The sequence below is a fragment of the Colias philodice genome, chromosome 3, assembly GCF_061535455.1.
Source record: "Colias philodice isolate Cphi_HAF_F1 chromosome 3, ilColPhil1 Martin Lab GWU primary, whole genome shotgun sequence".
NCBI classification, from domain to species: domain Eukaryota; kingdom Metazoa; phylum Arthropoda; class Insecta; order Lepidoptera; family Pieridae; genus Colias; species Colias philodice.
The window spans coordinates 4,397,372-4,541,550 of NC_143088.1; the positions used below are offsets into that span (position 1 = coordinate 4,397,372).

At 34.0% G+C, this 144,179-nt stretch overlaps 4 protein-coding genes and 2 long non-coding RNA genes across 20 annotated transcripts; 3 read left to right on the top strand and 3 right to left on the bottom strand.

Annotated features, from left to right (window-relative positions):
• Positions 1–2,030: 2,030 nt before the first annotated feature.
• LOC149489557 (uncharacterized) lies at positions 2,031–21,635 on the bottom strand. Of its 5 annotated transcripts, none has more exons than XM_089714174.1 (14): positions 21,462–21,635; positions 20,811–20,972; positions 20,184–20,329; positions 19,955–20,015; positions 19,662–19,836; positions 19,351–19,478; positions 18,992–19,257; positions 17,929–18,870; positions 8,253–11,511; positions 7,961–8,099; positions 7,495–7,784; positions 3,404–3,679; positions 2,935–3,136; positions 2,031–2,677 (listed from the first exon to the last, which is right to left on the bottom strand). In XM_089714174.1, exons 2-14 carry the CDS (start codon positions 20,922–20,924, stop codon positions 2,556–2,558), a joined length of 6,120 nt encoding a protein of 2,039 aa, XP_089570300.1. In that variant the 5' UTR covers positions 20,925–20,972; positions 21,462–21,635; the 3' UTR covers positions 2,031–2,555. The 5 variants fall into 5 exon arrangements, with proteins under 5 accessions (XP_089570300.1, XP_089570297.1, XP_089570298.1 ...); XM_089714171.1 differs by having other exon boundaries at positions 2,896–3,136; XM_089714172.1 differs by having other exon boundaries at positions 7,495–7,802.
• Positions 12,802–14,000, top strand: LOC149489558 (uncharacterized). Its single transcript, XR_016318296.1, has 2 exons — positions 12,802–13,116; positions 13,742–14,000. It is a non-coding gene; the product is annotated as an uncharacterized LOC149489558 (long non-coding RNA).
• Positions 21,636–22,805: 1,170 nt separating the features above from the next.
• shi (dynamin-1 shibire) lies at positions 22,806–55,495 on the top strand. Of its 10 annotated transcripts, XM_089714183.1 has the most exons (20): positions 23,739–24,017; positions 25,542–25,615; positions 25,817–25,966; positions 36,050–36,253; positions 36,584–36,776; positions 38,435–38,644; positions 39,194–39,401; positions 39,800–39,937; positions 40,218–40,375; positions 42,355–42,399; positions 43,576–43,682; positions 44,126–44,313; positions 44,723–44,842; positions 45,079–45,093; positions 45,536–45,568; positions 46,689–46,898; positions 47,220–47,454; positions 47,821–47,974; positions 51,862–52,005; positions 54,720–55,495. In XM_089714183.1, exons 1-20 carry the CDS (start codon positions 23,854–23,856, stop codon positions 54,781–54,783), a joined length of 2,814 nt encoding a protein of 937 aa, XP_089570309.1. In that variant the 5' UTR covers positions 23,739–23,853; the 3' UTR covers positions 54,784–55,495. The 10 variants fall into 10 exon arrangements, with proteins under 10 accessions (XP_089570310.1, XP_089570311.1, XP_089570309.1 ...); XM_089714184.1 differs by lacking the exons at positions 23,739–24,017; positions 42,355–42,399; positions 45,079–45,093 and adding an exon at positions 22,806–22,984; XM_089714182.1 differs by lacking the exons at positions 45,079–45,093; positions 45,536–45,568; positions 51,862–52,005 and adding an exon at positions 50,211–50,268 and having other exon boundaries at positions 23,740–24,017.
• Positions 55,496–61,326: 5,831 nt separating this feature from the next.
• LOC149489560 (uncharacterized) lies at positions 61,327–62,916 on the bottom strand. Its single transcript, XM_089714955.1, has 4 exons — positions 62,850–62,916; positions 62,546–62,748; positions 62,183–62,363; positions 61,327–61,766 (listed from the first exon to the last, which is right to left on the bottom strand). The coding sequence occupies exons 1-4, from the start codon at positions 62,884–62,886 to the stop codon at positions 61,579–61,581; spliced, it is 609 nt and encodes a 202-aa protein (XP_089571081.1). The 5' UTR covers positions 62,887–62,916; the 3' UTR covers positions 61,327–61,578.
• A 4,809-nt stretch (positions 62,917–67,725) lies between these two features.
• On the bottom strand, positions 67,726–69,293 carry LOC149489561 (uncharacterized). 2 transcript variants are annotated; one of them, XR_016318393.1, is made up of 3 exons: positions 68,716–69,293; positions 68,528–68,607; positions 67,726–68,453 (listed from the first exon to the last, which is right to left on the bottom strand). It is a non-coding gene; the product is annotated as an uncharacterized LOC149489561 (long non-coding RNA). The 2 variants fall into 2 exon arrangements; XR_016318392.1 differs by having other exon boundaries at positions 67,727–68,453; positions 68,528–68,589.
• A 35,298-nt stretch (positions 69,294–104,591) lies between these two features.
• LOC149489562 (homeobox protein B-H1-like) lies at positions 104,592–126,721 on the top strand. Its single transcript, XM_089714186.1, has 4 exons — positions 104,592–105,071; positions 116,477–116,705; positions 125,271–125,495; positions 125,669–126,721. Exons 1-4 carry the CDS (start codon positions 104,933–104,935, stop codon positions 125,913–125,915), a joined length of 840 nt encoding a protein of 279 aa, XP_089570312.1. The 5' UTR covers positions 104,592–104,932; the 3' UTR covers positions 125,916–126,721.
• Positions 126,722–144,179: the final 17,458 nt, after the last annotated feature.

Genomic DNA, 144,179 nt, shown 5'->3' on the forward strand with positions numbered 1-144,179 from the left:
TAAATATTAAATTTTATTTTATTTTTCCTTAGCTTTCATTTGTCTAATTTATTTATAGATTTCCCAAAGAGGCTAATTTAAAAGAGAAATGGATAAATGCAACGTGACGAGTTAACTGGATGCCGAACAGTACTAAGCGGTCTAACAAAGGCCACCGATACATCAAACCTACAACAGTTCCAAGATTTAAAATAATGCATATTTTCTGTTTGTATTTTGTAAATATAGATTTATACTATTCTATTCCGTTTTTTATTTAATAATAATAATATAAAAAGACGTACTTAGTAGTAATAAACATACTCCAAAATGTGACGCATTATACTATACTCATATAAAAGAAAGAAAAAAAAATACACAAAAAATATTTATTTGTGAATTATCGATAACAAGGCTGACATCCCTCAGAGCATAGCATCAGATAAATATCAAGTTAATGTCATTAATGTTGAGTGACACAAATTTCAACCTTATCTCTATGTGTTGCGTTTCAAATTTATATCTATCGAAAACTAACGCCCTCTGTTGTGGAATAGCTGAATGTTTTCGAATTTGGAATTTCTGTGCAATGAGAAACAAAACAGCTAATATACCTAGGGATGTTATACTAAAATAAACCGTAACATGGTGCGTTAGGGTACATATTGAAATGCTGAATTTATAACCTAAGTCAGTTTTTACTCAAATTAAGCTGTCCAATCAAAGGCATAGTTTACTTGTAGTGTACTGTATAACTATCGGTTTAAATGTGTGGGTTTGGCGACACTGGTTTTCATACTAATTAGACATTACAGCACTTCTATATGTTTTTACTGTTCTGTGGTGGAAACTTACTTTATTATGTCCCAAATACACTGTAATTTATTTGATTGAAAATATTTATTTTTTCGCCTTATTTTGAATTAATACCAAAAAAACAACCTAATTTTCAATCGAAAAGTCACCCGTCAAAATATCAGCTTTTTTCAAAAACTTGGGGTGCCTTTTATTCATTGAAATCTCTACTTTCATATGGTGTAAAAAAAATAAACACCACCATAGTAAATGTTCTCAGGAAATGCATACAAACAGTCTGAAAATGAGCTTTTACTAAATCAGGCACACTTCTCGAACTACCTGAAATGTTTTTATCGACATCATTTTGCTTTTGAATATGCTGTAAAATATTAAACTTAGACCAGATAATTATTTTTCTTTTGAAATATTACCGAAAAGCCGATACAAGAGAAGATATAGAGTTCAAGAAGTGTGCCTGATTTAGTAAAAGCTAATTTTCAGACTGTTTGTATGCATTTCCTGAGAACATTTACTATGGTGGTGTTTATTTTTTTTACACCATATGAAAGTAGAGATTTCAATGAATAAAAGGCACCCCAAGTTTTTGAAAAAAGCTGATATTTTGACGGGTGACTTTTCGATTGAAAATTAGGTTGTTTTTTTGGTATTAATTCAAAATAAGGCGAAAAAATAAATATTTTCAATCAAATAAATTACAGTGTATTTGGGACATAATAAAGTAAGTTTCCACCAAATTTCGTAGAAAAAAATAAATTTTGAAGTAGATAGAAATAAAAGACCAAAAACTTGGTTTTTTTGAATTTTTCACCTAAATTTTTAGGTTATGTGAAAAAATTGTGAATACAAAAGTTGTAGAACTTTTAATTACCTACAACTTTGCCATTGAACTTTTTTCTATAGGACTTGTAGTTTCGTCGGAAATCGAGAGAAACCATTTTTTTCTCTTTAAAGCTCCCCCCTCCCGCTTCCCGAACTCGGATTGACCGTAATTTATTTTTCCTTACATTTTTATCATATTCCCCTCCTTTTCTAATGGGTTTCATCCGACTGCGATTTTTTTATCTTTTCATTATTTTCAAAGGCTTCTACCCCAGTCTATTAATGACGTGTAATTTTATTAATGTTATTAGAAAAATATGTAGTTGTCCTTAGAAAAAAAAACAAACACTAACCAAAGCATTGAAGTTTTCTATAGAAAAGGAGTGTTGTTTTGAAGTAAATAAAATCCAATATCGGTCATAATAATTTTATTCGCATATAATAATTGATTATGATACATGGAGCGCTAACGCGCACCGGTCAGATGACACCGAGCGCAACTCGGTCGTTCCGCTCCAAATTACATTATTTATTTATATTGCATCGTCATTCGTTATGCAAAACCGTGGCTACATATTCACTAGTGAGAGGTCTCGAGGCAGCATCGTTAAGCGGACGCAGAGTCCTCGCAGCGCTCCGGTCGTTCGCAGCGAAGCTGCCGACCTTCGCGTTTTACATATACTTAAAATATAACAGTCAAATTAGACAGCCGGATGTCCGTCCGATATTTACATACAAACAAGGAGCGCCTCGCGTCGCGGCCACCGGAGCCGGCCGGGGCGCGCTCCGGTGCGGAGCCCTGGCCTGAGGCGTCTCCGTCCGAATCTTAAATAATCTTAATCATCACATCCATAATTTACGACTTAAAATACCGAGAGAACCGTCAGCCGCGTGCTACGTGCGCGTGGGTCGCGTGGGGCGTGAGGCGCGTGCGGCGCTCACTCCGCCTTCACCTCGGCGGGCGCGGGCGCGTCGCTGGCGGCGGGCGCCTCCACCGCCTCCTCGGCCGTCAGCGGCGTGTCGCCCCCGTCGCGGGCCGGCTCGCCGCCGCCGCTGCCGTCTGCGAATATTCATTATTACTTACGGCATATAAACACACAACTTACAAAATTCTATATTTTTAAAATATCGCATGTTTTCCTTCACCAAATATTGAAAATACCCTTTTTTAAGAGCAAAATTTTGAAGCATTCAATATATCATAATAAATATGTCATTGCATAACACATACAATAACACATTTGAGCAATAAATGAATGGTAAAACAGGGTTAATTACAGTGAATGTTCGAATACTGCGCAGGATGCGAGTACTCACTGCGCTGCGGGTGGTGGTAGTAGAGGTTGTGGCGCGGCGCGTGGTGCGGGCGCGCGGCGGGCTGTGTGGGCGGCCGGTACAGCGGCATGGCGGGCGCGTGCGGCCGCTGGATGGGCGCCGGGTAGCGCTGCGGGCCCATGTTGCGGCTCATCGCGCCGTTGCCGCACCCGCCGCGACCGTTGTTGCCGCCGCCGACTAGTTGCTTTACATGTGCAAAAACTGATTACTTATTATGTTAACTTTTCGCTTCCAGTTTGAAACCAATGCCAGGCTGAAAAATGAGTGGCTATTGAGTTCCTTTGTATTAAAACGATTCCAAAATTAAAACGAAACTAATGAGTTATGTGCAAATTTTACATGGATAGTTTTCAATTAAAGAATCGAAGATGAAAGCTAATTTGCTGTTATGTATGTGAGCATTAAGATGTCGCAAAGGCGGGTGACCGATATCGATCCACACAATAGTTACCTGTTGGTGTTGTTGGTGGTGGTGCTGGTGGGGGGTGTGCGCGGGGGGCGGGTGCTGCTGGTGTTGCTGGTGCTGCGGGTGCTGGTGGTACTTGTGCTGCGGCGGCGAGTGCGGCGGCTTCTGCGGCTTGGCGGCGCCCTTCGGCGTGGGCGACGCGGAGTCGCACAGCGGGAACCCGTTCGCGTGCTCGTGCAGCGGGCTCTTCAGCTGCTGCTGCGGCGGCGGGCGCGGCTGCGGCGCGTACTGCTGCTGCAGCGGTGGCGCGCGGTATTGTTGCTGGTGGAAATAGTTTCATGTTGTAGTATTTGTTTTTTTTAGCCTTAAATAAAATATTAAATAATAAATATTCTTGATAAAAGACATGTACTTTTATTTCTCTTTGGTTTTGCATGACTTTTTAAAAGATAACCATTAACATTGCTAGGCATTAGTAAATATGGATGTTATAAAACACTTGATTTCCACCCGCGGCTTCGCCCACGTTTTCAAAGAAAAACTCGCATAGTTCCCGTTCCCGTGGGATTTCCAGGATAAAACCTATCCTATGAGTTAATCCAAGTTACCCTCTACATGTGTGCTAAATTTCATTGTAATCGGTTCAGTAGTATTTGCGTGAAAGAGGTTACTCTTTAACACCGTTTGTTAAAACACACACACACATCTTCACAAACTTTCGCATTTATAATATTAGTAGGATAGGATAGTAGGATTATAGTCGAGCCAATTTAACCCGTGACGCGTCCTACGTACAGCGGTTGCTCGTAACTCAAAATGGTACTGTAGCGTCCTGCGTACAAAAGCTGTTCCTAACGCGGCCAATGACTTTGAAGGTCACCTGTAGTTCTTACAAGTGAATGTTTCCAGTATAAAAAATATTTCTCTATGCCTTAAACATTTATAATTCGAATCGACACGACTCCGAGACAGGTAATAGAGACTAAAACCACAAAATAAAAATAAAAAAGTGAATCATTGATTGAGTTGCGTCATCGGCCATAGTTTGTGACATTTGTCTTGTTCAACGAATATTTGGATTGTGAATTATGCCGAGAGGAATAATTAGATGAGTGATAATTGAGACGTATATTACTGGAAATTTTACGTAGAATACGTTTATGATATTGGTTTTAGGGATATTTGAAGAATACTCAGTGAAAAAGTGTCTCAACTTTTCAGTGCGGAAGACGCAAAATGGCGCTTTTTTTCTTGTTTGTGAATAATGGAGATTTGTTATTATTCATAGTGAAATACGTTGTGTTAAATGTGTGAAAATATAAGTGAATGTATTTGGCAATCGTGTAGTGATATGAAAACGTGAATATGATCATTTGATGACTCAGCATTATCATGTAAGTGTTAGTATGTAAGCAATTAAAATTAAAACAAAAGAAAATCAATTTTTTATAATTTTATAGAAAAAATATATCGTCATGATTACATTTTTATGCTATAACTAGTTTCTTCCTCTTTCCAAAAATATATCATACATGGCATATAATTATAGAACAATAGGGTAAATAAAATTTTCAAACTCGGTAGTCATAAAAAAGCTAGATTTCGTGAACTCCCTTGACACTATCGGGATCGGTGCCGGCTGTGCGCCGGACGCGTAACGGGTTAATAGGCTACATTTGATGTCTATCAATTTTATCTTCGAAGAGGGGTAACCTGCATAAAAACATTGATTTTTTTTTTTTTTTTTAATTATTATATCTGCGATCAGTCGCTAGACTATAAGCGGATATGTTGAAGGCGCGTATGGCATGAAGGATGCTACTCCCATTGGAGTCCACCCTTTATTTTATCGGGCTTGGTAGCCGGCAATGTTGACTAGTCAAAAATGTCTCGTCGCTTTTTGAGACGACGCACGTTTTCAGGTTCAAGCAGTTTTGTAGCAAGAGGGTTTGGATGTTTTCCCAATCGCACTTTGTATGAAAAATGTTGCGTACATATTTCCTCTTTGATGGTTGGTATGTTCAATAAAGTGTGGACCTCTTCTGTTCTGATAAACCAGGGAGCACCTGATAATTGCTTGAGAATATAGTTTTGAACTCGTTGCATTATCATTATATTAGAGTTACAGCTTGCACCCCAAAGTTGCAGTCCGTATGTCCATATTGGTTTAAGGACTGTTTTATAAATGAGGAGTTTGTTGTTCATGGACAGTTTTGAGTTTCGACCTAGAAGCCAGTGGAGTCCTCTGTATTTTAAATTTATTTCGTCCCTTTTTTTTAATGTGTTCTTTCCAGGTAAGTCGACGATCTAGATGCATGCCCAAGTACTTGACAGTATCACAGTGGGGAAGTTGAGTACCGTTTAGTTTTACAGGAGCACAGTTATCTTTGCGAAGAGTAAAGGTCACGTGTACTGATTTAGTGACACTGGCAGTAATTTTCCATTTTTTCATCCAGGATTCTATTTCATTCAGTGCCTTTTGTAGATTTTGGGATGCTTGCATCGGACATTTGTGTGATGCAAGTAACGCTGTATCGTCTGCAAACGTCGCAACTACTACATCTGAGTTTCTTGGAATATCGGATGTGTATAGGGTGTACAAAACTGGTCCGAGTACTGATCCCTGTGGTACTCCAGCAAGGATATTGTAGAAGCCTGATGTACATTCGTTTTCTGTTACTTGAAATATTCTATTGGATATATAAGATGCCAAAACTCCATAGAAGGTATGTGGTAATAAATTTTTGATTTTGTACAATAGGCCTTTATGCAAACATTGATTAAATTAAATTAATCGATACGGACATTTGAAACATTTGTCTATCGAACTTGAAACACATATCAATTTTAAAATTCATCAGGTGAATCCCTGTTCCAGTAATATAAGTTTTCTTTCGAGCAAAATAAGACAAGTATCTACATAATTAAAAAAAAAACAACGCATTTATTAATTTATGATGATTTTTATTCACAAGTAATCAATGCATTCGATTCTAGATGTCAGATTTCGATTTTTAAAGTAATGTCTCTGGTATTTAAAAAGAAAAAAGGTTTATTGACACAAAATTGTAGCGACGTCAGTTCTTTATATCAGAAATTGTTTATTGTGTTTAAAATGGTTTATCAGAAAATCAAATCTTAAAATTACTTATTTCGGTCATTATTATTATAAATATGTAATCGCAATTGAAAAAAGTTAAGCAAATGTGCAGTTCTAACAAAACGAAATAATATATTAGTCTATGTCGTCATTACTAGGTTATGTTGTTGAATTTTGTTGAACTGTCAAATGTTGCCTATTAAAATGGCTCTACTATAGCAGGATTACTTGAACAAAAGTAAGAAATGTCATTAAGGGCCGATTTTTCAATGCCCAGATAAACAGCTAGATAGACTTTATTCTTCAGTTAACAAAATATTCAAATTTTCAATAGACGAATAGGACTTATCTATCGAATAACTACGTTATTTGAGGAATAAATCTATTTGCCGCTCCAACGGCCAGATAGCGCGCTATTCGACGGTTAGGCGTTTGAGTTGACAACTGACGCGTCAAATTTGGGATATTTTCGTATTTCATAACATAGAGCGTAGAATTATTAACAATTAAACCTCTTTCTATATAATTATTATCAATTAAAATCATATTGAAATTATGTTTTTGATAGTACTGATGACCATGCCATTGAAAATTTGCCGAACGTATGTCGTTTCCATCGTAAAATATATAAATTGAAACACAAATTTAACCAAACTCTTTACTCAAATCAAAACAACAATCAACAATCATAGAAGACAAGAGCAATACAAGACAAACTTAAAATGCACTCCTGACGTGAGTCATAATGACGGTTGTTGACAAATTGCAAGAGTTTACTCTATCCCGCTCTAACCTGACTAATTTAATATGTTTTTTTCGCCACTCCGAGAGCAGAGCTGCCAATATGGAAATATTTGGTCAGATAGTTATTCATCAAATAAATCACGATTGAAAAATAGGCGAGCCGTTATGAGTTAGATAAATAATTGAATAAATCTATTCGAGGGGTAGTTATTAGACTGTTTATCTCGGGATTGAAAAATCGGCCCTTAATCGGATAATTAATCCTTGATGTATTTTCGTTATGCACACTCACTTGCATCTGCTGCACGGCGGCCGCGACGTGAAGCTGCGAGGAGAGGAACTGCGAGCTGAACGCGTTGGACTGCGCCGGCTGCGTGAACTGCAGCGGGTAGGTGGGCGCCGGCGCGTTGGGCGGCTGGTAGGGCGAATAGTACGAGTTGGCGGGCGGCGCCGGGCGCGGCAGCAGGCCGGGCAGCGAGTACGGCGCCTCGCCCACCGGCCCCGAGTAGCCCAGGTACTGCTGCTGGAACGTGTTCACGCCGCCCACGCCGCCTACGCCGCTCACGCCGCCGCCCTTGCTACCTGCGAATTGTGCATTAACTACGCGATAAAAAATAATCATTCATGTTCAAAATATATGTACTTGATAATAATTTTAATACTTTTGTTTAGACTTTATATTGTAGTATAAAAATATTTTGTGTATTCAATATTTAAAAATAACGTTTAAACATTTTTATTTTTTAACATGTATTTACCTATTGCACCAATTTGTTGTGAAGATGGTTTAACTGTGGCAGACATCAATGAATTGGATGTGCTAGAGATGAGAACTGTGCTGGGACTATTACCCAACTGTCCTGATTGACCAAAAGCTGCGCCACCCCCAGCTGCTGCCTAAAAATTGATGAAGACTTTATTGTCTACTGAACCTTTAATTATAATATGTATATGAATACTATATTATAACTAGTATATAACTAATTTATTTTTTAGTTCAACTGACAATATTATTATAATATGCATGAATGATTTTTGTTTTTAACTTACCATTCGGTACTGACTTTGCAGGCTCTGGAACATATCTGGTGGAGGCTGATAATTATATGGAGTGGCTGATCCTGCCCCATACGGACTTGCAGGGAATCCACCGAATTGTCCCCTTGTTTGATCTAAAAAGGCACCATAGAGCCCTCCTTGCTGTGGCAGTTGCTGGGAGGAACCCAGAATTTGTTGCGACGAATTAAATAACACAGCTGGCGGAGAAGGTACTGACAGACCGCCGTAACCGCCCGGATAGCTAACGTGATTGTAGTGTTGTGGCGGTGGAGATTGCAACTGTTGCGTCGGCTTTACTTTACAAACATTTGGCGGGGCACCTGTATCTGCATTATTGTGCGCATCTTCAAAACCGGCAAACTGTAATTCTTCACTTCCTTCAGCAACAGCTGGCATTTCCCAAACTTTTTTTACACTGGCAATTTTTAAATTGAGATCGGCAGCCAGTGGAGATATTGTATTTGAAGTACTCATATGAGTACCGCGTGGCAATCCAAGTGATTTAGCTGATTTGTCTTCGGTTAATTGTCCGAGATCAGAATCGAACGCGAAGTCTAATTTCATATCAGACGAATCTTCTGTTTTTTGAGTTGCATCAAATGACATTGGCAACCCTAGGGAGCCTTCAGCCTCAGTTACAGGTCTACCAGTCTCAGCCATTAGCTCTTGAATCGATCTGGGCCGTGTCCTTACATCACCATTAAATTGAAGTGCTCGAGATTCCATCTCGCTAGCAACTTCCTCTTGTGATTTAACTGTATTAGCACTTGGTTGATATTTTGATTTTAATGCTTCAGCTGGCGGAGTTTTGTAGTTAGTATTTTCGAATATTATTGTTTCAACTGGAGGAGTTGATCCATCAAGTACACCAGTCTTTTCAGGTACAACCACAGGAGTGGAATTAGGTTTGGGTTCAATTTGAGTGTTTGCATCACCTGGGGTGCTTCTTTGACTCGATTGGCTGGATTTATCCACCACTTCTGAAGGCTCTTCTACATTTCCCCTTAGAGTTTGTGAAATTGGTTTATCCCAAGCATTAACTGTAGGAGGAGGTGGGGCTGCTCCCGTATCAGGAATAAAACTAGGTACTAATCCCATTTGTTGTTTTTGTCTTTGTTTAGCAAAACGTGGAGGCAGATTAGCTGTACGCGGCCTTTCATATTGCGAATTGGGTTTACCAGACACAGGAGCTGATCCACGAGAGTTAGATTTTTCACTAGAATTTCGAGTTGAAGATCCATTTCTACCGCCGCCCTGATTGGAGCGTGAACGAGGTTGTTTTGTACTATTTTGACTTTCGTCTTTAGCATTTGCAGAAGAACCTCGCGCATCTTTTGAAGTCTTTTTATTTCGCACTTCTTGAAATCCATCATCAACTGCTTCTTCATTCTTAGCTGCAGAAATTTTTAAATCAGTCATAGCCTCTGTGACATCAACTCCTTTGTCTGATAAGTTATCTTTTTTAGCTGCTGGTGCATTACGACCATTTTGTCTATTCCCTGAATTTTGATTACGATTTCCACCTTTTTGAGATTGACCAGATTGTCTTCCCCCAACAGAACGCCGGCGAGTTCCGCCACCTTCGGAATGTTCGGAAGTCGTCTCCCAATTTTCATCTTCGCCGCTGTTAGGCCCCATTCCACCCCTGGATCGACGATCACGTCCTTTTCCTGATGAACCTGTACGCTGTCTGTTGCCACCTTTGTCCATATCATCCGGGATTCCTTCTTTAACTTCTTCATTTTCTTTCACGCGGTTAGCTTGACTAAACGGACTTTTCGTGTTTGGTGGCCCATAACCTGTAACTCGTTTAGCAGGAGCAGGAGGTCTTGTAGTACCTTGAAAACCACCTCGACCACGACGAGAAGGTTGACCTCGGGGTGCAAAGGGTTCCCTGTTCTCCAGTGCATCAGTTGCATGAGTTACCTGAACTTGATCTGGATGAATATTACCAACATCTTCAGGTCTATCCTGTTTTTTAGGTCCTCTTGGGCTCCGTGGTGCTCTACGCCTCTCTTTACGATCCGCGTCAGTTGAACCATCAGACTCGCTTGCTCTATTATTAGATCGTGAACTGCGGTGTGACCGACGTCCTCGAGATTCTCTAGGTCCCCAACCTCTACTATACACATTATAACCACCACTTCCAAATCCTCTTCCTTTCTTTTCAGATCCAGATCCACTTGATTTTCTTTCCACGGGTTCTTTAGGAGCAATTTTGTTAAGATTTTCATTACTAACTCTTTCATTCTTTACTTCCTCAGCAGGTATATTGATAGAGTCTGCTGGGATAGCTTCCGTAGAGCGTGGATCGTTAATTTTTATGCTGGCAATGGAAGGATCGTTATTAGATTTGGTCATCACTGATTCAGTCTCCAAAGGTACCTTTTCACTTTTTTGAATATTATTATTAAAACCAGGCTTATTATTTTGTAAAGTTACATGTTCTGAAACTGGTTGTTGCTGTTGTACATTAGGAACTACTTCAACTTTAGGAGGACAAACATTTATTGGTTTAGGAAGAGATTGACTATCAGTAAATGAAGGTTGAAGAGAGGTGACTGAAGGAGTATTATGATTTTGTACATGAGGAGAAGCTTGATTAGATTGAAGGGGATGAACATAATTTTGAGGGTGAGGGATGTTATTAGAGTATTTGTTTATCTGGGCCTGTGTGCCATTATTTTCAGAAGAAATATTTACTGAAACAATATTCTGTTGTGGTGTTTGTGCTACTGAAATTGGAGTAGAAGCATTTTCTTTAGATTCATTATAAGAAGAAGGTTCATTTATAAGCTGTTCATTGCCTTTTATTGGAACCACATTTTCTACAGGAGGCTTTACTGTATTCTGGTTGGTAGTTTCTTCCTTGGCAACTTCTGCCCAGGATGTTTTGCCAAAATCTTTTTCAGAGGAATCACGTTGTGGAACATTGGATGGTGGTGTAATCCTTCTTTCAGGAGCTTTTACTGATGCAGTTGAGTCGGAATTAGCAAAGGGTTCAAAAAGAGCAATACTTTTCCTCTCAAATACTTCAGATAACTTATCAGCTGCCGTTCTACTACTTTCAACCGCACTTTCGTATTTTCTATCAGATTCATTCCGACGATCCTTTTGTTCACCATAATCTTTCGAATTAGAACGATCGAAGTCTCTACCACTTCTATCTTGGTCTTGCATTTCCGATCTCCATTGGGGTCCTGAGCTTTCTTTATCCCGTCTTACATCATCTTCGCGGTCAGAATAATCCCTAAGAAAATAATTATAATTTATAATGGTTGTTGTACTAAAATTTTTCTGTCTAAAATAACTTTAATAATTTTAAATGAAATAGAATACATGAATAAGAAAATTTTTGGTGACAGTAATAAATACTGAATCCTAGGTTTGGATTAATTGTTTTAATGAGAATTTTTTTTTATAAAAATAATAATGAAAATAAAGATAAAAAAAGAAATAATTGAGATATGGTTATTTATTAAAGTAATATTAAAGTATTTTCATTCTTTTTTTTAATTATTAGTATCTATTTATTCTATTTCAATATACAGGGTGTCCCGCTATTGGTATACTAAGCGCGAAGGAACTTGTAGTTTTGCATACACTGATCACGTAAAAAATACTTTAAAAAAAATTACGTCCAAAATTTTTTGCTAAATTTTTCCTGAAAATCCATGTTTTCTTCTCTAGCTTCGCGCAGCCGGCATATACCGCTTCTCTAATATGAGCATTTTATCTATGAAAACATAATCTTAAACGATAGCTCACGTGCTGGTGGCAAAGTTGGGCGGCTCGCTTGTTATGGGTGTACACATAGAGTTTTAAGAATTCATCTATTTGAAAAAAAAATGCGTCTGGAATTTTTTAATTATTTTTTACGTACTCAGCGTATGCAAAACTATAACCTCCTTTGAGCTTAGTATACCAACAGTGGGACACCCTGTATACAGACCTCTATCTGTCAATACATCACATTGTTGAAACTCATTATAGTCCATTGAATAAAAAGTTCTAGAGTGCGTGAGTTAGTAACGTAAGATGTTTCTTCGGAAACATGTCAAGAGTCCCTAGGTAATAAACATACTAAAACCCCGGGACACTAGGAGGAGCCCCGGAGTGGGGGGAGGGGGGGAATGGGTCCATTTTTTCATTTTTCGCTTAAATCTCAAAAACGGTACATGTTAGAGAAAAACTTTCAAGAAAAAGTTGAAAGGCCATAAAATTATCTACAAGTTGTACCTAAATCATTTTTTCCTATATCCTACCGTTTCTGAGTTTTACGCAGTAAAAAATGATTTTTCTCAAACAATTTCCCCATACTACACATCAATCGATCAAAAAATATTTCTTTCTTCCAAAAAACTCAAATGTGCAACTTGTGACCGGTACTGATAGATTGCTCTTAATTAGGCCCGATTCAGTGCGACGCGGACCGTCCGCACGCGGACTAGGTTTTGCGTCCGTCGCGGATGATTTTGTCGTTCAGTGCGATGCGGATCGGGATCGACTGTAACCCTCTCGCCTATATTATACACCTATAGATGTAACCACTAAAATGACCTTCCTTGAAAGAGCGAGATCGTTAATTGTCAAACCCATGCAAAGAAACAGGACAGAATATATTATAGTTTTTGTCTTTGTCGACATGGCCGGTTTTATTGTTTGGCAAGAACAGATTGTGACAAACAAACTTGGCGTCTTTTGGATTTTTCTGTGATTGTGTGAATTTACAGTGTTTATTGCGTATAAAAATTGGATAATACAGAATATTTAGTGTACGTGCGATGGTGGGTTGCAGTGTTTTGGGTTGTAAAAGCCGGAGTGAGCGAAAAATTGAAGGAATAACATTTCACACGTAAGTAGGCGAAATTATCATTTCTTTCGTTATTACAATGCCAGATGATCATCGATTATGATGTTTTGTGATGAATTCAGTGATGTGATGCCAAGAATATTGAGTTGTGATACGTGTTTTCACTATCTTAAAATAAAATAACGATTAACGATGAACGGTTCAGGGTTGCCATAATGGCTACTTTAATTTACCCAAATAAATCATATTTCTTTATTGTCAGTACATACATACGATTCGAGGTCTTGTTTTGTGAAGAGAAAATAAAGATTATGATTATAATTAAAGATTATGATTGTTGGGTTTGCTTATCATGGTAGGTACTCATCCTTCTTATATTATAAATTCGAGGGTTTGGATGTTTGTTTGTTACTCAATCACGCAATAACGTCTGGATGGATTTCAATGATATTTTGCACATGAGTAGTTTATTACCTGGATTAACACGCGGATGAAGTCGCGGGTAAAAGCTAGTAGTATAATATTTTTATTGAGAGGAAATTAATTCTTCTGTACGTAAACTTTAATTTTAGTTACATTTATTTAAGGGCTTTATTGTAGTTTATTTAACTTATTACTCAATAAAGATAAACTTTCGTAACATGCGAATAAAATCTTCTTTTTTCAGGTTTCCATCCAATATTGATAAAAAGAAATGGCTGGATGCCACTGGACGAGAAAATTGGCTGCCAACAAAATATTCAAAAATTTGTTCCATTCATTTTGATGATGATTCATTACTGTATAAAAATAAACGAGTACAATTAAATCATTCAAAGTGTTGGTAACGAGAGGACAGTAGTGACTTCCGGTTTTCTACTCTTTTTTGCCAAGCTGTACTTATTTCATTATGTATATAGTAATAAATAATAAACATGTTTATGTTATAGACTGGTTTTATTTCATCATTGAACGTGTCGTGTGTCAATGATGTCCATACAATTCTCCTTACCTACCTTACGGAGGTTTTATTAAAGTATTTCGTACGACTACGACATAAGAGTTACATTATTGAAGCTAGCATTTAAAATATGCAAATTCAGAATTTTTAGTTTGCGAAGTACTTACAGGTATTTATAAAGTCTGTACGCGATCAAGTAAGATTCATAATATTTTTTACCTAATATGTGGGAATTGCCAACTTATTAGGCAACACCACAAAATTCTATTTCTGTTTCAAGTGCGGTCACGCCATGGTTACATCTATAGGTGTATAATCTAAGCCCTCTCGGTTTGCACATTTGACGCAGCCGCCATGACAACGACAGTACTTTACATCCGCTCCGCGTGACTGTTGTCCGCCGAGCACTGAACAAATACATTAGAACCAAGCACCGTCCGCCCGCGGACATCCGCGGCGCGGAGGAGCGGCGCGGAGCGATTTCGACCGCGCGCGGATAGCTCTCCGCGACGCGGACAGCTCCGCGTCGCTCTGAACGCGCTGTAAGGTTTCATACATTTGACCGTCCGTCGCGGACGTCCGCGTAGGTCATCCGCGTCGCACTGAACAGGCCCTTAGGTCTATAATTGGTAAAATAAACACATTCCTCCATGGAAGCCTTTAGGAGGAATCGATTGTCAAAATATTATATTAGGGCAGTTTGAGTTACTGAACTTGATCTTTTTATTTTTTTCTTCCAAAAAACTCAAAAGTGCAACTTGTGACCGGTACAGATAGATTGCTCATAATTAGGTCTATCATTGATAAAAATACCAGATTCCACCACGGAGGCGTTTACGGGGAATTGAATTTTATTAGGGTAGTTACGATACTTGACCTTTTTATTTTTTTTCTTCCAAAAAACGTGGTGGAATCTGGTATTTTTATCAATGATAGACCTAATTATGAGCAATCTATCTGTACCGGTCACAAGTTGCACTTTTGAGTTTTTTGGAAGAAAAAAATAAAAAGATCATGTTCAGTAACTCAAACTGCCCTAATATAATATTTTGACAATCGATTCCTCCTAAAGGCTTCCATGGAGGAATGTGTTTATTTTACCAATTATAGACCTAATTAAGAGCAATCTATCAGTACCGGTCACAAGTTGCACATTTGAGTTTTTTGGAAGAAAGAAATATTTTTTGATCGATTGATGTGTAGTATGGGGAAATTGTTTGAGAAAAATCATTTTTTACTGCGTATAACTCAGAAACGGTAGGATATAGGAAAAAATGATTTAGGTACAACTTGTAGATAATTTTATGGCCTTTCAACTTTTTCTTGAAAGTTTTTCTCTAACATGTACCGTTTTTGAGATTTAAGCGAAAAATGAAAAAATGGACCCATTCCCCCCCTCCCCCACTCCGGGGCTCCTCCTAGTGTCCCGGGGTTTTAGTATGTTTATTACCTAGGGACTCTTGACATGTTTCCGAAGAAACATCTTACGTTACTAACTTACGCACTCTAGACCCCCCTTGGAGGGACTCATTCAATGGACTATTAGACAAAAATTTAAAAAATATAAGAGTTTGTGACGAAAAAAATATTATAAATAACTATAAGGTGATCTAAATTACGGCCCTGCACAGTGTAAGGAAATCGCAATCTAGCGGGATTTAATTTTGATGATACGGAAATTATTAAGTTTGATTGAAATAGGTTATAATAAGTGTTTTTATAGTTAGTAAAACACTTTCAGGCGATAAAGTTGTTTTTAACCAAATCACATTATTTTCTAAAAAAAAACGACCCCGATGACGATTCAGCAGTTTCGTATGAAGGCAGGGGTCTACGACGGGGGGTATACGAAACTGCTGAATACGCCGTTCGCACGGGAATAGAATGTGGGTGCGGTTTCCCTGAGTTAGCATCCAAGTTTACGTCTTCATAATTATTAAAATGTATAATTAATTCTTTAACTCCGGTCCGCATCGTGCAGACATGGGTGTAAAAGTCTCATTTTAGTTATTAAATGTAGTTTCTAAGTAAATCTGAGTTTCTTTTGGGGCCTCCGTCTGTGGGACATGTAATTTCTAATTCAACAACTTTCAATTGTTTTGACTGTTATTGATCTTGATTTCTAAACAATACTTATAGTCCAGGAGGAATCGGCGCATGAGTACCGAAAACTATTCCACCTCAATTTTTTTACGTGATCCTCTTCAAATTGCCCTACTGATGATATAAATGCATGTTGCCATGGGGCAACCCGGTGCCATATTGTTTAAACCGAAATTGTTTAAACAATTGCAAGGAATTGTTATTTTTCAACCGGACAAATTTTTTTTATATTTTTTATCGAAATACCAATAAAAAAGGTCCAATTACTTTTCACGATAAAGTTAATATTTTCAAAGATATGAATTTTTTAAGGTTTGAAAAATCTCAAATTTGGGTACTTTCGACCCATGAAAAATATATTTAAAAAAAAAATAATATATAAGTAATATTTTTTTTTCAATTCTCTATACAATAGTTAATAATATTGTTAATAGAGATTTAAGAAAATTTCATTGTTTATATCTGTTTTTTACCTTTATTATATTTGTTTTTTACCATTCCCAACTAATCTTAAAAAACCGTGTAATTGTAAGAAAGCCTGTAAAACCAAAGCTTGTTATTGTAAAAAAAATAATATAAGTTGCATACTTCTATGTGGTTGTGATTCAGAAGACTGTAAGAATATAATATATAAAAATAATATTGATAATAAATAAATACTTATTTTTAAATCTTGTTTTATTATTTCATACTTCTCCATCTATAACTTTCGTTTGAAGAAGTTATTCAATGTAATTAATAAGGTAAAAGACCTAGTTATTGACACTTTAAATTTTATTTTAGTTAAAAAAAAAACAAATCAATTCTAATAAATTAATAAATATAATTTTTGAATTAAAAATTTTAAGATCTTTGGTTTTTTGAGAACATTTCATTCTTTTAATTAAAATCAAATTGCGAGTGTCAAACAACTAGGCCAGTGTCAATAACTGGGTCTTTTACCTTACTTGCTGTTTCAATAACAAAAAAGTAATATAAACTGACAAAAAAGTAATTTTAATTACATGTTTCAATTTATGCTTAAATAACTTTAAAAAAATTGATTTCAGAAAAAAATATATAAGAAACAAATTGTAGACAATTTAATTATTAATAAGATTGCTCTCTTTAGAAATCTTGATAAAGTTGATAGTTTTTAAGATAAATGATAAATAATGATTCAAGACACAGAGAGGCCGATGCAGCGCATGAGTAAGAGAGAGACGGCGATACTTAAAGGTAAGCGGCGCGTACTTGTGAGCGCGCGAAGTTAACAATTAAAAAACAGATATAAACAATGAAATTTTCTTAAATCTCTATTAACAATATTATTAACTATTGTATAGAGAATTGAAAAAAAAATATTACTTATATATTATTTTTTTTTTAAATATATTTTTCATGGGTCGAAAGTACCCAAATTTGAGATTTTTCAAACCTTAAAAAATTCATATCTTTGAAAATATTAACTTTATCGTGAAAAGTAATTGGACCTTTTTTATTGGTATTTCGATAAAAAATATAAAAAAAATTTGTCCGGTTGAAAAATAACAATTCCTTGCAATTGTTTAAACAATTTCGGTTTAAACAATATGGCACCGGGTTGCCCCATGGCAACATGCATTTATATCATCAGTAGGGCAATTTGAAGAGGATCACGTAAAAAAATTGAGGTGGAATAGTTTTCGGTACTCATGCGCCGATTCCTCCTGGACTATTAGTATTCAAGTACAGCTTTTTATTTGCCCTAATTAATTATAAAGCGAGTTAACTTTATTTATTGAAAGATGAAATTAAAAAATAGTATGAATACATTACATAATATTACTAACCTTGAATAAGAACGCCGGCCATTATGCGGAGCATGTCTTGGCGCATTATACGCCGGGGGTTCTTGTCGCCTGGGTCTATACTTTTGGTCATCTTGTTGTCTATTTTGTTGTTGTTTCAAGAACCTAGGAGGAATATTTGCTTGGAACGTTTTGGAAAAGGCAGGATTGGTTTGGTCGCGGTCACGGCCGTAGTCTCTGTCACGATCGCGAAAATCGCGATCCCGTTCATTTCTGTCCCTGTCTGCCCTATCTCTTTCTCTATCCCTATCATTGCGGTCTCTTTCTCTATCAAATCTGTCGCGATCGTTACGGTCCCGATTATCATTACGGTCCCTGTTATCGTTACGTTCCCGTTTATCGTTACGGTCTCTATTATCATTTCGATCACGCATTTCTCTATCTTTATCAGCATCCTGACGGTCCCTATTATCAGTTCTGTTTCGGTCTCTATTATCAATAGGTCGATCTCTATCGCGATCCCTATTATCAAAACGTTCCCTATTATCCATACGATCACGGTCTCTATTATCTAAGCGATCCTTATCTCTTATATCTCTATCGCGGTCGGCCCTTTCTTTATTCTCCATACGATCCCTGTTTTCCACTCTATCTTTTTCTCGACTATCGTGATCTCTCTCTCTATGATCATTACGATCGCGATCATTTCTATCAGTCCTATCACGGTTTCCTTTAGATTGCGTAGAAGCATCCCTCATTTGACGGCGCTGCTCCTCCTCTTTGCGTTGGCGAGCACGAGCGACGGCTTGAGCAACTTCATTGCTTTGCTTCTGCCTACGCTCCGCCCACAGCTGATCTTCATCACCTGGATCCTGGATTTTAGAATCCACACGTTCAACGTCAATACTGGCGCGGTTATTATTTTTGTTACTGGTTTTAGGGGTTGGTGCTGAAGATTCACCATCAGAGAAATCCAGTTTTTGACTGAAATTAACAAAATTATTTTACCAAAAACAATAAAAAGGGAAACTGGATTTAAAAGCACCAACATTTTTTATTTCCTCAGTAAATTTTAATTCACACAAATATTATTCATAATACTTACTCATAATCAATATCGTCATGTTGAGCCCATCCAGCATCACGCGATATATCATCAAGTGAAGATATTTGTTCATCGCGTAGGATGGGTCGTGCTGTAAGAACCTCTACAGCTCTCGGTGTAGCTGATGGCCTTGGGTTTGGTCTAGGGCCTCCAGAATTATTATTGTTTGCATTACCTCCCCCACTGCCACTAGCGTTACTTCTATTATCACGAAGTGTATTCAAAGGTCCTATTCCAAGCCCACTACCACTGCTACCTTTCATCAGCTGTTAAACAAAAAACAAATTGTTACATGAGTAACCTATGCAATTAAAAAAAATGGATTGTTTCAAATGTAACACTGAATGTTTTATACATACGAAGGATGGCACAATGGCGCGGTAGGCGGGTATTTGCTGTGAAGCAGGCGTGGAGGCGGGCGCGGCGGCGGGTGATGTAGTTTCTTGCCGAACGCCGGCCGTGCCACCGCACGTCCAACTGCCTTCCGCTACAATATTTATGATAATCTAATATTTTCATATTATATAACAGAAATCAGACTGTTATCAGCAACATTATTAAGTTATTTAAAACAAATATAAAGTAAATAGTATGTTTTAAGATTCTATGTTTACTGTAATAGTAGCACAGGTAAATTGTGAAAAAATAACTGAACAATAGTAACACTTACTTTGTGGTCTCAGTTGTAACTGGGGTGCAGAATGATCTGAAGAACGGTGTGACGGTTGAGCTGCTGCCTCCAATGAGGGGAACTCTGTACGGAAGTGTGGCGACGAGGGTGGGGGCAGCGCCACCCAGCCTGCTGACCCTGTGCCCGCAATGGCACCACTCGTTGACGTTGTGGTCTAAAGTTAAATTTACAAAAGAAATTTATGCATTTAAATAAAATTTATTGTTACTATTTATGCTGCTATGTAATTTATGCCTTTAGACTTGAAACCCAATCCAATAAAACACACTTACTGCTGTCTGTGAGGTACATATTGCCGCTGTTGTAACAGTAGTAGTGACAGTAGAAATTAAGCTGAAAAAAAAAAATATTAGTAAATATAATTTTTCTTATACTTTGGCAGACATATTAGACTAAGCTACAAGTTTAAATGAGTGAGTTATAATAAGTGAGTATTTTAATGAAGTTTAAATAGGTACTGTAAATTTGTTGCCAATCACATTATTCAACGTAAATATTTACTTTGCGCTTGGGTCTTGACCAGTTTCAGTTTTCAAAGAAGGCAGGTTGGCAGGAGGACGCCTCGCAGAAGGCACTTTTCCAAGACTTTGCATTCCATGTTTGCGGCTTAATTGTGATTTAACTGAGGACGGTTCTGAATTTTCGTTCTGTAAATATAAAAAGTATGATATTCAGTATTTATATTTTATAAATTGAATGAATTAAAGGATTAATTCAAGCTTCCTTATAATTCTTATACAAATGAATACACACAAGGACAAGGTCATCTCATAAGGTCAATGACCTTCTAGATGAATGATATTTCAATTACATTATTTTCAATAAATATTTCTTGTACTTTTTGAATTCCTGTCCTTAGAAAAAAATATGACATTGATTCATTATTCTAAATTAAATAGGAAGACATTTGAAAACCCTTGTAGGTACTTATTTGTCATCATGTCTAAACAATTAACATACAGTGTCTTTGAATTGACATAACGAAACACTTTATTTAGAATACAGATGATGACGATACAAGGCATAATAGAAGAGATCATTAAATTTTGAAAACATACAAACTACAAAGATATTGTCTAAGAAGAAAACATATTTTTTAACAATTTTGTAAGTATGTAGGTCACATACCCTGTTGGCGCAGTACAGACTATTGATGTCCAACTTCTGATATTTTTGCTTGCCGGACGTCGGCTTGCTCTGCGCCGTATTGCCTCCGCCGCCCGGCGTCGAGAGTGCAGACATGCTGCGATGTACACACCATCAGGAGGTCACCCTCGCACCGACCACCAACTGCAACGACCACAATTGGTCTATTACTCGACACAAAAAACGAAACTATCTGCCCACTGACAATCACCACAAAGAACTGGCCTTCACAGCTTGTTTCGCAGACGAAACGGCTAATTATTTACCGTTATTTGCGTTTAACTAAACGTGAAAACGTAATTTTACTTTATCGTAACACTTCTCACAATTCACGGATCACTGGAACCATAAAAGTCATAAAACACTTTCACAGCACTGAGATAGACTAATTTTTAGCCCTGCCCTCAGAGTATATTGACGTGTTACATCCGTAGGTTGAACGGACGCTGGATCGATGATCTCTGTTTTTTTCAGCCTCACTAACTACACTTTTCACCCTTATGCCCGTAAAGAAGTTGACAAAAATTTTCTTGAAGTAACGGTACTAACAAAATTTAGAATAGAGAGAACGGTAAATAACAAACGAATTTTTATCGCAAAGAGATATAAAACAAAACCAAAATAGACTAATACCTTGGTCCGTATCACTTAGTAATGTTATAATAAAATTATATAAGCACAAATGCTACACTAAAAATTAAGATTACTTTGGATTTTTTAAATTCTACGCTACCAAAACTTATATCACTTTATTTTAAGATGGCGTCTCCAAAAGACGATCTCCTTTACAATCAATAATGTGACGTCACAAAGACGCGACACAGCGCCATCTGTAGGAAAACATGACAAATTAAATTTAAACGATGCGTTCAGAAAATAAACTTGTAGCTACAAAATAAATGCGTGCTTACATTCGAACATTGCACGAATGTATATATTTATGTACCTTGTATGTACGCATGTGAGCGATCTGGTAATAATGGATTTATTACTAAATTTTTGTTAATAACAATGCACTATTAAAAACCTATAAGTGATAACGTTATTAATTTATTATATTATCTACCTTACATACTATCAATAACGATGTAATTTCGACACGACTGGAGAGAGACTTAGGGCGTATTCAGAAAGAAAGCTTGAAACTTATAAGCGCTTATAAGCGCTTATCGGCGCTTATAAGCGCTGGTAATCCGCGCAGGAAAATATATGAACAACAAACTTGTCGGCGCCGATCAGCGCTTATAAGCGCATGTTCATATATTTTCCTGCGCGGGTTACCAGCGCTTATAAGCGCCGATAAGCGCTTATAAGCGCTTATAAGTTTCAAGCTTTCTTTCTGAATACGCCCATAGAGTATAGTAATATATTATATTGGAGAGAGATCAAGAGCGGGGTATTTTATACTTCATGATCTAAGATTTTATGTTATAAAAATAAAACTAGATTGTGGCTGTGAGGTGGCTGTTTTTTACAATTTGCATGCAAGTGCACTAATTGCAAATGCGTGTTCTATAGTCTCCTCCATATTCAATCGAACATATAAATTTAACCATGAAAAATTCGTCTACCCTTTGATTGCCGCGAATACACAAATATCAAGGCGAAAAGTAAATGCACTTTTCACATATGCGTGCATGTTCCTTATGTAGCCTTACTAATCGTTTCGCACGAATATGCAAATGTATTATTTAGGATTTCGTTTGACTTTTAATATTGAAGCATAATAATTAATAAAGCTAAATAGATACAGTATTGTAATAATTATGTTTGAATGAAGTAACTGAAACTTTTTTTTTTAATTGTTAACGTATGCTCTTTGAGGTTCAAACTTCAACCCAAGATATTAGATAACTAGGTAAATATAATATTCAGCTGCCCAGTTCTACGCTTGCGCAATAGGAATATCGTCATATTGATGAACGAAAATCAGTAGGTGAAGATCTTTGAAGAAGTGCAGAATAAGGAGGAGATCGAATATATCCGGCAGCCATGGCCGGGAATATGGGGATGGAACAATTGATTCCAATTGTTAATAAGCTCCAAGATGCTTTCACGCAACTGGGAGTTCATATGCAATTAGATCTACCCCAGATTGCAGTCGTTGGTGGACAATCTGCAGGAAAGAGTTCAGTACTTGAAAATTTTGTGGGCAGGTATGTAGTAATATATTTTTTTGCCCCAAATCCTTTTTTCCCTAATATTACTTCAAAACTGCTGAAATAGGCGATACCGTTATGTGGCTTCGTTACGTTTTAAGTATGACTAAAAAATAGCATGCACGTAGATTCTATAAAAAATCATTTCGAGCCTTATACAAGGAATTTGTTGAGTAATATAATTTATAAAAAAAATAAGAAAGTCCTTTTTGTATGAACCTTTTAGTCCAATATTCAAATACATTTTTTTTAATTTCATAATTTTCATAAGTATGTGAGTATAATATAGACCTCATTGAAAATTTATCAAAAATACATATTTTTCTCAATAAATTAAACGACGTGCGTAATATTTGGTAGTACATATTTATACATCATAGTGGCCTATATTTATTGCGCATGTCACGCAGTATTGATTTTGTAAACCTTGAAAAAACTTGCTTTTATTTCTGCAAAATCTGTATCAAAATCATATTTTTTGATTATTATAATATGCGAAGAATTGTGCGAAGAGTTCGGACAATTATTTAATAATTTTAAGTAGGTACCTACAAAAAAAAAATCCGGAGCCGGATAAAATTAAAATCCTTCTATCATTTATTCTATAGTATGTTGCAGTATATATAGTTTGTTGTATAAAATTAATAATTTGCATTAATATATCGACATATCGACTATATATTGAAATAACAGAAATAATTTTCATCCTTCTATGTTTGACATTTATTACGAGAAACGGAACGTAGGTTGCCATAACCACCCACCAACCACCATATTGAAAAATATATCAGTTTATCGATGATGTGAAGTCTCGATGATGAATTAGTGATTGTGATATTGGTGAATATTGATGTTTCTCAGCAAAAATGTCTGGAAATTTTGGAATGCAACAGCTCATACCCATTGTCAACAAATTGCAAGATGCATTTGTTCAAATGGGTGTGCATATGTCCCTAGATCTACCACAAATTGCGGTAGTGGGTGGTCAATCAGCAGGAAAAAGTTCAGTGTTAGAAAATTTTGTCGGCAGGTGAGATTTTCCACTATGAAAAAATGGAACACGGTTAAAAGACAATACAAATCTGAATGCTTTGTCCGTTCAGTTACAATATCCGAGTCAATTTAAAGTTTTACAAATAATTTAAATTTCAATGAAAATAATGTCAGTACTAAAACTCATCAAATGTACTAGCTTTAAGACAAAGCCTTTGTTGATTGTAAAACTTCAGGGGTTAAAAATCTTTAACAATTTAAAAACTGATCAAAATATTTCTGTCTATACATTTAAACAAGTACCTAATATTAAGGGAGACAAATTTCTTTTTTTTATAGTTCACAACTATCTGATGTACAAAATAACTTTATAATAAAGGTATCAAACTAATTCTAGATTATTAATTGAGGACTAGATGAGTTCTAAATTATTATGTTATACCCTTTATCATACAGATAATTCCCAAAGTGAACAATTTTTACAAAGTAAACAAATCTCATTGAAACAATAAATGTTTGTAATTATTTATGAGAATGAAATAAAATATCCATTGAAAACTTTATTTATTATACATTGTACACCTCCAAAAGGTTGTGACAGAATATTAGACTTATAGACTGTTTAAGACAATGGTTTGGAAAATCTAGTATACCTACATGGATTTGTCTGAGCAAAGAAAAAAACTACTTCTCTGTTTATATTCATTTTTATCTTGTTTGTAATATGTTGTCTCTTTATACTTTTTATCTTATATTTCCACACCTGAAATTATGAGGTTGTCTTTCTTTCTATCTACAACAATTAGGTATTCAGTCATTTTTAATAAATTTGATAGTATCATGGATATGATGCTTAACTATGAATAATGGAGTAAAGTATAGGAAGTTATTCTCTTATCAGTTGACATTATTTATATTACTATTTGTCAATTATCAATATGCTTGTTGACCCCTATTTAAATTCATGAATGAAAGCTTTATAATCATCAACACATCTTGTGAAGTACATCTAAATTATATTTTGATTATTAAATGATAAAAAATACGGTTTTTCTTCTTAGATTCACTTGCATCTAGATTGTAAATTTGAATCATACTCAAATTCACCTTCCACAATCCACCAGAACACAAAAAAAAAAAAATAATATTAAAATTGGTTCAGTCGCACACATACAGAAGATAAATATTAAATTGAATTTAGTTTCTCTATGTGTAGGTATATTAAATTTTCTGCTTACTTCTCCCAATTGAACAAATATTCATAGAGTATTTACAGCAATATGATGTATAAATTTCCTCTTTTGAAATATGTATTATAGAAGACTATAATTGAAAAATGTCATGTTTCGCTATACAAAAGGGTTATTTTTATATACATTTTTGTTTTTACCAAAAAAATGAGCCTGTCATATACCTCATCAAATTATATAATTATTATCTAACAACAGCAGTTTCACATGCATTTTACTTGAATAAAAAGTTACAGACAACAAAAGTTAATTTATCCCCATACAAAATTTCGTTAACACAATGATATGTTCAAATTGTATTTTTCTTATAGGGATTTCTTACCCCGTGGATCTGGTATTGTAACCAGACGACCATTGATTCTACAATTAATAAATGGAAATGCAGGTAAGGTCTATCAATCCTCTTAGTATATTATTAAAATTGTTAATTAAATATTTGTGGTTTTATTTTGTAAAATCAAGATATTTTTTGTTCATTCATGTACAAAACTGTTTATTTGTGGTTGAGATTGGATAACAGCCCATAACATAGTCAATAGAAATATGAAATAGTAGCAATATGTCTATTGTATTATTTTGTTTTTAGAATATGCCGAGTTCCTGCATTGCAAGGGCAAAAAGTTCACAGACTTCAATGAAGTACGTTCTGAGATTGAATCTGAGACAGATCGCATCACTGGATCTAACAAAGGCATTTCCCCAGTGCCTATCAACTTGCGAGTCTATTCGCCAAATGGTAAGTAGTTTTTTTTATATTTGATTCAATAAGTGTGCAAATCTCTTACTCTATCATGAGAGAAACATGAAGTTTTCTTTAAATAATTTGTAAAATTTTATGGTATGGTATGATATGGTATTATTTTTATAGGTATGGACACAATTTGACTTTTATTGAAACTAACCAATTTCATTTAATGGTTCTTTAGAACTGATTAATATATGTTTTCTGCTTAAATAAATATTTTTACACTTTTCATATTATAGTCAAATGAAATCAATGAAATATATATTTTTTATTCACCTCTGAATAATGTTTCATGTTCGAAAATGCTAGCTAGATGCATAGTTTGGGATTTATGCTATGGATATAGCCATGTATGTATGCAGTAGAGAGATTATCCCGACCTAGGGAGAGCGCAACCATAATATACGGTACTTGTTTCTGAGATTTCCATATATAGACACTTAACACGACAAAATATTTATTTCCGCTATGTCGCAAATTTTATCGCAATAGGTACGTATTCCAAATAAGGATACGACGATTGTATAATACGATTTGTACTAAAGGTCCGATGTCAAGTGTGTAAATGAGGTCACTCATGATATGCACCTTAGTGATTTTGATTCGTATGTTCGAACTTCGTATCAATTAAACTCTAATTGAATGCTATGCAGGTCACCCTCTCGCCCTTGAGGGCACAGCATCATTTTATAAATGCACAAAAAATTAGTTTTGTATACTTACGCGAAATTTTGCACGAAATGGGATATGATTTTTTCATGAAGTAATTTTATTAAATGAATAATCCATTTGGAAGAATATTCTTTTAATGTTGGAGTTAATTATTGTCACAATTGTTTTAAAGCTTTTTTTTAATGTATAATATTTTTTGTTCGGCTCGTTGCCGGGAATCGATTCCTCAAGGCATGAACATTTGTAAAGGAATCACCTTTTATAAAACATGCTACCTAAGTGGTATTGAAATAAGTAGACAAGAGATTATAAATGACGCCATAAATGGTATAATCTAAGTGTACAATGACTCAACACCATCATATTACACTTTACATATATTTATGATGCTTAATCGGAAGTGTGTGTTTAGAGATAATTTTGAATCGAAATACTCAAAGATTACACGATAATTATAATTACATGAATCACGGTAAAATCAAAACTATGTTACAAAAAGGAATGGTTTTCTTGATAACTAATTGTATGATTCTTAGTATATCTGTCACAGGCACAGTATTACAATATATTTGTACTGTGTCACAGGTTAACATAGTTGGTTTAGGTGCTCTTTCTCGATTTTATGCAAGGGATAACTATGCGATCGTCTGGTAGTTTTGCGTGACTACAATTCATTAATATCTTAAAGGATGATGAGTTCTTAAAATTTTAATGCTAGGTAGACTCCTAAAGTTATCTACTATATAAAAATACTAGCGACCCGCCCCGGCTTCGCACGGGTGCAATGCTGATATGTACTAAATACACTACAGAAAAATTGTGAACGTTGTATAGGTATAAAAATATAGCGGCCCGCTCCCGGCCTCCGGCATCGCACGGGTATAAAATACATAGCCGGGCGGCCGCAAACGCTACGTCCTGCAATTTTTAAATCTGTAATATCTTCGAAAATATTCACTTAAATCATACGGTGAATGTATCCATGGTATTTAATTGGTTAAGGATTAATGCTGTATTGGTTAAAATCGCTTCGAAAATTAGCCATTATTTGTCGTAAAAAGTAAATGACAAAAAAAAGTTATTGTGGGTTATCCATAAGAGATAGACATATACCATCGCGGACTTTTCTGTAGACCTTTTCAATGTGTATAATACTTAGTACATTATTTTGATAAAACTCGTAGGGTTCAGCCTGCGTTTGCAATGTAAGCGGAATAAATGTAATTTTTTACGACATCACATTAGAAACCTCAAAAATAACAGTACTTCTCCACTACTTAATGGATCTTATTATACATATAAACCTTCCTCTTGAATCACTCTATCTATTAAAAAAAACCGCATCAAAATCCGTTGCGTAGTTTCAAAGATTTAAGCGTACAAAGGGACATAGGGACATAGGGACAGGGAAAGCGACTTTGTTTTATACTATGTAGTGAAGTCGTATAGTCCGGGATACATCGCCCATTTTTGCAAGTGATTACTATCAAGCTAATTTTTCGTGAGTAGCTTTATTTTGATGAGATGCCCAATAATTTCATGTACAAAACTCTCGATTGTGGTAGCTACCAGAGGAAATAAGGATAAAATATTTTGATTTGATGGTTCTCAAATATTAATTACTAACTGAATGTTTTTTTTTGTTCAATCTCAAGATAATTATCTAAATTATTCGAAAAAATATTTGTCCTACAAAATCTATGGTTTGATCAAAGAGTCCCCCTCTCCAATGTGTATCGATAACGAAGTCATCATAAATGATTACTAACCAGCTGATTTTTTTATTTTCACTTATTTAATACTTATTTAATTCAACAGACATATTGTCCTACAAATTGCGTAATAAATATTTGAGAACCGTCAAATCAAAAATTTTTATCCTTGTTACCTCTGTAAGCTACCACAATCGAGAGTTTCGTACATGAAATTATTGGGCATCTCATCAAAATAAAGCTACTCACGAAAAATTAGCTTGATAGTAATCACTTGCAAAAATGGGCGATGTATCCCGGACTAGTAAGTTTTCCTTCCTGACGCTATAACTCCAGAACGTACGAACCGATTTCCACGGTTTTGCATTCGTTGGAAAGGTCTCGGGCTCCGTGAGGTTTATAGCAAAGAAAAGTGTCTATGGTGGCGAAACGGAGTTCGCCCGGTTTGCTAGTACCTAATATAAATGATATTCATATGTCATTACTAAAACAGGAAAGGTTATGTATTAGTTACATTGTCATGTAATTAAAACCTTGATTCTTTAAGTACGAACATAATGAGATTGTGAAAGATTAGTGAGCAATATTTATTATGCAAAACAGATGTCGGATGCGATTCTGACCTAAATGTATTATCAATAGCACTATATCGCAAAATAATTATAATTGTTCGTACCCATACATTTTATGGGATATGAAATTTATTTTATGAATGAAAAAGTATTTGGAAAATATATAAATTTATCATATAGTTAAACATATAGGTACCTAAGTAATGTTGGTATTTGCAAAATTAAACAAAGCTTAGCTATTTTTCATATGTGTAAGAACGAAAAAAATAAAGTGTGTCCATAATTTTAAACGTGAAAATTGCTAGATTCCAGCGCAAGGCTGTGGTCCTACTAGTCTTTTTTGTAAACTAAAACTTTTTTGGTTACAATAATTAAAACTGCGTCAAAAATAATGGCTTTTTTTTACATCTATTGGGTTTTTATTCATCGCGGATACGGTGCACATCAGTGGATTGTTTTAAAGTAAAAACAATTTACTGTATTACGTATACTAATTTTACGTAAAATTCTATATTAGTCACGCTATCTATGGCTTTACAAATGTTATGAAGACCATGATATTCAATTTACCGTTTTGAATACTGCTAGGAATTATGAAGCATATTAATGAAATTTTTATTTTTTATTTATTTACAATCGTGATCTTTAGTCTACAGTTTGATTTATTTGATAAGAGATAAGCCTCGTAATGTTTACATTTCTTTGTGATAAATACCTATTTACGGTGGAAATACAGAAGACCTTTCTTTCTTATATTATATAGCTATAGTAATTCTATTGAACACATGTTTTATTCATTTTATTTTTCATTTGTATGTTGACACAAAACAGAAGCACAAGAGTGTTATCTTATCTCTTGATACAATGATGTAAGAAATACAAAACTGTTTCTGAAACATTCTAGATGAAAATTAAAACTGCATCGTGTGAACTGGATATTTATTAAAATACTTATTAATGAGTGTCAAATAATTCAAATATTACTTTATACTTTTGCGAAACGTGAGCGATACATAAAATATGTCACAAAGATATGGGTATAGAACCATCGAAAATGTAAATATATATGTATTATTGCAATGAATGCTACCCAAATGTTTTCAACCCCAGCCCCGGTAAGAAACCGGCATATCGTTATATTGGACCTTAGCAGTAAAATTGGTGTAATTTTTCAAAAGTTGAACCTTCCCCCTTTGAATTTCAGCAATTTATTCATTGGTTCATATAAAAAAAATATATGGATGATGACGAATTTATTGCACTTCAATTATCTAAAAGTCCGCGGTAGATGAAATGTAGTGTCATGAAATATTGATGAAAAGCCCGATTGTTTCGTTTATAGCGCATGCGTGGAATTTATTGCGTTTTAGATTTAAAGGGCAGCTCCATGCGAATCCGACTGCCGGATCAGGGATGAAAATACACTCACCGGCACGGAATCTTGGCCACTTACAAATTTGCCAATAAAAAAAGTTTGAAGTGTTTTTCACGATTTTTTTGTATGCAGATATGTTAACATATTATTTGTTAAATTTTATGGTAAGAAATCATTAAGTTTGAGAATAAACTTTTACCACTTTTTAAGAGTTACTCGAAATTTGTGATTTGTGCGGTTAAGCCGAAGTTACGAATTGTTCGTATTAAATTTTTTTCGATATCGTTAATGCCGTTTTAAGACATTGTTATTGTTGTACTATAGTCAATGATCATAACAAACAATAAAAAATGCCGTTAACATCTGAACAACCTGCTCAGGCCATCATAATGTTAGACCAATGACTGCCGCAATGTAAAGTACCTAATGTACAGTACGTACCACGTTCAGCAATGCACTATGCATGGAGAAGATACCAGGAGACTGGCAGCTACACGTGCAGACCAGGAAATGAAGGCGTGAGGTGCACATCAGCTCGATAAGACCCGTTTATTGTTCAAGAGATACTCAGAAATGGCTTTCTGACAGTTTTTGAGATACGCCACCGGCTCTAAAACACCAGGATAATCAATGTGAGTGAGCAATCGGTGAGAAGACTAATGAAGGAAGTTAATTTGAAGGTTTGCAGACCAGCACGCCGTCCAGAACTCTTCAGACATCACAGAGAAGCACGTCTTCGTTTTGCACGAGAACATGAGAACTGGACCCACAGCCAGTGCGCTCGTGAGGTGTTCACAGATGACTGCTAAGGCACTTTACGAGCTTCTGATAGCCAAGAGTCAGTATAGAGGAGACGAGAAGAGAGGTTTTCACCCATCACCACACTCAAACTGCGATTTTTCATCGAGGGTCAATAATGGTTTGGGGAGGTATAAGTTCCGATGCTCGCACAGAGTTAGTTATCGTAGATAATGGCTTAAATTTGATCAGGTACATCGAGGAAATTCTCCAGAAACATGTTCAGCCCTATTACAGGTTTATCAGTGAAGAAAATTTGCTACTAATACACTATAACGCATGTCCGCGTGACGTACGATGCGTTTATGAGAACGTTCAAGAGATTATTATTGAAAAATTAGAGTGGCCAGCTCGTAGCCCGGATCTTAATCCAATAGAACACATCTGGGACATGCTTAAAAGAAACATAAAGTTCGATTCCAACCCAGCACCAATGTTAGATGAGCTTAGAAATACAGCTGGGGCCGTTTGGTACACTATAGCTCAAGTGGACATCAAAAATGTCTTCTGGAGTATGTCAGACTGGATGCAAACAGTGTTCAAGGCAAGAGAAGGAAACACCCTATATTAAAAGGTTCAATTTTTTTTTATGGGAACGTTCTTTCTAATTTTTGTGCATTTTTGAAGAAATCATTTAAATTTCACATGAAAACCGTAAATTCTTGTTTAATTCATATCTACGCGGTAGTACTTCTTATAAACTTCCAATTATTACTAAAAGTTAGTAAAAACATTAAAGTAACTAGTTTTGATTAAATTTTTATTGAATTTTGTAGTAGAAAAGAAATAGTGTTATTTTACGCAAAAATTTCAAGTGGCCAAGATTCCGTGCCGGTGAGTGTAGTATTGACTATCAATCAATATGAGTATCTTATTCTTTTTTGCGTAATTGTAAATCGTCCACCTAATTATGAATTACGTTAATTCTAGGAATTACATTCTGAAATGCGTTCATCATATGCTTCAATAATATATAATTATTTTTCCTTTGCTTTATAGTCCGTTTTCTTATGGGAAAAGGTATACATTTTTGAGTAAAGCAATGCCATTTGGTACGAATGTTGTACTCGTCCACCTAAGCCCAAATCGCCTGGTAGCCAGTGTCTACTCCCCGGCAGAAGGGAGGGAGGGGGGGTTATAGAACAGAGCGCCCGGCGCTCGGAAAAAAAATTCTGGTGGATTCATTTGGCCCTTTGAGTCGAGTTTGGTGTCGTAATCAGGTAACTAGATAAAATAAATAATAAATAAATAAATATTATAGGACATTATTACACAAATCGACCTAGTCCCACAGTAAGCTCAATTAAGGCTTGTGTTGTGGGTACTAGGCGACGATAAATATAATATTTAATAAATACATATATAGATAATAACACCCAGACCCAAGAACAAATAATTGAGTTCATCACACAAATATTTGCCCTGACCGGGGATCGAACCCGGGACCGTCGGCTCAGTAGGCAGTTACTTTACCACTGCGCCAACCGCGTCGTCGAGATGATGCCCGATTCATTCCCCATACCAGTTTTTTAGGGTTCCGTAGCAAAATATGTCACAATCTTTAAAATAATAAACTTTTGGCAGTGGCAAAATCCAAACAAACCAGTATATTTTTATATTTTTGTATGAAACTTGTTTTATAAAAAAATACTGTCTGAAAGGCCATTTCATGCAAAAAATAAAAACATTAACATGTAACATATATCTTACCATTTTCAATGTGAAATAAATTATAGAAAGTACAGGAACGTTCGTCAGCGCAGCGTAGGGGACGGCTAATAGACCCGAAAAATAAGCAATAACATAAAACAAAAACCAGTCAAGTGCGAGTCTGACTCGCCCATCGAGTGTTTCGTACTTATTTGTCCTATACCATGTTATCTTGTCTGGTAGGACCTGGTTAACTGAAACACACACACTTTCGTCTTTATAATATTAGTGTGATTTTTAATCATCTTTAAATTATAAATGAAGTCAGGTAACATTGTTAAAAATAAAGATATATAATAATAGAACGTTTTTGTATTAATAATAATGACAACCACCTCCACAATTATACTATAATTCGGTACATTTGAGCTGGCGTATAAACCACTTCATTCTGGAATTGCAAGATTTCACGCACCGACATCTTATCAATTCAAAGCTTCTCTTTTCTTTTTATTTCAGATGGGCAAGGAATATTTAGATTTTTTTAGGTCCCTAAATAGATACAGCCTGTAAAACTGCCTTTAAGGTGTGTTGTTTAAGGGCAGCTTCTGTGGGAAGCAAATTTTCGATTTGCCTGTCCGTTTTTGTTAAAAATTTGTTTGCGACCCTCATTTACTGTCACAGCGGGGCACAATGTGAAAAATAAACATGTACTTATAATAATTATAAAAAAAATATAAGTTCTGGATAAGAGTATCCTTAAAATATCGTGACCGTCCTTACCTATCATGCATTGTAATCACAAACTTTTCAATTTCACTGTCTGCATATTTGCCACTGTAAAGTGCTTCAAATCCTCGTGTGCCATTCGGATATGCCTTCCATACCTCAAATACATGTGTATAGTAGTTAGTTAGTAGTTAGTAGTAGTTAGTTAGTAGTACATAGTTCTTTTAGACCTTCTAGCTTTGGAACACACGATATAGTAGTAGTAGCCAAAATAATGTTAAGAACAGTCGACAGATATGGCTAGTACAGAATATCATGTATTCCAAGCTAAAAGGTCTAAAAGAACTATAGGTACACATGCATTTGAGGTATGGAAGGCATATCCGAATGGCACACGAGGATTTGAAGCACTTTACAGTGACAAATATGCAGACAGTGAAATTGAAAATTTTGTGATTACAATGCATGATAGGTAAGGACGGTCACGATATTTCAAGGATACTCTTATCCAGAACTTATATTTTTTTTTATAATTATTATAAGTACATGTTTATTTTTCACATTGTACCCCGCTGTGACAGTAAATGAGGGTCGCAAACAAATTTTTAACAAAAACGGACAGGCAAATCGAAAATTTGCCTCCCACAGAAGCAGCCCTTAAACAACACACCTTAAGTGCAGTTTTACAGGCTGTATATATTTAGGGACCTAAAAAATCAAAATATTCCTTGCCCATCTGAAATAAAAAGAAAAGAGAAGCTTTGAATTGATAAGATGTCGGTGCGTGAAATCTTGCAATTCCAGATTGAAGTGTTTTATACGCCAGCTCAAATGTACCGAATTATGTAACTGTGGAGGTGGTTGTCATTATTATAAATACAAAAACGTTCTATTATTATATATCTTTATTTTTAACAATGTTACCTGACTTCATTTATAATTTAAAGATGATTAAAAATCACACTAATATTATAAAGACGAAAGTGTGTGTGTATCAGTTAACCAGGTCCTACCAGACAAGATAACATGGTATAGGACAAATAAGTACGAAACACTCGATGGGCGAGTCAGACTCGCACTTCACTGGTTTTTGTTTTATGTTATTGCTTATTTTTCAGGTCTATTAGCCGTCCCCTACGCTGCGCTGACGAACGTTCCTGTACTTTCTATAATTTATTTCACATTGAAAATGGTAAGATATATGTTACATGTTAATGTTTTTATAATCTGCATGAAATGGCCTTTCAGACAGTATTTTTTATAAACCAAGTTTGATACAAAAATATAAAAATATACTGGTTTGTTTGGATTTTGCCACTGCCAAAAGTTTATTATTTTAAAGATTGTGACATATTTTGCTACGGAACCCTAAAAAACTGGTATGGGGAATGAATCGGGCATCATCTAGTTACCTGATAACGACACCAAACTCGACTCAAAGGGCCAAATGAATCCACCAGAATTTTTTTTCCGAGCGCCGGGCGCTCTGTTCTATAACCCCCCCTCCCTCCCTTCTGCCGGGGAGTAGACACTGGCTACCAGGCGATTTGGGCTTAGGTGGACGAGTACAACATTCGAACCAAATTTCATTGCTTTACTCAAAAATGTATACCTTTCCATACAAGCATGCCCATAAGAAAACGGACTATTAAGAGAACGCTCGCGTCACACACATTGTAATAAATATAAAATAACTTATAACTAGATTGTTTTGTTTCACTTATTTACCTTAAATTTAAATCATTAAGTCTTAAGGTCAACGGCCGAATCACGCTCCAGTGAGAAGTTCAAGTTTCTATGTCAATACAATAAAAAGATACGGAGTGACGCGTTTTCCTTGGAACTGAGTCATTCACAAAATATCCGCTTACTTGTACAAATTACTATCAATACAATGAATGAAATGGTGGCCTATTTAAAACTTAATAAATCGATTCAGTTCATATAACAATTTAATTCCAATATATCTTTCACAAGTTCATAATTTATTTCAAACTAGCGGTCCGCCCCGGCTTCGCCCGTGGTACATATTTACGTTTTCTCTACACAAGAACCATCCTTGTTCTTCAAGGAATATAATAAAAAAAGAATTATCGAAATCGGCCCACCCGTTCACGCGTGATGCCGTGAGTCGTGACCAAGAAAAACGGGTTTCATTTTTTTATATATATATATAAAATTGAAAATGTTATATAGCTATATAAAATTTTCAAGTTTATAAGTTCACTCGTAATAGGTACAGCCTACAGGGTATAATATAATTGCGAGAATAAATCCAACTAAAAACATAAAGTATTATGTACAGAGTAGTATGCACTGAAACTATTTCATACATTCCCTACATGTTTTTTTACTGGATTATACAAATTGCCGCTAATACAGACACACATTCGAATTTATTACATAACTAATGCAAACATGTACACTCGGGTCTAGATCACAAAGAAGCAAATTGCAAATGTTTTATAGCGTTTATGGTCGTTAGTTTTCAGTGAACTTTTAAAACTTTCATGCAAAAGAGACGAAGAAGAATGAACTACATGTTTACTGAATCAATTATTTTCAGTACTCAACTTGACGTTGATCGATTTGCCCGGCCTCACGAAGGTGCCCATCGGCGACCAGCCCATAGACATCGAACAGCAGATCAAAGCCATGATCTTCCAGTTCATCAAGCGCGAATCCTGCCTCATTCTCGCTGTTACACCAGCCAACACCGATCTGGCAAACAGCGATGCCCTTAAACTTGCCAAAGAAGTGGATCCTCAAGGTAATGTCTCGTTTTTTTTGCAGGTTTTCCACTGACCTTACGCTATGATGTAACCGGGTTTCCGCTAATTGTATGACTACTCGAATACAGTGATTAGCAAATTCAATTTGTATCTTTTTGTGTGCTATTGATATAATTTTTACGTAATATTTTAATGTATCTAATTCGACATCTTCAATAATGTCTGTTATAAAGAATCAAACGGTAAATATTTAAAATCCTTTCTAGATATCCAACATAAGCCGTTAATTATCTTAAATAAATAGACTTCTTTTGCTTTTATGTAATTATTATGAAATATATCATAAACTAAATCGAGAATACTTGTAGGTCTGCGCACAATCGGTGTGATTACCAAGCTGGATCTCATGGACGAGGGCACGGACGCGCGCGACGTGCTCGAGAACAAGCTGCTGCCGCTGCGGCGCGGGTACATCGGCGTCGTCAACCGCTCGCAGAAGGACATCGATGGCCGCAAGGACATATCCGCCGCTCTGGCTGCGGAGAGGAAGTTCTTCCTTAGGTGAGATGATTCTACAGTTTGATAATGGATATAGCAGGCTAAGCTGGATATTATGGACGAGGGTACGAATGCGTGTGACGTGCTCGATAACAAGCTGCTGCATACTTAATTATGCAGGGCTAGATGGAAAACTTCATAAAAAACGTTTAAAAGCATGCTGGTGCATATTGTAATGTAAACTACAAATTGATAATAAGAGGTTTTGTCCTAAAATAGTAAAGACGTATAAACGATTATTATCATACCTACATGCGTTGTAGATTTTTTTAATGAAAAAAATAAAGACGTAAACATGTATGATTATTTATTTACACACTTTCGGTCTTTGTAAAATGCGCCTAATATAAAAAAAAAAAACGTATAAAATAGATTTTATCAATATTGAACTCTGTATTGGATAAACAAAATTTAAGCGTTGTTCATTGATCGCGCACCGGTTTATTATTGTTTTCTTATCGGTTCACGCCGCATAGCAAGAAATATGTTTGTTTTTATTCAAGTCAAGCAATGATAATACGTAGTATTAAATTTTTATTATCTGTAACCAAGCGACAACCGTATTTGAATTGATAGTGTGAACTAAATGTTTATCTGTCTGGATCTATATTCTGAATTGCAGTTAATATAATGCTATTTATAATAAAGATAATAATGCAATTAAATGTGATTTAGAATAAGTAAATAATTCAATAAATAAATTTCACGATAGATGAATTTTAGAAATTCGCTAAATTAATTAGGTTATATTAATTTACATGTTTATGAAGCGAACAAAAGTAAAGATTTTGTAGCATTCATTATACCAATGTATATATGTATTGTATTTTTCAATTGGACTTTAGTTACGACGAATCAGTGGCGACATGGCTCACGCCCACTTACTACTTCTATCGGTTATCATTACATGAATGATTGGGACGTTATTATATGCGTGTATTTCATTTAAACATCTTATGGTATTTTAATATTGCATTATGTATTTTGAAAATTAGTAGAGATTTGAAGGTGTTTTATGCATTATATCAATTTGATAAAGCAAAGGAGATGCTTCAGAGAGATTAAATTTTTGAAAGGAAATAAAAGTAAAATGAGAAGCGTCGTGATTATAAATAATACTGAAAAGATACTGAAACCACCAGCGCTACTGAAACATAATTCCATTTAATAATATACATTGTTATGTTAAACAAATATAAGAGAATGTGGTGTCTATAAATCAATAAGCGATGACGTATTTTCGTTTACCATATGTAAACGCCTTCTAAGTATATCGGTCTTCGAGTTTTAATATACTTCTTGAATGTTTACTACATCATGAGTCATGGCACGATAATTTTTATCAAGTGTTCTTAAATTAAAAAAGAATGTAATTTTGTTGTTACTTTAAAAAACGGTGTAACTATTTTTGATTTAAGATTTTAACAATACATTTTACACTAAATCAGTTGCATCTGTTTACTAACTAGTTGCGATTAAAAACAATAGTGGCCCTTGTTGTGTTTAGCTCGTATTTCAGTTAAGATGACAAAAAATTTGCATCAAAAAGTAACAATTAGACTAACAGGGCCTTTAACCAATATAAACTTTGATTACCTTCACGTACTTTCTATTACTTACTTTATACATACACTATAATTAAAATAACATATACCTTCCAGCCACCCATCCTACCGCCACATAGCCGACCGGCTTGGCACACCGTACCTGCAGCGAGTGCTCAACCAGCAGCTCACGAACCACATCAGAGACACGCTTCCAGGTCTAAGGGATAAGTTGCAGAAGCAACTGTTAGCGCTCGAGAAGGATGTGGAACAGTACAAGCACTTCCGACCTGATGATCCGTCTATCAAGACTAAGGCTATGCTGCAGTGAGTTGCTTTTTTTGTGGGAGTTTAAAGTAGCAGATTAAATGTATGATTATAAATTTATATATCTAGATTTTTTTCAATATATTGAAATATTGAAGATTATTATATTTTTGTGTTAAGTGGATTCAGAATTTTTAAATAATAATTATTTATTTTCTGGGGAATTTTGTCAGCGCCTTTCTTATGTACAGGTAAAGATGTGATAGTGTGTGTAGGTTTTGAATGATTTTCATTGTTTTAATGTTGTCCTTCAAATAACTGTACAAGTTTAACATTCCCAGGATTTAATAAAACTGAATATTCCTTACTTGTTATTTGTTAATTTTTTTAATTATTATTTCCCTTTACCTACTTATTACTAATGCAATTTGCATGATATAAAGAAGTGTAATTTAACTTTGGTAAATAGTGTTATGCTACAGGACAGTTATTTATTTGTTTTGTATAAAAAAAAACGACACACAACAAAATGTGAACATAACATGTTAAAACTAATAAAAATTTAAAGTTGAAAAAGTTATATAATATCAAAACAATTATCCGCAACAGAATGATCCAGCAACTGCAAACAGACTTCGAGAGAACGATCGAAGGTTCTGGATCGGCGCAGATCAACACGAACGAGCTGTCGGGCGGTGCCAAGATTAACCGCTTGTTCCACGAGCGGTTTCCATTCGAGATTGTAAAAATGGAGTTCGATGAGAAGGAACTGCGTAGGGAGATCGCTTTCGCTATCCGAAATATTCACGGTATTAGGGTAAGTGATTCTTCATGTTTGCTCAATTAATCAGTATTTTAAGCTGAACTTGATGATTTCCTGATTATAAATAAATCTTGTGGCATGCAGTGAAATTCTTTCTTATACAATCAATTACTCAAATACATATATAGATGTTTAAGAAAACCAAATTAGATCAGCTCGCCCTAAAAATATATTGCCAATAACTTCTATGTGTGGTCCAAAACTAAAGAGATTATAGCTCCGGACTGCTGAAGCTGAAGCACTATGTGATAATAAATTAAAAAATAATGTGCTGCAAGTTCGCCTATCATCAAACTTTATTAATATAGTAAAAAAATCAAATTGCATATATTATGTTGTGAAAACATTTCTTGACTTCATAAAATAATAATTCTTTATCATGTCTCTTGTAGGTTGGTCTATTCACACCCGATATGGCGTTCGAAGCGATTGTAAAGAAGCAGATCGCTCGACTAAAGGAGCCTTCTCTCAAGTGCGTTGATCTCGTCGTGCAGGAGCTCTCCAACGTAGTGCGCGTCTGTACGGAAAGGGTATGTATAAGACACATACAAGTTCATACTATAAACATAGTGTCTATAAATGGCAAATGCGAACGTTGCGACAATTTATCACCATTATATTATGTGTATCATTTAACCCATTGATTGAGCCCCAAGTGGCTCGATCGGTCCCAGACACAATAGATTTTCTATTGTGTCTGTGGTTCCGGGCCCCCGGGGTCCGAGTTATTAAGATGAAATTCATTGATGCCAAATGTTCCATTGAATAAAAATACAATCGTAGTAATAATATAAATCCATTTATTTTCAGATGTCCCGCTACCCACGCCTCCGCGAAGAGACGGAACGCATCATAATGTCGCACGTGCGCTCCCGCGAGCAGCAGTGCAAGGACCAGCTCGTGCTGCTCATCGACTGCGAGCTGGCCTACATGAACACCAACCACGAGGACTTCATCGGGTTCGCCAAGTGAGTGTGCCTGCCGCGTGTGTAAATATTTCAATAGTGTATTGTACAAGGAAATTAATTGGTACTACCCAATAAGTGAGAGGTGGTCTGCTTTCCAAGTGAGTACATTTTTTTTTTGGTAACGGAGAGGAAATCTTCGAATGATACTCCTTCTTTTGAGGAAAAAACAGAGGATGTGGGTGTACCTGCAATAAGTGAAAGTAAGTTTAAATAATGTAACATATAAGGGAATTAATTGGTGCTGTTCAGATTCAAGATATTATAGTCTTCAATTGGGTTTGCCGTGTGAGTATATTCACAGTAAACTGCGTTTAAATAAGTCGCCATAGTTCATCTAACACAAGGGGACTAATTGGTACGTGCGACAATCGTTTGTTTGGGTTAAAGTAAGTGTGTGGCATGATTTTATTGTAACATTAAAAGCCATCTGAATGTAATAACTAATAAGTGTACTTGGTGCGCTGCACGTTACAAAAAATGGACATGTGCTTTTCCAAAGTAAACATGTTGGTAAATTACAAAGCAAAAGCGATTCGCAAGATCGCTCGCATTCGATACTCTGCATATTCAGAATATTCTTTCCTTAGAGCGTATACGCACTATGCGGGTAACCGCATTGCGGGTAGCCGTCCGGCTGACCGCAAGCACAATTATGTACGTAATATTCATTTCTATGCGCACTGTGCGGTCTGCGGTAGCCGCATCGCAGTGCGTATAGAAATGAATATTACGTACATAATTGTGCTTGCGGTCAGCCGGACGGCTACCCGCAATGCGGTTACCCGCATAGTGCGTATACGCTCTAACACAAAAAATTTGGAGGCTGCTTCAAGGATAACTTTGCATGCGAGATACCGATAGAGTTTGTTTTAAGGTTAAAACAAACTCTATCGGAGTTTATGCATTTGTTGCTGTTAGATGATAACTGAAGTGATAATGCTAGTCTTTTATTTGACAATTCATTAATTAAATATCTCAATTATATTTGAAAAACGTGGAAAATGTGGAAAAGCGTGGCTCACGTGTTCATTCAGCAATCTTTACATCGCTTTCTTATAAACTAGGCTAAAATCATACTTCAACATTAATTACCAAATGTTTCCGTGCTTCAATTGCATGACTGTATTTGAACAGTTAGGGTCTATTTTTATGTTTATACTTTTTTCATAAATCAAGATATTGTTTTAGGAGACAATTTTATTTAAGTATAAATTTATGAGATATATAATTTTTCCTCACTTATTATATTCAACAGGATAGATACACTTTTACAGATATCTAATATTTCTACTTATAATAATTAATAGCCACATACAATAATTTTAATACTATACATATTCAAATATTAAATAAAGGTATTATTATGTTTGGAAAATTTAATAACATTATAAAAATTATACTACTCACATAAAAATGGAAAAATGAGCTGGCGTGTCAACTGATCGCTTAATACTTACATTTTTTTAAAAGTTAATTTACTATCATGCCTACATACATACATAATCACATGTACATTGTATTTATTGCACAGAACATAGATCAAGGTATTATTTATCATCATCATATTTTATATGTATGAAGTATTACATTCAACAAATACTTTTAAGCTATTGCATAGCTTCTATCGCGGGCCTTGAGCGCGGGGGCCGAATCCAGAAATTTAGTAACGAAAAACCTCACGCTCCCCACTCCGACGGGCACGGAGGTGTGGCTTGAAGGCATTGCATGCAATAGCTTTACCGCGGCAGTCCCCGAGTGCCACACGTCTTTTTTTTACTCCACGATCACGTGCATCTTCTTGTTTTGTTTTTTACAAGACACGTGCGTTAAACTTGATTCAATCATATTAAAATTGATCCTTCCAAGGTATATTTGTTAGATTCTGTTTTTTTTTGAAGAAAATGTCACGATTTTCGGTGGCGTTTTCTTTTCTATCTCGATCCATGTTCTGTGATCTAATAGCTCTGTTATTTTTACAGCAAACGACGGCACACATCTTATAATGATGTTGATGAAAATAATCGGTTAGTAAAAATGATATTACCGACTAATAATGTATATTGTTACAAGCTTTAAACCGTGGTTTCACCCGCGCTCACGTGTTTTTTTTACTGTATTTTTTTATCGGATATATTTTGAACTTTAAATAAAGTTTTTGACAGTTCTATAACACTCGACCTTTTTATATTTATGAAGTAAGATGTAAGCAAAAGTAACATAGTCTTCATGTTTCATAAAATAATCACTCAAAGGCACCGTAACTTGTTACTAAGGAGCGGCCAAACCTATAACGTCACTTTTTGCACTTTTCATATCTTGAAAGAGTTTATTGCTTCATAACAATTACAAATGAATAATGAATTATTTACGTATTTAATTAATATAATTATCATTTAATAAATTAAAATTCATGCTTGGTACAAGTTATTGAATTTTTCTGACCATAATGAAAACCATGCTGTAATTCATGTAATCTGTATGACTCATACCACAATTAAAACCATCAAACAACTGATTTTTAGTATTCAACTTCCCAGTAGTTTTTGCGTTTTAGTCAAACAAACAGAAACTTTTCGTTGAAACGTGGTTTTACATCCGGTACAAACCATAAAACTAAAAGTGTGTGTAACACAGTATTTTACATACAGTCAGTATAAAGTTATTTTATATAAAATGTATAAAATGTACTACCATTTGAAGACTGCCCATTAGAAAAGGTAAGATCAAGCATCTTAGTCACTCTATGATTATTTCTATTATTTTTAGATTAAACATTTTTAATAATTGTACGAAGACACTGTCACTAATTGCGATTTTCGAAGATAAAAAATGTAAAATATTTAAATGGGTAAATTTATGATATTGGTTAGATGTTTGTTTCTCGTTTACGCAAAAGCTACTGGCTCGATTTAACTCTATAGTTATAAACACTAAAGTTCATCTGCTAACTGCTTTTAGTGTAGATTGTATCCCATTTCGATAGAATCTATAATCATTTGCTAGTTGAAAACGATGTGCTTCTTATTAATAAAACGAGGGTCTTATACTCTTTCCTACGTTAGAATGTTAGGGTAATCTTTAAAAAAGTCTTACCAATATTATAAAATAGAACTTTTGATTTTAAATAATTGGCTTTGTTTTCATTAGCCCAATTTTTAGAAGTTTATCCGTACAGTATATAATGTGATTTTAATTTACAGCGCACAGAATCAGTCTGAAAATGCGGCCAAATCAGGTCACCGGGCGCTCGGGAACCAAGTCATCAGGAAAGGGTACATGTGCATACACAACTTGGGAATCATGAAAGGTAATTTTGAGTCCTTTTGAAGGTTATATTTATTGCCTTTTACTATGAAATAAGTTTAAAATAATATATGTTATAAAATAATCTCTCAATAAAAGAAACACTCAATTTTAAACTAATGAAACATTTTGCCTCGTGTAACGTTAGAAAAATGTTCATATTAAAAGATCAACCCTTTTTATGTTTGCTTCACAAATGCATTAAAACATCTTGGTAATTGGAAAGTACGGAGTGCACTATTGTCCAATATTCGCAAGTCGTCGTGGAACGTCAAGGATCATGTCAAATGTCATTTACTCGAAAAACCATTTTGGATAACGCCTATTTTAGTCATGATAAATAACATCTATGACGTCATAATAAGTCGCGTACTGGTTCCGATTCTTTTTCGTACATTAAACCACCCCCTACCTTACGGGTATTGAATATCGGCGCGTTCCGTCCAGGAGGCTCCCGCGACTACTGGTTCGTGCTCACGTCGGAGAGCATCTCGTGGTTCAAGGACGAGGAGGAGCGCGAGAAGAAGTACATGCTGCCGCTCGACGGGCTCAAGCTGCGCGACCTCGAGCAGGGCTTCATGTCGCGCCGGCACATGTTCGCGCTGTTCAACCCGGAGGGCAGGAACGTGTACAAGGTACCCATATGTTTAAGAAAAATGTAACTTTTACAATTCTTAATTATTACTAAAAAAATATGTAGAAGTTCCGACGAAAATGAAATTGCTCTTTGACAAAGATTACATTAAATAAGATACAAATCTGAAACAAGGAAAAAGGAGAAGAAGAATAAAAGGCTTTGTGTGCTATATGGATTGTGTTTCTATCTCATTATGTCTGACTGGTTTGGTTCATAAGTTAGTATAACACGGAAAGGTTCAGGGTTAGATTCCTTCTGGACACAAATAATAACATAGATTTCATTGTTATTATTTATTCGTTCAGAGTTCTATTATCCTGAAAGAGTAGAAAAGCAGAAGAGGCACAACATCTTTCCAATAAAACCACAACATTACTTAAACTTAATTAGTAATTTATTTTCGACAGGATTATAAACAACTGGAATTGTCATGCGAAACCCAAGATGACGTAGATTCCTGGAAGGCGTCGTTCCTCCGAGCTGGTGTGTATCCCGAGAAGACTTCAGAAGCGGCCAACGGTGAAGAGGTATGTCCTAACCCCACAATATTCTGCCTGTCGTATTTATTTTACTCTTTCTTCCACCTTCCTCTCAATATTCTCTTTACTTTTTCGATCCCATAGTTCTTAGCTTATAGCATAATATATTGCTTTATAATTAACTATATTTATATATATTTATTTAACTATTTGATTTTTAATAGTATGTACTTACCGTCAGTGACTTGATATACAATAATCTATTGTTTTGCCATGCGATACAGGGCGAAGGAAACGAGGTTTGTTGTAACAGGCTTGATTTTGTTTTGATAGTGCACATATTATATCATACTATACTAACTTGTAATTCATTGTTTTATATGGATATCTGATTTCAAGAGGAGTGTAAGTCGAATCTTATGCATAAGTTTTTCAGCTATCTATTTACATATAATTATTGATACGCACATTGTATATTCTATTTTACCGCTAATAGACGCATGTAACCCTCAAATGTAGCGCCACTCGTGTGAAGTACTCTTTTTATCATGTGTGTTTGGATCTTTGCGCATTTTCACATTTTTTTTTTAAATATTTTTTTTGATATGAAATTTTTAGCACAAAAAATAATTCTTAAACTATGATGGGAAATAATAATTAATTAGGAAAGTTTTTGAATTATCTTTTCTTGATGTGTTTTTAATTGTTTGTTTTAGCATCTTTTGTTTTTTTTATTTTTAGTTTATTCTGCCTTATCCGGGTTCAAATAAGAAAGTAAGTCGTTTCCAATCTTTGTGCTATGGACTGAAGATGTATATAGGGTGTGATGCGTTGGCATATGAAGTTTAAAGTTTGTGAATGCATGTTTAATAATTATTTTGTATTTGCTTTGATTTATCGAAAAGTTTTGGGCAGCGTAACGGGAGACTATATAAGTATAGTATCTATATCGATTATATTTGGAACTTTACTATAATGTATTCACATTGATCATCATTTAATATATATCCATATAGGCTGCAGGTTTATTTTGAGGGTTTTAGGTTAGCTGTTTTTAGAGGACGTTACAAGTGCGTTTTAAAATCAATTAATGCCATAAAACAAAAAAAAAATAACAACCACAAGCTTATTAATGCATGAGTTTGGTTGAGCAAAGGCTTAGTTTATGATTTAATTAAGCCAATATCATAGATCACATTGGATAACCTATAGTCATCATTGTAGATCAGCCGCTTGTAGATAAGGGTTTTGTGCGTTAATCCCAGGCTTTTTTGATAATGCTCGTTGACGTGTGGAACGTCTTAAGATTTACAGGAAATCAGAATTTATATATTGAACAAGATGTAAGGATTCTCGTTTTCTGTCTTTATTATAATACACATTAATTTCAAATAGATTACGCCACAGTCACAGTTACAGTTGTTACAATTTCAACCTTATTAATTACTGTTTACAAAGCTAAGACAAGCAATCGATAATTTGTAGTACATTATAATTGTGTTACACTCTAACTTAAGGTTCAATGTCTACATTATTATACATGTATTTTTTCAAATACATGAAGTTTTCATAATTCTAGTCATTCAGAAAGTAATACAAACCCAAAAACTATAAATACGAAACGCATACCTCCATATACATATAGTACACGTCACAACGGTTTTGTAGACAAAAGTTTCATATAGTTGTTATTAGCAACAAAACGATTAAATACATCGTTCCGGATATAGCTGACAATATCGTGACGGGTAGTACTCGCATACACACAGCACACATGCATAATCGTATGTTACGTTAGAAAAGTCGTGTCGTATCGTCATAACTCATCAAAGAGGAGGTCATTTTCACAATTTTAAATAGTGTTTTTACTCTATGGTTATTTGATTTCTTACAGAATTCCGACTCGAGCGGCACAAGCAGTATGGACCCGCAGCTCGAGCGGCAAGTGGAGACGATCCGGAATTTGGTCGACTCGTACATGCGCATAGTGACCAAGACCACGAGGGATCTCGTGCCGAAGACGATCATGATGATGATCATTAACAATGCCAAAGACTTCATTAACGGCGAACTGCTTGCGCATCTGTATGCGTCTGGTGATCAGGTGGGTTAAAAAATAAAGAGCTATTGTAAAATTTAGTTTTGCAGTAAATTTGTGCGTTGAGAAAGTGTTATAGACTTTTTAACGTCTTGAAACCACATAATTTTATAAAATTATTTAGCTACAGAATCATGCTATTCCATTCGTTAATATACCGTCTCATGAAGGTTTTCAAACTTGTTTATTTTCAATGAGCTACTTGCTAAAACTCAAATACCTTTCGAACTGTAGGCGTAGTTTCTTGTCTAAAATAAGAAAGGTTCATAATTTGCATTCCGTAGAGTCTATTTATACATCTTTATAACTCATTTACGTGTGGCACAGTCGCAAATGATGGAGGAGTCGCCGGAGGAGGCGCTGAAGCGCGAGGAGATGCTGCGCATGTACCACGCGTGCAAGGAGGCGCTGCACATCATCGGCGACGTGTCGATGGCCACGGTGAGCACGCCCGTGCCGCCGCCCGTCAAGAACGACTGGCTCGAGAGCCGCCTCGACTCCAACCCGCGCCTGTCGCCGCCCTCGCCCGGCGGCCCGCGCCGCGCCGCGCCGCCAATGCAGAGTGAGTGCATGCTTCATATTCCGTTGCTCCATCGTTTATCTTTTTATATTGCGTAGTTGAGCACAATAAATGGATGTTGCTCTCATTGATTCATCTATTAATAATAACGATCGTCCAATCTGATTGAGTGCATACTTTGTTATTAATATAAAAGAGGAGTAGTATTTAAACTCGAATGGAAACTGTTGACAAAGTGATAATCATGATTTAATGTCTAATTTTATGTATAACTGGCAATTAAAAATATTTATTTAATAACAATATTTAAAACTGAATAGCATCGATCATACCAATAAATGATATTTTTCATATATACCTTGTTAAGTTAATGTATTCCTTCACTTTAATTAATTTTATTTCTCGCAGGTTCGCTAGGGCAGCGCGGCGCCCCCCCGCAGCCGGCGGGCGGCGCCGGGCGGCCCGCGCCCCCGCTGCCCTCGCGGCCCGGCGGCGCCGCCCCGCCCCCGCCCGGCTCGCGCCCCGTGCCCGGAGGCGGCCTGCCCGCGCCGCTCATACCCACGTGAGTATACACACACACACATACCCACACATATTACACAAACACACGTACACGTAAATGTTACACGTATGTACAGATGAGTGACACATAAACACTTGACACATGAGCGTTAGGATCACAGAATACATAATAAGCTAAACGCTACAGAACGGACACTCTCCGCCTCCCGCCAAACTTAAACACTTACCTCACCCCGCACGATCAGGCTAAAAATGGTCCACATTTTTCTACAAGGACGATACGCAACGAAGATTGACAACATTAATCAAATTGACTAAAAGTAATTTTATTATTTTGGATTTGTGATAATTTTGTATGGAGTGTCCGGGGTGTGGTATAGGTACAAGTTACATGTGTAGGTACACATGAACAACACGCACACATATACAGATAAACCACTCGCTTAATACAAGTACACATGAGTGACACGCACACTCACATGTGCCACACGCGTATACTTCATGTACACACGCACACATACACAAATAATATACCCGACCATAAGTTGGCACACAAATACGCATAATCGTATACATGCAGAAACAAACATACGTTTACACGTCTAGTGACAAATATATACACATACATGTGCAGGAATTTGTATACATACGCAGCCATGTAAATGTTCAAATACGCGTGTACACAGCAAATTTATTACGCGTAGGTACCTAGTTTTGAAAAATAATATGTAGTTGCAAATCCGTCGCAAAATATATGAACGACAGATGCTAATTGATAAGTATATAATCATAAAGGGATTGAATCCAAGGCCCTAGGATCTCCTAGGACGTAATTGTGCCTCTTATAATTCAAATAATTCAAAACAAACATACACGAACACATCTCCAATCGTTAATCCATACTATATACTATTTCTTTACGATCCTATAAAATCATGATATCTAAAATCTAGATACATAACACACAATCTAGCTGTGTGAAATATTTCCTCTTTTCTGTATGGTATGGTTTCTCTTCATTTATATTTCCACAGAAAATACAATAATAAAATTAATTATGTAAACAAACAAAAATAAACAATAATTTCAATATTTGTATGTTTGCATAATAAAGTCTTTTTCAAAGACAGTATTTACATGGGTTTTGGGAAATACATAATATAAAAATATACTTGCACCTCTTATTTTATTGTGTGTGCTTTGCTCTGTATTTGGGTGATGTAACAGCCATAATAATTATTAGTATTATAATCACTGGGATATTTGTTTAATATAATATTCTATGCTTGCTCTACTAATAAAGTAAAAATAGGTACTCATATTTATTTATACTCATACTAGCAATGCCCTGCGGTTTCACCCGCATAGATAGCGATATCTTTACAGTGAAAAGTCTACTATAGGTCGGACATGAACATCACCTTTACCCCGTCCCGCACTACGGCCTTTTTTTTTTGTTTTAGTGGGGAAATCTTTCATAGATACCCACGGCCTCCAGGGGAGGGGCCGTGGGTTATGTCGGATTCCTACCGACCAAAACCCCACTGTGTTCCGTCAAGACGCATATTGGTAGAATTCCTCCGTGACCCCCGCACTACGGCCTGCTCGAACAGTATACCTACTATTTTCTGTAGATTGACACTTTTAAATTCGTTATATCTTTTGAATGGAATATCCAATTCTTTTCATTTAAAAAGTATTTTGCTGGTATTGAAACAGTCTATAATAAAACATCATTTAATGGGATAAGGATTAATATATGTGTATGGATAACATGGTTTGATTACTGTCGGCACTTCTATTTACTTTGAAAACGTAAAAAAGTTGTTGTAGTAACATAACTACTGAAGATGGACATATGGTATCGCGGACTTTCTTGTAGATATTGATCCATTCTATAATACTGTAGAACATTTTTTTGTTCTATCTTCAATAGATTCCGCAGCGCACGCGATGACAGAAGTTTTATTGAGGATTTTTTTACACCTTGGGTTACATTATTGCATTTTTGGTAAGGATCTCTAATTTTTTTGAAAATGCAATATAGCCTATGTTGCTCAGTAAAGATGCAGCTTTCTAATGGTGAAAGAATTTTTGAAATCGGTCCAGTAGTTTTTGCGTGAAAACCATACATACATACATACATACTTACATACATACTTACAAACTTTTCCTCTTTATAATATTAGTATAGATTATTACTTTGATAAAAACGTTTGTCAGTCTTCATTTGGTAGATGAAGAATATTGCAAAAGTAGACATATTGTTTTCGCAGACGGCGCTAAGTGTTCGGGCTGGGGCGTGCTAACAAACTAAGTTACGTACGAAATAAGGTACTAACTAAAATAGACATGTTAACTTAGTACAATTGAATATCAAACATTGTAATATTCTAAAAGCCAATAAAATATAACTTAAAATGCGATCTCTCTATTTATTAATGTTTATTTATTGTTGCAAAGCACTTTAAAACAACGAAATTTGCCCCTGTTGTTGGTCAAATCTATTTTCCAAAACTTATTACGCCTTCAATTTAACACAGTAAAACATATGATTATCAAATGTATTAAGTTAACATTCGGTTAATACATAAATATTTATACATATGTTATATACGATATTATTAGTTACAATGATAAATAATTAATATAATTCTTATGAAATGTCTGAAAGAATATTGCTTCCAATAAATAATCAAATTAGTAATGTTTACGTAGGTGGTTGTAGTAAAAATATTCGCTTCCTGAATCTCCTGCGGACGGTTTATGTGAATTAAAGAAATATAAGTACAAATGAATAATTTATTTTTGTGAATGTTACTTTAAAATGTTATTTTTTAAACCTATAAAGCTCCCGTTTTGTGTAACAACGATAAGGTTGTGCTCGCATCGAAGTATCGGAACTGTCTGCAGCGAGATTTAAGAATTATACAAAAAATATATTCCAATTTATAGGTGTCTATTAACATTTATAATATACCAAGTTATCGTATATAAAGAATCAACAAATGTGTACAATAGGCTCTTTTTTGCTATTATATTTTAGTATACCGATTTAAGATTACGTTCATTTTATTATTAGCCAGTTATAAGTCATTGTTAGATAAAGCACTGCATGTAATTTGTCACTAACACGTGTGTGGTCTTCGTTAAAACTCCCCACTGTAAATATTTTTCACTGTGTATTTAATAATATTATGTTAAACAATCACAGTTACCCTGTAAGAGATAACGTTACAATTTTCACGTTTTATTATGGCAGTTACATTACTCAATACTTACAGAGAAGCTGTGAGTGTGTTTTGATATTAATCTCAATTGTAATTATGATGTAACATGCTTCTAATGTTTTAAACTATTTTGTGGCTCTTGTCTAGTTTGTAAAATAACATTTCTCTTATGATTGTTTCGAAAACCGGCTTGAAGGACCAATTTTGGTACAAATGGCTATAAATGAATTATAAATTCAATATCAGCAACATATTATGTAATTTAATGTTTGTTTAAAAAATCCTAAAAACTGCTTAATATTGGCACTTTAAAGAATTTCATTCGGGAATTACTTATTATTATTAATTATTATATCATATACTTTATTTTGAGGTGCACAATTCATTCAATGTATATTTTAGTTGAATCGAAATCCTATATGTCCTAAGTGGTAAAATCTAGTATAATTTGTGCATCGATTGCCTAATTCATAATAGAAATCTATATAAAAGTGCCATAGAGTAGAGAACATTTTGAGCACCTAGCAGGTACCTACAACCTGGAGTCTAGTAAGGGTCTAATACATTGAGCAAAAAGTCTTAAAGTCTAGTACATAACGTAGCATACAATATGTACTTCAAACAACATATAACCAAAGTGACAGAGTGTAGTACATAGAGCAACACAAGTAGCATACAATATGGTATACAATGTCAGGCGTCCGGGCGGCGCGGTGGGTGGTGCGGCGGGCGCAATGCACCAGCTGCCGCCGCACATGCGCCAGCAGATCAACCAGGCGGTCGGCCAGGCCGTCACCAACGCCGCCATCAGCGAGCTCAGCTCCGCCTTCGCGAGATTCAAGTAACGTGCTTATAGTGACGTCATGTGGCGCCATCTGTTGGGACACGCTGTTGCGTCAGAGGGGGGATCGGGCTAGGAGTTGGATTTTATGTGTATGGTGGGGTGCTTTTGTTAGGGAGGAGGGGGATTTTGTTAGGGAAGATTGTGAATTCGGGTGGGAGTGAACTGGGTTGAAAAAATTGTTGATGTGGAAATTTTTTTTAGATACCCTACTTTTTTTTGAAAATGATGTTTACGATCAGTATTAAGCCCTCATTTCAAAGATACTATCCCAATATCTTTTTGTGGGATTTTTAAGATTCTCCTGGTCCGATCTCTCGTCTTACCCCAATATAGTACTAACTCGTGTGTATACGCAACGCACTACGCCTTTTGTGTAATTTTGTAAAATACATACAACTTATAACTAATGGATTTGTTGTTAATGAATTAGTAGAGCCCACTAATTGTTGTATTTAATCGTGTTAAATTCAATGTGTTAACTTTTAAAGCAAATAAATAATTACCTAGAATACCCAAAAAATTCACATACAAGTTATGTATCATATAAATATTTTTTAGACCCCTTACTATATGTACGTCACAGTGCCCTTTTCAAATTATATATTTTTAACTGTCTTTTATTTTTGTGACTCATAAATGTTGCCAGTGATAAATTAACGCTTTTGTTTGTAAACTATGTCTTTTACACGCTTTATACATTTGTTACAGAAAATTGCAGATTATATTTTAGAAAATAAATGTTTTTACTATTTTGTGAAACTTTCATAAAGCGATACTTTTTCAAGAAGTACTATTTTTTCGAGTATATTAATTAGTTCATCCGTAATTATCGAATGAAATATGGATTTGAATTATCTATATCGCTTCATGTATAAAGTTTTGTGCGTATAACACTGCTTGTGATACATAATAATGTTACCATAGTGTAATAATTTATTAACTCTTTAATTAAATAACACAATTGTCCCAAAAAGGTTGTTGAAATTAGTTGTCTAGTGATTGCTGAAGATCACACACTTGTCGATTTTTTTCCAAACTAATTTTTATAAACGCATGAGTGTAGGATTCTACATGAGTATTAATAAATACATATACTAATATAACATACATTCCAGATTATGTGAAAAATTACAGTATTATCTACGAATAAACCAAGCAGTGCTTTAGGATTATTGTAATAAAAAAGAGTAACAGACCATTTTCCGCGCGCAACGCGCACGTATTACATGGTTATGTAATTAAATTTATTTTGTATAATTGTAAAAATTATATTCAGTGGCTTAAGATTATATTAGGTGTATATTGTAGTTGAGTTTAGCGCGGGAATTGCGTCCCGTCTCGTAGCATCCGAAAAAAAAATTGAGCATATCAAATTGTTTCTGTAAATGGTTTAAGTAATTATTATGTATGTGAAGAAGACTCGAGCGTCTATTTGTTGATGTTGATGCACCAGACTTGCGTAGTTTAGCTGCGTAGGCGTGTTGCAGATTGTTCTCACCTCAGTGTTTAAGTGTTTCATTAGCTTAGATTGTCGACTCTCCGCGAACGTTCTGAGCTCTGCGCTATTGTATCGGTATCGCCTTCTAAAATTGTACGTAAACTGTTTGTACTTATGGTTAAGACCAAAGCGATTGTCCCCTATATTGTTGCTGTTAGCAATATCTTTGGTCAATTATTAGAATGTTCTATGGTATATGATATGAAATCGGAATTAAATGTTACAAAATTAATGGAATTTTAATCTTATCTCATCATCACGTAGACGCGCGGCTTACGTCATCCACAATATAGTGTTGCATCCTGTTCATTGCTTGTTCATTGTCGTTCAGTTCATTTTAACGGAAGTTGGCGCCGAAATGAGCAATGGGTATTTTTCGATTATATGGGACAAAGTCGGCGTCATTGATCATAGTTCCTACACGTTTAACGCTGCAGCTAACGCGTTACTATATTACAATTATAATAATAACTAAATTAATAATCATCATAAAGTTTTTGCTCTCTCTCTCTCTCTTGTTAATAGCGTTAGTACCATCGAAAGATCTAGACAGAGATTGTTGGATTTGATATAGTTTATGAATATTGTTAATCTTATGCTGTATAAATAGAGTAATTAAACGCTATATACGTGTATTGAAGATGTTTGATTTATTCCATTAGCATTGAGTGTACAATCTCACTTGTTACGCTTCTAACGTTAACATAATACTGGATGTTTTAGGTAAGCTGAGTTCCAATTATTGCGGTTCATATTTCAATGAGACCTATTTTTAGATTTTTCGTTGTTTCTAGAACGTGTAGATGATATGTTTATGATTTAATTTGAAGTACTTGATGAGTTCTTATTGGAATATTTGTTGCATGGCGTAACGTCAAATAACATTATCTACTAAAGATGGGTGCATGCCTCATGCGTGACTAATGTTTAAATTGTCGCTAGTTGTGCTAAGAAGTACAAGGCTTTTTGTATTTCCGTATATGCCTACAATATAGTATGTAGCTTTGAAGTAATTAAAATTATGCATGTTTTTATTGTATTTTAATATTATTTATCTATCATCGTACAATTAACGTTTTTCAACTTTCATCAACGACATATTATTTTTATAAGTTTACTTGTATAATCGTAGTTTATTCTCAAGTATTAGTTTGATAGAATATTGTATTTATTGAATCACACAAAGATTTTAATTATCAACTTTTTTGTGTAGCCGCCCGGTGCCAAACGTGCCGCCAAAGCTGCCTGAACGACCGCAGAATGGACGGCCATTTTGAACTACGTCTGCTTCGCCGCCATTTTGTGATAATTATTCAGTGTAAATATGTTACTATTCGTCTGTATATTGCTTTAGCGTAATATTTAATGCATAGCATTATTTTCGGTTAAGTAGAAAAGTAGGATGTATTAGTACTATTCTCTACATAATGTTTGAAATTGAAAATGGCACGATTTTTGTAATCTATATTTTTGAATGTGCTGAAATACTTAAGCAGGTGTATTGTTGATAATATTAAATTTTTATGAAAGATTTGATTCCGTAGTCAATATTCATTGAATGTAGCTCTTGAAATTAAAGTATTACTGAGAAAATCAAGGCATAATTTAGTCAAGTGTCTGCAAAAAATGTATTTGTGATTTCTCCTATGAATGTTATTTTATTAGTATAAACCTATAAGAGATTGAATGTAGAGTAAATAACAGAATGTTACCAATAAAAATAATGGAAAATTATAAAAAGTATTAAGATTTTAGGTGTAATAAAATAATTTAATTCATAGATTTTGGCTAGAATTCACAATTTACAAATACAATTTAAATGAAATTATATTCGTATTTTCAATTGCTTGCCATTCAGAAGGCTATAAATATTCTGTGTTTGCTTCGAAAATGTTAAAATCATAGCTAATAATAACATACAATAAAATTAAAACGTAGTTTTATTTAAAAAATATGACTGTAACATTTCTGTTCTGTATTTAAAATAAAGTGTATGGTCCGGGAGCCAGCAGCAGATTTTATGACCAAGTTCCTCTCAAGCGGTAATTAGTAAAATGCATCAAAGTATAGTATTATGAAGCCTCGTGAACGTCAGCTGGAGCTCGGTTGGGGGGAAGAGCGGTTGTAGCCTCCCGTATCAGCTGACGGTTTTTCCACCAAGATACAGCCAGCTGACATATATATTTATCCACGGTTACATATAAGCTATCATCAGGTAAATTTTTGTTTGAGAGGAAATAACGGAAAATAAATTTTTCTTTAAATTTAACTTTCATGTTCGAGACACCAGCTGACGTATAATACACCATGTTGTAACCAGCTGACTATTTTTTTTCGTTGAGATATTGGGTTAGCTACAATTTGACAAATTTTTAGCTGAGAGGAAATGAATGAATGAATGTATTTTTTTTCCTATGTGCGTGGGAGGCTACAACCGCTCACCCCCCCAACCGAGCGCCAGCTGACGTTCACGAGGCTTTATAATACTATACTCTCATGCGTCTGACGAATTATCTCTTGAGAGGAAATAGTTAACCAAATTTGCACCTGGCTCCCTAACCAGTATCTATGTGGCATTTACTGTCGTAACTGTAACGTGAATAATGAGGGGTTATATTGTGTTCTTTTAATTTTAAATAATTATTATTTAATTTTTATATGAATACGAAATATAAGCATATGTTATTAAACTCCACAAATTAATGATTTAAGAGTCAAAATTTATGTTAATAACATTTACGATAATTATATCTAGTCAATTATAATAATCTTTTCTCGTTATCACGTGTTGAATTATTCTCCATACATTCCCCAACTCTCATTATTCAGGCGGCAGCGTAAATTGTGTGTATATAGATGTAATGGTAATTGTGGACCTGTTTATAATGTGTACTAATGTATACTGATGTAATAAATGTGTATATAAATTAGATATTACTTTTATTTATACCCATTAAAGTAAATCATACGATTGTCCGTTATAAGTTTCAAGGGTTATATCTGTCTAATGGAAAAAGTTGGAAGAAACGTAAAAGCTTTCTTACGAATATCATAAAAAAGTTTTTGATAGGCCCTTTAATGGTCAAAATTTGATATCGATAGTTGAGATATTGAAGGGTTATGAAATGGAATGATAAAAGCTTACATAATATATCCTTTACTGAAAATTACGACGATACATTTTAGTGGGTTATCGAAGCTTCTCAATACACAGTTGAACAATATTTATCATTTCTATTCTATTCTACTATAGCTGAAACATAAGCTTGATTTTGACATGTTCACGACTAATTTTTAGCATACACTATATTTACTTTCACGATTTTTAGAGTCATAGGATACCTACCAAAAGACAAGGAGAGGAAAGATATATAGGTAATCTACCTACCTGGTACTCACTACTCACTCACACTTGTGCTACGAATAACTTCGTAATTTGAAGACAATATTTTGTATGGCAACACTAGATTTAGCAATTACCTTACTCAGTCTCTGTTCCCTGGCCAGTTATAGGCAGAAGACACTTTAATGCTTTGCAAATGTGTAGAGTGGTAGGACAGGTACCCATTTGACCTGAATATAAAATATTATAAAGAAAAGAAAATTGGAACTTTGCCTTTGCCTATATACATTTTAATAATGTAGATAGTAGTTTTAGGCTGTAAGGTAGGTAGGTATCAATTATCATGACCTTTGTTCGTAAGCGTTTATACGCTTACGAACAAAGGTTAAAGAATACATTAAATAAAAGCTTTATATTTCATTTAAATTGACTGCATAGATATACTGTATACAGTAGAAGCCAACTATCCAAATAATATCATTCAGTATACGCATTTATGCTCATAAGAGTTTAAGGCTTACAGCTTTTTATATTAAAAGCATTAACTCCCGTGCACGCCCATCGCAGCTCGAAGACAAAAACAACCATTATTACAATTTAATGAAGAGAAAAAGCCATTAGGAGGTCGTATTTGATTAAATTGTCGGCAAGCAAATGTCGGGTCCTGCGGCGGCGCCCTCTGTCGCGGCCTACGGAGGCCTAATCGCACTCGCACGATTCTGATTACGTGTGATCGTTGTATCAATCATTTCCCCTATCAAATTATTCAGTGGTCGGTAATTCTATCGCCTTCGTATCTCCGCCGTAATGGCCGTGGACGACTTGAGCGGAAACTATTTGGATGCACTTAGTCGCGCTTTGTTACTACCAAAGATTGTAATTCATATTATGTTATTGTTGTTACGAAATTAGATTAGTGACGCTCTTTCGTTCTTATTTTTTCGTTTGTTTTGGGCTTAGTTGACCATATCTATATTTCTTTATAACGTTTGAAACGGGTGCATTTTTTTAGGTACGTACCTACCTGTCTGTATAAAATTAATTTATGAACACATACACATTTTCAGCAATGAAAAGAAAATAATTTCGTTAATAACTTCTAGGTATAATTAAATCAATTCAGCTATAGAAATCTTTTCCGAAAAATGTCCTACAATCGTCTAATTAATAAAACAAAAGTAATTATCTGGCTAATAATCGTTACCTACGTATGTCATTCCAATTAAATAACGTGCGACACCTAAAGTCGGCTATTAGCAGAACAAAAATCGTAGCGCTTGGTCGATGTAATTAAACAGTTGTCTAATATAATTGGCAACGGGCGAGTTCCCACAAGTCATAAAGTCACCCTCGTTCATAAAGAACACATTTCCCCAACAATTAACATGCGAGGTTCGTGATACACATGCAATAATTACAGGTGTTGCAATAAGCGCCGGTTCAATCACTGTAGACAGCTGTTTTATCCTATTTTTACTTAATTAACGAGTATTCCAGACGGTTTTGTTTTTTGTACATTAATTTTCAAGGACCTTTAAAGAAGTAAGATTGATTTTGAATTATCTGTAAAGTTGATATGGGCGAGTTTCGATTTCGAATATAGGTATGACCTAAAAAATATCTATATTTTATATCTCGATGATATTTTTGTATATTGTCCTCGTCTTCGTATACCTTCTACACCAGAGGCTAAATAAAATAAGGCTCGACATGACAAGGCACAGAAGGCGAATCATCTACGCGAAGCAGATGGTACTACTTAGATGTAAGTATCCTGTTTAAATTTAACTAGGATCTTTTATCTTAAAGACACACTGAAACAATTTGTATGAAAATGTTCTGTTGAAATCAATACGCCACAAAAAAACAAGATTATTAATTTAGAATTTCGAGTAGGTAACTTACCTACTTTTATCTGCAGCTTCAATGCAATGTGCGGTGTTAAACAAAAATAAGAATTTTCTTTTATATATTCACTCAGGTTTCATTATAATAAAATTCAAGAACTATTTCTGGGAAAACGCACATACAAAACTCATTTGTTTAAACAAAAGAAACTTCTAAGTTTATTGTTTAATATTAGCAATGGCGACTAATTGAAAAACTTTTTCGTCGATAGTGACCAAATAGTCGTAAATTATACTTACTGTTATGTTGAAAAGATTCATATCACTTACTTCGGTGTAATTTCGACTTTATTTAATGAGTCGGCATGACGTTCCTGTAATTGTGTGGAATTTTTTTACTAATGACACCACAATTTTAACCTACAATGTAAGTAGGTAGATAGAAGGTAAAACTATGTTTCTTTTTTGTTTCATTTTAAAGGTAGATCTATTCAATCAATTTCAAATAATAGTTTATATTAGGTATAGAACATAAGTAGACTGAAATGTCCAAATATCACAAATTAATTCTACTTTGGTTCTATAAAAGCTCTAATATAAATTCTATCAAATCTGTTCCGCTAGCTAGGTAACAGAGCCTAGCCATCTTTTCACTGCTTTGATTCTTCGTAATTATTGTGGCGCAGTCAAAAATGCCACTCGAAAAAGTAATTATAATTTGTTAATAGCCTACAGCGGCTGTGATATAACAAGCGGGTGTTTTAGTGCTCGAAATCCATTTTTGACTTTTTAGAAGTGCAACACTTTCCCAGCCCTTATCGAGTGCCCTTCAAATGCTACTGCGTTTAGACAAATGAACAACGTTGCTCCCTTCACGGCACACGCCATTTACACTGAGTTAAAAATGCTAGAAGTGAAGGGTTTTTATTTTTAGCAATTAATGTTAATCATTTTGTTTATTTTTATAATAAATGTTAAGTAGATATACTTTGTCGAAATAAAAAGTATTTGAAAACGTAAATACATAGCTTGGTAAGGTTTACAGATTTCGTCGTCGTCGTCGTCATACGACGTCCACTGCTTAACATAGGCCAGGCCATGGCCAGGCCAAAGACTTCCAGAACGGCGGATCACCAGCGGCTTCCCGCCACCTTACCTTACCTTCCTTATATTACGGATATAACATATTGTTATTCTAGCTTGTACGAAAATGTAGAGATTAAATATTAGGTATATTATTACTTACTGGAAAACCCAGGTACTTAGGCATATGCAAGCAGAACTCGAAATGAGAACTTAATTTTGATTTTCCACAGATACTTAGGTACAAAGGAACAATAATGATTAAAAAATACAAAATTAATGTATTTTCATTACGACTATAATCCTTCCAGTATCATTTGTTCTACAGCTATAATAAAAGTTTCGCGGTACAATAGCGGCAACTCGTAGAACACAATAAATCAATTGGAGTGGGTGGTTGACTTTTCACTCAAATGTGTGGTTAATTGTAACCGAAAATGACTGTTGATCGAGGCACACTTAATTTGAGTGGTGCGAGGGTCCGCGGGTGGGGTGGAAAGTAATGGTTCACTTGCTTTTATGACTATTTCATATTTGTATTTATCTTGTACACAGGAACTTGTAATTGGAACGTGATATTAGTAAAATAATTAGTATTGATTTTCTGGTTGGTGAATTATTAAATGTGATTTGTGCCGTCGGTCGAAAAGTTGTAAAAGTTTGAATGAATAGGTATATGCTTTTATACTTATCTAATATATTTTAGTTTTATTAGTTCTTTGAAATTTTGTTCCTTTACCTTACTTAAAAGATCGATTTTTGTGAGAAAATTAAAAGCTCTATTAAAATTGCGGGGAACAGTATCTGACGTTTTGGAATCTAGCTCTAATATCTGACTAGACGACCTTGACGGAAAACTATACATATAATTTCTATTGAACTATGTACCAAAAAGTAATAATGTTTTTATCAACAATACCTACCTATAAGGAATTTAATTGCATTTTTAAAATAATTAATTTAAATAATGGATAGTTGCATCTCTATCGAATCGGCTCTATTGTTTATTTTACTGATAAATCTTAGCGAATTCTTAATGTTATATACGGCTCAATAACTATACTGACTGATAAATAGTAAATCAAATAATTACACGTAAAGATAAAATAGCTCAATCCTTAAAAATATATCTTGTAACTTGAGTAGGTATTTTAGATACCTATTATACCTTACGCTATATTATTACACCTATTCAAGCGCCTTTGTTATATTATTTTTAAACTGCACAAAATCAATTTGAAATGAAGCACAATTACAATAGATTTCATACATCACGTCAAGTTTCCGACCGTTACATGTTCCAACCCCTCCATTACGGTATGCCACTACAGCGTAATTGCACTTTGATTGCCCATTTAAATCATTTGACTCTGTTCAAAATTAATTGTAACAGCACTTTACGTTTTCATCGCCAGTTTTCATTACAACAAAAGGTATTTTTTAAATATAAAGACTTATTATTTCGTATTTAATGTAATGAAGATTGTTGAGGTTATTTACACTGATGATTATTTTTAATAAAACGACACCTCATTTATTAGCTTTTATTAATTTAAGCCACCCTTCACAATTTCTACTCCTTTACCTACCTATAAGTCTGTGATACACTAAAGCTACTCGTGTGATAATATTTGGTGGATATTTATAAAAAAATAGTATAATTAAAGCTTCGTTGATAAAATATATGACTTAAGAAACTGCTTCTATGGTCATAAATAATATTAAATTAAAAAATATGGTAACATCACTATCACTTTACATGAATATTATGAAATGCTTTTAAAGTATACAAAACATTATCAATTTTCTTCAGGCCAATAAGCCTCTATCATTTTCTTAAGTCGGTCGTCAATTTGCTTTTCTGTTGGAGGCTGCTTTCCCAACAAGAAGACAAACTTCTCGTGACAGTCCATCATTCCGAGGTACTGACCTTCAATGATCTTCAAACGCATTGGGTAGCGACTGAAATCAGCCAAGTCGAGTTTCGCTGTAACGTAAAGATATATTTTAGGGGTAAAATGCACACGCTAGGTTATTTTTTTTCAGGACAACTCTTATTTGCATGCCAAAAAGTTATACTTTGTCTTTCTCTGAGTCTTAATTTCTTTACTAATATAGGTAATAATATCCAAAACATATAAACGAACTTATCATATTCAGTATTGTGTTGTTGAGGTATTACATAATATTATTCATAAGTACCTAGATTCAACTGTTTCTTAGTTGAGCTTTTGTTAAAGCTTGTTTAATATAGAATGTCAAATTGTCGAATCTTAAACAATTGATTTTATAAGACGACTTTCCTAAAAAAGGCCTATTGTTTAACTCTACAAAAATAATATTATGAAATAATGTAAAATATCATATTTAAACTAAAGTATAAGTAAGTGCATAGATATTTACCTGCGGGTGGTGGCATTTGTAAAGTTCTGTAAGAGCCATCATCGCGAAGTCGTTCTAGGTAATAATCCCTGGTTTTGTTGGAATTAATTTCAGCGCAGGGTATTTGCATTTTCAAAGACATGTTTTCCCATTTAAGGTTCTCCACAAATTTTCCTATACGTTCTTCAAGATCAGTTCTTTCCTAAAAGTAAAAGTTGAGTGAGAAATTAACCAGAAAACTTATATTTCTTAAATTTTATATCTAATATCAAATGTAGAGACAATATTTATTGTACCTTATGGCTATGGCTTGCATACACTGGTCACTGATCATAAAATACAATAATTGTTCAAGATCATAAGTACATAATCGAAATGACGAACCTCCTTACTAAGAGCGGAGAACGAAACACAATGCTTTTCACCAGTCCCTTTCGATAGTTCCGTTTTGAAGTGCAGCAGGTGCCACGTGCCGTAAGCTTGCTCATCTTTGAAGTTCACACCCGCTGAAAAGTTCTGGCAACTCGGACCATCGGCATGTTTATGTGACTTGCCCGTTATCAATCCAATACACATCAACGCTGTTACTACAAACAAATTAAAAGTATGAAGCAAGGATGATGGAGTGCAGGGTAGAAGCTATTTTTTATGCATGATAGATGTATAGATAAATAAATAAAAAAAATACCAAAAATTAACACCGATGGCGTCGTTTTAAAGAACATGTCGAGAGCGACGTGAGCTGCGGTAATGAATTGAATGACTTGATTAGGTATGTCGAAAGGATAACAGCATTAAACATTCATTTGCGAATAAATCTTATTGCCAGAGGCGGCAATGCGGCTTTTTGCTGGTATTCTTGCTAATATCTGCCTTTTTCCAGGAAAACAAGAGGTTTAAGGATTGATACGCTGTATTACGATTTATTACTTCGTAAATAAGTAAAACAAAAGAAGATCGTTAAGATGATTTACCCTGTGAAGAAACGAAATACTGTCTCTATCTTTTCTGTAAATATGTAGATAACTATTGAATTTTTTCGAGTAATGCTCGGTTCTTTTCTTATAAGTAGATATACATTTATTGTTTATCCTTGCATTGTTAATTTACATAACTTAATTTAATGTAACTAAGTAGATACCTACTTTAATAAAACATCTTTATTATCTATAAAGATGTTAAAATTAAAATAAATGATATTAAAATTTAGTGAAATCAGAATGCGACAGGTACCTACCACATAAAATACATTCAAGAATGTTAGATGAAGTTGAGTTTGTATAGCTGAGTTTCAACATTCAGTAAAATATATTAGTAATAAATAAATATTAGTAATTAATAAATTGTATCTGATTAACAAATATTTTGAAGTGGAAAATGTCAAGTCCATGAGTTTATAATATTTGTAAATGCGTTGGAGTAAATGATGAGTGGACTGTAAACTGAATAATCGGCGGCATCCCGTCCATTCTGTACTTTTGCAATTTACGAGATCCTCGCCGTGAATGCGATTCATGTAAATTAATACCACCTATTAATATTGATATTGTGCCAGTCAATCGTTCATCCATTTAAAGTAATTAACGGGAAATTTTGTAGCGACATTACTCAATGTCAAATATTGCCTTGAGGATCGTTTTAATCAGGAAAAATTACTTGAATTTTCACGGCATTGAAGCATGTGCATTTTTCATGTTAATACAAAATACATAGTAAGTCTAAGGTACGAATATATATTATATAAAAGAAACCTATAAAGGAAATACATTTGGAAAGATACTAAGTAGTACTGTTATAAGTACTACAGCTTATAATTATTCGATAATCTTATACGAGTAAGTAGTACTTAGTTAGGGTACCTATTTTCCGATAGGTGTGTGCAACCTCGACTTAAATAACAGATTGAATAGACTCCATTTAAAGGTTGCATTTACAATATAATAGTTTCTATACAAAGCTTACAGGTACGTAATAATCATATCTACCTTATTCTTATACATATTATATAAAATACTCAATAAATGCTCGTTGGATAAGCAATTTAAATAATTATTTCACGATCGTCAGTCTTGGTTTACATTATTTTCATTTGAAATTGTTCTGCTAGGTTATAGCATTGGAATATTATTTATTTCCCAGTAATACCAATAATTGCTAGTTCTAACGATATTATATTGATTCTGATGCACTGTTCGATGACTAAACAATAATTATGTAAGTATACTAATAATGATCGATGTGTTTCGATGGACAGTCACGATTATTTGTTTCTGTTGTTATTGACATTCAGTTTTCAATCTACATGCTACCTATATGCATAATAGGTGCATTGATCACATTTTAAAATCTTCATCTATTGACTAATGTACGATTCAAATAATTTTATTATATATGTTGAAAATCGTTTAAAGAACTGCACTAAAAATAAATTTTCGAGGTTTGATCAATTTTAGGCTGATTCGAACCCTTCTTAGAAGCACATAGAGAAAAACTGTACACAATAAACCGAGCAGGTGTATTCTTATTTTATTCGAATGAAATTTAATTATCTTGATTGCCTCACCTGCCTAGGAATTAGCGAAACAATATTTCATTGGGTGTCATTAGTCGGCCGGGATAGAGCTGACCTTACGCTTTGTTTGGAGCGTCACGTAGACATCTCGGCGAGGTTTTAATTACCGCGAACCGAATACATTAATGTAATCAAAGCTCGATACATCATACTCGCGCTATCGCCCCGCCTCGGTTTGATTAATAATTCTAATGAGCGGCGGTGCCAAACGAGTTAATTAAGTGTTCTTTTTTTAGTCTGCCACTGCGACCAGTAAACGGGCGCATCAATCACTGCTTTGTGCCCGCCGCCGAATTTCTTAATGATTGAAATGACGGCAGCGATATATGGATGCACTAGAGCACAGGGGTTAATGTGAACAACATTAACTCGTGTATTACCGGCCTAAAGGCGGACTTAACACGTTTTAAATTAAATCGCTGTCAAAATTTGGCAATTTCGGAGTCTTTAATGCCGAGTTGCATACCTTCCATTTTTTCAGTTTAAATGATTGTATCAATTTGTTATTAAGTACATAATAAAAGGAATTTATGCAGCCATACTATGTTTTTATTATATATTTACCCGAATATATATTTGACATACCTATAGGTAGATACCTACCATTCTTATAATCATTGATATTTATAAAAATTTATTAATGTACTGAAGCAGCCGAATAAAGTTTATATCTATGTGTACCGTGCAAAAGTAGATAATTTATTATTGATATCCTGAGAAGAGCTCACGGCAATGTAGAGCAGAGCTACTGTAAGGCTCCATTTAAATGTTTGTAGCGGTAGCTTTACAGATAATACGCGTGTGAACTAAATAAATTTAAATATAGAAGATGACGTTTCTATTATTAATCAAAGACAATTTAAGAAAATAATTAGTAAAATTAAAAATAAATATAATAACCTACATACATGTAATTGTCTACAAATTTTTACTAATGGAATTGCCTATATTATGTACCTACACGCATACTTAGATCATAATATAACGTCTATAACGCGTTAAATCTTTATAAATAATAATTTTTAAGAAATCATCTCACCTCTAAATGTGTTCAAGACAAATGACGAATATTAGTATAAATGAAAACAGTTTATTCTGTAAAACTAGTGGGAACAGTTCCACGTCAAACATTATCAATCATTGGCAGCGGCCGCGGGCGGAATTGCTTTAATTTGATAAAACGCAATTAGCTACCAAAAAGAAATCTAATCTCCAGAGGCGGCTCAAGTTTTTTGGCAGCTTCAATTTTGAATGAGTTCCATTTTGATGGCTAATATCGTGGAGTTTTTCTTTGTATTAACACGCAGTGGGTGTAATGCTCGGCGTATGATTCATTATGACTAAAAAATTAATCCCATATCATACAACTTGCGGCGTACAAATGGATAGGTTTCAGTTTCAATTAAAACTAGCACATGAATATTTTGAAATATAAAAGAATGCGCTATTGCCTAATTAAGTTCAGAATGTATACGATATCTTATTTTCAGCATGGGTTCAATCGCGATTTGATCGCAATTAATTCATAAAAGCATTTTTAATGTATCGATAATTAACAACCATTGTGAATGCAATTAAAAGACATCCTTTCCGGCGAGTCATTCCAGTGGCAGTATCAAGTGGAACACAGCAGGGTTCGATGTCTAATTCACCGCGCTACCAACAGGTGGCAGCAATGCCTCTTTTCAAATCTGACAGACGCCATTGCCTTTAAGTCAGAAAGCCGCGAATAAAATTAATGATGTTCGCGCCTTAATGACGTTTCACGACGCCGCTCCATTGTGTCCGTAATACAACAATTATTGAGATCATTTATTAAGTTTATTGATCTTTTAAGTTAATCTTTTATTTCGTAATTTAGCTCGATGCGAGCGCGCGAAGTCATGAAAAAATATCTCATATGCGGAGGCATTTTTTGGACTATTTTTGTCATTATACGGCGTGATGTGAGCGGTCTTTGAATGTAGAGGCAATTACTGCTCTGCATGTGGTTTGATTATGTACGAAGGTTCCGTTCCATCTAGCGGTGAGCCTTTAGCGCGCCGGTAAAAACATTACTGAAATGTTTTGCCGATGGTGGTTTTTAAGCTTCCGTTGCTAAATTGACGTTGATAATAAAAAGCATTGTAACGATTTAGATGGAAGATTGCAAGTTTTTTTTATACTTTTTCTTTAGTATTCTGTATTGTTAACGTAGTGTGGAGGATTGTTACATTTAATATTTCATTTAACTTCTTAATAAAAATAAAGATACAAATCAAGCGTTGTAGTTACATTAAGACGATACACAAAAAAAAATCTACTGCTTGGCGGGCGGAGTCTAATAGCTCGCTATCGCGAACGCGGGTGTGCGCGAAGTCATTCTTGCAAACTCGCCGCGCTGCCGCTGGCCGACTCGGGACAAACATGTATGGAGTCGTCATACAGTTATAATATTCTTATACATATATTTAATTGTTGATTAATTGGTTTTATTTTCTTGCTTATAAACAAATAATCTTCTTTTTAACAACTACTTAGACATTATTAATAATTATTATTATTTCGTAATGTTTACTTTATTACAAAATAATACAGGTTATAAATAATCTTTAAAATAACAAAAAATATTGTTACTCTGAAAAAATGAAATGGTACTCAATAACGCGGACTACTGAATGGATTTAGATAGAATTTGATGCTGACGTAGATATTACGTCATGCCCAGAAATGAAAGGTAATATTTCTGAAAGAAGTTATAAACCCTAATTCTTCTCAGTCAAAGTCAAGAGTGGAAGATATCACTAATACAGTAAAACTGATGCGAAACTTTGGATGTTAATTTGTATATTTTTTTGTTAGTTGTTACTTAATCACGTCAAGACTACATTACCAATTTTGATAAAATATAGCTAATTGCCTGGATTTACACATAGGATACTTTTTATCCGAACTGAACACTTCTGTGGGATGAGACAGGATTCACGATATAATCTAATTCCACGCGGGCAAAGCCGCGGTCGGAATCATATTTTTTTAAATAAAAAAATTGTTAAAAAAAAACACAAAATATATTGACGCATGTATTTATTTTTTGCACTCTATTATAATTGTAATTATTCATTACAAATAATCAAAATAAAATAGCCAGAACAAAGTTAGGCCCTGGTAGGGTAGGTAGGCAGGTACAGCAATGTTAGACGAACACTGGCTTATTTATACCAATAATAATGTATTATAAACATTAAATTAAGTTTACTTTCTAACAACAAAAATACATAATATTAGCTAATGTGAAAGCGAATCAACCAATCATCCCACAAAAATGAAATGTGCACACAAATATTCATCCAAATCGGTTCATGTCATTAGGAGGAGTGACTGCAGCGCCATCTTCCGGGCCCAATTGTGTTTCCAGATCACCCAGGAACTCAATTTAATATACTTACACAAAATTTTTCGAAATGAAAACTCACATTACTATGTAAATATGAATATAAACCTGTTTTATTACTAAGCAATTTCCCGCACAGGTGTAGTAAGTATAAATGAAATATCAACATCAAATTCTTTATACAACATACTTATCTACCACCTTCTAAGAAATGTAATTCTTGAAATTATTTCGTATTTTTTTTAAATATAATACTACTCCAATGAGCTCCTGTTCCATATTATGTCCGCCATACTTCCACTAAGTTCACCATGATTTTTTATTTCTTTGCACTTTGTTGCTTTTTGCTAAAAATGGAATCATGCGATAAAACCAGTAGAGCTTTGATAACATACATTTTTGACTGAATAAAGGTACTTACGAAGGAGTGGATTCACATTGTGAACAATCAGTGGGTTTATTTTCCTTCTGGATTCCGGATTTCTGAACAGATTATTTATGCTATAAATGAAAAAATCTTACACATTCGTTATGTACTTAAAACAGGGGTACATATCAAACATCGTCTATAATACAATTATCATCAAATTTAAAATAAAACCAACTTACTTCATTAATTTGTTCCAATTGTAAGCATTCTTTTTCCTCCAACCTTTATGTTTCTTCTTCTTATTTTCTTTATTGTCCCCATTTGTCTCATTTTGTCTTATCGTGTTGTCACCCTTTTTTACGATTGCGCGAGCGACACAAGTTCCCCGTGTGACGGCCGTAGCGGGAATGACTCGTGCAGCGATCGGGGTAGGAAGGTACAGGGCGGCTCTCGCTATATTGGCTGGTCGCGCGCTAATTTCAAGTATTTCTTGTTTATTTCAAAACCATCGCATATTTCAAAATTCTAACACGGTAGACGTATAGGTTGTATATTTTATAGTTAATATCCAAAAAGTCGTAACTTTACATTTGTTATTTTGAAGATGCCAGAGATTAAAAAAAAATAACAATGATAACTTTGTATTTTTTTTCTATCGAGAAAATATCATGGAATCATGTTTCTAAAACGGTAGACGTATTGTGTTACTATTGAACTTTCTTGTCAAGAATTTTCATCACGACAACTTTAATAATATAAAAATTACGAAGGTTTGAAAAGGGCCGTAAATGTTAGAAAAATTAATTCATCACCTTAAGATATTGATTTTATACGCAAATGTAACACTGGAAGCGAACAAATTTACATGTTAAGCACGACATCTCTGATTTCTCTGTCTCTATACGACTCTATACCTTCAACTATTGTAGACAATTCTGCATTTCTCAAGCTTTTGTGGCTGACTTTGAATCTGAATCCTTTGGATTATGATACATAATGCTATATTTTATTAAAATGCAGGCATATTCACGAAACCCTGAGGAAGCTGTTGTTAAAAGCATATACGGAAAACACGTTTCAAACTAATAACATCTAACTATGCAATATTAAAGATTACGGACGTGATATAATTTTCTCAACAAGGGCCGATTTTACAATGCTGGTATTATACTTAGATGTTGCGATTACGTCGATATCTGGGTTTATCTGATGTGTAGGTAGGTCTTCGTTCAATCGCAATTAAACGGAATCGTGTCTGAATTATTGTAATAACCGAAAAGAATCGATGGTCTTAGCGTGGCTGGGGAGGCACGCGATTGGCCTGTTCCTCGCCAGTGCGGCCGCGCATGATTGGACGTCGTTAGTCGATCACTGACGATAAGCTAATTATACAACTCGGTTTGCTGATTGCTACTCTACTATCCTCGACTACTTTTCAGTATGAAGCTTTGAAAGATCAAATCGTATTTGTAACGGTATATTTTGATTTGCAATTGATTACTGAGCATGTGTTTGCAGTGAATGGAATCATCAACTTACACGATACTTAAACAATAATATTATGAGATGGTGACTCTGGGCCAAATTATGTAGTAGACGATATTAAATACTGTATACATTCTCTATTATATACCTACTCACAATATTTTACCAAAAATACACGAATACAAAAAATACACGTACACGTATACATACCTACACGTCGCCTATATGTCGACGTGCACGTCGCCTATGATAGACTTACTATGCAGAGGTTGCCCAAATCTATCTACAGTGCTGGCGTTAGGGGGGGGGGGGGGGGCGATGGCCCAGGGCGACAAATTCTGGGGGGCGCGGGGCGCCAAGGTCTGAAGTTGGAGTCTCTTGCCTCTCCTGGTGCAAACCCTCTGAACTGTACTCTACGCTCTGTGCATATGCATATTTTTTATTCAGATTTTTTTAGATGGACTTTTGAGTGTTTGTGGTCGATATACATATAATTTTACTTGGGATCGGCAAAAAACAAACTCTTGATATTGCTTCCCTCAAGTGGGCGCCACAATATTTTCGCCCGGGGTGTCAGTGGCCCTTACGCCGGCACTGTTTATCTATCTAGATAGGATATAACCTAATTTCCATACCTGCACTTCATTCATTAGATAAAGGGAATTTACTCTTTTAAACAATTAACTTAATATAATACTGGCCGTAGAGATGAATTTGACGAGCTTTTTAAGCTTCGTTCCTCAGTTCCAGTATGGTATGCATGGTAGGTATGTAATAGGTAATTATGTTTATGATACTAAGGTTTTCTCTAATTTCACAGTGTCTTTATATCCCAAAATCTAAACGAATCTTATATTTTATTAAAAACACTGCCAATAAATTCTGCTCATGAGTTGGGTTACCATCTGCAGCCATTTTCATACAGCATACAGCACAAGCAGCGTGTTTTTCTTCAAGAAATATGGTTACAGCTGTTTAAAAATACATGCTTTAAGTACCTATCTATACCTATAAATTTATTCATTATGATAATTTCAATGTTATTAATTTCACTCATTGAATATTTCAAAATGTGATAATTTTTATTTACATAAGCTATTCCGGAATTAACATATTTTGTTGTATCAAATGCTAGCTTGATAGATATAAATTGTTTGAGTAAAGCCCAGGAGTGTCTTAACTAATGGAAATCTGAGGATTTTTTTTTCAAATTCGAAACACACATAGGGTAAAAGTGGGATAGATGCCGCACTAGGATAGATGCCCCATTTTCAAAAAACCTCACTTCCCAGAGTCCTGACTACGAATTAATGATTTAAATAGGAGCTCCTATCACCCCGCACCTCGTGTACGCATGAGCTGTTGTTTGGTGAAGACGTGTTTCGCTAGTGCGTGTTATAATATCGGCGGCGAACTTCACGAACACGTTAAAATTTAAAAAGGTTGATATTTGCCTTTGCATAACTTTATAAGTATTAATAAATTCCACTATATTTCTTATTATGTCTATACACTGGTTCATTAAGTACAAATCTAAGTGAAAATAGTGGCTCTTTTGTTTTTATTTAATAAAAAAACTACTGGGGCAGCTATCCTTATCAAAAAGGATAGTTGCCCCTTTTTTTTCGAGGGATAGATGCCCTTAGGGGCCTCTAAGGGCATCTATCCCTCAATACATATGTACATGTTAGTATCGATAATCACAGGTACTGTTTATATTTTTACCTGATTGCGTCAGAGGTTTTCTCTATGTTAACCGATTTTACTCGTTTAATTTGCTTTTTTTTTGTTATGTTTACTTACTTATTAATGATCTGCCCTTATACTGATTGTAGGAGAACCACGCCACGAAAATACAAAGAAAAGAAGGAGTGCGAGCGCAAGTATATTCTTGGACAACAGAACAACTATGTGAACTTGACATTTGCTGGTTTATCATATTAATTTTATTAGATTTCGCGTTTATCTCTATAAACGCATATATGTCAGGCATCTATCCCACTCTGCAGGCATCTATCCTCCTTAGTATTTTCATGGTGGGGCAACTATCCAACTAGGTAGGCATCTATCCTCAAAAAAGGTGTTCTACAAAAATATTTATTACACATTATCTATAAATGATAGGATTAAAAATATATATAGTAATTCAAAACAGATAATTAACCTAGCTATATTCATACAAAGTGTTCGTATAAGATTCATGTTTTTTAAATTATGAGGCTATTTCAAAAAGTGGGGCATCTATCCCACTTTTACCCTAACGAATACTTGAAGAGAATATTTTCGCACTGTGATCTAGAGTAATTGCCACTTGAAAAAAAGAAGAAAGAAAAAGAAGAGAATATTTTCAGTACTTTAATCGTCTTTTTTGGGGTTTTCTCAGCTTGAATAAGTATTATCTAATTGTTAAAATGTTAAGAACATACCTAAAACATCTATCTTGTAGGAACCAGTGCGAGCAGCTAGTTGTAAATAAAAAGTGTTTAAAACATCAAAGCTTGTGTTAAGCAAATGACAGTCAATTATTTATTTTGCCAACAAAATAACGCTTACGTTACCGCACAAAAGCTAGGCACTAGTCAATAACTATAAATTGCAAGGTTGGTAGTCACGTAGTATCAATCATATAGCTCGATTTTCTTCATTTACTCGTACGTGCTTTCTTGTGTATCCTTCAATGAAGCCGGTATTGAGCCTCAAACGCGCCATGTGTAAGAACGCTTATTATCTTTACGTACTTTTATAATCGCACTATGGTCGTGAAAATTATGGTTTATGGTTAAACTATGGTCGTATACTTGGTCGTATATTTCATAAGAAATCTATAGATGTATTAAGTAGATAAACCTAAGGTGAAAAGTAAAGAAGAAATAGTAACTGCATCAATAGGTAGTAGGATAATGTTTTCATAATATTCATTTCCTATTCATCACATCATATTTTATGGATTAAAAAGCCTATATTATTTCATATCTATTTTCATTGTAGGCTAACATAATTTAACGTTCAACGTATCAAGCACGTAAAATAAACAAAACCGTTTCGCAAAAGCTGTTCGAATTAGCCAAATGTCATTTTATAGCAGTCTTCGAAATAAGGAATAATAATTGTTTGCGGTTTCGACTGCGTTTTAAATGGCTAAGCAGACTGCAAGCATTTCGACACCGCATAATTTCATTGGCTCTATAATAATACAAAAGTGGTTATTACTATAATATGTCATTTAATGATATCCACTGTCTCTTCCGTGCCTTTGGGCGGTGTGCAATTACTTTTGTGTTTTGGTGAATGATGTCGCATGTGTACACATATGAACTTTTTTATAACTTATGTAGATTTTAGGTACCTACGTATCTCTACAATGAGAATTTAAGATTGATAGATAGTACTGCTAGTATTGAATATATAAGGTTTCTTCCTTATACCTAATAGCTATCCAGTTTGAATACATATATGTACTTACTAGGTGCTCTGTGGACTGTGGTTCTGGCCTAGAGCGTAGAATAAAGTGAAATTGTAATAAACATTTTAATTAATTATATTGCTTTATGTTAAATAATCATAAAGCTAGATACCCAATTAATTAAAATGTTTATTAAAATTCTTATCCAGAATTTCTGTCTATCTGCTGCTCGCCTAACTATGTGTAACTGTTCTTCACTTTAGAACCGATAAAACATACGATAAGAGAAGATATACGGATCTCTTAGTTATACTTATATGGCATTATCACGTAAAATTTCTTCAAGGGAATTGTATTTGTCGTAGGTGGCCGAAACGTGTTCCTAAAAAACTTCGGATAATTAAGATTTGTGAAATTAAAATTTCACAAATCTTAAAAAAATTTCATTCAATTTCATTTTAAATTTAAAAAATTAAAATGAAATTGTATTATCCTATCCTGGGCCACCAGATATTTTAAACATACCTATTTCCTCATTTATTGTACTTAAATGGATTAAAATAATAAAACAGCATTAGGATAAGGATTCTCAAGTTTCCATGTACGGATCATGGAACCAAATATGCAACTTATGAAATTTTGTATAATATCAATTTGGCTATTAAGATAGCTAGTTTGCAGTTGCCTCATAAACTAGAGTCTACCTTAAATCATCCTATATACGTATGCACATAATTAGCTTAAAATACTGTCAGATAAACGATATTGTTTTATCTTTAAGCATCGTTTATAAAGTTATAGAGCGATGGCGGCGCTGCGTGGGCGGCGACACGTACCTAAAACCCATTTGTTCCGATGACGACTAGCACGCTTTTATTATAATTCATTTACCGTGTTCTTTGTAACGGATAATATTAAATCATCCAAGCACAAGAAATAAGCGGGTTGCAGCTGCGAGTTGCGACGCAACTCGTGTCAAGTGTATAATGATGTATCGACAGTGAAGCTTGCTTTCAACACACCATTACTATTTACTAATCTTTGGATAGAGAACTGTGAGGTGAGGAAATATGTATGCGTTGGTTTTGTAGGAGCAAATGGTGTTAGGAATAAAGGAGAGTATCATTTTTATCTACAAAATTAATCTCACTATCTATCGGAAAACTTTCTTAACACCATCCATCGATCAGGGAATATATTCTTATAGTTTCACAGCTTTTTTCTATCTATTGAAATCAAATATACAATAATAGGTAAATTTATAAAACATCTTTTTGTTTTTACAAATTCAGCAAATATTTTGTACTGTATGCTGCAGCGTTTCAAATCTGGAATGAACAGGATAGATACCAATTTACCAAGTCATTTTAATTGTTATGTCACTATAACATCATTTGTTTTTTTAATATGAATTTAATAACGTTCTTGGTAAATTTTTTTTAATATTTATCTATCTCCACTAGCTTTCTGCTCGCGACTGCCGTGTAGCAGAACTAATAAAAAAAAATCATTATCTATTTCTCACTCTTATTTAAGTTTCGGCAACAATTCAAAATATATAAAGTTCTGGAAATACCTCTAGCGGGGACGATTCATCTTAGAGCATTAAACCAACCGATTCATGCATATATACAGTTACTTCAGAATTTTATAGAGCTAAGAATAATTTAGGCTTGCTTGTACAGTTTTGTAAACACTGAAACACAGAAATGCACTTTAAGTAGATTTTTGTTTAAAAAATTTAGTAAGTGATTTTATTACACATCTAAAGGTAAGAATATATAATTATCAGAAAATACATATTTTAATAGATAATTAATGTACCTAGTTTAGCCGATTATTATAAAGGTTAACAAAACTATAAACAAAAGGCTCCCTTTTTGTCATACGTGTAATATAATTTGTTAGTAATAAAATAGCGGAAGTCATTAGTGACAAAATGAACGGTAACTATTTCACGACACCGGTGTCCGGGATGTTTCTATGGTTATGTACTTATGTATGTGTGACCGCGTGTTACACAGTACTGAGCAATTTAAAATAACAAAAAAATAATAATTGTACGAGATTGATACAATTAATAAACAATGTAGGAAAAAAATCTTGGTATTAATGAAGCAATTAGACTATATTTTGAGTATTTGAGAAAATGGTATAGGTATAATAGCGGATTTTATTTAACAAACAATAAATTGCTATAGATACCGTTTTACTTACAATATTTACTTCATTACTCACAGAATTTACTTCAGATGACTTTTGAGATAAGATACCAACTCTCTTAAATCTATATCATTATCATTTTCGTATCAATAGAACTTATTTTAAAAATCTATTTATGAATAAATTCAAAGATGCACTTCCTATACAATTGTATTGCTGCAAAATGTAAAGCGTAAAATAATTTAAACCTTAGAGTTTTAATACAAATACAATTCTCTTAAGTTACAAAACGGTGTGATATTCGGTAGAGCTCACTAACAAGCCATGTGCCCTCGCAATTGGACATTTTAGACAATATAATTCACTTTTAATTCGCAGCCTGAATGGCTCTTTTGCGCAATTTGTATCATTTTATTCATTAATTTATTATTAATATGGCTCGTTACCCATGGACAATACACACAATGTTGTTGTCATACATATTTAACATCAAGACTTATCGTAGCTCTCCCTTTTCATGTTTGAAGTGTTATTTCTTTAAAAATAAATGTGCGCCATATCACATGGAAATAGTTTTGACAAAAACTTCTCAATTTTTTGTAGGTTATTTATCTGATAGAAAATAATAGGTACCTAAGTAACATAGATTAATTGTAATAATTTTATATGAAAAAATTATTATCTACAATTAATAAAAAAAAGTTGATGATTATATTTTTTGCATTTTATGTTGAAAATCATAATTTAAGATTACAAGGAAAAGTCTTATTTCGAAGTTATCATTACAAGGACAGATGAATACCAAAATGAATACAGACGCAGCGGGTCAAATAATAATCAATGACAATATTTATATTGTAAAAAGTTTTATTTGTCTTAAATTCCGTACAAAAGTGTCAAGGCCCAAGGGTAATGGACTAATCTAATCGTTAAAAATCAAACGTGCGTCATATAGCGAGTATTCAGAAACGACACCCATAAAACCTTTATGATTAGTCAAACCTCTAGCGAGGACGATTCATTATGGGCCATTATGCGTCGTGTTTATCGACTTACTCTCTACAAGCCAATAAAATAATGAACGACCGAGATAAGAGCCGGACAGTCCTGTAATCTCTGGAACAAGGGACACTAATTCGATTGTGGTTTCGGTCGAGACTTTTTTGGGGTTTACGGCACAAATTGAAGTGTTAAAAAAACTACAAATTGGCTTTTTCGAGGGCCATTCATTAGTTCGACGCTGAATGGCGTGTTGTGTCGTTTTCGCTCAATTAGTTAAACGGAAATCGAGCCTCGGCGGTCGCACACGGCGCCGTGTGCCTGTGTGCACTGTGCGCCGCTGTGTGCTCATTGCGGCCCGATCGCCCGACATGGCCAATGCAATGTTCTACACACCTCGCCGTGTTCGTAAAAAGTTCGACAAATTATTTACCTAGTCCTAGTTACAAGTTCATTAGTTCAAAAGTTTAATGCAGTTGTGCAATGCTTTATTCGGATGCTATCTTAAAAAATGTAAATGCAATGCAATAAATCCGTAATCATGTGTTTGCGCAAAGTCACATTCGTAATTTTATTACCTACGTCGTTTATGTCCAAATGGCAATGTTTTTCTTGTTTTTATTAGAATCGTTCAATAGCTGTTTTATAACGCGTTATATCCATAAAATAAATTAATGATAATATTAATGAATAAAACCATTGACAATTTTATGCAACACTTTCAATATGAATATATAACAAAATAAACATGTGCACATAAAACGTAAAATTAAAGTCGTAATTTGTCAGTTTAATGAACGATTATGTCAGTCGTGTTGTGGGAATGGTTGATGAAAGCCACAGGTGTGTCAAGCCTTTCAATTCAAATTCAAATGTATTTTATTGAAGTATGTTTTAGTGGCACCTTTGAATAGTTTTATCAGCAAAACCCATTAACCCGCCAGAGGCTGTGACATCATGCTATATTATACACGTATAAACGCGATTGTTTTGAACTCTGGCCCATTTGGAAAAATCATTCATCTTTCTCATTAAATATTCATATAGGTACAATCCATAAAACCTCAATGGTTTTTGTGTTTTGCGAATTTTGATGTAATTACCTACCTACTTTAATAAGTATGAAGTTTGAATTTTAGCTAACGCTACCAAATGAAAACAAATTGTATTGAAATATAATTTTATTTAACTCTATGTGGACGTGAATGGTGAACCTAACACACCCATTAAATTATTATGGTATTTTATATAACGAATTTCATTTGTTTTTCTGTTGTTATTTCATGTCCTAAATGTAAATAGAGATGTGGGATGTGATTATGTGTCTTCTAGTTTGCAAAAAATAGCGACAAAACACCGTTAGCCATATTAGTGTATCGATATAAAAACCCAAATGTTATCGGCCAATAATAAGTGATCTCATAAATAGTCCACAGTACAATCTCGGGACATGTTTGCGATACTGTAAAATGTAACGTGTGGGCGACCGTACTTTACCTAGACTTCGCAAAGCTCTGTTTCAGTTCATAATTCCCTTCCATTCAATAACTTCCACTATCAATAACGTTGACGCCTACACTTTGACGTAAATTTAAGCCTTAAAATTCCCAATTAAATGAGTAATAGCTTCGAAAACCACTAAAGCATTATTTTATCTTAAAAAACACTACAATAAGGTGATTTTAAACACATTTAGCGTATCGCAAGTATAGTTAAAAGCTGTATAATAGCGTTATCTCCGAGAGCCGGTACTAAATTGGGATGTCTCGGCGAGGCGCGGCAGGTCTTATCAGTTTTGTCGTGTTCATCTTGAGTTGTGTTAGGCTTTACTCGGGATATTTACGTCGTCCGACGCTGGGGTGGCAAGTCTACATGTGACAATGTTGGTAACTTATTACTTATACGCACTCGCAGAATACCTACGATTTTGAATGGAGCTTTACACTAAGTGTGTGGTGGGCGAAGAATTGTGACTCTTGAAGGAAACTTCTCGAACAATAAACACGTGTACTCATGAGAACAATATACGTATACCCACATTTAAATAATGAGTTACCATAACCATATTCTTAAATTTGATGGTACATAGAGAAATGACAGCGATGATGGTTACGAATGGAGTACGAGACAACCCTTGCCGGACGCAGCGATTGATAAAACACTCTTTTGATATTTTTTCCGTGTTCTTTTTTCGTCTTATTGTCCACGGCCCATTGATAAACGGACAGGTATACGTACTCAGACAGGCGCCAACATTCCTCGCTCCGACCTCACACTTACTTGAGGCGCTATAAAAACGGGCACACTTTTTTATATTAGCACTTTTTGAACTATTTGCCTCCCTTTGTGTCCGTCGTGATTGTTTGTTTTGGTCATTAGGGCGGCTATAGGAAGTGGACTCAATAAACCTATTGGGCCTAAGCGTTTTATTGTACCAATTTCAAATATCCGCTCTCTATGTGTCCGAGCTGAGGTACACAGGATGATGAACCCTTCAGTTATCACAGATAATAGTTTCGACTCCATTAGCACCTTGTCGCGACCGAACCGTCACGTAACGCTATAAAACGTGCTATTTCTAATTATAATATGTCATGTACCGTACACTTTCACATTACGTTTAGATTTGTCAGGTGTTAATTAGCGTTAATGACGAGTTATAAATGTCGCCGAGTGGCCGAGTCCTCTGCGTCAAGTCGTAAAATTAGCGAGAACAAATCCGGAACTAGTCACATTTACATTTTATGAATAGACTAAAAGCGTGAAACATATTTGAAAGTTAAAATCGATCGTGCGGTTGACGAGCTAAAGCCGGTTTTATTAAACATTGATTGAGCACGTATTTGTATACTTTCATAAATAATAATCTCCCATTTTAATTACAAAGTAATATTTAAATATTCATTATCAGACGAAGACAACGACGAATAAAACGCTTATGCGATTTCCTGTATTCTATAATGAAGCCTGAACGGATATCGACATTTACATAACGAGGTTACTTTTACCTCTCGTAAAATTTTATGAATGAACGGACTTTTGGGTCCACGCGATTCCGCAAATTTGTGGGAATATGTCTACCCGAGTCACCGGTCGTTTGAGAAATTATCTATGATTAGACAAAATTATGGCGTGCTTAGTCATTATTGTTTGAACTAACGTATAGCGCCGTGTCGGCAGTCGGCACCTTTGAGACACGGCGGTCATAATAGAGTGCAATTTTGATTTATTTAGCGATAGTTTCATTTCCGGTGCTAAACACAGCAATTCCGGCCTGCTCAATTTTGTTTTAGATAAAATTAATTAATTGTACCAAATGGATGTTTAATGGTGTTGTTTCTATGTTTAAAATATTTGCTCATACATACTAGCCAAACAGGTCATTCTTGATTCACAAAAATCATGAATGTCATTTTGAACGCTATTATAAGAAATAAAACTATAGGTAACTAAAATACCTACCTACTGAATTAGGAAATGTATTGTAATTATTAAGATGAATTTTTAATTTTTATTAAATTCACTATTATTTTAATTATAAGCTCAATTAAAAAAAGGAAATCACATCAGATCATCAGGTATGTAGGTAGTTAGCTGAAGACCCAGAATGTCCTATTCTATAGGCTAATTTTTATCCCGGAAATCCCACAGGAACGGGAACTATGCGGGTTTTTTCTTTGAAAACGCGGGCAAATCTAGTAAGTAACTAAGTACTTATGTATATACTAGCTTTCCACCCGCGGCTTCGCCCGCTTTGTCTATAAAACCTAATGAATTATGTATCTATATACTAAAACCTTCCTCTTTAATCACTCTATCTATTAAAAAAAACCGCATCATAATCCGTTGCGTAGTTACTAGTTATTAACATTTAAGCATACATAGGGACATAGGGACAGAAAAAGCGACTTTGTTTTATACTATGTAGTGAAACTAGTGATAGTATCTACTGAATATACCTAAGTGCTGAAAATGTGAAAAAAAATCTAACATACTTAATATAATATTACATAATATTATGTTATTATGTTACCTGAGGAGGATAATATTCTTTAAAATACGTATTTTTACGATCATTGGTTTGTTTTCGCTCTACATATACCTATCTATAACAAAATTGGAATAATATTTTGTATGGATTTAAGTTAACACCAATAATAAAGTTCTTTAAATGGATATTATTGCAGATAATATAACATTTATTTTTTATACCTACACTTCTAGGTACATGTACGGTTTAAAAAAATTTAGTACCTATTTGTTTAATGAAAGAAGAAAAGAGAGATATTTGCTGGTCTGTTTTAGGAATTATCTATAGGTCTTCTATATTATTAAAAGCAAATTTTGCATCATCTAAGCTAAAACATTGATTCGTATATATTACTAGCGGTCCGCCCCGGCTTCGCCCGTGGTACATATTTACGTTTTCTCTACATAAAAACCATCCTCGTACTTCAAGGAATATAATAAAAAAAGAATTATCGAAATCGGTTCAGCCGTTCTCGAGTTATGCGCTTACCAACACATTTTGCGATTCATTTTTATATATAAGACTAGCGGTCCGCCCCGGCTTCGCCCGTGGTACATGTTTACGTTTTCTCTACATAAGAACCATCCTCGTACTTCAAGGAATATAATAAAAAAAGAATTATCGAAATCGGTTCAGCCGTTCTCGAGTTATGCGCTTACCAACACATTTTGCGATTCATTTTTATATATAAGACTAGCGGTCCGCCCCGGCTTCGCCCGTGGTACATGTTAACGTTTTCTCTACATAAGAACCATCCTCGTACTTCAAGGAATATAATAAAAAAAGAATTATCGAAATCGGTTCAGCCGTTCTCGAGTTATGCGCTTACCAACACATTTTGCGATTCATTTTTATATATAAGAAGATTAATATTATTAATTCCAAATCTAAGTTCCAAATATTATGTTGACATAGGACAATAGTAAACTTGACGTATAATCAAAGAGTTCTATTTTAAATATTGTTTTAGTACGGTTGCTGCCGATAAATCGGTAGGGTTTATTTTGTTTGTAAAGGTCGTCACTATTTCTCATCGTTGACACCACTTCGCAGTATTTAGAAGTAAACTGCATATTTTAGTATGTTTAATGCAACGGTAAATATTATGCTATTTAATTATGCGGCGATTTATTGACACAACCATAAAAAAGAAATGACATTTTGACGAAATAAAACGCTTAGGAATCTCCAAGCAATAAATTGGCAATAAAATTAAAGGGTAGATAACGTTTTTAAATGCCTTTAAACAAAACATAAATCACCGAACGGTATTAATTAGATAAAATGTATTCGAAAACCATAAAACGGTAATAAAATGGAAACTTAGTAATCTTCAAGCAAATAGGTAAACACAAATTTGCTATAGGAACATAAAACAGAATATATTACATTCCAGCACGTTCGAATAATCAAAAATTCTCACAGACATGAGCATTTAATAATACGAATGGGTATAATGCGAATCAAACGATTTATTTCTCGTGTAAGCGCGTCACGTACAATTTAAATGATCGGTCAGTGGGCCGAAAAATACACCGAGATCGCTCCTATTAGCCTACGATCGGATAATTCGAAATGAATCGAATGAAATCGATTCGTATCGAGTATAAATACTACAATCAAGCAGTAACTTGCAGCTGTTAGATATACGATCGGCGTCATCCACTAAAATAATATGACACAGCCTTTTTGGAACTGTCTGATGGTCGGTCCTGGATACTATTCATACAGTCATAATTTTGCTGTAACGACAGCAACGACATCTAATTATAACAAATCTTTATTTTTACAAAACCTTGTAGTAGACATAATATACCACATTCAAGATATTTTATATAAATATAACCTACATAGGTTCTACATATTATTTGCATTTTACAACAAGTCTGTTCTAGTAACACCACATATAATATAATAATATAGGCTCTATATGATGACATTTGAAAAAAAAATGGGTACAAGTATAATTAGAATATTAAAAAGCAATGAACATTTTTATGAATTGATATAAAATGTGCTGAAAAGTACCTAAATGATGTTTTACTACTATATGTAATACTTTTCTAAATGAAATTTGTGACCGACACTTTTTTAATAAATAGCTGCATTTTAGACAGCAATTCATTAACATATTTCAACAAATCTGATATACATATATCTACTGGTTTTTATTACACCATATACCTTAATAAAATATAACGACAGATGCTTAAACCAAAATAAAAGAAAGTTACATTGCTGTCGCTACTCTGGGATCAACAGCAGTCTTCTAAGTGGTTGCTCATACTTTCAGGGCCTATAATTTGACAATATTTTTGTGTCATTTGGGCATTATTATTACTTACGCCATTACAGCTCTGTAGATATTACGTTAATATAGGAACATCGCTCTCGTAGGGACGATTAAGGGCAAAATAACCACAGGGTTCCCTAATTCAATATTAAAAGTATCCTACGATGTGATCGGCAACTAATAATAGTCTAATTTGAGGAAATGTCTCTGAGAAAACGACGGAATGTCATCCTATTTATTACTTTTTTACGTAAATGTACAAAATTGGTGGATTTATCTTTGAATCGCTGTTTAGCGTGGGGAAGGTTTTTTTCTTTGTTTCCGTAGAAACCTTGTGACTCTGATTTAACTTTAGTAATTATTAGGATTTAGGTGTAATTTATACAATTTACCTACATTTTAGACAATATAGAACATTCAACGTAGGAAATTTACATTTACTTAAATCATTATTTTTTTAATTCAATTTCTAAAACTTAGATCATTAAGTTAATGATCTAAGTTCTAAAATAAGAATTAATTAATACATGCAAATAATTTGCAAAGAGTTGTTTCTTTACTCTTGGCACTATTATCGCCTACATTCATAGCTCGAAGCTACATTATGCTCGAAGATAAACAACATTTAAATAGCCAACCGCGAACGTGAAGTGTTTAGTATTATTTTGAAGACATACCTAATCATTATTGTACATTTTATATCACAACGAAACATCTTAATTCTTAATTAAAATTCTAATTATATTCATTTTTGTACAGTTATCGGGTAGAATCTTTTGAAAATTATTTGCTCTCCAACCTACATAAATCTAACTAATTAACACCACTTCACGTGGAATTATATTTTTAATTATTTGTACAATGGTCTAAAGCAAAAAATATTGCCTTTTATCGTCGAAAATTTCAGCAATAGTTCGCCAATTTTCGAATCATCGAATAATCAGTATTCAGTACACAACAAAGTAGATAACAACGAGCGCAATCTAAATAATAGCAGTGCAGAGGTTTGCTAGATACTTGTAAATTGAGGCATCGTTTATGTACAGTGGTCGTTCATAATGCAACATCGGCAGGGCTCAGGGCACGCTCCCAGCCCATGCATACTAACGCGCTCCGTAATAAGCAGTCTTCATGTTTATCCCTGCTCGCCCGTCTCCCCTGTGACTTCTAGCCGCCCGCGATTCTAAATTTTCCATTCCATGGAACTATTTACACTTGCAATTGTATTTTTATCTTTCATTATAACGTTACAATGAATACAGATCTAACTCTACATTTTGTTTTGTTCGGTCTCATAATTATTACATTTACATTCGTAAATATATTCTGATTTATAATGTTCTAACTGCGTTGTAACTAACTCTATAGATAGTAAGCACGGTAACACACATATTCGATACACAAAAAATATTTATAAATAGAAAACGTTATACACGCAGTTCAAATTAAATACGAGAGTAATATTTATTACAATTTAATATTATCAAGATGAGTAAAATGCTGAGTTAATTATTTTTGATTACATTTGGTTCCTACATATGCACGGAAGCAGGCAAATTCATTACAAAAACAATTACGCAATGTTAATTTTTAACAATAGACAGAACATAAATTAACATTATGAAATGCGAATCGGATGTTTATCGTGGCTTAGCGTATAATGTTAAAATAACTATTCCCATTATATATAATACACTGAGCAATTTTTTGCTAATAAAATAACATTTAATGTACATTTGATGCGGAATTAAAGTCTTATTGTTGTAATGGGGCATTATTTTATTAATAGCATTATAAATGGAGTTGAATAGTCGTAGGAAAAGATAATGAGGCGGTTTTTGTCATCTGTCCTGGCTTGTCAGTGATTATTATTATATAATTTGTGCGTATGTATTGTGGTGGTCGCCACGCATGGTCGCTCCTCGCGTAGCCAATCACGAAACGGCTCAGGACCAATTTTCGAAGATAATCGTCTTGTAATTGAACGTTTCTATTCCGTAATAGTCTTTCGTAGAAAAATTGTGGCATTTTATAGAGCATGGAAAAATATATTTTATAATGGATGTTAAAAAAGTAAATGAAATAAAAGAACCGTATAGTTTACAGCCGCTACGTGTCTATTCTATTGTGAGTAAAAATTTAAGCAGTAACTTTTATAGGATCGTTATGACTTTGAATATGCTTAATAATTAAGCTCATATAAAGTACTATGAATAATACACATTAATAAAAACAGACAAATACTTATTAAAAAAAGTGTTTTAAATGTTTTTTTACATACAAACATAAAATAAACATGCCTCTAGCCGAGAAATTGATAAAATGAAACACTTCGATGTAGAGACAATTGTTTGCTTATGTAGTATGTAATGTAATATGTATGTTTAGATAATGTTGAAAAGAATGGTTCCATTATTTCAGTTTAATTACGAAAGAGTAACAATCGAATATTATTGTAATAAGTACATTTAGCATTATAAGGAGTGCATCGAAGCATCACAGGACGCAGACTAGGGCGCTCGAAGTGCTCCGGCCCCCGCCGCGGCCGCTTAATGAGACCGTCATCGTTTACAGAAGAGGTTTAATTAACGTAAAAAGCGCGTTTACTCTAACAGTTCGCTTATCGCGGCCATCTCGCCACTTATAATGACTTTTGTTCATTATTTTGTTGCGTTCTCTACATGTCTGTACCGTTTCCGGTCCCGCGGTGCCTCTAAACACCAATTTTATGGTTTTGTGACTATTTGATTTTTTATGAGCTTTTTCGTAATTCAAAAATGCAATTAATTAATTTCCACTTGTGTAACTTTTGTTGTTTTATGTAAGATATAATCGCTGCTCACTTATTACGATTGTTTTAATGACTGCCTAATTATACTGGCTCATTATTATGATTAATAATATACTTTCTTATTTTTAAAACATCTGACTAATGTGTATGACATGAATCGGAACTGACGTATGAATTATTTTAACGGTTTGGTTAATGCACTGCTTCATTTAGATTGATAACGGAAAGCTTTACATAATTAGCACTGTTTTTAAATTGGCTTGAATAGAAAGTTTTTTGTTTATTATCATGTGATTTATATATATACGTACCTATAATCATTTTTGTACATAAATAGTCAGATTGGAATACGATGTAAGAATATAAAAATGTATAAAAAAATTGCGAACAACATGCCTGTTTACGTTGTTATATGAAAATAAAAATAACATTATCCCGCTCAATAACCGTGTAAAGCTGTTTATACCTTATATAGAATAAAATAAACAAATACCTAACTCCACTTCACTAGTTCCACTTCTTTTCAAATAAGAGGAAATGAGTGAAATAAACGATCAAGTGTGTTTTTAACTATGCAATGAATAATTTAATAAGTATCAAGAAATAACTTACAATATTCTACTAATATTTTAGCTCGTTTTTTTACAAAAAATATTTACATATATATGAACAAAACTATAATGTACTGTATGTGTCCCTGTTTTTATATCAAAACGGCTAAAACAATTCTGAGTTCTTGTATATAATTTACTGTTCTCTTATAAGGTTAACTAAAATCTACATGTAGTAACTCCTAAAGGCGATTTGTAAAAAAAATGTTACAAATCCCTTTTTCCATTTTAAAATATTCCAATTAGCTTTGCTAGTTTCATATTCTCTCATTAGGTACATAAGACATGATAAAAGATCTCTAAATCGCGGTAAGTAGATTAAACGGAGCAATTACCCCGCGTACGGTCTACAGATTAGGTACGTATGCACATTACCAGTCGTTATTATATTTTCACGCTTCAAGACATACCATAGCTCAGCATGTCCAAACTTAATGGTGATACTGTTATTGCATAATGAATTTGCTTATTATGATATCATGATCAGCATGATCATAAGTTCTAATGTCACTTTAGTATAGGCACAGATAATATAATACAATATTAGGTATGGGCTCATCGCGTGTGGATCGTACGAATGCGTTATTCAAAACAGTGCAATATTTTAATTTTAAGAAAACGTAATTGTTTATAGTAAATGTACAGAAGAAACGAATATGAGCCTCTAGAGTTTAGACAAAGGGCAGACGCTTCTCATCTAATCTATTTCTACAAACATACAATATCGTCCATCAGATCAGGTAGCCAAACGTACCGGAGTGATCGAACCATAGCGCACAGGCACAGATCGAACGCTCATTCTATTAGAACCTTAGAACCTGTGCTTAGAACGCTTCAAAAAAAAACAATTATTCTCTATGAATTATTAAATGTCAGTTGTCACGATTGTATCAAACTGAAAAAAAAATCTGTAGTGTGAATTATGTTTGAGGCAAATTAATTATATAATTAAATTAGAATTATATTTTATTATTATCATCATTTATTAATAACAAGAATATAATTTTTGCAAGTTCAGCAAACAAGCCTACCTACTAAATTTGTTCAGTAGTACATGAAACACACAAACAATCAAATCTATCTCTACGATATAGATGACATCACTAAGTTACACAACGTTGAACTGTGTTCAACACTTCTAATGTTGTTGTTGGTGTTGTTTGTGTATCAGGCACGGAGATATCTCGAGACCCCAGCCAGGTCCTCAAGGAAGAGCAAGAAGCGAACTCTCTAGGCGGTGGTGTTCAGAGATAATCAGATAAATGGGTGAAATGTTAATATTCAAATAAATTAAATTTTTATTCTCCGCAGCTTCACTTGCGTGGTCGAAATAAATTTTTGCTTATGAACAATCACCACCCCTTTAACACCACCGCCCGTAGCAACACAGCCTTCGCATCGCATCCTGCAACAGCAGACCGCAGCCTCCTCGCGTCCAACAGCGACCACTCTACGCCAGGCGCGAAGGAATAGAGGGATTACTCCCTTTGAACTTATATCGCGGAATTTGTTGCGTTCGAGTTGCGCTGCCTATACAAGAGTAAGCTATGAAAACGCGACTCCTCGCATTTGAAGACGCTCGTGATAACCATCCTGCTCGAATGGAGAGGATAGATGTTACACGACAACATAATCAATTATTGCATCAATTAACCGTTTTAGCTCAACAACTAATTAAAAATAATAGAAAAGGAAAAATAAAGAACTTATCATTTTAATAAAAATGTTAATGGGTACACCCTCACAAACTCATGATTACCTTATATAGTAATTTAATTATAAAGCTTAAAGCTTAAATTTAATTATTAGCTTCTTCCCTTTAAAGGCGCTTTAATGCTTTTAACGCGTTTAAAAGGACATTTACAATATCGAAATTTTTACATTATCGGTTTACTTCGAACAATTTTTGTGTAAAAGGTAAAAATCATTGAAATAAATATAAATTGAAAGTATCTTAAAAATTTCATTGCTTTATCAGTCACTGTTTAAACAAATAAACTATTTGTCCTAAAAAATAACGTTTTATTTCATACTAGCTGTGCCCGCGACTTCGTCCGCGTGGAATAGTGACTGCATAGTAGTTACTACTTAACACACAAACACGTACTACCATAAACAACTAAATTATAAGTACTTACAGATTATTTTACAGTTAAGAAATAAAATAAATAATAACACAAAATAACTGTTTGGAAAATCCCCGGGAAATGCTCGGAAAATCCCCGGAAAAATATCCGGAAAATGCGTGAAAATGTCCGGAAAATATCCGGAAAATGCGTGAAAATGTCCGGAAAATATCCGGTAAATGCGTGAAAATGTCCGGAGAAGATCCGGAAAATGCCTGGAAAATCCCCGGAAAATGCCTGAGAAATGTCCGGAAAATGCCTGGGAAATGCGTGGAAAATCCCCGGAAAATGCCAGGGAAATGTCCGGAAAATGTCTGGGAAACATCCGGAAAATCCCCGGGAAATGCTCGGAAAATCCCCGGAAAATGCCCGGGAAATTCCCGGAAAATGAAAGGGAAATGTCTGGAAAATATCCGGAAAATGCGTGGAAATGTCCGGAAAAAGCGTGAAAAATTCCTGAAAAATGCCCGGAAAATGCTCGGAAAATCCCCGGAAAATATCCGGAAAATGCGTGAAAATGTCCGGAAAATATCCGGAAAATGCGTGAAAATGTCCGGAAAATATCCGGAAAATCCCCGGAAAATGCCTGGGAAATGCGTGGAAAATCCCCGGAAAATGCCAGGGAAATGCCCAGAAAATGCTCGGAAAATCCCCGGAAAATATCCGGAAAATGCGTGAAAATGTCCGGAAAATCCCGGAAAATAACCGGAAAATGCCAGGGAAATGTCGGGAAAATATCCGGAAAATGCGTGGAAATGTCCGGAAAAAGCGTGGAAAATGCCCGGAAAATGCTCGGAAAATCCCCGGAAAATATCCGGAAAATGCGTGATAATGTCCGGAAAATATCCGGAAAATGCGTGAAAATGTCCGGAAAATATCCGGTATATGCGTGAAAATGCCCGGAAAATATCCGGAAAATGCGTGGAAATGTCCGGAAAAAGCGTGGAAAATGCGTGGAAAATGCCCGGAAAATGCTCGGAAAATCCCCGGAAATTATCCGGAAAATGCGTGAAAATGTCCGGAAAAAGCGTGGAAAATGCCACTTCAAATTTGCGAAGTAATTAAAGCAGAAAACCCAAAAAAAAAAGAAAGCTAAAATCTTTCATATTAAATGTATACGGGATATTCATATTTCATACTTAATGTATGGGAGGGTTTAAAGATAATTTTTTTGATATTTCTCGATTTATTTTTAAAAATTTATTATGGCCATTTTACTCATTAGGTTAAGTACTTTCGATATCAGTTTAAAGTTTTTTGTTATCTGTAATACTTACGGAAAAATCGCCTGTGCACACTTAAATGGATGCACACACGTAAATGGATGAACCGATGCACACGTAAATGGATGAACCGATTTTGATTAAATATGTCTAATTATACTTTACACGTCATGCCCTTTCATTTCATATGTCACTTGAGTCAAAATTCACTTTTTTTATTATCTACCATATCAAATAAATGGATGAACCGATTTTGGTAAAATTTGACTTATTTTTACTGATAGGTCGTTCACTTTCATTTAATATATCACTAAAGTATATTCGACAACTTTAGTTATTTTCATTCCCTCTTTTACCCCTATATACCTAGTTACAATAAATGGATGAACCGATTTTGATACAGTTTATTTAAGAACCAGCGTCGGAAAATATGCTGCCTAACTAAAAAACATCATCTAATTCGGATTACCTGCTAGCGAGCTACGGTGGCACAAACACACACACACACAGCGGTCAAACACTTATCACCCATATTTTTGCATCGGGGGTTAAAAATATAATATGTATAATATGACATAATTTAAAGGACATTTTATGTATAAAATTTACCTAGAAATAAGTATAATTTTAATTTGACCCCTCCCCCCTACTACCTCAGCTTACCCCCCCACCCTTGGGGACTTTCGATATGATCACTTGAACATAACTGTAGCGTATAACAGATAACTTACGTTTTATCGTACACTGTATAGTGTACTGTGTACCCAGTGTACCATAGAATGCCTTAGCAAATGTTCGCCGTGAGTACTTAAATGGTCATAACTTTTTTATTTATGAACCGATTGACATGAAATAAACACTAAATGTTAAATGAAGATTACCACAATATATTAGTGAAAACCGCATCGAAATCGGATAAGCCGTTTCTGAGATTAGCGTGTTCAAACATACAGACAAACAGACAAACAGACAAAAAAATTTTTAACTACAGTTTTGGGTTTGGGATCGATTTAATAATAACCCCTGCTACTTTTTTTTACATATTTTCATTGTACAGACACCACTTATCTAGAATTTTATTATATGTATTGATTTATCATTCAGTCACATTTTAGTTGTCGCTAATTCCAAAATTGTGTATTGACGTTCAACCAATAGGCTCAAATTTAATGAGTTGGCTAATTGGCCGGCGGGTTTAATTACATAAGAGTGTTGATATAGAAAATTATAAATGGCAAATTAACATATAATTACGATGTGTTTGGTTCTCGTCAAGCAGCACGCTATATCGAATAGTGTGCTGCTTGACGTTTTGAAAATCACCTGTCAACTTACGATTTTACCTGTCGGGTCTGTGGAATAACAAACAAAGTGAACAGTGTGAAATAATTTTCGGTTTCCTTTATTTCTGTAATAAGACATTCCTTTATTGCATGTTTTGAAATTTTAAGTGCATGGAATTTGACTGGATGTTGCTAATTATGTGGATTCTATTTAATGAAACTTATCGGTTCAAATTAAGCATTTATAGTTGCGTAACGCGTTAGTTGCGTAATGCGTTAGTCTAGTAACTACCTCTCGGAATAAGTGGAAATTGTTTAATGTAAATTTTGGTATTATAAACTAGAATAAATCAAGAACTCGATTCATCACTCGCATGGTAGAGTCTGAATAGAGTTCCTAGTCAGCTTAAGGCATTAATTTTGCAACAACATTCTTTGCAGATAATACGACATGTCTGAAAAACAGAGATGTGTAATTACACGAGTATTTGTTAAGCAGAAAAACTTCCGTAAATTAGTGCGAGCTAGCTTCCTGATAATGAGTGATTAAAGCAATTAGAGTACCGTCAGAATGTCTCAAATACTTTTAGTTATACTTGTAGAATTTAATTGTTATTCATGATGATAATAGTCATTATCAAGACCTAACTCTTGCCAATTATCATCTAATCAATTTGGGTTACTATAGGAGTATAGGCTTTATGTGTCTTATTAAGTGTTTGTAGTAGGGTAAAAGTGGGATAGATGCCGCACCGGGATAGATGCCTCATTTTCAAAAAACCTCACTTCCCAGAGTCGTGACTACGAATTAATGATTTAAATAGGAGCTCCTATCACCCCGCACCTCGGGTACGCATATGAGCTGTTGTTTGGTGAAGACTGAAGACGTGTTTCGCTAGTGCGTGTTATAATATCCGCGGCGAACTTCACGAACACGTTAAAATTTAAAAAGGTTGATATTTGCCTTTGCATAACTTTATAAGTATTAATAAATTTCACTATATTTCTTATTATGTCTATACACTGGTTCTTTAATTACAAATCTAAGCGAAAATAGTGGCTCTTTTGTTTTTATTTAATAAAAAAAATACTGGGGCAGTTATCCTTATCAAAAAGTATAGTTGCCCCTTTTTTTTCGAGGGATAGATGCCCTTAGGGGCCTCTAAGGGCATCTATCCCTGAATACATACGTACATGTTATTATCGATAATCACAGGTACTGTTTATATTTTTACCTGATTGCGTCAGAGGTTTTCTCTATGTTAACCGATTTTACTCGTTTAATGTGCTTTTTTTGTTATGTATACTTATTTATTAATGATCTGCCCTTATACTGATTATAGGAGAACCGCACGCCACGAAAATACAAAAGAAAAGAAGGAGTGCGAGCGCAAGTATATTCTTGGACAACAGAACAACTATGTTAACATGACATTTGCTGGTTTATCATAAAAATTTTATTAGATTTCGCGTTTATAGAGTATGTAAGGCATCGATCCCACTCTGCAGGCATCTATCCTCCTTAGTATTTTCATGGTGGGGCAACTATCCAACTAGGTAGGCATCTACCCTCAAAAAAGGTGTTCTACAAAAATGTTTATTACACATTATCTATAAATGATAGGATAAAAAATATATATTGTAGTAATTCAAAACAGATAATTAACCTAGCTATATTCATACAAAGTGTTCGTATAAGATTCATGTTTTTTAAATTATGAGGCTATTTCAAAAAGTGTGGCATCTATCCCACTTTTACCCTAGTATTGGTGTCGACGTTCGTTCCTATAAAGGAGATTTTATTTTGAGTAGAAAAAATTAAATACCTGGCTAAAAGGTGTGCTGGCCAACCATCAGCGTTCAGTTAGGGGACAGAAAATCGTGGCTGAAAGAAATAGGTAAATTATATAAAAATGTAATGAATAATTATTGTGTCTTTTAAAACTCATAAATTGTAACTTTTAAAGCACCGAATATTATTCTGCAACAAGAATATAATAAATAATTTTATTTATGTTTAAAAAGTGCGTAATATAAGTATGTAAATATGTATACAAGGTGAAAGGTAAGACGTTTGAAAAATTTAGACTCATGAAACTGAACAACTTTTGTTCTACAACTTTGCTGAATTCGTAAAAAAAAATTGGACTTTGTAAGGAAACTTCGCTAATCAGCTGACAGATTTCCATACAAAGTCCAAATTTTTTTCTACGAATTCAGCAAAGTTGTAGAACAAAAGTTGTTCAGTTTCATGAGTAGAAGCTCCTGTCTAAATTTTTCAAATGTCTTACCTTTCACCTTATATAAGAAGAATTTGTTGCAATAAATATAAATGTTGTTCATTTGTATATTGACGATTAATTATTATTTAAGTACTAAAATGCCGCATGCAGTTGATTGTTTTAGTTTTTAAATAATTTTTATAGAGTTTTCCTGACGGTATTCAGCGAAAGTCGAGAGTAGCGAAGGGGATCGCCTATCGTCGGAAAATACAAAGCAGTCTGTGATAAATAAGCCATCCATGAGATTGATTACTTACGTGAGAACAGATATTCATATGATACGGCTTATCCGTCTATGAAGTTTACATGACCAAAGAAAATATGTATGGTACTATAGTTGAATCTGTAATAACATCAGTGTTTAATAGAAATTGATTGATTTAAAGTTTGGCTGTCGCACCTGTCTGTGCCTAATCTACCTATAGTAGACATAATTATGCGTTACAATTTATAACTACATTTGTAAAGAATGTAACATATGTTATGTTATACTACAGGCCCATGTTGAAAAAGTTATGGGTCATTTGAACCGACCTATCTAGAACGATGTATGAGCATAAAATAATAAGATTCAGCACTATGCCGTCACTTGTAAGCTGTCCAACTGAGTGCAGATATGAGAATTCAAAAGTAAATCACATGGGATCTATTAACTTTATGTATGTCCACCCACGGGTTCACCGATTTCTCACTTTAAATTTTTTAATAGGTAACCGATCTTCAAAATACCTACTATTCGATAATCATACTTCATTTGAATTTTTTTCCAAGAATGCTTGGGTAACCAAAATATTAAAATTAATAGTTTGTATGTATTCAATCTTTAAAAAAGTACCTAGTTTTAATTTATTTAGTAGATATAGCCAAGAATCTATTAGAATATCGATTACTATTTGTATAGTAGATAAGCAATCTTGACGATTTATAAGAAATATTTACGCAATGTGTAATTGCGTAAATATTAATATTTTTATTTAAGCATCATTAACAAACATAAAAGATTAACCGCGCCGGAATAAACTGGAACGTAACGATTATAATTAAAACAACAGTTCCGTGGAAATTGATAGCAAAAAGTCGCGCGAACGAAGAACGGAAACGGTCGATAACCGTTCTAGTTTGTGAGTTGGAGCCACAGCCATAATGTATCATTCAATATTATCATATTTGTAATATAAATTATGAATAGACGCCATTAAACGGGCACGATTTAATTTTTTTAATCACCGATCAGCGTCGGCGACCGTGAAATTAGCTAACTAGCGCTCTCGATAAATGCTCGAGTATCTTAAAGAATAAATACAGTTCTAGCGGTGGTGTAAAAACTCAAATGTGTCTATGTAACAGTCTGAATACTTTCAATAAGCACTTCAGTACGAGCCATCATATGCAATTAAGTAGACAGCATGCGATTAAAGATTCACGCGAGCATGAAATAAGTATTTTAACATTTCATATGCCATCGCAATGAAACATGAAAATATTTAAACGTAGGTATTAACTGTATTTCATCAGAAAAAATAAATATAAGGTACATATCTACCTAGAACAAAGGAAGTTGCTTCCAAAGCTTTGCTTATTTTACCTTTGTTAATAAACAATATGACTTAAACTCACCATCCATATCAGACGATGGATGCATAGGTAGGGGGAAACCGGGAGACTTGCCCAGGTGGGAGAGTTGAACCACTTTCAATAACTTTTTAAATTAGGCTCCAAATTACGCCAAGTGGCAAACAAATAAACGCGCGTAACCCGCCAATCCCAAGCAACTCCCAATTTTGAGTGATAACAGACGCGTTCGAACGTGAGTTCCGAAAAAGTGGTTTCATCGTCGCGGAGTGAATTTTTTTGGATTTGTTCTTTTAATTGCTATGCACGCATTTATGACGGTATGTATCAAACACCTACGTTATTGCATTACTAGATTATCATATTTTGTCGTATGTTCAGTGTTGTTCTCCAGTTGATAGTGGATTTCTTGGAAAAAATCAAGATATGGCCTTGTGTCGGGTTCGGGAGAGTTGAACCATTCTGCAGTCGGGAGACTTAAACAGTGGTTCAACTCTCCCTTTGCAGTTTGTATAGGTACAATTAAGTTAGCTTTTGTTTTGTTTCAGAAAGAAAATGCCATTTCAGAATAAGCCTAAGGAAGGTAGTCGTCGCAGGAAACCATTTACTAAGTCTGAGATGAAAAGCGCAGTCAGAGAAATAAAGAGTGGCAAATCTATTCGTTAAATTGCAATCACGTATGGGATAGACAGAAGCACTTTACGGTATTACCTGTTAGGTGAACAAAAGTTAACGCCTTTGCAAGACAAAACTAACATTCGATTACGCCAAATTCCTCCAAATTGAAAGGAACGTATACAAGAGGCAAATATTGAAGAAAAGAAGATATAAGGAGTCTGAGAGTGAAACAGAATCAGAAGAAGAAATCTTTAATTTAAAAGTTCTAATGACGAAGATTGGGAAGAAAATAGGGATTATTAGTCTTGGTTTTCTATATTTTGGATATAAGCGTCTTTGTGTTTCTTGATGTAGGTACATCCATGAGGTATGTGTCGGCCTCACTAAAAATGGCGTAGAAGAGTTAACTTGTCACAATTGCAATAAAATGTAACGAGCAACAAATTGAATTTTGCATATGCAATCTTTGAGACTGATAGCTATTCTTAAAATGAATGTCTTTAAATTAGTTTTGGTAGATTTATATAGCAGTAGATACCTCAAAACGAGCATTTAATTAATAAAAAGAAGCGAATGTTATGTTTAGGAGTTGTTCTGAAAACATTTGGTTAATTATTTTCACTAAATTGTTTACAAGATGATTATGAATAATCTAGTTATTGTTAAATGTGTCTAAATAATACATAACTAATGGATAATATGCTTTATTTGCTTCATTTCCCCTCTCTAAAAAGGTATGGGCAAGTGTCCCGCACCTGATGGGCAAGTGTCCCGCCGGTTGGGGAGACTTGAATCAAAACTCATTTTTCATTACAACTTAGTTTACTACGTTCTGGTTGCAATTTTTGTTTTGAGAATAGTATAAAATCTTAGCTAGATAATAAGGCTTCCATATGGTGTAGATCTTAAAGCTCTCAAGGTCACTGATCAGATTTTATAGAGTTTTTAGTAAAAAGCGGTTCAAGTCTCCCGGACTCCCCCTAAGTAGTTATATTATTATGTAAAATTGTAAAATCCTTCCAGAATCGTTAATTTTGTCTTATTTACATTTCCTTTTCGAAAAGCACATTGTGTTTTCATATTAAAATCACAACGAAACAAAACTAAATCATACTTACTTGCCATAATCACAGATTCAATAACAAAAATATAAAAAGCTGTTACTTAAATATTAACAAATAGGTACATAAAAATCTACGATCCAAAATCCGTTTGTACAAAATTCAAAATTATTCACTTCATTAATGAAAATAAAAGTAATGAAAAAATAATTTGAAAAACGAGCCTTAGGTAAATTACGCGGGAATCATCAGAAACAGGCAAAGGTTTTGAGTCATACAGCCTGCAGCCATAGGCGCTTAGATAACTTAATTATCAAGCTTGTTTTTGCTTATAAAATCAATAAAGATTACCTAATACATGAATAAACTGAACCAGATATTTTGATTTTACAAATTTAAAAAGCTCAGTATCTCTCAATCTGTGCAACTTTGTTATACGTGCAACTTGCAAGTTTTTTTAAATATCGCTAGATCTGAATCTATACGTATCCCCCATACATAGTCCCCTTTAAAGGATGTGCTGTGTCAACTTTTTAAGGTTATGAATTGTTACATTTTGATTAATATTTTTCTTAAACGAACGAGCACTAAGAATGTTTGAAAAAACGTGGATTAGAAAGGGAATAATAGAAACAAAGTAAGGAAAACAATGTGAAGTAACTTAGTGGTTCATATAGTTTTATTGGCTCTAAGAGTCTCAGACCGAGTCGCTGTACTGTGAACTAACAATAATTGCATCACATAATGTAATTTTTTCTTCAACCATTAGTGGTATTTACGAGCTGCACTGAGCATGCGCAAAACAACGATATACCCAACATTAAAACTTTTATTAAGTCTGCTATAATAGAGCCGTAATAATGTATGTTATCAAAGTTTTTAATACAATTTTATAATACAGTAATTTTAACACCTTTAATTTATATTTTTCAAAATGCAATCTATGGATAGGTAAGTATATAAGGTTTGCAAAGAACACGGTAAGGTAGACACGCTTTTTATCGCTATCAGCTATTTTTAATTATATAAAATCGTGTTCAGTATTTTTAAACAGAAATTTTAATACATTAATTAAAGATTTATTAAATTAATGATTTTAACACTTTTTTTGGTACTTACTGAAAAATACATGAATACTTAGTTTTATATGTGGTTGTATATATTTTATAGTTACGTCATACTTAGGTAGGTACCTACTTTTATTATTTCTTGTACATACCTTGTAATATAGTTGGTTTTACTCTTTATTAAATAATTTTCTATTTAGAACTTGGCTCGTACTATCTATTAATATATTATTTAACATACAGTAGATAGGTAGGTACCTCGTTATTTCTTAGCAGGTGTTTCTTATAGCGTTTCCGTTGTTAGAGTGCATAATTATTTTATTATTTATATTTTTTATTAACATTTGATAGCCTTACAATTTATAAGGTAGGATATGCGACCCAGCATGGACCCAACTAAGAATAGGAACGTCAATGAACATTGTGTGACAATGACATAATTGGCTTCGTGTCTCATGTTATTGGAAAAATACGATTTATTTATTTTACCAGACTCTTTCATCAAATTTAAATAAAAACGCTATCTATTTCTTATCTGAGATTATATATTTTGTAATTTGTTTGAAATTTGAATTAACATATGACGTCACAAAATGGCACTGAATCGATCCTATTCTTAAATGAATCACATGAAATATTTACCGTTTAACACATCTAATGTACCTAGTCAATTTATTTTTTTAATATTAACACTTTCACGCGAAACAATCCAATTCATCAAAAAAATTTCAAATCAATTAAGAACAAATTTTTGAACAATTTTTCCTTCTCTTTAATTTTTAAAAGCTAATTTGCCATTTGTGTTATTAAATATGTAGGTATCATAAATATACAGACAATAAAATTATTGTTTTTTTTACATTGAGATATATATATGGAGACGACACCGCCTTCATCACATATGTTCCGCTCAACATAAGCCATATGGCTTAACTGCACTCAGTCGCTTTAGCGCGATGGTCGCGTTCATGTCTTGTTTGTTTTAAAGCAAAAAACCAAGAAACTCATCAAATAAAACCAAGAAATTCGAGTGTGTTGCGATATTGCACTTATAATTCAAGTAATGCGGCAAAGTGCAAAGAAATAACTTTTCATCGGTAATTTATTAGATAATCATTGTTAAAACTTGGTTCGAGCAAAATTTTTGGCGGGCGTAATTTTGCGTCATTTGTCATAGACTAAAAATTTAAGAAACGGCATTGGGTATGAAAGATGTATAAATAGTAAAAGAAATACTGTCTTTGAGAATATTAGATGACGTAAATTTTTATAGTGGAAAATAATAATTTTACACATTTAGAAAATATTGTACTGTGGATATTATTTGAAAAAAGGTTAAATCATGAAAGATGAAAATAAATTACATATGTATCAATTTTTTTTGTTACATTGATTGATTTTTATTGAAAAGTTTTTAAATGATAAGTTTATTAAGTAATAATTTATTTATTAGATTAATTATTTTTTTTGTTACATTGATTGTTCTTAATTGATAAGTAATAAGTAAAATATTTACAAAGTTTCGCCTCTATAGCGGTGAGTCGATGACATCGCTTAATCTATGACTCACAAGCCGCCCCGCGCCGCCGCGCTTGCAGTACAGATTTTGTTCGTGGTGTCTCCTCTATACGTAGTAATAATAGCTCAATGTTATTTTTAAATAGGCTTGGAATCGTTCCATTTGCATTTCATTTTTTCCTTTAGATACTAATGATACCTACTTAGTGGCAATTAATATTGCAAATAATAATAGCTAAGCTAACTAAGCATTAACTACAATTAATAAAAAAAAATTAAAAACTACACTAACATTTAAAATATTTTGCATTTCAACAATTAAAAACTCTCGTCGACATGAATAAATAGCTGAAAGTTGACTCATTTAAATACTTGATAGAGTCTAGAGATATAATTTTATAAATAGAAATTCAATGCCATAAAACCAAAAATATCAAATTCTTAGTACCTACTTGATAGAGATTAATATTTTTTGGGCAGGTGCTCGTGTGTTGGTATATTTATTGATTTCATTCTTCATTATAAATCACATTTACAAATTTAATAGAGATGTACCAAAGCTTGGCAGGTCAGTAGGTACCTAACGTACATATCAAAGCTCTGAAGCAGTATCTACGTCTGCAAAACATACCTACCTTATTTTTACATACATATACATTACTATGTTGCCAAAGTGAGAAACTTTTAAGATATAGGGGAGAAACTTAATTAAATACTTCTATTGATTAATTTATAAGAAAGTAATTTAGGTAGGTATACATACCTACCAACAAAGGAAAAATATAAATTATACTTACAATAATTATGTTTTTTTATTATTTTATGTAATTAAGCTTTATCTCTTTTTTGATCCTGTTTTTTTTTGGAAATTAGAGGATCATCATGTGTTGAAGGAATAAGGATGCCAAAATGGGATTTACTTGCTTTTATGTCATACGATATTAATGTAAAGATGAACCTTTGCAAAACTTCCTCTTAATGTTTTCCTGTGACAGCTGAAATTCGTGTATAGGTATATTAGATAGGTATGGCAGGTAAAGAAGATATTAGCACCTATAGCCTATAGGCACAGAATACATAATAGTAGCTAAACGCTACAGAACGGACACTCTCCGCCTCCCGCCAAAATTAAACTTACCTCACCCCCGCGCGATCAGACATAAAATGGGCCATATTTTTCTGCAAGGACGATACGCAACGAAGATTGACAACATTAATCAAATTGACTTAAAGTAATTTTATTATTTTGGATTTGTGATTATCGTTTTTCGTAGAAAATGGTTAGATATTGTGCTGTTTACGGATGTATTTCATCAGAAAAACGCGAATTTTTTTTACGCTAGTCACAAATGTGCCAACCATAAAGCGTTAACACACACATTTTCAGTCTCTACGTACAGTGTGACTGTCAAAACGATCATTTTGTATGGAGTGTCCGGGGTGTGCTATAGGTAAAGTATTTCGATGAAAGGTATATTAAAGTTTTTTGTTTCCTTCTTTTTTCGTCAGTCCTATCGAAGTATCTTTGTTAATTCCACCTAGACCACTACCTATCTCCTCAATTTATTCAAGATCACTTACCCTTAAACCGACTTAGGTAACAGAAATGAAGCAATTTGAAAAATCTAAAATCGAAATTTTGATTATTTTAAAAGAAGATCATTTGACTTGATTACATTTAAACATCTATACTAATATTTTAAAAGCTCAGAACCTATAGATAAATAAGTTAAGCAGATTGCATTAATATTTGAGGTGACACATGATGAGTATAGAAATGAAGAAAAGTGATTTCATAGACCGCGTATAAGTAGGTAGGTACCTACTTTAGTTTTATTTTAAAATTTTCAAGTTCTAAGGTTATGAAACTACATGTGAAGGTATTTATTCTTAATTTCGTTTAATGGTGAATAATTAAACTATTTAATTGTAAATAATTAAAAAATAACCCCGTAAGATAGAAACTCTAAAATTAATTAGAATATTCAATATAGGTAAATCAATTTAACCCTAGAACCACAACATTGGGTCATGGGTGACCCCACGCACACGTATTTTTATTTTAACTTAGCGATTTTTGCACCTACAACATTGTGCATCTAGGTACCTTCCGTAATTGGTAATCAGTGGCCCATGACGCATGGCGGGGTGCCCACGCCCATTAGGTTCGGAGATATAGCAGTTTGGGGTCGCCCGCGACCCGTGTTGTGGTTATCGAAACTATTTTTTTTGTGATTATTTTTGTGTGATTTCACGTTTATTTCACGAATAGTCTTTCAATATGGCCTCAACGTCACGAGCCCTTGAAAGTAATGAAATTGAGCAACTTTTGGAGGAATATGAAGGTGAAACCTCCAGTTTTTCGGACGAAGATGGATCTGAAACTGCAAAAAGTGAACACTCCGATGAAGATGATTTGTTTGATGTTAAATCTGGATCAGATGATGATGATGTTCTTCTGTCTGATTTCTGTATGGGCAAAATGGTTATACTTGACGAAGAACTCCGTTCACTGTTCCTAATACACGCACTGCAAGTAGAAACATCGTGATAAATCAACCTGCAGGTCCTAAAGGTATCGCACGCGACGCAAAAACCGAGTTAGAAGCGTGGAAGCTTTTTTTTTCCAGACTAAATATTGGTTATTATTGTGATGCATACCAATGCACAAATTGACAGACTTTCTGAAACCATAAAAGAGAGTCATTCTAAGACAACAGTAAGAAAAACACGAAGGTGGCCGCTAAGATTTTACTACGGCATGCTTGATGCTGGAGGTGTAAATTCCTATGTAATACTCAAGGCAAACATTCGCAGGAGTAAACTGAAAAGGAACTACTTTCTAAGAAACCTAATCCTTCAATTAGTACAGCCCTACGTGAAACGCTGCCTTGATGAGGTCAAAAATTTGCCCCAATTTCTTAAAGTGATAGTGCTTCATGTTTTGGGAGTAGATGACTAAAACAGTGCTCAGGTAGCCCAAGCTCGATCAACTTCAAGTTCCCACTGCTATTTATGCACTAGAGCCAAAGATAGGAAGGGCAGAGAGAAATGTGTAAAGTGCTCCAAAAAAAATATGTGCACAACACAGGTTACCTATTTGTCACTATTGTATCTAGATTTTCAGATTTGTACTAAATTTTTTTCCCTTAAACATTCCATTAATATCCAAAAAACCTTGTAATAATTGTTTAAATTAATTAAAGTTTAATATTTTGTAAGTAATCATTTTTTTATTTTGGGGTCACCCAGGACCCATGTTGTGGTTCATTTAATTAAATTTGGATGTTGTAGTTCTAGGGTTAATGTACCTTGGCATATATTGACAAAACAAAAATAACCATGCCAACTTCGAATATTAATAGTAAAAGAATATTATATTATCAGTTTGAGAAAAACATCAATTTGTTTGATGAATTAACCAAAGGGTCCCTATATTCACTTAGTTTGTCAAATATGACATACCTACCCATTACCTACTCGTTGGTAATATTAATTTGTTGAATATTTTGTTTTCCAAAGAAAAATAAAAAGTTATTTTTAAATTATTTGAATTAAATAAATTGCTTAAAAACTCTACATTTTTCAAACGAATCATAAAATTTATTACATTTATTATAAACCGATACAATAATAAAATCTCGATTAGTGAACTATACCTAACTTATTTATCTAGATTCTAGGTACCTTCTCTATAAAAGTAAAGATGTGATATTTCTAAGCTCTTTGCTCTACATGGAGATTTTTTTCAAATCACCGTTAAATTTTTTAATAAGATAATTTATTACTACCTATAGGTACACTTGAATACAGTTTCTTATTTTTAAGTGTTAAGAGTAGGTAGGTAGTAAATAAATATAATTATGGAAGGTAAATACCTATATTTCTACTAGTGGTCCACCCCGGCTTCGCCCGTGGTACCTAGATGTTTAAACTATCCTATCTCTCAAGTTGGATCGAACTGCACATGGTGTGCGAATTTTATTATAATCGGTTAAGTGGTTTAGGAGTCCATTGAGGACAAACATTGTGACACGAGATTTATATATATATTAAGATATACCTACATGGTAGTTTATAGGTTACCTATGGGCTATGGAAGTTTATAGAATTCAAAACTCATTTAGATTGGATCTTATTCAGTAGAATAGATGTAGTTTTGCAAATATTGTTCTGAACTAGAAAAAGCTCCCTGCCTATCATGAAATATTTATTTTGCGTTAAGAGGCCGTATCGATTTTACGAGTGATTTTGACTTGTTTCTCGTTAAAAAAAACTAACTAGGTACTATGTTTTATGAAAGTAATGGTATAATTTAAAATTCTCTAGAATACCTATTCGATTATATAGATCTGCCGTAACAACGTGTGCGCTCCCGTATATATGTATATAGGTAATCGAAAATTCTAGAGAACTTTAAATTATTCCATTTCTTTCATAAAACATATAATATGTATTTTTTATTGCAAATTTTTAAGCATTAACCTATCATTTAGTGTGTATTTTTTTTTTAACTCTGTTGTAAGAACTAGAAATTCGACGCCATATACGCATTTCGCATATACGCACAAATTTCATCAAAGTAAGGCTATTGTAACTTAGATTTTCTTTGAATTTTTCAATAAAAGTAGGTACTTAAATTGCCTCGAACATATTTTAGGATGTCTCAGTGTCTTTACTGTTGTATATTTTATAAGAAAACTTCTTCTAATAAATTCCGTTTAAAATACAAAGACACGAAAGTCCCGCATGGAACAAAATTGAAACACGCCTCAGGTTATTGGCTATTAAATAAACTGGACAATGAATATCAATAAATTGTCTCGAACACATTTTAGATATTGAATGAATCTTTAATTTAAGATATCATCAGTCATCACACATTGTTACTAATTTAGTTTTGTTAAACGAGCTTATAAAGAATTACAGAAACAAGTCAAAATCACTCAAAAATCGATACGGTGCCTTAATTAAAAAATCTAAAAGTTTTCATATTTTTAATAACTGTTATCTTCTTATAATATAAAAATGAATCCCAAAATGTGTTGGTAAGCGCATAACTTGAGAACGGCTGAACCGATTTTGATAATTCTTTTTTTATCATATTCCTTGAAGTACCTACGAGGATGGTTCTTATGTAGAGAAAACGTAAATAGGTATGTACCACGGGTGAAGCCGGGGCGGACCGCTAGTTTATTATAAAAACAATAATTAAACTCAATATGAAAGTTTAAAAAGGCACACATAAAAGATAATAGTTTCATATGATCAACAAATTATAAAACAGCGACACGCTAGCCTCAATTTGGCGGACGCAAACCAATTACGAATGTATAGTGTCGCCAAGTTTCAGTAAAATGCCATCGTAAAGCGCGATATCCCGCTGTGAGAACACTTTATTTCCTATAAAAGCGTTTTATCCACGTATAAAAGCTTAAATCCGCGCGGAGCTTTCTCTCAGCGGCGAGTGCAAAAAGAGCATTAGCGCGGCCCCGTTGGCAACATGGCAGCGGCACGCCCCGGGCGGCTCGCCGCGCCGTTGGTCGGCTCGCCCCGCGCCCATTGGCCGGCGCCGCCTCCTGCCGCGCCGCGCCACCTCGCTCAGTCGCTCGCCGTCTTTTGCGCTAGCTCAATGTGCGCTCATGCTCCGTGCTCACGCGCAACGTGATCGAAACCTTGCCGGACTTGACGTGTTATCCTGTGAACTTAGTGTATCAAAGCTGTCGTACATAGAGAACTGACCCGGTGCTCAGGATTCTGTTGTGTGCGAAATCGATCAATTTGGATTTGGTTAGATCGTGATGTTCGCGCGGTGACGTGGAAGAGACAAAGCTGGCTAGCGAGGTCGCGGTGCAGGGGTGGTGGCGGTCGCGTGCGCTGGATGCGGTAGGGGCTGAGGCAGGCGGAGGGCCCGCCGGCGCCGCCGTGGCGATGACGGTGCAGCGCGACGAGCGCGACGCGCGCGCGCCCCGGACGCGCTTCATGATCACGGACATCCTGGACGCGGCGCCGAGAGACCTCAGCGCGCACAGGGACTCCGACTCCGACAGATCCGCCACCGATTCCCCAGGTCAGCTGAATTTTGCAATTAACCGCTTCTCTACATATAGCTCTATCGGCTTGCGTGATCGTGAAACGCTATGCCATATAAATTTATTACGATTGTAAATTGTAGCTAATTCACGCTATCAGCGTGTTTTTTTGTACAATAATGATTTAAATGCAGCGTTTATTTTATTTGTTTATATGTTACCTACCATTCGCCAATTTATTCCTGGTATACCTAGTAACTAGCTGTTGCTTCGGTTACCTTATTATTTTCAAATTGTCAATTGCAGTCTTATATGAGTAAGTGAAACTATATCTTCTCTCAAATGTATGGAGATATATTATTGCCTAAGGATGCCCTCATAAGCCCTACCTACGGAAAAGATTTCGAATAATGTCCTAAAAAAAATTAGATCTAACTATCTTTCATTTGAAATCCATAAATAGTAGATTTTAGACTTTAAAGCTTTTACTCTACATACAAAACTTTTATCAGTAACGGCCGGTTTCTGAATTGAGAATGTATTTCGTTAAAGTGAGAAAAAACTTATGTCAGCTACAAGATAATATTTAAGCATTAAAGTATGGTTTGAGACATTAAAATCTAATAATCAATTCAGAAACCGGCGGATAGAGTAGGTACGACCTAAGTTACCTGTATACAAAAGACATCAACGTAGCAAATAAGGACGTGCACATGTTACAACATTATGTATTCTGAAATTAATTTTCATCCGATTATATATAACAGCTCTAGATAATCGTGTAATTGTTTTACAACAATATCGGGTCATGCTTCGACATCTTGACAATACTGGGAACGGCGGAGTCACGCTATAATATTATAGTAGTTAATCTAAAGTATACTGAGAAGCTTCTGAACAATAGGAAGCTGAGAATGTATACCTAGTGTTATCGAATAAGCTGCCACAAATTACAACAGTTCTCCCCTAGAACTCACGTTTTCAAACATTGTTGCTGCATTAATTACCAATTGTGATTCATTTCGCATTTACCATCAATTTATATAATAACTGATTATTATTTATTTTTAATTGTAACATAATTACTGATTTGTAACGGTAAATTTATTTCAATTATGTTTTATTTTCATAACACAGATTGGTATCGTGTTAACTATTACGGGTTCCGTTAACCCAGTATTGTTTTAATAATGACTGTTTTTAAATTGCCTATTGCACAAAGTTTTAACAAGAGGGAATTCTCCTTGTTCACAAGCTTAACAAAAGTAGATAACATTAGTTAGGTATGTGCTATAATTGTGTTATGTGCTATCAATATAACATGAATATTAATAGAATTTAATTTAATTTTTAGTTAAACATTTATATTGTTGGAGCGTAAATAAATCTAATCAAATTAACGTTATTGTTTCATACAAAGATATTGTAACAAGCGGACACCGGATACTTTAGTTACGGTTACAAATCCGTATTTTGATTTGGTCTCGGCCGAAAGCCGTCCAAATAATATTTGAAGTGTGACCTTCCTGAGGTTAGAGCCAGCCGCCAGGTGGATGCAACTCGATCCGAAATGTATCCCATGCCCTCACCGATCCGTCAGAACGCGATCAACTATATATAATATTGTGTGACTTGTCTTTAAATGTGAGTGGCAAATGATTTTTATCTAATTACACGGTATGGAACTCATTTGTTTCGTATGAGAAAATGTTATTGTGGGTTATTGATATTGTCGATTGGTAGGAAAGCGCGGTTGGGTTGAATTATATAACGAATATTATAAGCTTAGTGAGCATGCTTTATTTGGGTTATACTTTGGATCAAATACTTAAATTGGTTATAATTTGGATCAAAAACTATATTAGCTTGTGAATTGTGATGCCTAATTACTAATTAGATACCTACAATCTTCATCTGCAAGTGAACATACCTAGTTAAATTCTGCCGAAATGAAAATAATAATAAGTTATTAATTTATTTGCCCTATATTAATAATGAACACCTTTTCAAAAAAATTAAATATAGGTATGTACCTATGTATGTAACCTAACCTATTATATTAAACACAGCTATTTGTTAGATTATTTATCTAAAATTATTTTTAATTGAAAAAATGAATAAATAAAATTTTAAATTGTATCTAAATGAATAGGATTTTTTAAATTAATGAAAATAATTCAGTTATCTACCTAGATATTTGTATACCTACCTATACAAATTTATATAGGTATGAATAATATTATTTATACTTTAAATCTTACTTTAAATATTTAAACATCTTCACAATACTTATCTACATAAAGCAGAAGTTTTGTCATACCTCTAACATTATAATTATTTATTTATTTATTTATGGAACACACAACCATTAATAAACACATAAAATAATAAATTTCCTTCGGACGGATGTTAATTACCTACTTACTAGATATTTAGATGGTATATCTGCCAACATTTTAACCACTAATTTTACCTTATGATTAATTAATAATTATATCATAGGCAATGATATATGTTGTATTAAATGAACATGCTAATTTAACATTAAAATTCAGACAAATGAAAAATAATAACATGCACATATTATGTACCTTCATCATCACTACATAGTATAAAACAAAGTCGCTTTCCCTGTCCCTATGTCCCTATGTCCCTATGTCCCTTTGTACGCTTAAATCTTTGAAACTACGCAACGGATTTTGATGCGGTTTTTTTTAATAGATAGAGTGATTCAAGAGGAAGGTTTATATGTATAATAAGATCCATTAAGTAGTGGAGAAGTACTGTTATTTTTGAGGTTTCTAATGTGATGTCGTAAAAAATTACATTTATTCCGCTTACATTGCAAACGCAGGCTGAACCCTACGAGTTTTATCAAAATAATGTACTAAGTATTATACACATTGAAAAGGTCTACAGAAAAGTCCGCGATGGTATATGTCTATCTCTTATGGATAACCCACAATCACTTTTTTTTGTCATTTACTTTTTACGACAAATAATGGCTAATTTTCGAAGCGATTTTAACCAATACAGCATTAATCCTTAACCAATTAAATACCATGGATACATTGTTCATTTAATATAGATCTATATGGCCCTTTACACCGTATGATTTAAGTGAATATTTTCGAAGATATTACAGATTTAAAAATTGCAGGACGTAGCGTTTGCGGCCGCCCGGCTATGTATTTTATACCCGTGCGATGCCGGAGGCCGGAGCGGGCCGCTATATTTTTATACCTATACAACGTTCACAATTTTTCTGTAGTGTATTTAGTATCAGCATTGCACCCGTGCGAAGCCGGGGCGGGTCGCTAGTTACGTTATAAATCCAAACACTTAATATTTATGTATAATTTTCAATCGCATTAATCCATCGTCGATTTAATAGACAAGTTGATAAGCTCGAAGCGTTAAATAAATTAAATAATAAAACGTATAATGGCTTCGATAAATATAACCAGTTTCTAACACTACGTCGAGATAAGTAGGCCCTTATAAAACGTACAAAATTAATCCTGGATGAAAGGGTCGTGGACAGAAAAAAGTGACGTCATAATCAGCTTTTTGTCAAATGTCAGCCAAGTTTGCCTTTTAAATTTTTAAATAGCTCAGCGTTGATGTGTACCCGCGGACAGAATTACGCACAAATGTACAGTCATGCACGTAATTTGGTTGCAAAAAAATATAACAAAGCTATATTAATAAAATGCACTATTATAAGATTTGTTATTATTGTCACCGCAAAATATAAATATATGTCATGACGCTCATATTATATTAGTTACATAGTTATTAAACTATACACCTTATCTAACGAACTCGCCTCCCAATTACAGCCTTCAACATCCGTTTGCGGCAATTAAACTTCTACGCGCAACTGTAAAAACAAACCTTCTTGCATTGTAATTTAAAAAAACCCATTAACTAAGAATGTGAAAAATACAGCATTTATGGCAATTAGTGCTCATACAAATTCTACTGGCAATTTAACTAAGTAATTAACCTGGCGTTTAATAGTAGGGTCGTGGCCATAGAGTAAAATCGATTACATTGTAGGTTCTAGTTAGAAGTGGTTATGATAACTATTCCTATTAATATGTGGGACTGATGCAGGCATGTTTCTAAACGTAACTAAGAATAATTATTATCATAAAACAATAGTAAGAGAAAACCATGCCTTAATAACTCAGGCCCCGGAATCACAGACACAATAGAAAATCTATTGTGTCGTGGACCGATCGGGCCGTTCGGGGCTCAATGGGTTAAAAAATATATCACTATAAAACGTGATACTAAGTACTTATTGATCTGTCCTATTAAATATATAGTTGCAAATGCAAATAAAACGCGTATTTTTATATTAAATGCATAAATAATTTTGTGTCCATCTGTACTGTTACGAAGCCAGTGGTTCGTTACTTGAAACGTCAAACCTAACCTCAAATGCGCACCATTGCTTCGCTAAGCTGCTTAGCGTTCCTCGACTGGGTGCTTTGTCAATGCAAAGGAATTTCAATCTTATTATACATAACCAGAAAGCTCCTATTCAACCGAGCGGTTATTGTAACGTGACTTTTGGCATCATGATAAGGGCGAGAGGAAGGTGACAATTCTTTCGTCGCGCCAAGTAGATAAAATCAAAACTTTTTAGTATGACAATAAATAGATTACGATTTTATAATAGGCCCAGTTTGAATCCTGCCGTAATACAGCTCCCAATCGGGGCTTTACGTCGCATTTGACAGGCGTTGTGAGCTGTGAAATTGAGTTCGATTTATTTAATGTATCAGCCTTTATACCGTCTTAAGAATTAATACTTTTTGAAAAGATTACTTACAGTTTGTTTATTTGTATTGATGCTTTTTTATTAAAGTTTGAGTACAATGTTTGTAGGGGCATCACACAATTCGATTTTGTTGAAAAATAATTAAGTTTTCCGTTAAGTCATGAATGTAACAAAAAATGATTGATTATTTTTAATGCAGGTTAAAACTTTTCTTTTTCTTTTAATGTAGGTAATTGTTAGGTATGGGTCAAAAAGGTAATAAATAAGGTAAAATCAGATTTTTATTTGAGCAGAAATCGTGTAAAATTTTGAATTTTCTATTTTTAAACAAGTCATCTTACAATGCATATTGTAATATTTACTCAATTATTTCAAGATATATTTTATGTACCCAAATATATTTTAGTAATCAATACACCACATTACATTTTATGGTTTTCACGTAGAAATATTGGAATCTAACGGTTTAATATTCTATCTGTAATATTATGTCACAAAGCAAGCCAAAGAGATGGACGGATGTAAGTGTAGAGACCGTGTAATGGGGTCTTTATACAAATATCTACTCCGATACACTCACAAAACGATCTAGTGCTTTTCATAGCCATTTCATATTTACGTTTTAATCTTACGTATATTATTTGTCATTTATAATTGACACAGGATTTTCCAATGATTAAATGATTTCAAAAATTAAAAAAGGGTGCCATTTTTTCATTAAATTTACAGCTTTTCACGAGAAATAACTATGTTATTTAAAAATGCATAACAATCTTTCAAAATAGGTATTTCATATTAATGTGATTTAAATTAAGATGATAGGTACAAACCCAACGAAACGAAAAATGATGGTTTCAACTTTCAAAGTAGAAATAATTATGTCATTTACAAATACAAAATACATGAATTAAGCTTAATAATAAATTATGTATAGAAATGTATGTTGTACATGCATTTCGTAAGATGTTATTATATCGTGGTATACGGATACCTACATAGTACGTGGATTATGGATACGTGATAGAGTGCCTTTGTTACCGCACCATTCACTTGAATATAATTTTGCTTCAATTAATTCCGCAAACCATTACTGTATTTAGCCGAATTGTAAACGGAATAAAACAATTACACTAACTCACTGCCGGTTCAGTTTTATGGCTATAAAGTGCAATTTATGATTTACCCGTTTAATTAAAGTGTTGAATATATACGCGTTTTTTACAAGAAATCTTAATTAACTAACAAAATCTAACAGATAACTATATTTAATTGGATTTATTCAAAAACACATTAAGTATCTATTCTTTTAACGTTATTTATTTACATTGCGCAATTAAAATATATAATGGTGTTATGCACGTTTTGGCGTAAATTTACAGACAGATAAAAATTAATGATGTATAGAAAAATTCAAAGCGTGAACTTAGGTTTTAAAACTTGGCTAATCATATTATTTGAAGCATTTATATATCATATATGTACAATATGTATGCAATTAATAAAATATACATTATTGGTTATTAAGATATTATCTAATATCTATGTACCGTGTTTGTAATTTACAATTACTTATATTATTCATAATATGGAATATCGTTATATATGCCCTATGCAGTCATACGTACCTAATTATCATTGTCTATTGCAGATATCGCAATGAATCGGTAATAAATAGAATATTATAACTTATAACTTGTTATAAAAATATTTAATACCTACTGTCGTTGCCTTGTAGTCGGTTAATTGTATGCCAAGGTAAAAATGACGCCTAATTACAATTATAATTAGATCTAAAAGGTAACGTGAAAGTCGTCTCGTAACTTATTAGGCCTCCGCGTTGCGCAATCAAGATACAAAATAATGCCTTTGCCAAAATTGTAGTTATTATCATCAATAAGTTATAAGTATGGCCGTCACATGGGAGTCCATTCATTGTAATAAGAGAAAAAAGCGGGATATATTTTTATCTTGTTATATTATGCAAGATTTGATCTACCTGTATGCCAAATATCATTAAAATTTGTTCCAATTTTTAGGCGTCATTGGCTCATATATACCTAGACACACACATAAAAAAATATAATCTCTATATATTTAAGCTATTTATTTGCAGTTAAATTGAAATAAATAATGTATGTATTATGTACCTATGCTATGCATTTTGTAAAAGATTTCACCTGTGTTGCCTAGTATAAATTAAATTTTATTAATTTATATTAGGTAGGTACAATAATCTACCAAATAAATCGTAGGTAGAGTAATTACAGACATTTAAAGTTAATTAAATTAATTAATAGTTTCATAATAATAAGAAAGCTGTTATTTACAAATAATCACTATTAGTTCTAATGAACAATTAATGAAAAATATACAAACTTAGGTATATCAATGTGTAATCATTCTTCTTTGAGCAACAAACGCAAATATTGTTAAAAACTGCTATAAATTCCACGACACTAAATTAAATAGTTGGCAAATTGATAAGGCAAAGAAATGTACCTAGGCTTTAATGTAATGCGACGGCTACCGGTGATTTTATAGTATGCGGTAACACTTTGCTCTGACCTTAATCGCTACAGATTAATTCTTGTACATATTAAAGTGTTAATTGATCAATTAAATATTCTCAAAAGCAATCAAGCGCTCGTAAGTAACTTAATATTCAATTAACGGCTTAACTTATCTATTAGATTCGTGGGATGGTTGCTATAGCGACCGACAAATAAAACCAAATGGATCCCTCTAATACAATCGCATTTATGTAACCCCTTGATTGTTTGTGTGGTTTATGCAGATTTAATTAGGAATCGTATCGAATTCTAATTACCTACATCTAATATGTAAATAAATCTTATTGATTACAATTTGGTACCCTCATTAGATGACGATATTAGATATAGGTACATGCTTTTACATTGTTCATTTAAATAATTAAAGTAATTAGATTAAATCAGTTCTTAAAAACTAACACAAAATGAACGGCTGAATTCATATTCAAGTTTATTATTGTTTGTTTACTATACGGTGAATAAAAGTTGAATAAAAAATAAAAAATTGTATTTATTTTTAAACAGGTTTGAGGACAAACACCGTGAACTGTGGCCAAATATGGCTTTATTAATTAAACCAATTAAGAATCGTTTAAGGTGCCAACTGGCCTGTCCGTGCGCTTTCAGTTTTTACAAACTACCCCATGTTTCAAGGCCTGCCGATAAGGGTAATAGCGACTTGACGTTTGCTCACGTAGCCACATTATTGCCCACTAATGATAATAATTTTCACGGTCGAACAAACTCAGTCGGCAGTTGGGCCTTATTATAATAAATTAACGGCAGTGGACCCTAATGGGCCTCGTTCGCCTCATAATTACACACGGCATTACAAAGTAAAGGGTCGTTGAAAAATCGCCAGCGCTTGCTAGTAGAAGCGGCTACCTATATTGAAAAACAATCGCAAAAGAACGATACATTGAACTCAACAATAACATTGCATGATGCGAAAATACGTAAAAAATAAATCTTTCCCACGTATAGGGAAACTTATGTCGAAAAATTGTTTTTTTCATGCTGCGATACGAGGAAACAAACAAGCAATTAAATTGAAGTGGTAAATAGTATCTTCTGGGTTGTCATAAGTAATTTAGATATAAGTGTAGGTGATAGATATGTTGAAGTTTTCTAATTAGATTACTTAAACATAAAAAACTCGAACATAGATACACAATATTTTAATGAGAAGCATAAAATATGTACGTCAATCACGCCAAATTATCGTCACGTTTTGGGGCGCGGTGATTTAATACACATAACCCGGTTTCTCTTGCTTGTATCTATATCTTATCTTACTTTTAATATTAAGTCCCTTAATTACAACCGCTAATGAAAAAAAAAATATCCTTTTAGGGTTCAAAAACCTGTAAATGTATATATAAGTATATGCAATTAATGTATTCAGAGGTACCTACTTTTATCTACAATAAACATTGTAAATATCATTAATTATAACTCTAATTAATTTAAAAACAGCTTTGTAGATAAGAATAAAATTTAAACCCTTTATAAAGTTCAATTTTACGGTGTTCATGTCGAGTGTAGGTAAACAAAGTAAACAGTATAACCGTCTATCCTTAATATTTGTACAGTTTATAATCTATTCGAAGTCTATAAACACTTATCTAATTAGTGAACGGCGAACGCAAATATAATGATATTCTCGTATGTCACCGTATTAATATGCAGTAGGTAGTGCCTGGGTGGCAAACCGCAACCTCTTCACATGGTTGCGCTAATTCCCCACGCGTTGTGCTCATAATCCTTTGTTACTTGTAACGATTTACTTCAAGTGACACTTTTTCTTTTTTATTTAATCTTTTATTACTTAAAGGTTTACGACTGTTTAACATGTGAAACGTCATAATTGCGTTATGCAATTGCGATGTTTGTGTTTTATGATAACTGCTTTTTTATTATGATGTATTGGTTGTTAAGGCTTGTCGAATTTTCTTCGTTTTGTAGATATTGCAACATGTGAAATTCAATTGACAGCCAGTTATTTTAGACCGGGAGATACTGACACAAAATTTCGAGTCATTTGTAACAAGGATGGCGGTTCTACAGGGGTCTTAGTACGCAATGACAAAAAGAAAAATGATGGTGTGAACGCTGGTACCGGTGGCTTAGTCGCGTGGGCGTTTGTCGAACTCGTCGGAAAAATAGAGAAAGTCAAACGATTTGTAACACAAAAATTTTAGAATTTACCGATAGCCCATAAAAAAGTAGTAGGCGGTAGTGTCATGCCATACTTTTCCGGTGTGACTTACAGCCCGCCATACCGATGCGAATGTGTTGATTTAAATAAAACAATCATTCAACCATTTGTACCAGGCTAACTTTTGCACAGGTAACTATCGCCGTGCAGCCATTTACGAAAATCGCCATGCCATACTTTTCGGACGATTCCAAATGGTCGCCATACCGCCGAAAATCTGCAAAAAATTTTTATTTCGCCAAACTTTTTGTACCAGTATTGCATTTGGATTTTTGGAGAGTATTTGATAAAATGTGACCATTATTATATTTGCCATACTTCTAGTAGGGGGAAAAAGTGCTGTCATACTTGAAAACTTAATTTATTATTAATTTATATAAGTGAAGATTTCCAACACATAGATCTTTGAAATTTTGTATTTATATTTGTTGATCCTCAAACTTACAGGAAAAATAAGTGCCATACTGTTACAAATCGTTTGACTTTCGCTATTTTCCGACGAGTTCGACTAACGCCCACGCGACTAAGCCGCCGGTACCAGCGTTCACGCCATCGTTTTTCTTTTTGTCATTGCGTACTAAGACCCCTGTAGAACCGCCATCCTGTTACAAATGACTCGAAATTTTGTGTCAGTATCTCCCGGTCTATTTATTATCTACTAGCTTTCCGCCTGCGGCTTCGCCCGCGTTTTCAAAGAAAAACCCGTTCCCGTAGGATTTCCGGGATAAAACCTATCCTATGTCCTTTCTCGGGTATCAAAATATCTCTATACCAAATTTCATGCAAATTGGTTCAGTAGTTAAGGCGTGATTGAGTAACAGACAGACAGACAGACAGAGTTACTTTCGCATTTATAATATTAGTATGGATTAGGGCCGATTTTTCAATGCTTGGACTTTACTTATCCGCCCAATAAAGTATTACACGATAACATTAAAATGTCACGTAAACTGTCAAATACGGGCAATTAGAATACGTTTTTAAAATGGTAGTTTTATACATTATTCGACGAATAAGTTTTATCCAAGCATTGAAAAATCGGCTCTAAAGCAAGTTACAAAGGGTTTAAAATTTAATGTTGTCCTAATTTTAATAACTTTAAACGCAATTTTGGAACTAAATAATTTTTTACATACCTCAAAATATTTGTATATTTTTCATAAAATTTATTTTTCAAATTTATCCGTACACATATCTAAGTTTCTCATCTATACATTCATGACATTCAAAACGCACCTCATATTCAATAAACATTATCCGCTATCTAAGATTTATAATTGAATAAACTCCAAGTAAAAGTACAGCGAATACTTGCGAGACAAGCTTGTGGAAGGAAATGCGGGGGACCGCAAGAAGCCCCACAGGCGCGGCTTCGAGGCCTCCAACTAGTTACAGCTTGAGTTACAAAGCTTCGGCTTACACGTTTAACCATGCTTAAGAAGTCGCATTTCTTATTCTTAGTCTTTTGTTTGCTAGATTATATTTTCATATGTAAATGGCTTTACTTTTGTATCGTGAAATCTTGTAATGGAGACTTAGCCTATTGATCGTTTCGGTCTCTGTGATTTATTTAATTATTATCTTAGTCTTAAATACCAATTTTAACGTCAATATTCGCAACATAAAAGTTTAAGACAGTTTTCTCTACAAACCGCCTTATGAATCGAATAATTTTAAGACTTTAACTATATTTAAAAGATTCACTTTTCATTCACGAGAAAAGTAAAATTGTTTTACATTGTTCAAAGGTATATCTTTAAAAAACATGGACATAGAGACACAACACGAGTATAGGTACACATGTGTATTTACTAGGGAATATGGATACCTACATACCTACTTATTCAATCGTCATAATTTATATACCTATTTCTCTTGTTACAGGAGTGAAAGACGACTCAGACGATGTATCAAGTAAAAGTTGCGGTGGTGATTCTTCAGGATTAGCAAAGAAACAGAGAAAAGCAAGAACAGCATTCACAGATCACCAGTTACAAACGTTAGAGAAGTCATTTGAGAGACAGAAGTACCTCAGTGTTCAGGATCGGATGGAGTTGGCCGCGAAATTAGGGCTCACGGATACGCAAGTCAAGACTTGGTACCAAAATAGAAGGTAAGATTAAAGTTAGATATAATGCTAAATTGTATTGATAAAAATATAAAACGTATTATCCTATTGGTAATTTTTAGGCCAGGTGTACCTACCTTTATGTGATATCTACATATATGGATCTTAAAAAAAATACATAGTTGCATGCATATTACGTAATTATGTAGAATACCTATTGGTATCAAGTCCATAATTTAAAAATATTTCGAAAGATAAAACATCATCTGTGTAGGTTACTCATTCACTTACCTATTCAGTAAAATAATTGAAAACAAGATTCTTCTACGTCTCATGCGTCGATATGGTAACGTACCTAATATTTTTTTAAAGCGAATTTAATATGATTCTTACACAGCTATATGAATTAAATAACGTATAATTTCCATGTATTTCATTAACAATTCTACTTTGCATCTGAAAGATTTGTGGGACTAATAAAACGCTGAGTCAGTGGTAATGTCGAGTTGTTATTCTTCGTTTTAAGGAATTATTTTAAATCTACTTCTAATTTATAATATATAATAACGATTTAACATGCTAATTATCAAGTGCAAAGTGCATAAAATCATAAATTAAAATAACGAAAAAATGAATTATAAAAAACTAATTATTCTAATCAAATAAATAAAGGACAAAGCTAGTCGTCCGCTAAACGGATGAATAAAATAAATTAGTCGTCCGATTACCGGATGAATAAAATAATTTAATCGTCCGATAACATCTATTTATCTATATAGTTAGGTTATCGAGGTTTCTTTAGAGAACTGCCGCACGTATTATAGGTTTTTTGTGGGGGGAGGAGGGGGGAGGAGGGCACACGTTGGTATTTGATTTTTTTTTGCGCGTCGACGTAGCCCCGCTTCGCGGGTCTCCTATTTCTGTGTAGTTTTTTCTTAAGAAACCTAACCTAACCTAACCTAACGGCTAACCTAACCTAAACTTGATTTTTTTTTGCGCGTCGACGGAGACCCGCTTCGCGGGGCTCCTATTTCTGTGTAGTTTTTTTTTTAAGAAACCTAACCTAACCTAACCTAACCTAAACTTGATTTTTTTTTGCGCGTCGACGGAACCGCGCTTCGCGGGGCTCCAATTTCTGTGTAGTTTTTTTTTAAGAAACCTAACCTAACCTAACCTAACGGCTAACCTAACCTAAACTTGATTTTTTTTTTGCGCGTCGACGGAGCCCCGCTTCGCGGGGCTCCTATTTCTGTGTAGTTTTTTTTTAAGAAACCTAACCTAACCTAACCTAACCTAAACTTGATTTTTTTTTGCGCGTCGACGGAGCCCCGCTTCGCGGGGCTCCTATTTCTGTGTAGTTTTTTTTTTAAGAAACCTAACCTAACCTAAACTTGATTTTTTTTGCGCGTCGACGGAGCCCCGCTTCGCGGGGCTCCTATTTCTGTGTAGTTTTTTTTTAAGAAACCTAACCTAACCTAACCTAAAGGCTAACCTAACCTAAACCTAACCTAACGAATTAAGGGCGAATATCTCGGCCATTTTTGATTTTAGAGAAAAGTTGTTCCTATAAAACATGCTTATATTAGCGTAATCTTTACGATAAAATAATAATAAATAGGTGTTATAATGACACCAACTCCATCAAAAAGTCCTGCGCCCCCTTTGCTTTAGTCCAACCCAACTAGCTTTAGTGTTAAAAGGTTATCTATTAATCCGAATAATCGGACGATTAAATTATTTTATTCATCCGGTAATCGGACGATTAAATTATTTTATTCATCCGGTAATCGGACGACTAATTTATTTTATTCATCCGTTTAGCGGACGACTAGACACTTCGATAAATAAAAATGAAACTAATACAAAATGATTTTATTTAAACGCAATAATTAACTACCATTAGGTAGGTACCTAATTAAAATACTCAAGTTAATAGATTGATTTTCATAAATTATTAAAATCATAATTTACGAGGATATATCGAAATACAGCCGAAGGCATTAGCCAATTTTTTGTATATAATTAATGATTATTAGACAAGTGAATAATTTTAAACAAGTTCCATTCCATTGTACCTGCAGCGGTGATTTCAAAAACAAACGTTAATAATTAGGGCTTTAACTGCCACCGACCGTGTTACCTTTGAAAATGTTCTACAAAAACTACAATCGCTTAAAAAAACGACTACCTCACTACGTTTAGCTGCATGAGGAGTATTTTTTGAAACGGTGTTTTAGTTTGATTAAAGACTTCGAGATAATTGTTTACTAATAATACTTTTAGCGTTGAAATGTAGTCTGATATTTTCAGAATAGTTGTCTAGAATACCTACCTACATTCCTTGGATATTTTAAAATGAATTTGTTCTTGTATCCAAATTAATCTTCCTTTAATACGAGTAGATAGTTTATTATGATATTTTTGTGAACTGAACAAGGTGAGTTTTGATATATAAAAGTTAAAATGTAGGTATGTATTTAAATACAGTAAATCTATATTATAGTGTCACTAAGACTGAGCTTTGTACAGGCGCCCGCGCCGCCGCACACATCGATTGTCGTCCGCCCAGTCTAGAGCTTTTTCAATCGTTCGACTTTTTGCGCCGGTTTTTGTTGGTTTTCTATAATTTCGGTTAAACTAATGTTTGGGCTTCGATTTTTCGGTTCGTGAAAGGGTGTGAAATCGGAGTTAATTGAAGGATGTAATAGCTTTTGTGTGCGGTCATTCTCTTCTGTTTAATAGAAAGTTTGTACTTTAGTAAATAAATAATGAAGCAACGTATACGCCATACGTTGTACCATTTTTTATCATCAGTGCAAATATTCATAACAACTATATAATAAGAGAGCTTAGGATAAGTATAGGTCTATAAAAAAGTACCTTATTATTAACTAAGTATTAGGTAATCGATCATATTATTATTAGTATGTGTCTAGTTTCGTTATAAATAATTGATAAGAGGAACTCATTAATTTTTATTTTGTTTAAATATTAACGGGAATAAATTAGGTATAAAAAATTTAATTGCATTCAAATATTATTTACCGGGGTTGCCTTAACTTTAACGATACATCGTAGGTAACCAACTACTCGAAAATCGACGACAAAAAGGAAAAAAAAATCTACATATTCATGCAAATTTCGACATATCAACGTTAACCCAAAGCAAGGCTAGGATTAGGATAAGCGGTTCGGGATGAATACTTGTGAACTGTGAATCAACGTCGGCATTTGACCACGTATACAAGAAGCTTGCAAGTCACGGCCGCGCCGGCGCCGTCAGCCCATTTATTACTATGCTCCCATCTACTACTAAATTGATACTTTACAATACATTTTGTTTGCTTAATTGTTTCAAACTGTTCTGTATTATATGCATTTGTTTGGGAACTTTTTTGCGGAACAGCCGTGTAATACGTTTTTTGACAATACAAAAAATGGTGGATACCTACGGAAAATGTAATGACGGTTTGAAGATTTGTGTAAATGATTGAATAAAAAGTTTTCAATGGGAAATTTTCGTTAAATTACATTTTCATTACTTTATATATCAATAATATTATATACCTACAATATGAATATTTTTAAAATATCCTCGTAAAATGAAATCATAAGCACTACCAGTTACCACTATAATCGCTTTAGACATAATGCAAATACTGCCAACATGTTTAGAATTACAAAGATACTTGAATAGTATAATACGGAGCTGATTCTAAGGCTTCGTTTATAATACTTAACGGGGACTTAAAGAAGGTGAACCTATTCATTAGGCTTATATAATGTCTGAAGAACCTTCTATGTGTATATCCGTCTGATACATTCTGAATATCTAGTCTTTTTCTATTAATGTATTTGGTAGCATAGGCCTCTTAGCAACTTCTTTTGGGGCAAGTACTTCAAATCTTTCTACTTTACTTATTTGAAATAAAAGATAATAAAAATGGGCATCAAGGATGTCAGCCTTCATATTTTAATTAAAAAAAAAATTCTTAAACATTTTTTGAAAGCTCCGTATGAAATGAAGTAATCATAATCATAATCATAATCATAATCATTTATTCACCATAAAGTATTCGATGGTAATGAAGTCTTCGTTAAACTGAAATTATACTTCTAAATATAACGTCATCTTTGGCGATCCACCCTTTTCTGGAGCTCTACATTGCCGTTAACTCTACATTATCAAAATTGATAAGATTCGATTCAACAGGTGCGTAATTCGGTGTAAAATCTATTATGGTTGTGACCGCTAAGCTCTGCGTCTGAATAATCAAGACCTAAATCATTTTACGAGTGACCACTGACCAGCCATAAATTTATAATAGGCCGGGGGCCGTCGACGTTAAAGCGTTTATCGGCGTTTAGTCGACGTCGGTATGTAATCCACGATCATTACTTAATGACGCATCTTGACACATCTGCATATTGTATATGACATGCATCCTTCCATGTAACCGATGATATTTGCTTTATTTTGGGTCCGCTTTTTATATATTTGCTTTTAGGACGCCTAATTTGCAAACGTTACTTGGCGATATTTATAGTGATTAAGTTGTTACAACGTCTCGTTTTTAAATGATGGAAGTGTTCATTGTTAGCTCTAAAGCTCTCATACACACAGTATGCAAAACCAGGATGTCTGGACCTAGCGTCTACCGACCTTTTAATTATCCGCCAAACTAGACACGTTTTTACATTAATTACGTACTTAACGTGAAAAACTTAATTGTATTCTTAATTAAATATGTTTCACAATAACACAAATTAAACATACCAGTTTTAACGGGTAAATCAATAAAAAATGTTTCCAAGAAAATTAAATATCTGTTTTAAGTCGTAACAACGATTACGGGGAACAATTACATTTTTTGTCAGACTTGACTATACAAGGACAACAGTCATTTGCTGGCTATTACGTCTTAGCACGATATGTAATAACGTAAATTAGTACTTTATTCATAACCATATGGAGAATAAACGATATTACCTGACCGAATCAAATGAGAACATTAAGCTTATTAAAGTCTTAATTTTAAACAAATATAATTTGTGTAGAGCATGATAAGGCTTGGCGATTAATTTTTTGCAATGTTACTTTTATGGTAACTTATTCGGAAATAATCTCCTCTCAATTTTTATATTGTGTAGTGGTTACCCTTGTAAATATTCTTATCTAAAGGCTGGTCGAAATTTGTCAATTTCTTATCCACTTCAACCTTTATATGCTGATTTAATTTTGAAGTTTGATAACAAACCTAGAATGAAACGATCCTGTTAAAGTTTTTATTTTATATCCTTATCAGATAACTAACTTGGAAAAGGAGGAAAATTGCGAAAAAAAATCGAATTAAGCTTCAATTTTCTATGACTAATAATCTTTAGGTACATGACACCCGCACGAAAAAGGATAATATACCTAGATTATATCTATAATAAGACAAATATTTATACCCGTAATTCGCAAATGAGGTCGAAGTATTTTGCATATTACCTTCAAAATGAGGATACAGTAAAAAAATTGTTCGCACAATTACGGCTAATATACTATACAATGTATGTGGTGAAAACGAGCTCACAAGAACAAAGTTAATATTTCTTCCATTCCCTTGTCAGTGCTTTGTAACGAGAAAATATTATTTTTATAATATAATTGTAAAACGGCATCCGTGTGACCACACGTTCCTAATGACATAATGTGTAGGCTCTGCGGGTATCTACCAAGAATCGGACTAATCGTTTATAGCGAACCCTTCCAAATTACACCCGCCAGAGACACGGGAATCGAACAAGGACGCTGAGGTCGCTCGGCTTATCATTTAGAAGCTAATCATCATATTGCGAATGCCATTTTAGATTTGGCCGAATTTTAATAGCGGATTTCGATCCTTTCGTAGTTTGTAATTTGCCAGTTCTAAGTTTGGATTCTGATTCATATGTTTGGGAATGCTGAATTGAGTCCGAATTAACTTTACGATCTCAATAGAGAGCTTTTTCACACTACATTTTAGTAAAACTGTTTGTGAGACCGAATTCGAATATGTACATATAAATGATATACCACAGTAACTATTCAGGCACTTTAACTATACAATTCCCCAAAGAACACTCGTACTGTCTCTGAAACTTTCCAAGCAGCGTATAAATAACGTTCGAATAAAGCTCAAATTGGGCCCGACGCGACGCCCAAATACTAAAGGGGCTTAAGTGTAACGCAAACGTTTCAGATCGATGAATGTATTCCTTGTTTGTTTGGTGTATAAACCAAATTCGCATCACGTCGTCGAAAAACTCAAATCGAGATAAACAACTCCCTCTTAAGAGGTCGTAAGCGAGAACGTTTTACCGGACGATTTTCGTCTTTAACATGAGTTGTTAAGGCGCGTTTTAGGGTGTGTTTCCACGGACAACAATTGAATCAGTTCACGCAGCATCAAATCACTAAACCACTGGGCGGAGCGTACTCAGACTCCGCCGGGGCCACGTTGAAGAGAGAAGGATAATCTTGCTCTCGAATCTCGTATCTCAAGTGGGAAAGAGAGAAATATTGTCTGTTGAGATATCTTGAGACGGTTGGGCGAATTAATGTGCTCGAGAGCTTTTGTTCGTAACCCGCGGCGATATAAAAAGAATAGTGTCACTGAGCAGATTGCCTCTTATTCAACACTTGACAATTAAATAAGTGCTCTTGAGTGTTCGCTCTTCGGAATAACCCGTCATAACACATGATTAATGGGGTCCGAGACGCTTTCTATCGATCAAATGTCAGCTACTGATAATTATAATGAACGGTAATAAGTAAAAATAAAATAAATGTTTTATGTATCGAGTTCCTTAGCGGCTATTGCATGTTCCGTAGTAGGTGCATTAATTGTTTGACAAAAAACACATTACACAGTTATTAAAATTAATTCAACATCAATTAATAAAGTTAATCGTATACACTACATGATTATATTAGAAAAACAATTAATTATAGACATTCATGTGCGTAGAATGTAATGTTCGTTAAAAAACAAATTATGCTTCCCAACCCACGAGCGTTTGATTAATATTATTATTTATTAGATGAAATTAATTTAAAATACATATTATACGTACAAGTGAATATGAACTCTCCCCATTTACATTTAATAAAATTAAATGATGCATTTAGAGATATTAATTAACGAGGTAACCAGTGAAGCGTCTTCTGACAACCGCAACCCCACAACTTATGACAATGGAATCATCCCTAATAATAATTCACGATGATAATGCGCACGGCAATGACTCCCTACGAATTAATAAAAACCTCACTCGATGACAATAACAAACCACTTCGGAACTAATCGACAACTGGAGGACGAAATTAAATTTCAGTGTACAGGGGAACTACGCTTTAATTTGTTTTCCGAATAATAGTAGTACAACAGCATAAAAAGTTTTGCTAACCTTTCAAACGCAAAATAGGTAATTAAATACGTTTTGTGATTAAATCTCCTCCCAGAGATAGCAGTAATCAAAAAATAATTTTTTGTTTACCTATAAGCCTATTCAATGCAATACTATCACAATATTACCATCAAAATAGCAGTATAATAATTTTTTGAAACAAAACAAAATAAATTGTCAAAAGACTATAAAAATTGTATTAGGACCAAGAAATTACAAAGTCAATGGTCTTATTTAAATAAGATAACATAACAGTAAGCAAACTTAAAGTCGCGAAGCAGAAATATCGAAGATAAATCGAGATAAAGTATTCTAATGCGTAGATAAATCCACGAATCATTGAGTTAAACGCTTCATTTGGTTTCTTAGTAATAAAACTTGATGAATCGTGTTTGCCTTTATCCATCTTCTGAACATTGAAACTTTCGCCGATATTGCCGCTTGAGAACATTAAAAAATAAAAACCGCATCCCCAGCGGTAATATCGGGTAATTTATACGAATTCACCCTTTCCGAGCGAATCATATATAAATCAAATTAAAGCACTCGATCACGCTTCGCCGATGATATGAGTGTTCAAGACGTTTTGTCAAATTTATTATTTTATTTATTTATTTTTTATTACTCGTCTCATTGTGGCGTCTTCTTTGTATTCTGGAGTGGCCTGTGACAAATTTGATGACGATTGGGGTCACGGATCTGTGTAGGGTTAGTAATTTATTGCTTTAGGGGTATATGGACGATGTTGAAATAATTTTAAACTCAATTTGAGTTTGCAGTGTGTGAATCCTTTCTGTTATTTCTTCTATTACGCATATCTGTTCCTATTAGTTGTATTCTTAAATGATCCGTACACGTTTTACACGGTTCGTTTGACTTTAATATATCCGGTAACGCAGTTTGCAAAAAATCTATTTCATGATTTTTTAAACTTGATGCAACTATCTTCGTTTGAAAAATGCTTGATGGCAATTATTAATTATGGATCAATTAAAATCAAAACTACAATTACGTATAACTTGATTTTGCGTTACAAAGTATTATCTGGGTCAAAAACATCATAGTTAGGTATGCGTGAAACAATTTGAAAGCCTTCAACTCTCACATTAACGATCAATTAAGTATGTCCGATGTTGCAAATGTGTACGTTACAATGTTTAATTTCTTGTCAAACAGGACGAAATGGAAGCGGCAAACGGCAGTGGGGTTGGAGTTGCTAGCCGAGGCCGGCAACTACGCAGCGTTCCAGCGGTTGTACGGCGGCTACTGGGCGGGCGTGCCGGCGTACCCCGCGCAGCCCGCGCCCGCCGCTGCCGACCTGTACTATAGACAAGCTGCCGCTACAGCGGCGGCTGCGGCGTCAGCATCTGCCAACACGCTGCAGAAACCTTTACCGTATAGGTAAGATAAACCACCATTGTCGTCCTTTGTAATTATATTCGTGAATGTAATAGAAAATTGAAATAGAACAGTAGAAAGTTTACTGCACAATACTGCTTATTAACATTGGTAATAAGTGTTCTAAAGAGAAAAATCTTGTCAACATAAACTAATGAATTATTATTTATTAACAGGTTATACCCCGGTGCGCCACTAGGCGGCGTTCCTCCGCTGGGTCTGGGGCTCCCGGGCCCGTCAGCACACCTCGGTTCGTTGGGGGCCCCAGGGCTCGGCGCGCTGGGCTACTACGCGCAAGCCCGCCGCACCCCCTCACCAGACGTCGACCCGGGAAGCCCAGCTCCTCCCCCCAGGTCCCCTCGAGAGCCGTCCTTAGAACGACGCTCCGACGACGAAGACGACGATGAAACAATTCACGTGTAATGGACGTTTATCGCGCAAAAATGTGATTGAAAACTTTCAAGTGACTATCTCGCCAGTGAAGACGTATCAGTGCATCAAGTTTGAGGAACAAAATTTGATCGTTGCGTAGTGCCCCGGTTTTTATGAGACTTTTGCGGCACTTGTATTGATTTACAGTATTGCCTTTGTGAAGTCGGCGCGTGGGACGTTGCTTGTCCATATAATGATTTTGTGATATTATAAGCTCAGTTTCAAATAGATTTAAGTGATATGTATGATATATTGATGTCGTTTATTAGATATTAAAACAGATAGAGATTAAACCACTTAGTTTACGATTGTATTAAACTGGAGATTCAAAATATAAATGAGAACTATTTCTCTTATTTATTTTACTTATGCTGCAATATTATTCGCTTATTGGTTCACTGTAACACTTCTTCGTAACTTTTTTTTTTGGCTCCAAGAGTATATTATATATTCGTGCTGTACTTACTTGAGTTTCGTATAAAAACCTGGTTTAACAAAATTTAGCTTTACTGTTACAACTAAAACTTATTTATTTAAAATATCTTTGTTTACTTTAATTGGCAATGATTCTTTAAGAACTTTAAACAAATAAAGCTAACCCATAAAAACAACAAATGTGTATAGTATATATGTATAAATATGATAATGTATGTATTGTTAGTATTAAATACACAACTAAAACGTTTAATTTAGTTATGTTGTATCTAAAGCTATTATAGAAATATGGCAATGTACTTAAGCAATCCGAGATGTCCAATAGATTTGTGGTGTTTTGTAATTAAAATGTTGTCAATTAACTTTTTGTTTCTTTTATTTACCGACCAACTTTCTAAGCCAATGGAAAAACTTGATACCTTGTAGGTAAACAATTCTAAAGTATAATGATATCTAGTTAAAAAAAACTAAAAAATATCCATGTCATTTTGTTCTTACATTATTATGCTAATTTAGAGTAATTTCCGATTAGGCCATGAACTATTATTTAATAATTTAGCCCACCCTGCGATTCTGAATAGCTGATAAATATGCAATCACGGAAACACAAGTAATGTATAAAATATTCCAATTATACCATAAAGAGATCGTTGTATGCTTTCAATCCATTTAGGCAGTTAGCAGTTGTAACAAATACCGAGGCTCGGTAATGTGCGCTCTAACTCCGAGCAGTCACGCCACCTCACACTAGGCTAATAGGTGCGTGTTCAATTGTGTGTAGTATCTCCATTCGCAATGCTTCCCCCGTCTGCTGTGACATACGTTTGTGTACGCATACGATGATCATTTAACTTACCTATAGTTGTTATGTCAGAGGATTGCAAACGAGCGAACGCGCTACGCATAGCGATTAGCGAGCGAAGAACACAAACTGCAGTGCTACAATGTGTTCACGTCAAAAATACTAGAATTTTCATCTGGATTAACTAATGCTCTAGCATTAGCTCTACCTATATGGATGCGAACTCGATTTTTTTATGAAGAGATGTTTAATTATCCCTTACAATCCTACCAATATTATTTCTAATAACACTAACTATTTCTAATTACCAGGAAATATACAAGAACATACAGAAGAACAAGAAGATTTCAGAGCGACAATTATTATTATCACAAAACAATTCCCTGTTAAACTTCATAATTGATAATAGTATTATTAATTGAAGTCATTTTATTTAAATACATTAACACAACTTAAAACATAAAGTTTCTATTTATTCGCTTATTAGGTACCTACTTATTAACAAAGGAGCCACTGGATGACATTCTGCAGCGTTGTATCATCTCTGCCTTTCTATTCTACTACTTTTATATTTATTATTGAGTTTTTATTCTACAACGGAAGCGCTTGGCCACAGATTAGATACCTAGGCTTGGCCACGATCTCGAGATGAGCTCGCTTCTCTAGAATGTACCCGTTCACTCTCCTGTTGAATATCCCTCCATATTGTACCTACACATCGGAGAACTAAATAGTTACTACGCTGTACTGTATTGATATTGAATTCTACCTGAAGTTAAAATACTGTAAAATGAACCCTCTAAATCTAGTTTTTATCTCATAAAGACGCAATCAGTTAAATCTTATATATAAAAATGAATCGCAAAATGTGTTGGTAAGCGCATAACTCGAGAACGGCTGAACCGATTTCGATAATTCTTTTTTTATTATATTCCTTGAAGTACGAGGATGGTTTTTATGTAGAGAAAACGTAAATATGTACCACGGGCGAAGCCGGGGCGGACCGCTAGTTGTTTAAAAGTTTATAATCGTATAGCAATCTATATGACGTGTATTTGCTACTATGTAACGAACAACATTGTTGCAAAAACGGCCATAATAACTGTGTCCGATAGCTCTAAGCGGGTAATCACTTAGAAATTATAAAGATATTCAATGATGTAAGATTTTGGGATAATTAGCTGCATTCACGATTTGTTAATAAATGAGCGTATAATACAATTTGAATGTTAAATGAATTTATGATGTACTATTACGAATTTAGAGTCCAATTTTTACAGATAATTCTTATAACAATAAGCATGTAAAGTAAAAATGCTCCCCACAAATGTTTGCTGATGCTTATTTTGACTTAATGTTATTCCGTCACGGACCGGCAGTCATCAGGCGGGCGCTCATAAAAATTTTCCTAACCAACAATCGTATCGCACGAACTTCGAAGGGCTTTCTTTGATTTCCCTTGAAACATTTTTAGCGGGCATAAAACCTATTTAAAAAGCAATCAGTCAGCGACCGCTGATTACTTCGCGAGCACGCCACTGCCGTGTTCACAAAACGGAGCAATTAACAACCCCCCCGGGCCCGCTTCCTTCCCCTCTCATGCTGACCATGCTGATTTTATCGCAAAACGACCGTTTTCTGGAATCGCCTTTACAAACTATTGCGTGTCTTATCGATATAGGACTCCTACAGCAAGCTACCACGACAAAAACCGAATGAAATTTATTAACAAACAAAAAGTTACGCTTGAGTAATTCTTGATTTCTTGGCACCTTTAATTTCTGCTTCGTTCAAATAGCCTTTGAACTTTTAATCTATTTTAGGTTGCTTATACTCTTTTATTAAATATTTTTACTTGACATTATTTCAAATTATTTTAAAAAGCGATCTTTAGTTGAATAATTTGTAGATAGAGCTTTTAACCATATGGCGTGTTATTTTTCTCATTATATTCCCACTGTTGAAATAATATTATCTACATAAATAATTTATGCATTTTTTAACTATTTCTCTCGTTGTTTTGGTTTTAAGATTCTTTAATTAGAATCTGGATATGAACCTACATAATCTGGTACATATTGGATTTAGAGGTTAAAATTATCTTATGCTGAGAGAATAATTACATAGTATAAAACCGACACAGGTATAGTTTAATCTAACATTGTGTTCAGTCTGTGGCCGATATACCTCTGTGAGGTGAGGAGGGGACTCGGCTGAATAATGTACAAAAAGCGTAAGTTTAAACACGAGAACGTACTTAACTTTATCTTTCATCTTTTGCAAGTGTTTTGGGCGTCGGAATTATGAGTGTCCGAAGCTATTACTTCTCGAGGTGACTGTACTGGTTTATTACAGTGATACTATAAACCTTAAACAGCATTTAAATTATGTATGTAAAAAGAATAGTTGTCGAACTTTCAACATACTTTCTTTAAAATGTGATTACTTAGGTATTTATGTCTTTCTTTTCCAAAAAAGTGAATCACATTTCGATATTATGTAGTACTAGCGGTCCGCCCCGGCTTCGCCCATGGCATGGTATTTCGCAATAAAAAGTAGCCTATGTCCTTTCTCGTGTATCAAAGTATCTCCATACCAAATTTCATGCAAATTGGTTCAGTAGTTTAGGCGTGATTGAGTAACAGACGACAGACAGAGTTACATTCGCATTTATAATATTAGTATGGATGTACAAACATGTACACAGTATGCCTAGGTACTCATAGTAAAGATAACTAGAGTATCCTGGGTAGGTCGTTACTAAACAAAGTTCTTTGAAATTATTCAGTTCTCAATAAACGAAGAAATGCACAACAGTTAGAGCAATCAGATGCTATTAAAACAACAATTAAACGATCTTGTTCTACTTCTCTGTTAAATAGTTTTTTTTACAAGATAATTGAGTGAATTACTGCTATTGTTTTAAGAGTTTCGCACGCCTGCTATTGATTCTGTCTCGTTTCCGTGATTTTATGTAACCATTTAACGTTACTATGAATGTCTTTGATCATCGGCACAGGTTTTTGATCTGAGAACATGTATCTACTATTGTATTATACAATGTGTCTCGTTGTTTAGTTTGTAATCGATATTCACATAGTTAGCTTCGTTGTTTTTTGATGTGATAATTAAAAATAGTGTTTGCTTGTTCACTTTTTACATTTAAATTGGAATCTTACATAGTTATGGTAGAATTTCTATTACCTACATATGAATCTTACGTAACAAATCAACTATGCATGTTTATATTATTAACCTTTTGACCGCCAGAGCAAAAACGCATCGCCGTGCCCTCCACGCCAAGCCACAAATTCAATGAGATAACCTTGAAAATAGTAGGGATTCCAAAATGTTATCGATAAACATAAAATTCACGTCTGAATATTTGAATAAACAGCTTATAACACAAAAATAATATTTATTTAACCTCATCTCCTACTGTAAAAACTTAAGACCACATTAAATAGCAACTATCAACAAAAAAAATCAACCTTTTGAGATACAAAAATACATATAAAATTGCAGCAAGTTACAGCACTATTCTCTATCAGTTACGCCCCATTGGCATGTATACATGCCAATGGCGCGGGCAACCATCCTTTTTTAGGGTTCCGTAGCCAAAATGGCAAAAACGGAACCCTTATAGTTTCGTCATGTCCGTCTGTCCGTCTGTCCGTCTGTCCGTCTGTCACAGCCGATTTACTCGGAAACTATAAGTACTACAGTGATGAAATTTGATGGGAATATGTGTTGTATGAACCGCTACAAAAATATGACACTAAATAGTAAAAAAAAGAATTGGGGGTGGGGCCCCCCATACATGTAACTGAGGGATGAAATTTTTTTTTTCGATGTACATACCCGTGTGGGGTATCAATGGAAAGGTCTTTTAAAATGATATAAAGTTTTCTAAAAAACATTTTTCTTAAAGTGAACGGTTTTTGAGATATCAGCTCTCAAAGTCGTAAAAAGTATGTCCCCCCCCCTCTATTTTTATAACTACGGGGTATAAAATTCTAAAAAAAATAGAGGTGATGCATGCTAATTAACTCTTTCAACGATTTTTGGTTTGATCAAAGTATCTCTTATAGTTTTTGAGATAGGTTGATTTAACTGTAATTTATTATATTTGCTGCTACGGAACCCTTTGTGCGCGAGCCCGACTCGCACTTGGCCGGTTTTTTTATAATCTCTCGCTTCTGATTAGGGATGTGTAGCTGTATATTATTATAACTTATCGAGTTTATTTATTAAGTTTATATGAACTATAGGTATTATTGTGGAGTGTTTATTTGTAAATATCAAAACAACTATTACCTTTAAATAAAGGGAATTGCATTATGAGCTATTACGCACTGTCGACCAGTCGCCGGCGACTGGACTTACTCCGACGACAGTGCGCAAGCCCCTATTTAAACTATAGTAAGTCACACAGTCGACTTGTCGACAGTGCGTAATAGCTCTAAAACTACATATTTATTTTCCAATCATTTAGTTTAATACTTGAGTTATTACAAATACTAATTATATGTAGGTTACCATATTTTGATATGACATAGCGACAATTTGTATCATAAGAATATTCTAATAAAGGCACTCACACTCTCGGCAATACTCGATAAAATATTTTTACAACTTTCCGCACTTAACAACACGGCACGCGCTTACGACGTCACCAGTCCGACATCTATTCATGTCAATGGCGCAGAAGGGATTGCATATCGATACTGTGCTAGGGATGCGCATGATTGGCGAAAAGTAAAATATTCAAATCAACAATATCCACAATATAGACAATATGGTATTATACCAAAGAATGTAGTATTTACCTTTTTTCTCAGTGACTAAGCTTATATATTTTTTTTGTAGTTATTACAAAAATTAAGCGAATTAGAGTAATTTCGCTGAAATTTTAATGAAGTTACTTGAATATTACACTACATCACTAGTAGGCACGTATACATGTCATTGGCGCGAGAGAACATGCTTTTTTAGCCATTAATTAAGTTAATTTTTGTCATCAAATATTTGAATAACTACTTGGCAATTTTGTTTACTGTGTACAATTATGTAATAACTGGGGATTCAGTTCATAAACTGTATAAATAAAACACGGAAAAGTAAAGGTTTAATATGTTTATTTTGTATTTATCTATGATCTGTTTCTTGGCATGTATAGGTGTCGTTGGCGCACAGGGCACGATTGCGCATGACATCTATAGATGTCATTGGCGTTCAAAAGGTTAAATTACCCATAGAAGCAAAGATAAAAATAGTGACCGTATATGTTGACAAAATTGAAAAATAATATTTGAAATGTAACGTATAATGTACGGTGTCCTTTATTTACCTAGTTAAAACTATATCATGGCAACTTTTTAAATTTCTTTGCGTGCAAAGCAATAATGAGGATACAACCACTTCTATTGGATAATTGATAGATAATGAATATTAATAATATTTCAAATGAATCTCGGCTACGTTCTATTTTAAATGACTTTTAAATAATGTAGTCCATAATTGGTAGTAATTAACGTATTTATTAATTCGGAGTATTAGGTACTTTCCCAACCTAAATCTAACTATTATCCAATGCTATCTATTATCCTAACTTATACTGTGAGTAAAATTCTCCATAGAAACGCTTTGTATAAAATAGTACAACAAAAGTAAATAACTCGTGATATTATTATCTATTAACTCAATTTTAACAGCGTTTTAGCAACTGTACAAAACAGAATTGCCCTCGACTCATGTCGATGTAGATGGTATCGCCTTCCGTCCGCGCCACCATGCGATTCATAATTACCTTAATAGCTAATAGTTTAAATTTTATTGTTTTAGTAGGTACGTGTTATTATATTATGTTGAATTTACTTTGTATTAAACAAATAATGTACCACATAATAACACTATTACAAATTGTGTAATACGTAGATAGGTACATACCTGCTATGTTTTATTCACCATAAGTTAAAATGTCAGTAGATCTATACATGTATTCAATATGATTTTTTATTGCTATTCTTCTTGCTTTCCTGTGTTTTTATTTTGGAAAAAAAATGCTTTACATTGTTTCCATGTTTATATTCTCTCTCACTTTTACATCTTCTATTGGCGTTTTCTTTCTTGCATAGTAACATAGTTTGATTAAGCTTAATCATTTATTCATTTCATTTCAGTTATAACATTGTAGTTAATTTTACTTCACTTGTACATATTAATAAGGTAAGTACCTACATTTAATTATTATAGTCTGCTCTAATAAACATTAGGTAGGTACGTTACATGGAAAATTCTTATTTACAATGCGTTTGAATTATGAACGTGCGTGTCGATGACTTTGATCTGTCAAAGTTCAATAAAAAGTATGGACAGCAACATGGACGTATAAAAAAAGACGGACGCCGTATTACGAACAAACAACGTGAAGCCACCATAGTAAGCTAGCGATCGTGTAAAGACAATGAACACGCACACACTCTCACCATAGTAAGCTAGTCGGCCGCCATTACGTCGTGAACTACCGACTGATTAACTGCGTCACTGTTTCACAAAAAATATTTAAAATGCCGTCTTGCGTGGTTAAATGGTGTCGCAACAGTACAATTTTAAATAACAAAACACAAGGGATTATATTCCACAGGGAAGCAAGTTATTTCTTTTATGTTTTAATGACAAAATTATTACGGCAAAATTTATAGAAAAAAATACAGCTGCCATTGTCATCAGGACAGCTGTTGCCATGGCAACATGGCACACACACATGGATGTTTCGCCGCCATTACTAGGCTTCACTCAATGTTTAGGCAATATACCGTCCGTCTTTTTTTATACGTCCATGGACAGCAACAAAAATAATTGCAGGAATACTTTTTTTATTGTTTTTTTTTTAAGTTCGGTATATTTTCATGTATTAACGTCGTATATGTACATCATTTACTAAATAAAAAACAACAATAGTAGATACGCAACAAACTCCAAATACAAGTACACAAATAGTTATGCTACGATCGCAAAGTTTCTTTACGAACAACTTTTAGCCTTTATTTCTTTGTTGTAGTTGTAGTATTATAAAAATCTAATTGCTATACTTTGCAATGACACGTAATTAAGCAGCTCGCATTTGAATAGCAAAGCGGAGCTATTTTTATGTAACACGAACGCGATGTTATCGTCAACATAATTAACTGAACCGTTTAGTTGCAACCGTAAACGATTTCAGCTCGATTCTGTGCACGATCGCTTTATAAATACGTATTATGTACCTCGGTTAAGTACGAATTTTACAAACCACTTGTTTTGTTTTGATTTTAAGGTAAATACCTAAAATTATAGGAATGACGTCACTACTTAACCGAAAGCTTGTGAATGTCGTGTTGAGCTATTTTTTAAATAATCTAAGGCACGATATAACAAATAAATTAAATTAATTTTAAAGAATAAAAGGACTGTTGGTAATGTTGTTTTCGGACGTGTTACTTTTATTAGGTACCTAAAAAGAAATTTATAACTTTGGCGCCCAAATGGCAATTTGCCATTGGCAAATACCTTCAGCATAGGTACCTACATTTACATTTTTTGCTAACCACGACCATGCACTACACAACCTTTTATCTATTAAAACCACAATCAAACTACAGTTATAAAATTCAAAATTGAAATAGCTGTAAATAAATATCCGCTTTGCCATTGTAAATCAATCAAAATGCTCAATGCAAACGTTAGACTCATATTTCTCATGCAAACGGAAAGTACCTACATGTAATTTTGTTTTCCTATTTGTTGTAGTCAAACATTCAATGGATTGTTATCTGTGGTCAGTGCATTAAAGCAAGCAATTTTCTATATAGAGGTTTGAGTCAGTGCCATAACTACCGGTAGCAGGTGAACCGCGTTGTGGGGCCCGGACTTTAAATAAACGAATTAATGAATGGAAAGCTAATTGTTTTATTATCCTCTACTACCTATACAGTATACACTATTTCAAAATGAACATGTTACAATCTTTTTTAGTTAATTTGAATTTGTTTAAAAATAAAAGTAGGTATCGAAATATACATCACTACAATACTACATTAGTTTAAAACAAAGTCGCTTTTTCTGTCCCTATGTCCCTATGTATGCTTAAATCTTGAAAACTACGCAACGGATTTTGATGTGGTTTTTTGTAATAGATAGAGTGATTCAGAGGAAGGTTTTAGTATATAATTTATTAGGTTTTAGACAAAGCAGGCGAAGCCGCGGGCGGTAAGCTAGTTTATTATAGTATACCGACTCCTAAAAAGTGTTGCCACATTCGGGACACTTTATGTTTGAAAAACATAATAAAATAATACTAGGTACTGAGAAAAAAAATTAATTACGAAAAAATTCAGTTTTTCACATTTAATTATCAGATGTTTACACATACCTACGCCGAATTACAGAAACTAATGTTGATCACGTGCGATTGACGTTTACGTTGTTTTTATGTACACACAAGGAGTAAACAAGCGTCTTTTTAATTTATGAATTACTTTTTTGCTGGTACTTAGGGCGGCTACACATACCATCAACAACAAGTATGTGCATGATCAGTAACAAAGATCGTATAAATTAGGGGCAACAATAACAATTATCGATTTATTAATACCCGAAAGAAACAGCGCATATTTCATTATTATTTATGTTATCTTGAACATTGGAGTGAGTAATTGTATTCCTATTATTCTAGTTTTGGTGGTCGTGCAGACATTAATTTGTTAATTTAATTTGATAATACTCGTAACACCCGCTATCAATACGGAAAGGACTATACATTCCATTGATTTTTTTCAGTTGAAACGTGTAAGGATATCCATCCACATACTGATAAGTGATATAATTAGAAATTTATCAAAAAGAGCCCTAATGATTGAACGCTTAAAGTACCTATGAATCATACAATACCTATGAATCATACAATTGATATATCGACATAAATGATTTGGTTCTCTTAAACTATATAATTATGTCAATTAGTCCAGAAGAAATGGTTCAGATACTATTTGGAAATCATTAATGAAGCTTTGCTCAGTACTGAGAAATGTTAATAAATTCACAGATTTTATAATTAAATCGCATCAAATCGCATAGCTTTCAGTGTTTGTCAGTTATAACAGCTATGTGAGTTGGAGATCGTATCGCAACGGTCAGTAATTAGTCGTTTCATTTAAACGCGTCGCGATAACCGCCGCACGCTTTGTATGCACTTTTATAATTAATTCCTTTGTATCGATTAATTCGTTTTAAATTGCCACTGAATTTACCTACGAACTACCAATTATTTCTATGCTTTTATGGTGCCCGTACAATGTATGTAATTTAAAAATTCCATATTTCAATGAATACGAAGTTTACGTTATGATATTACCGAGAAATGTATTTTTTATGGTAACCATCAGCTTTTAAATTATGTAAAATTTTATTAAAAAAATAAAACTGGCGTTCTCAATGAAACTTAATTGATTTAATTCAATTAAATAACCGACTTATATCGATAAATAATGATTGTGAAATTTACGATTTCTAAATAAAATTAGCCAATTATACTGTTTTCCAAAAGTTCCACACAGGTGTTTTCAAGTTGGACGCGATGGCAACATTTTGACAAGCAAATTGGATAATGCGCGGGAAATGCTATAGCGCATTGTTCTCTAATGTCATTCGAATGTCAACGCTCTTTTCGAATTTTAATCTACAATTTTATAAAATTATGGAAACGGAATAAACGTTTTGCGGTTAGATTACTCCGGTTGTGCGGTGCGTTTTATATTATTGTTGTGTATGATATGGGGAGCGATGTAATTGTTTTTGTACCATATTGTGTGACTATTTCAAATAAACAACAGAAGCGAAGAAATTTTACAAAGCTCAACAAGTTTGTGGATTTCATTTTAAACTATGTACTTACTTAATCAACATAAGAATTGGAATCACTTTTTTTAGCGATTTTAATCATAAAAGATAAAGGTAGGTTAACATGAAAATTATAATTTATTCCAGATCAGTGTTATAATTATTAATTTGACATTCATGTTGCATACAGTAACGTGATTGTAGGTATAAGTAATATAAAAACCTGATAATAGGTATATTTAACAATATCATGTCACCGAAAAGCCCTAACGTACGGGTATTCTATTAAATGACCAAGATTGAACAGGACAAAGGACTCTGCTAATGTCAAAATGAAACTTATAACAATTATAAAAAGGCGAGCATGGTAATGAGACCGCGATATCAGTCGTTTTGTAGCGCGTAATCGCGATGTTATCGCCCCTCGCCCCTCTATCGGACCGTGGCTACCGGTGGCTAACTCCTAAATTATAATGACGTGATGTTAAGCCAAATATTTCAAAAACCTAAATAAGAAAGGCCCAAACAAGTGCGTAAAAGTATCTAATCATCGTACCTGCATAGGAATGCTTGGATGACTTGTTGCTTGATTTCGATTGAAGAACTGAACGCAGTTATAATATGAGCATGGAAAAGCTCGTATAGGGTAAAAGTGGGATAGATGCCGCACTAGGATAGATGCCCCATTTTCAAAAAACCTCACTTCCCAGAGTCCTGACTACGAATTAATGATTTAAATAGGAGCTCCTATCACCCCGCACCTCGTGTACGCATGAGCTGTTGTTTGTTGAAGACGTGTTTCGCTAGTGCGTGTTATAATATCGGCGGCGAACTTCACGAACACGTTAAAATTTAAAAAGGTTGATATTTGCCTTTGCATAACTTTATAAGTATTAATAAATTTCACTATATTTCTTATTATGTCTATACACTGGTTCATTAAGTACAAATCTAAGTGAAAATAGTGGCTCTTTTGTTTTTATTTAATAAAAAAACTACTGGGGCAGCTATCCTTATCAAAAAGGATAGTTGCCCCTTTTTTTTCGAGGGATAGATGCCCTTAGGGGCCTCTAAGGGCATCTATCCCTCAATACATATGTACATGTTAGTATCGATAATCACAGGTACTGTTTATATTTTTACCTGATTGCGTCAGAGGTTTTCTCTATGTTAACCGATTTTACTCGTTTAATTTGCTTTTTTTTTGTTATGTTTACTTACTTATTAATGATCTGCCCTTATACTGATTGTAGGAGAACCACGCCACGAAAATACAAAAGAAAAGAAGGAGTGCGAGCGCAAGTATATTCTTGGACAACAGAACAACTATGTGAACTTAACATTTGCTGGTTTATCATATTAATTTTATTAGATTTCGCGTTTATAGAGTATGTCAGGCATCTATCCCACTCTGCAGGCATCTATCCTCCTTAGTATTTTCATGGTGGGGCAACTATCCAACTAGGTAGGCATCTATCCTCAAAAAAGGTGTTCTACAAAAATATTTATTACACATTATCTATAAATGATAGGATTAAAAATATATATAGTAATTCAAAACAGATAATTAACCTAGCTATATTCATACAAAGTGTTCGTATAAGATTCATGTTTTTTAAATTATGAGGCTATTTCAAAAAGTGGGGCATCTATCCCACTTTTACCCTAGGCTATATAGGTGTGCTCTATATGTCTATATGTCTAATGTCTATGGTCCGTGTACGGCCGCCCTTAGATACAATAAGGTATGTATCGACAAACATTAAAATTAAATGGAAAAACACTCTGTTAATAATACATGATCATTTTCCGATTGACTGACGAAATAGAGCGAGTTATTAAAAGAGGCGTGCTATAACTTAGACTTACCTATTTGTAATTTGTTTCGTTATTGTAGGTATCTGTGTCATTATTAATTACTTATTGCATAGCGGAATGGCTGGTTCACACTTTGATTAGTGCGAGTGCAGGTGATTAGTGCGAGTGCAGGTGTGTAGTGCGAGTAGTGTCCAATTCAACTGCGAGTGCAGGTGATTAGTGCGAGTGCAGGACAATGGTGAAATTCGCGACGCTACACACTACGCTAAACACTAAACACTAAACACTCCTGTCCAGACGTGTTTAGGCAGGCACACTGCGAGTGAGGGGGAAGGGAGGGCGCGCGGGACGTGGCTACTCGCAGTCCACTCGCAAAAAAATAGAACACGCTTCTATTCACTTTACTACACAGCCTACTAAACACTCGCACTAAACAGTCGCTGTCCACACGTAGTACTACTCATCACCTGCACTCGCACTAATCAAAGTGTGAACCAGCCATTAGTCTTAGACAAAGGAACCGATTTTTAACCGACTACATAAAAAAGGAAGGAGGAGGACTAATATTATAAATGCGTATGTGTATGTGTATGTTTATTACTCTTTTACGCAAATACTATTGAACCGATTACAATGAAATTTAGCACTCATATAGAGGGTAAATTGGATTAACACATAGGATAGGTTTTATCCCGGAAATCCCACGGGAATGGGAACAATGCGGGTTTTTCTTTGAAAACGCGGGCGAAGCCGCGGGCAGAAAGCTAGTATAGAGTACAATTTCAAATTCGTGTCATGGCAATACCGTCACGTCATGGAGTAAGGCGATGATTTTGGTATCTTTGGCATAGATATGCCAAAGCAGTATCACTTCTGACACATATGCTCGGCACACACGCTCTTTTTTATTATCTACCTTATAGATATCTACGTTACCATCATTAATCATTATGTATTACTAATACATTTTCCTTTATGCCATTATGATATAAACGATCACACTGTATTCAATTCAAACAAATTCGGTATCTATCAAAATTTCTATCTTGAGCCAGAACAATCGCTCCCCTACTAATTTTTAATTACTCTATTAACATACGACATCAAACTTATGAATAATGAGGTTGAATTTTAATCGCGTTAGATGTTGTCAGTTAACCGAGTCTTAAAGATCTATATATTTAGGCAAATTTGTATTGTGAGGGCTTATATTTTGCAGTATCATATCGTTTCTGCTGTATGTTCTAGTGTAATGATTTGGAAATTTACTTCATTATTAACATAATAAAAATCATAAATATTGAAACCCCTGTTAAGATGGTCCCAAAACCTAAACTTTAACCAGAAAGTAACTCAAGTAAAAATATTTATCTAGTCTCTAGTCTATAAGTAAAAGAGAAAGTCAAACATGAAAGTTTTTATATTTAAAGTCTTCGTAAATATCAAAACTCTTATTCTAAACTTATACAATCTAATAATAAAAGTATAAGTATATTCATAAAAAATCGGCAATATTTGTACTAAGTACAAAACTCACTTACCTATTACCACAGACTAATAATAATATACTACGTATACAAATGCTATTACTACGAAATCCCACAAAATCAAATACCGAGGTATTTAAAGGCCTTTTTGAATGCATCTGACTTTGATGTACCTATAATTGTTGGTTTTCTTTTTCAAACGTTAAAAAAGATGAAGAAATTCTTATTTTACGAGTTTATTATTCTTTCTATTCGATATTTATTGATGTTCTACACTCATGATACATGTGAAAAAAACTTATAGGAAGCATGTTCATGTCTGAAGCTTATTTTAGCGCAAATGCATAAATTTATATTATTGTAGGGATACAAAGTCTTTGAGGTAGATAATTACTGTATTATGAAACATCATATCAATTATAAATACGATGAATTGGAATAAGTCAAATTGAAATTCATTAGTAATTAACATGATAATATTAGCAACATTGTAACTGACTACACTAAAATGAATAATGCGTGACTTGATGCTCTGTAACTAGAAAATTGTAATGGACGAGTTAGCATATTATGTTATACAATCAAATTTAAACTGTACCTTAATTGAGCTGTTATATTATGATAATAAATATATAAAACATTAAGGGGTAAGATCTGTTAAGATTTCGTTTATAAAACAAAAATATCGAGATGATATTCAAATTTGTGTTGGCATTTTCTTATTAGTACCTATAATATTACGTGAAAATTATAATATAGGTATTCAATCAATTTTATATTTTTAACGCATGTAGATGCAACCTCTCAAGAATCAAAACAGTTCTTTCTTCTTCATATTATAGGTAGGTATATTTTATAGGATATATAGAGGTAGGTACCTACCTATATTAAATTGCTTTATTTTTAATCTATACCTATTTTTTATAAAAGAAAGTAGGCGTCCGCGGTGTTTTTCTTTTCAACACTTTCGAAGTTAACTTCGAAGCTAAGAAACGGTTTTTGCAACGGTTTTCAACGTCTTAAGATAGGTGCAATTTAAGAAACGAAGAAGTGCAGAAGATACTACCTATAGTCGAGGAAACATAGAAATCTGTATCTACCTAATAAAAATTTCGCATTGTCATGTCTAAGAATATTTGGGAACAGAGAAACAGAAATTTTTTTCCATGATCTAGGGGCTTATACCATCATCATCAAGGCGGTTCTCAACTTTAAAAAAATAATAAACATTTAAATCGATTTCTGTTAAAATTTATTTGAATTTAAACTTTTGATTATAAAAGCTTAGCACGCGCATTTCTTTTCAGAGTTCAGACTTCTATTGCAGAATGTATGATACATTAATAATTATTTTTGTTCTGCTAAAGATATAAGATATCTGAATTTTGATATATTGTTCAATTTATAACGAAAGAATGTAACCTTACTTTATGAAGAAATGTTAAAATATCTTGGTAGGTACCTATTCATAAATGTTTATGAATAGGTACCAAGATATTGTGTATCTACGCACTGTAGAATAAAATTGTATGACTGCGTTATATCAATACCTCAGTACCTACATACGTTAATTTGTCTAAAAAACACATACCGTGCGATGATCCATAGAATCAATGCAAAAAGCCTCCGCGTAAACCGTTAATGTATTTTCAAAGAGAGAATAGTTTAATTCAAAATAGAGTTAGTATTGATATAATTCAATGGCACAAATACCGTTGTACATGCGTCACTAATTGTTTCGTCCGCAGGAAGTGGCCGGTTCCGAGGTTGAAGTCAGGTGACACCGCGCGCTCACCTGTGCAAGCTCAAAGCGACGGGCGACCACGCTCTATTCATGTAGATACTATAATTATTAAAAAAAATAATAATTAAAATCCTAATTGATATAATAATGGTACAGGATAACATCATGAATCATTGACATGATTATACAATTGTAGGTACTTTGTGTAAGTCCTAGACTGAACACGTATTGAACAGTTAATATTGTAATTAAATTTTGTTGCATACCTCAAATGCATCGAGTAATTAAATGGTTCTAAAACTATATTACACACATTTTTATGTTCAAGTAGAACGCATAAACTACCGGATTCTATTGCATATTCAAGGCTCACATTGTCTAGTAATTTGGAAGTATGTAATCAACTGAATACATTTTGTACATATTTAATTGATCTTTACTAGTTTCAATATATACCTAAATCAATTTTAATTTTAAGGATAATTATTTATTGTTTTGTTGTTTTGCATATTAATTCTGAGCAGGGAGCTTTCTTTGCTCGTATGAAAATATAATCAATATCATTTGAATTGAAATTGTTATTTTTGACCGCCAACATCGTTCATTATAACCCTCCTTTATAAAAGCTCTCATTTACAAGCCTCCTTGCGGTATGTTTAATGAAAAACGTTTTTTCACAAATCCCTCTATATGGATATCAAATGAAAGGTCTTTCTTAATACCATACATAGTATGTCACATTCGAAATTCAACATGACCATTGACCACATTTATAAAAGAAAATATTTTTTTTAATTAATTTTGATTTATTATTCATCATTACATTTGTGGTTATCTACAACTTCTCGCTAATTTCATTGGCTTATTAAACAACTTAATAGCGCTATTATTACCTATACATCCTGCTATTTTCAAACATTTGGTTGTAATTTATATAAAATTTTATAGGAGAAAAACAAGCGTATACTAAAGTTATCTTCCGAGTAAACAATGAAAAACTCTATAAATTAAAACATGAGTTGTTATTCTCTAATACTTCGCTATGCAGCCCTATGTGGAAGCTCTTTTACAATGAACTTTTGCTGCCTGTATATTGAGGTTATTTTTGCAACTCAAAAGTAATTTGTTATTTGTTGCCACAGGATTCATTGGAGCCTGACACGTGAAGTAATTAGCAATTATTGTTTAAAACAAATTTCTGTCAAGCGCGAGCAGGTATGGTCAACCACCGAGGCTATGGAAAATTTTGGGTAGATGCCAAACAGGCAAAATATCATTAGCTATATTTAATGAACAGTAATCGATTATAAGAAAAACAATAATAGGTACAAAATAATTATAATGCATTTATTCATATTTGATATTATTAGCAGTGGAATAAATTTGCACATGATAATTTTATTTTGATAGGGCTTAATTAGCTAATACATATGTCGATTACTTAAATTCAAGACAATTATTCAAATAAAGTAATTTGGCATTTTTATTGTAAAAAATTGTTGTTAAAGAGTTGAGAAATTGCTCAGTTAACTACACAGCTTTATTACTCTATGCGTAAGTTTACTTTCAGAGGCCCATGTCCCAGCAGTAGGAAGTATGGGGTAACTATGGCATCATCAATGATGAAGTTTACTTTAGTAGGCACAGCCCCTATTCCATTGAGATTATGGTCCGATGGGAAGAATATGGTTGGACACAAGCGTGTGCAATCATAATCAATACCGACAGCTTTACCTACACACTCTCAAAGCCATAAGGTGTTTCTGATACCGCTACCATCCTCATTATGGATTTCCATAGAAATTTAAAAAAGTCTTTACCAATTTTCGATGTTAGCTTTTGACCTTAGGTTTTTTGGACTAAGTACCTAGAACATAGTAACTTTACTCAGAATATAATAAAGCAGTTGCTAAAAGCTTCCCCACTCTAGGAGGCTAGGAAGAGATATAGATTGTACCTACCTATAGATCAAATCTATGTAAATTATTAAACACAATGTAAAGATCCACTTAAATTAAGAAACATTTCGCGTTCAAGTACATTCTTATCAGACTTAATCATGAAATGAAACTACTAACATAATGTGCTAA

Excerpts from the sequence above, each read along its gene's own strand:
- LOC149489560 (XM_089714955.1), bottom strand. The coding sequence starts at position 62,886 with ATGTTCTTTAAAACGACGCCATCGGTGTTAATTTTTG. Across the intron at positions 62,749-62,849 it reads GCCATCGGTGTTAATTTTTG|TAACAGCGTTGATGTGTATT; the intron begins GTATTTTTTTTA and ends ATTTGTTTGTAG. Across the intron at positions 62,364-62,545 it reads TCTCCGCTCTTAGTAAGGAG|GAAAGAACTGATCTTGAAGA; the intron begins GTTCGTCATTTC and ends TTTTACTTTTAG.
- shi (XM_089714183.1), top strand. The coding sequence starts at position 23,854 with ATGTCTGGAAATTTTGGAATGCAACAGCTCATACCCATTGTCAACAAA. Across the intron at positions 24,018-25,541 it reads TTAGAAAATTTTGTCGGCAG|GGATTTCTTACCCCGTGGAT; the intron begins GTGAGATTTTCC and ends TTTTTCTTATAG. Across the intron at positions 42,400-43,575 it reads GATGTTGATGAAAATAATCG|CGCACAGAATCAGTCTGAAA; the intron begins GTTAGTAAAAAT and ends TTTAATTTACAG.
- LOC149489557 (XM_089714170.1), bottom strand. The coding sequence starts at position 20,924 with ATGTCTGCACTCTCGACGCCGGGCGGCGGAGGCAATACGGCGCAGAGC. Across the intron at positions 20,330-20,810 it reads GTCTGTACTGCGCCAACAGG|AACGAAAATTCAGAACCGTC; the intron begins GTATGTGACCTA and ends TTATATTTACAG. Across the intron at positions 19,479-19,661 it reads GTTACAACTGAGACCACAAA|CGGAAGGCAGTTGGACGTGC; the intron begins GTAAGTGTTACT and ends TAAATATTGTAG.
- LOC149489562 (XM_089714186.1), top strand. The coding sequence starts at position 104,933 with ATGACGGTGCAGCGCGACGAGCGCGACGCGCGCGCGCCCCGGACGCGC. Across the intron at positions 116,706-125,270 it reads ACTTGGTACCAAAATAGAAG|GACGAAATGGAAGCGGCAAA; the intron begins GTAAGATTAAAG and ends CTTGTCAAACAG. Across the intron at positions 125,496-125,668 it reads CAGAAACCTTTACCGTATAG|GTTATACCCCGGTGCGCCAC; the intron begins GTAAGATAAACC and ends ATTTATTAACAG.